We start from the raw sequence: 144179 nt of genomic DNA, 5'->3' as shown, positions 1-144179 counted from the left end.
TCAACATTCACTTCTTTCACAAAGGATTGTGGGGGCTCTATTTCTTTAACTGGTGGATATTCAACATTTACTTCTCTTGTAAAAGTCTGTGGTGGAGAAGGTGGAAGACTGTGATAATTTGAACGAAGTGGTGGAGATTGTGGTGACTCTTGTACATCAACAGGTACATATTCAACATTCTCTTCTTCCACAAAGGACTGTGGCGGAGGACTATAGTGGTTTGAATGGGGTGGTGGTCCATCAGGTACAGGTGGAGATAGTGGGGGCTCTATTACTTTAATAGGCACATATTCAACATCTACCTCTTTCAAGAAGGTTTGCGGTGGTGGAGGTAATGGTCCAGAAAATTTTGGTGAGGCTAGAAGCTGCTCTTTCACATCATCTGTTTCATGTTCATCTTCTTTTACATAGGTATGTAATTGAGTAGGTGGTCGCAACTGAGGTTCTGATAGAAGTGGAGGAGGATCTATCACATTAATTGCTCCTTTACTGTAGCCTTTATATATTGGAGGTGGAATAATAGTTTCTTCGCTAAGGCCATGAGGTACTGGGTTTGAAAAAGGATGTTCTTTTATATCAAAATCTATTTCTTGGCCATAACCGCGAGGTTCATTATTGACAGATTTTCCATTGGCATTTAGTGATGATTGTGGAGAATAAGTAGGATGAGAACCATGAGGTTCTGGTGATTGGAGAGGAACCTGAGGCTGTACTATATTAACTGGAACATATTCAATATCAGTTACTTTGTCATAGGTATTTGATGATGGAGGAAGAGAACTATCAGGTTTGGAAGGTGAAGGTTCATTGGGTTCTGTAATCTCAATTGGGACGTACTTAACATTTACTTTTTCTTCATGTATATGTTGTTGCTCTTGTTGTGGAAAAGAAAATTCGTGAGATTTTAGTTGAGGAGGAGGTGGACTATGAGCGTTTGATGGTGGAAGGGAAATATGAGGTTGCACAATATCAACTGGAATATATTCAACATCAGTTTCTCTTTCATAATTATCAGATAATGAAGGAGGACTGTAAGATTTTTGAGGTAAGATAGGATTGTTCGGTTTTGGAGCTGAAAGTGTATTTTTTTCTATAATTTCGATAGGAGCATACTCAAAATTTACTTTTTTTTCATAAGTTTGTGGTAGTGGAGAAAGAGACCCTTGATGCTCTAGTTGGAGGGAAGGAGTAAGACTGTGAGATTTTAGCGGCAGAAAAGAAGGGGGTGTTATTATATGAAAAGGAACAACGTCAATGCCAACTCCCTTTCCATTACCATGTGAAGGTGCAGAAGAGAATCCATGAGGTTTTAGTAAAGGAGGATGACCATGAGATTTTGGTGGTGGAAAAGAAGAAGGATTTATTATGTTATCAGGAACTAAATCAGTGTTAAGTTCTTTTCCATTGCCTTGTGGTGGTGCAGAAGGGAATCCGTGAGGCTTTATCACAGGAAGAGGAGGACCTTTCGGTCTTGATAGTGAAAGAGGACGAGAATCTACAATATCAAGTGGGATGTATTCAAAGTTAACTTCTTTTCCATTGTCTTGTGATGGTGTAGAAGGGAATCTGTGAGGCTTTGGTACAGAAAGAGGAGGACCTTTAGGTTTCGGTGGTGAAAGAGGAGGAGAATCTATAATATCAAGTGGGATGTATTCAAAGTTAACTCCCTTTCCATGGGCTTGTGGTGGTGCAGAAGGGAATCCATGAGGCTTTAGTACAGGAAGAGGAGGACCGGTGGTGAAAGAGGAGGAGAATCTATAATATCAAGTGGGATGTATTCAAATTTAACTCCCTTTCCATGGGCTTGTGGTGGTGCAGAAGGGAATCCATGAGGCTTTAGTACAGGAAGAGGAGGACCTTTAGGTTTCGGTGGTGAAAGAGGAGGAGAATCTATAATATCAAGTGGGATGTATTCAAATTTAACTCCCTTTCCATGGGCTTGTGGTGGTGCAGAAGGGAATCCATGAGGCTTTAGTACAGGAAGAGGAGGACCTTTAGGTCTTGCAGGTGAAAGAGGAGGAGAATCTATAATATCAAGTGGGATGTATTCAAAGTTAACTTCCTTTCCATTTCCTTGTGGTGGTGTAGAAGGGAATCTGTGAGGTTTTAGCACAGGAAAAGGCGGACCTTTAGGTTTTGGTAGCGAAAGAGGAGGAGAATCTATAATATCAAGTGGAATGTATTCAACTTTAATTCCCTTTCCATGGTCTTGTGGTGGTGTAGAAGGGAATCTGTGAGGCTTTAGTATAGGAAGAGGAGGACCTTTAGGTTTTGGTAGCGAAAGAGGAGGAGAATCTATAATATCAAGTTGGATGTCAAATTTAATTCCCTTTCCATGGTCTTGTGGTGGTGCAGAAGGGAATCCGTGAGGCTTTAGCACAGGAAGAGGAGGACCTTTAGGTCTTGATATTGAAAGAGGAGGAGAATCTACAATATCAAGCGGAATGTATTCAAAGTTAACTTCCTTTCCATTGCCTTGTGGTGGTGTAGAAGGGAATCTGTGAGGATTTAGTACAGGAAGAGGAGGACCTTTAGGTTTCGGTGGTGAGAGAGGAGGAGAATCTATAATATCAAGTGGAATGTATTCAAAGTTGACTTCCTTTCCATTGCCTGGTGGTGAAGCAGAAGGGAATCTATGAGGCCCTGGACGACCTTGGGATTTCAATGGTGGAATAGTAGGAGAATCTACAATATCAAGAGAGACGTATTCAATATTAACTCCCTTTCCATGGTCTTGTGGCATTAGAAAAGGAGGTCTATGAAGATTTATTGGAAGAGGAGAAGGACCATGAGGTTTTGACAGTAGAAGATGAGACGGATTTACTATGTTAACTGAAAGGCTCTCAGCATTTATTCCTTTACCATAAACATTTATAAATGGTGGCGAAGGTAGTCCATTAAGTTTTTCTGAATTCAGAGGACCATTGAATTTAGGTGTATTATGTGGTAAATGAATATTCGGTAAAAGTGCGAAACTTGGTGTTATATCAAGTGGCTGAAGCTTAATATTACCTCCTTTTCCTGGATCAGTAATCTTTAATGGTCCATAACCCTGTAATTTTGGCAACCTTTTTGGGCTATCCGTATAAAGTGGCGTTGGTTTGTGTGATTTGTAGGAAGACACAGTCACTGCAGGTGGATAATATTTAAAAATATCCTTCGACTTCTGATGGGGAGTATGTTTTGGAGGAATGTAGAATGAGTTATACCCATGCTTTCCCAATTCTCCATTCAAATTGAAGTTTCCTTTATGTTCATTACCATTATAGGTCTCTGCAGTTGAAATCGCAACTTCAGTATAGGGTGTCTGTTGTTGTATCACATTATGTAATTCATAACCTTTGTTCTGTTTGTCTTCTCCGTATTCACCGATAGTTGCATCAGACCCTCCAGAGCTCTCAAGTGTATTTCCATCTAAGTTAAACCCACCATTGGCCCCTCCTAAAATGCCTACTTGGTGATCAAGGAGACCTTCACGTAAAGGACCTTGTAGAATTCCATCTTCATGTCCAACATTGAACTTGAAATTTTTAGTTCTGTGGAAGTAAAACGGGTGTCCCGGAAGGATTGGAGTCCAACCCCCATACATAATTTGTACATCCTTCAGTTGCCTCTTTTCTCGAAGTTTAACGCCATCTGCCTTTCTCAACTGCTGTGACCAAATTGTCACAGCGACTAAGATGTACGTTGCTAACTGAAAAATTAAGAACAAAAATTTCAAACATTTTTGGATGCATTTAATTGGGTACGAATACAATAAAATAAGTATTACTTATTTACTAGAATACTGAAATACTTGAATTCTACTGAATGAGCCAATCAAATATCGTGACAGATAATGTGCTAAAATAATGCAGTAAAGAAGCAGGGACAACTCCACGAACGTTACGTTAATATCATTATCGTTACAAACATCTAAAACATTCCCCATCTACTTTTCCAGAAATTTCTCACGGCTCGTCGTAGAAAATTATAGAATTATAATACGTAGAGCAATGTTATTTCTACTTGCTATGCTGAGTGCGGATACGTACCATTAATTTAGTATTAGCATTTTACGAGGTATTATGTAGTTTGAATTATACTCTAGCTGTTTTGCAACATTTCTAACGTATTGTCATCTATCTTAAGCCTTTTAGTGACCCACTGGTTGATAAACACTGATCTGAAATACACTTCATTAATTGTTAAATTCGATTTGTAACTTTAAGAAATACAAACTGCTATTGGTAAAGAACTGAATAAAGTCAAAGTTTTAAGATTCAGCTTTTCGTATAAGAATTAACAAACGATGATTCTTGTAATGAAACGTACAATGGGTGTGATACTTTACAGTTAACTGCCTGGTCTACTGATTATTCTGGCGCGCTGCATTTCAGTGAAGTCTTTGTTCATACGAAACTTTAGTCCCTTATTATAGAGATCAACGCAAAGATATTCATGAAACCACATAATGGAGGCATTTAGTACAAGTGAACTGTGGATACAAAAATCTAAATTTTGAAACTTTTTCCGCAAATTCGCATCCTGAACTTTGGCGCCTTAGGTGCGTGATATATGAGACAGTCAAATCCCACTAAATGAGCGGAAAGAGTTGGCGATAGATGCTGTCAGAAAATAAATTAATGTGAAAATTCAAAACATATACAAGCAAACTAACAATAGAAAATGTCAGACATTAATTCTAGTCGAAAGTTAAAACAAGCAAGTAATTAAAAAGATAGACGCTGCATTATGTTTAGCTATTTTTATAGAGCGATAACGTTTAAATTTGTTATTTTAATATTTAAAATCATTTCTATAATAGACGCGTGAATTTCGTAAGCTTCAATAAAATAATATATATATTATTAATCCAACTATCTCACTTAATCCTCTGATTAAAGCGTATACAATTTGTTTCTGTCAAATCCTATATCACGTGCTTAACGAAAGTAAGTCCTCAATCTAATAATAATATTTGTTGACGTTTTCCAGTGTTGAACCATGATAAATACTTCGTCTCAAACACTAATCATGGTTGATATTTATTTCCGTGATGTCGTATATCACTGTCCCCCCCCAGTGGTTTAGCGGCAAGTTTTCGGACTTACAACGCCAAATTCCAGGATTCAGTTCTCCGCTGTGGAGAGAGTGCAGCTAACCGTTGTGTACCTATGCACTAAAAAAGAACTACATCCTACATCAAATGTTTAAATATAGCAAATACTTATTCCGTAACAATAAAACAGTAACAGTCCGATGAGGAAGTTAAGATATAAGATATAAAGATAGACAGATATATGTTGAAAGACAAATTGTGCTTAGTTCTAGAATATTTAACCATAGATAAAAATACGATATCTCTAGTTGCGGATTACAATATATTTCGATCTTGTCTTCATCACAAGTGCAAACTATAAGTAACATAATTTTCTAAAATAGATACATGAATATCCGATTTTACCACGAGCTGTGGCTATTCTACACCCAGAAGTGCATACGGTTGCATTGACTAACACCTCAAAATCTTAATTCGAAGACAGTCTGCTATTAATCATTAATCATGGCATGTCCCTTAAAAAACCATAAACTACAATATTTGTTTTGTTACAGATTTGGTAAATATATCTAAATTTAAGGAAAGTTGCAGTTTTAAAACGAATTAGCTGCCTAAAAGTAAATTGTTTGTTTTAAAATATAAATTAAAATTCAAACCTTTTCTAATGGTTGGTTGTTTTGAATTTCGCGCAAAACTACATCAGGGCTATCTGTGCTAGCCGTCCCTAATTTAGGAGTTTAAGACTAGAGAGAAGGCAGCTAGTAATCGCCACCCACAGCCAACTCTTGGGCTACTCTTTTTACCAACGAACAGTGGAATTGATCGTCACATTATAACCCCTCCACAGCTGAAAGGGCGAGCATGTTTGGTGCGATTGGGATTCGAACCTGTGACCCTAGGATTACGAGTCGAACCCCATAACCCACCTGGCCATGCTGAGCCAATTAATTTTGTGTTTCTTTCCTTTGAGTTGACCCTCACTGCGACAAAATAGGTCCAATTTGCCAGTTTAACTGTAAAACTTTTCCGGGAAAGAATACCTTAACCTCATTTTCGTCTGCTGAAGAGCAGCTGCATGTCTTAACCTCATTTTTATCTGCTGAAGCGCAATTACATGCCTTAACCTTGTTTTGTCTATTGAAGTGTACTCTTATGGAGCTTCAGCATATTCCCATGAAGCCTATTTAAATATTTACAACATCTAAAGATTTCTTGTTAAAGTAAATGTAATGTTGAACATTTCTATAATTAAACTATCTTGTTAAGGTAAATGTAATGTTAAATATTTCAACAGTTGAATAACATTATTAAAGTAAATGTAATGCTATATGTTTTCACAGTTAAACTATATTATTCAGGTAAAGATAATGTTAAATATTTCAAAAGTTAAATTACCTTGTAAAGTAAGTGTAATGCTAGCTGTTGCTGCAGTTAAACTATCGTGTTAACGTAAACGTAATGCTAGACATTTCTGCATAACTACCTTGTTAAAGTAAATGTAATGCTAAATATTTCAACAGTTCAATTACCTTGTTAAAGTAAGTGTAATGCTAGATGTTTTCACAGTTAAACTATATTATTCAGGAATGTAGGTATACTGGACGTTTATACAGATAAACTACCTTGTTAAGATAAATGTAATGCTAAATATTTCAACAGTTAAATTACCTTGTTAAGGTAAATATAATGCTAGATGTTTCTACAGTTAAACTTCCCTGTTAAGGTAAATGTGTAGTGTTACATTTTAAAATTTATTTTGGACAACTGTCCGATTTATTATATTACGTACGTTAGGTATTATGATTTCAAATAGTTGGAAATTTTAATTTCAGTGTGAATTCAGAAGTTAATTAAATGTTAATATGTATCACATTTATGATATTTGCCAACAAGATTGATACACACAATTTTATTTCTTCATACAAATATATTTTAATATAGAAAAAATAATAAAATTTATAATAACGGTTTTTACATATAATTATTTATATACGAAAGTTTTACAAATTTACAATTTATGCTGAGTCTTCTCTCTGGTCTAGAACTGAATATTTTATCGATTGTTTATGTCTACGACGAGCATATTAAGTCTGAGTTGATATTGTTACACCTCGCTTCAGCTATCGCTGTCTTTTCTTGACTAACTTCATACCCTTACAAGCCAAATTTTACAGAGGAAGGTTGATGTCTAATATCCGAATTTAACTCTTTGAAATTGAACGGCTCATATTGTTTGAAATCTATAAACATTCCTCGTCCAATCCTGTAGTTTTCCGATTAATATGCGTTAATTACAACTATAGATTCCGAGGCTTATAGCATACTGAGTATAGCTGAGAAGTAATAATAACCATTTCCCGCCACGTCAGTTTTTATATATCAGTCACGCGATATTCTCGAACGTTCAACAATGTTAGAAAACACGGTAGCGTTTTCGTAAAATAAATATTGTTGATTCTTACTATCAAGAATCTTCTACAAATTTAGAGAACGGGCAAAACTAGCGCAATATACATCTAACAATATATGCCACATGCATCAAACTGAAACATACGTAGTTATTAAAATAAACATATAACGGAAAATTCGTTACAAATGTAATGTTGAACATTTCTACAATTGAACTACCTTATTAAAGTAAATGTAATGCTAGATATTTCTACAGTTAAACTACCTTATTAAGGTAAAAGCAATGCTAGATGTTTCTGCAGTTAAATTACCTTGTTAAGCTAAATGCAATGTTTGATGATCCCAACGTCAAAACGCCTTCCTGATTTTAGTTTATATATATTAAGGTGAATTTGTATCAGAAATAAAAGATCAAACGTTACCTGTCTCATCTTCTGTTACAAATAAACTTCTTCCAACTAGTGATCTTTATAAGATCATACCTGTAGGAGAGCTCAGGCGACTGTAAGAATCACAACAAAATGCATACAACTATTCTATTACACGTTTGTTCCTCGGTCTACTGTGTTCAAATAACTAAATACGTGTCTTCTCTTTACATATATACCGGCACTCTCTTTCCTTGGGTCAAACCATGACGTCATTTTAAAAGCAACAAATCACAAGAAGGATTTTCTTAAACCTAAATCAAGGACACAAGAGTAAGTCAGTATTGCATCGGACGAACCTTTAAACCAAACCGCGGTATGCCGCAAACTGGGTCATGATCAAGGTGGATCAGTGCCGAAGGTGACAGCTTGAGAAAAAAAAACAACTCAGAAGCCTCCTGCACATAAAACCTACTATATTCCGTACATTTACTCTCTTGTATTTTATTAATTGATAAAGTAAAAGAGACCATTATTTAACCATTTCAGGGGCAAAAGTTGTTTTTCAAAAATACATTCATGCAAGTCGAGATTTACGCCAGTTTTACAAGCCAACTCACTAGGACTACGTACTCCATGTAACTGTCTGGGATAGCATTACGCGTATTTTCTCTCCAGAATTGCATTATACCATGCTTCTTTCCAAGATAGCATTACGCTCACCTGGTTAAATAATCCATTACATCAGTACCTTTTGTCCAGGATAGTATTACATGCAGCTGATTAGATAAACTATTAAAACCACTAGTTTATATCTGCAATAACACTATATCCTGTTAAATAAACTATTGAATCACTAGTTTCTGTCCCGGATGGCATTTCATCCACCTGCTAAATAAACTATTATGTCGCTAACATCTGTCAAGAAAATCACTATCCCCACTTGATCAAGTACATCAAAGGTCTAATCTGCATCCGATGTTCTAAGATATTCAGGATATATAACACGTGTGTCTCAGGGCAAGCTAAGGTCTTATAGAAATAAAGCATACAGGTGTTCGATTCCGAGGACAACACATAGATATAGTCCACTTGACAGTTTTACACTAAAAACATACACACACATATATTACTGACTTTTGAAGGGGAAACTGATTCTTGTTGAACGCTAAACTACCCATAGAGCTATCAGTGATGTGTTCATCTCGGAGTTCCAGTCCCGAAATTTAGCTGTATAAGCTCTAGCAGACAGTTGAACTACAGGGTGGTTGTACAATCCGAATAAAGTTGTAAATACATTTATATATTTATCAACTTTGTTTCAACATCCTAAGGCTTTTAAACGTGCGAATAATGTATAAACTTCGCCAAGATTAAATCATCGAAACATTTTAGTAGTGTTATTCATAAATAAAATTCGCCGGCAACAATTCCACTTTTTCCAGCAATCCAAACGATTTGTTTGTTTGTTTCTTTGTTTTTTGGAATTTCGCACAAAGCTACTCGAGGGCTATCTGTGCTAGCCGTCCCTAGTTTAGCAGTGTAAGACTAGAGGGAAGGCAGCTAGTCATCACCACCCACCGCCAACTTTTGGGCTACTCTTTTACCAACGAATAGTGGGATTGACCGTCACATTATAACGCCCCCACGGCTGAAAGGGCGAGCATGTTTGGTGAGAGCGAGATTCGAACCCGCGACCCTCGGATTAGGAGTCGAACGCCTTAACCCACCTGGCCATCACGGGCCCACGTTCAAGAAAATGGCGCTTAATTACAATTACTTTACATTTTACAAATTGTCTACATTTGTAATAAAAATACATTAAATACATCATAGTATTTCTGAATAAATAAATCTGACTTTCAAGTGTGATGTTAAGCTATGTCAGTCTTCTCGACAATGTAATGAGGACTAATGTTTAGAGTGAAACACTTGATAATTATTTGTAAAGACCCAACAAGAACTTTAAAATTACTTTCACCTGTTTATAAACAATGCGTTTAAACTAAAACATTTCAGTGTAATATATTTTCTATCAAACGTCATCCGCCATGTCTAAAAGCTATTGCTAATTTAGGGTAACAACTGGTAACTCCTTCAAAGAATTGTTTTGTGTTACTTTCTAGTGTATCTGTGATATCAATATTTTTCGTTAGTTCTCGTAACCTAAATATATTTGCGTTGCTCGAAAAAGACGGTCTATTTCTGTACTGCTGAGACGTTTGCTTCCACGGGCCGAATGGCATAACCCTCACGGAATGGAAGCAGTTTGGTGTTCCACTAATGATTCCACAAAACTCCCCAGTTGGGGGGCCAAACCCAGTCAAGGTCGTCAACCCTGTTCATTGAAACTCAAAGCAACTCTTGAATTGAGTTTGGTTGGCGCGTCGCAGAGTGTTTGGAAAAGAAAATCGCCTTAAAAATGAATGAATGTTTGAATAATGTAGAATTTAAAGTGTATGTTGATATATTAAAAGTATCAATATATTAAACATATAAATATATTAAACAGTTCACCTAATAAATTACAAGTGGTCAAACAGTTAGTGTTCTTGACTTTGGATTCGAATGTCTCTGATTCGCGTCTCAAACTCTGATACCAATAAAACAAAATAAATAACCATGTCATCCATAATTCTAACATCATAGTACCCATAAAACAAAATAATGCCCCATATCAACTGTAACTATAACGATATAGTACCAGTAAAACAGAAGAAATACCAATGTCAGCAATAACTCTAATATTATGATACCAGTAAAACCTAAGAGAGACCGATGTCACCCATAATTTTAACATTATGGAACAAGCAAAACAGAGACTTTATCCAAGTGAACCATATCTCTAGCATTATGATACCAGGAAGACAGAAGAAATACCCTTGTTAGCCGTAACACTAACATTATGATACCGTAAAAAAAAAAAAAAAAAAGGCCCACATCAGCCGTATCTCTACCAACAAAACAAAAGAAATCTTCATTTCAGCCTTAACTTTAAAATTATGCTACTGGCGAAACAGAAGAAATACGAAAAAGAAACAAAAGCGTTTTATATTAGACAACAAAATTTATGTATCACAAAGATCAAGATAAGAGTGGATTTCTTTTAGCTGCGGTATATAAACACATAAATTGGCTGTCAGTTGTTATTTTTCAAATACAAACTTTTAGTTTATAGCTCTATTTCTTGACCAATTTGAGATTTAAAACAGCCGAGACTCTTGAGGATTCCCCTTTGTTTATAATTCACATGGTAAATATATATCAAAAACGGCTCGTTTGGGTTGATAAAATTTTTTTACGTAGAGGAGTGAACAACGTTTCGACTTTCTTCGGTCATCGTCAGGTTCACTAATTTAGCAGTGTAAGACTAAAGGGAAGGCAGCTAGTCATCATCACCCACCGCCAACTCTTGGGCTACTTTTTTACCAACGAATATTGGGATTGACCGTCACAATATAACGTACCCACGCCTGAAAGGGCGAGCATGTTTGGCGCGACAGAGATGCGAACCCGCGACCCTCAGATTACGAGTCGCACGCCTTAACCCACCTGGCCATGCCGGGCCTTTAATGTTGGTTTAAATAAAATGGGAAAGCAACATTCCGGGTTTCGCACTATTAGTCAAATTTACGTTAGGAATGTCTGAATTGTTTGTTTCATAGCGTCACGCACAGCTACACCGAATTTATCTGCGTTTAACCGATCATAATTATTTTTGGCGGTGACGAAGCGCGAACCTTAGATTGATAATATAGCACAATAAGGACTAGGCCACGCTCGGCACGAATATTAGGATAATTACGAAACAACGTCAGACAAAATAACACAAAATAAAGCTTTTAAACATTATGTCATCTACCGGAATCTAAAGTTAATAATAACTGTTTTCAATGTTTTAGGTGTTAACAGAAGTTTGGAAAAACTGTTTTAGGTGTTAACAGAAGTTTCAGAAGGTCGAAAAACTGTCAACAAGTGGGTTTCTCGTCATCACTGATTGTAACAAATTGTGTAAAAATTAGAACCATTTCTATTTCTTTCTGAAATGTTCTCTTGATATTTGGTACAAAATTAAAAAAACAACAATAACTTATACTCAACAATAATGCTATGTTACTAGGAGTTTACCAAACTGAAGATAAAGTACACTAAACTCATCAGCCGTAGTCAGTCATAAGCGATCATCAGCGAGCATAACCAAGACAAAACCGGAAGTGTTTGATAACGCATGTGCATAATGACGATGTTTAAGCGGAAGCTTTCAAAAACACGTGCCTGTTATTATCAAGCCAGAAAAGTTGAGAAGTCGGGCCCGGCATGACCAAGCGCGTTAAGACGTTCGACTCGTAATCCGAGGGTCGTGGGTTCGAATCCCAGTCGCAACAAACAGCCGTGGGGGCGTCATAATGTGACGGTCAATCCCAGTATTCGTTGGTAAAAGAGTAGCCCAAGAGTTAGCGGTGGGTGGTGATGACTAGCTGCCTTCCCTCTGGTTTTACACTGCTAAATTAAGGACGCCTAGCGCAGATAGCCCTTGAGTAGCTTTGCGCGAAATTCAAAAAACAAAAAAACAAATAAACTTGAGAAGTCCAGCAATGGGTATTCATTCAAACACTCAAAATCAGACAAACACCAAAACAGCATTGTATACTTAAAACTAAGGAAATTATCCGATTCTACAATAGATTTTGAGGAGCAAACAGGACTCGTAATCAGTGCAATTCAAAAGTAGATTATATCAGGTCATCGTTTAAGCAATGTCCTATTTTAGGTTCAGAAAAATAGAACGGATTTCAAACGATTTTAATGTTACTTGATCACTAATTTATGTTCCATTATTATTAATTACTTCTTGCCAACAATTCACAAGCTTCTGAATGCCACTTCTATAAAATTCTTGGGATTTGGAGGAAAACAACTTAGAGAGGGTAGTTTTGACATCTTCATGTGTTCCAAGTTCTTTTCCATCAAGATAATACTGCAAACTTCGGAATAGATGATAATCAGATGGGGCAAAGTTTGGAGAATAAGAAGGATGTGGAAGTTTTTCCCAGTCTAGCTCTTCAATCTTTACAGATGTGATCCTTGCTGTATGGGGCCGTGCGTTATCATGGTATAACACAACACCTTTACGATTGATCAAAGCAGGTCTCTTTTCCTTCAGTGCAATATTCAAGCGCTCTAACTGTTGACAATAGAAGTCTGACGTAATCGTTAAATTGAGTGGCAACAACTAAAAGTGGATCACACCAACAATATCCCACCAAACACTTAACAAGACTCTCCTAGAGTGAAGGTCCATTTTGGGCTGTGATTTAGCCAGTTTTTATGCATTGTCTACGGCGATAAACATTTTTATAACATGTCCATTTTCATCTCCAGTCATTATCCTGTCCAAAAAGGTGAGTTACGTTCGCAAGAGTGTAGAGGAGTCCAAATGTCCACTCTTTCTCTAAGGTTGGCTTCTGTCAAATCACAGGGAACCCATTTTCCAAGTTTTGACACCTTTCCAAACTGTTGCAAATGACGGTGAACTGTTGAATGGGTTGAATCAAGCTTCTGTGCTAGTTCTTCAACTATTACAACACAATCTTCATCAAGTGTAGCTAGCAGCAAGTCATCATTAAACTCAACAGGACGACCTGAACGTGGCGAATCACTTAAGCTGTAATCACCTGATCTGAACTTCTGAAACCATCTTCGACACTTTCTTTCATTGAGAGACTCCACACCATAAACATCTTGAATGTTTTGTGCAGTTTCTGCTGCATTATTGCCTTTTAAACTCATAAAACATTATATGTCTAATGTGTTCCTCAGACACATCTATCTTTATAAGGGTTTATTTGATTAATGATCTGAAAAAGTGGAATTGAATTAGTTTTCTTTTATTTCTCTCAAAATTTTGTACACATCCTACTATATATTTTAGCCATTAAAGCCCTCTAGAAAGAGAGAAATAATGATGCACTTTCTGTGTTAAATTTCCCAACATTACTTATGGGATGACCTGATAGATAACCAGGAATTACAAAAAGTTATGTTACTGCACAGTTGTTAACTTATAAGTTGGAGTCACAATAATTACTGTCACTGAACAATATATAATTTATAACCAAAAGTGTGTTTGTGTTTGTCTATAGCAAAGCCACATTGGGCTATCTGCTGAGCCCACCAAGGGGAATCGAAAACCCCTGATTTTAACGTTGTATATCCGGAGACATACCGCTGTACTAGCGGGGGGCAACTAAAAGTTACAACAATTAGTGTTACTGACCAACAAGTAACTTATAACCAGGACCTACAACAATTAGTGTAGCTGAACAGAAAACAACTTATAACTAGAAGTTACAAAAATTAGTGTTACTGAAAAATAGATAATTTATAACCAGGAGTTACAACAATTAGTGCCATTCAACAATAGATTATCTATAACTAAAGTCACAACAATTAGTGTTTCTCAAAAATAGATTATCTATAACTACAGTAACAACAATTAGTGTTACTGAACAGTAAATAGCTTATAACTTGGAGTTGCAACAATTAGTGTTACTGAACAGTAAATAACTTATAAATAGGAGTTAGAACATTTAGTGTTACTGAACAGTAAATCGCTTATAGTTACAACAAATAGTGTTACTGAATAATAAGTAACTTATAACTAGAAGTTAGGACAATTAGTGTTACTCAACAGTAAATAACTTATAATGAAGAGTTATAACAATTAGTGTTACTAAACAGTAAGTAGCTTATAACTAGGAGTTACAAAAATTAGTGTAACTCAACAATAGATTTTCTATAACTAGAGTTACAACAAATACTGTTACTGAACAGTAAATTACTTATAACTAGGAGTTAGAACAATTAGTGATTTTTACTGAACAGTAAATAACTTATAACCAGGAATTACAACAATTAGTTTAACTGAACAGTAAATAACTTATAACCAGGAGTTCAGCAATTAGTGTTACTGAACAGCAAATAACTTATAACTAGGAGTTACAACAAATAGTGTTACTTAGCAGTAAATAACTTATAACTAGGAGTTGCAACAATTAGTGTTACTGAACAGTAAATAACTTATAAATAAGAGTTAGAACATTTAGTGTTACTGAACAGTAAATCGCTTATAGTTACAACAAATAGTGTTACTGAATAATAAGTAACTTATAACTAGAAGTTAGGACAATTAGTGTTACTCAACAGTAAATAACTTATAATGAAGAGTTATAACAATTAGTGTTACTAAACAGTAAGTAGCTTATAACTAGGAGTTACAAAAATTAGTGTAACTCAACAATAGATTTTCTATAACTAGAGTTACAACAAATACTGTTACTGAACAGTAAATTACTTATAACTAGGAGTTAGAACAATTAGTGATTTTTACTTAACAGTAAATAACTTATAACCAGGAGTTCAACAATTAGTGTTACTGAACAGCAAATAACTTATAACTAGGAGTTACAACAAATAGTGTTACTGAGCAGTAAATAACTTATAACTAGGAGTTAGAACAATTAGTGTTACTTAACAATTGATTGTCTATAACCAGGAATCACAATAATCAGTGATACTGAACAGTAGATTATCTATAACAGAAGTCATGACAACTTTGAACTGGTATAGTTAAACTAAAACCTATGAATTTCTTTGTAGCATTTGTGTTGGACGCACCTTTCCCCTAACAGCAATGCATAGATAAATTAAGGATAAACTTTATGTATTTCACAGTAAAATATATATGAGTGTGTGTAACGAGGTAATAAAGGCTGTTTTTGTCAATAGTAGGCTTAAAGGCATGTTTATCAGTAGTAGGCTTAAAGGCATGTTTATTTTGTCAATAGTAGGCTTAAAGGCATGTTTATTTTGTTAGTAGTAGGCTTAAAGGCATGTTTATCAGTAGTAGGCTTAAAGGCATGTTTATTTTGTCAGTAGTGGGATTAAAGGCATGTTTATTTTGTCAGTGGTAGGATTATAGGCATGTTTATTTTATTAGCAGAATAATTAAAAGCCTATTTCGTTTAAACACACGTTTGCTTCTCAGTAGTATGTATATGTACTCAGTAGTATATGCATACACCCCATCATAAACGATCTGTTTATTTGTTAAGTATTGTATGTATGCACTCCAACAAAATTAAAACATGTTTATTTTTTAGTGTATCAAAATGATTATTGTTAGATTAAACAACTGTTTCTTATATTTGTTGAATGTAAATAACGTAAATTCCTTCCTCAGTTATATATTTCTGTATTTAAGACCTGTTAATTTCTGAAAGTGCGTATCTACATATATATATATACACTACAGTATCAAAGGCCACTTATTTCTTAAATGTTATGCATTTACTCTAGGATTAAATACCTATACATGTTATGTTATTCAGGATCAGAGAACTATATTTTTGTGTAATATTATGTAAATATGCTACAGTATGAATAACCTGTTTGTTTCTCTTTCCTTTAGTATTAAGTATATAAACTGCAAGATTAGAATCTTATTTATTTCTGTATTTATATATACATGCTGTAGGAGTAAAGACTTGTTTATCTCTAATCCCGAAGTGCATACAGTTACTATCGAAGAAATAAACTAAATATATGTCTAATCCTGGAGTACGTACAGTTACTATCAAATAAATTAATTATGTACTCCAGGATCAGACATATATTTAGTTTATTTCTTCGATAGTAACCGTATGTACTCCAGGATTAGACATATGTTTAGTTTTTCAGTAGTATGTACTCCAGGATTAGACATATGTTTAGTTTATTTCTTCGATAGTAACCGTATGTACTCCAGGATTATACATATGTTTAGTTTATTTCTTCGATAGTAACCGTATGTACTCCAGGATTAGACATATGTTTAGTTTATTTCTTCGATAGTAACCGTATGTACTCCAGGATTAGACATATGTTTAGTTTTTCAGTAGTATGTACACATACATATGTTTAGTTTTTCAGTAGTATGTACACAGACATATGTTTAGTTTTTCAGTAGTATGTACACATACATATGTTTAGTTTTTCAGTAGTATGTACACAGACATATGTTTAGTTTTTCAGTAGTATGTACACAGACATATGTTTAGTTTTTCAGTAGTATGTACTCCAGGATTAGACATATGTTTAGTTTTTCAGTAGTATGTACATCAGGATTAGACATATGTTTAGTTTTTCAGTAGTATGTACACATATAGTGCTTCATTAAGTACCTGTTTATTTCCACACTATTTTGTATATTTTACAGAATTAATTTAGAATTTAGACTATTTCGCTCTTTAGTACTATGTAGGAGAGTCCCCCGATAGTACAGTGATATGTCTCCGGACTTACAACGCTAAAATCAGACGTTCGACTTCCCTCAGTGGGCTGAGCAGATAGCCCCATGTGGCTTTGCTTATTATAAGAAACACAAACATACAGTATGCACGAGTAAAGGCCTCTTTATTTCATCAGTCTCGTATATGTTTTCGAATATTAAATTCCTTTTCATTTCCTGGGTAGTATGGATATATAACTCCCAGATTAAAGACCTGTTTACTTTGTTCAGTAGTATGTATGATACACTCCACGTTTGAAGATGCATTTCTTTCTTCAACGTTATGTATACCAAGATTAGAGACATACACATTCTCTCTATAATACGTATATTGCACAGAATTCGATATTAGTACATTTCCCCAGTAAATATTAACACTAACAAAGATCAAAGTCTGTACATCTTTCACAGTACAGGGTGGCCCGTAAGTCCCTACTCATTCCTATGTTATTATGTTATATTCAATTATGCGTGTATTTTAAATTTGTTTCTTTTTTTTCAGTGTAATATGGCCAATGTAATCCCATAAACACTTGAAGAACATGGCGTCGCATAATATTATGCAGCGAGAATGAGGGACGGCACACAGATACACTGCATACATAAGATATAAGGATGGGTAGGGACTTACGGGCCACCCTGTACTATATATATACATATATATCATTGACTGTAATAGGCTTGTTCCCTTTGTCATTCTGTTAAGAGTATTTTCACACGTATTTCTTGGTAATGTTCAACAATATATATCGTCACTTAGCAATAAAACTACCATCTGAATGTTCTTAGGCCAACTATGGTGTTTACGTTAAATGTTCAATATCAATGTTAATTTATCAGAAAGGTTTCTCTTTATTTCTTTGATAACTTCGGTGATAAAGCAGAAAAATATTTAAATTCAGAAGTTTTATGGCATTGAGTTCAAGCCAAAATTAAAAATAAAATTTCCCAAGTAATATATCAACTAAGCCTTACCTTACTCTTATGTATTACGCCTATTATTACTCACATCATAGATTCAGTGTTTAAAATATTTTAAGTGGCCAATATATGTTGATTAACAAATATTCTGTTGGTACTGTAACACATATGTTACCTACTTGGTCTTAAAAAATAAAAAATTAAAATTTATTACTACTAATGTCTTTTATTTTGGGTGGAGCCCAAATAATTGAAAGATTGTGTCGGTGTTTAAAAAGTTTTAAGTGGTAAATAAACGTTAATTAATAAATATTATTTTAACGTACATAAATTTTCTACTCGGTCTTAAAACATTAAAAAGTAAATGTTTTTAATAGCAAATATATTTCATCTTTTGTACAGTCGAAAAAGTTCAAAATTTGTGACGAAACTTTTGCACTATCTTTTCTAATTCCTGCCCTAAAATACAGTGAAAACGCTCAAAAGTGTTATTTAAGTCTCGTTCATGCTTTTTCACTATAACATTTCATTTTTTTGCGTAATAGTTTACTCAAAATGTGGTGATTAAAAAATCACTTCTAGACTCATGAAATAAGTGAAGTGTGGGCACATTTTTGAGGCTCGGACAAATTCATTTTAGTTAAATTCTATAATATTCGTTAATCAGTCACTGTTTCTCATCACTTTTGATGCGTTTTTATACTAGCATATAAAGCAGGATTACAGACCATAGGCGCTACCAGGTGCAGGGATCTCTTGGTACTAATCGCAGCTGCATTTTAATTAGGCCCGGCATGGCCAGGTGGGTTAAGGCGTTTGACTCGTAATCCGAGGGTGGCAGGTTCGAATCCCCGTCGCACCAAACATGTTCGCCCTTTCAGTCGTGTGGACGTTATAATGTGACGATCAGTCCCTCTATTCCTTGGTAAAAGAGTAGCCCAAGAGTTGACGGTGGGTGGTGATGACTTGCTGCCTTTCCTCTGGTTATACACTGCTAAATTAAGGACGGCTAGCGCAGATAGCCCTCGAGTAACTTTGCGCGAATTTCAAAAAACAACAACAATCTTTTTTGTTATAACGACAAATCGAATATTTAGGGTTGCAAGAACATTAGAACGTGACGCTATAATTACTCAGTTCCTCTTTCGTTGGCGCAAATAGCCTAGATGCTTTGCGCCATTAAACACCAAACCAACCAACCAATCCTCATTCGTTTACTAATGTGTTCCATCAACCTTGCTAAGTTCCTTGTGCTAGACTGCTGTTCTCTTGTGGTTTACTTAGGCCTACATGAGTTGTTGATTTCAGATAAACCACCTCTTCCTCCCTGAAAAAACTGACAATGCCCATTAAGACTTGCCCATTTTGTATGTTAATCTGTGGATATAACAGCCAAATTTCTGTCTGTATATCACGATCTATTGCTCCTGAATGGTCAATCGTAGAAAGAAAATATTTATAAAAATGCTTCTATCCAAGAGTAAATTACAAGAATATTATTAACTCTTTTGTAATTCTTAAAATTTCACAGCGATATGAACATTGGTCCATTGTTTTTCTTATGTGCTGTATGGTAAATCTGAGAAGAAACACTTATTAAGAACAAAAATGTTTCTTTTCTAACGATATTTCACGAAGAAAGCGGAACTTTCTCTGTCAGGTGATTGAAATAAATATTTTGAAGATAGGAGCGTGAACTTAAAAATGAGTAAAGAGATTAGGTTTAGTTTGAATATCACACAAAGCTATCTTTGCTAACAGTCCCTAGTTTAGTAGTTAATCATCACCACCCCCCTGTCAACTCCAGGGCTACTTTTTACCAATGAGTAGTAAGATTGACCATCACATTATAAGGCTCCCATAGCTAAAAGGGTGAGCATGTTTATCGGAGAGGGTTTCGAACCCGCAAACGGCAGACTGCGAATTGAATACCCTAAACATCTGCTGCATAAAAGAGAAACGTTTTTGAGTACATATTTGTTGTTTGGTGGTGGTTTATATTTTAGGCCATGTTGGATTCTGCACAAGTATACTTTTATAATACAAAGCCAAATAAACTGATTTTAACTGAATTGAATATCTCCCATTTTACACTTTTTAAAGAATAAAAATTGGTAAAAAGCGCTCACTTTGGTAGAGATCTTTTCTTGCGCTCAGTAAAATGACAAGGAACGATGGCATTCAGTAGAAAAAAAATTCCCGTAGCTACTTAACAAACCCAAGCACTCTTTTGTGCTGGATGCAATCATCGCAACAAAACCAAAACATTTTGCCAGAAATACATAATATTTAGTCTCCTTTGTTTAAAATCAAACTGATTGTAATTTTGCACATTTAAATAACAAAATACAGTTGTAAACGGCTCAGGAAGTCATACTGTATATAAGGTAAGATCCAAGGCATTAGTTTGATTGCACATTTTTTAATTATTCATCACTATTTTTAGAAAATTTACTGTTTAATTGTTTCGTGATAATACGTTAACAAATCATGAATAACATATCTGTACGGTTTTCACAATTGTATGTGTAGAGCCCAAGGTTAGAGAACCGAATTTGTTAGTTATTTCAAAATAACATGAAGACAAACCAGAATTAAAAACCGATAAATATATATAGCAACATAAATATATAGCCCAGGATTTAAAACAAAAACGAACTTTTTCAAAATATTATATGTTTATAAACAAGGATTCAAGCCCCGTACTTTTTCACAAATGCGTATAAGTGAATATTGTGACTTCTGTGTTTCCACGGCAGCTTATATGTATATAAATCAGAATTCAACGCCTATTCATTTCCATAAAGGAAATACGTACATCAGTATATATGATGAGAACAAAACTAATTGGTAATATATTTAAATAAAACACAAGACAGGAACGACCGTTTAAGTTTTGTCAACCACATTTATAAACAGACCCACCATTGATAAAAGTTTTCGTATCTTAATATAGGCTAAGTACAAAACACAGTGAATTCACATTTTAGTGTTAAGTGATTACATCTGGAGAAAAGCAACGACCGACAAAAATAAATCTTCTTCGTTGTATATGAACGTTGTATAAGTAGCCGATAGGAATTCAAAAGTGGGCGTCTAACTGCAGGCAGCGGTTTGTGTTATAATTACGGCAAGTCAAACACCGGTCAGTAAACTAGGCCATGATTTCCCTCCTTAAGTGACTTACAGAACAAAATACAATATATCTACGGAATTTTTTGTTTCGATAGTTTCGTCTATTTTACTTTATATATATGCACATGCATCTGTGTATAACTTTGATTATTTTTTTTCTACTTTCAGTTCTTTCGAATCGTTATGGAACGAAGACAGTAGTCGTCCCCCCCCGGTGACTCAGTGGTAATCACGATGGATCATATGGATAATAAAGCTTAAGATCATGGTTCGATCCCAATAGTAACCACAACGCAAGTGGCCCATTGTGTAGCTTTCAACTTAACAGAAACCCAGAAAGCCCCCCTTTGGCTTGTAATTCTGAGGAAGAGAATTATGTATAATATAACCACATATCAGTACATTATAAAAACGTTATAATGTGAAATGGATACATAGAAAGACATTCGGCCGAATATTGGTGATTTTGATACCTTACAGGCAGGATACTTTGAGTTGGTGTGTTCTGTACAAGCCACGGTCAAATCCCACGACGGTAAGAAATGAGTGCTGTTAACTAGCTAACTTCCTTCTAGTCCATGTGTTTAAAGTTAGGGACAGCTACGTGCAGAAGCCTTAGAGAAAATTCATAGAGAAACGAGGCCTTCTACAAAATCATTCACACAGCTACACGCCGCTAGTTGAGTTTTAATAGAAAAGGGAGCACTTTAAACTTGAGTTCGTCTTTTTTAATAATTTATATTAACTTTCTATCAATACAATATTTTACAACAAAGAGTTGAAAATGGTTGTTTAGATAAATAAATAAAATTATAAAAAAGTTTCACTATGATTACAGTTTTGTTTTGTTTAACTAAAATAAAAATTATTTAAGCGAATAAAATGAATCCAAAGCACAAAAGTAAAAGTACCAGCTGGAACACGTGAAAACATTAGTTTTCTTTCTAGGGTTTCTAAACTGAATGGTTTGTTGTCTGGTTTTGTTGGTGAATGCACTTAAGTTGGTAGCTCCACCTTTGTTTCATGTTAATCCCTGGTTGAGATACAACAAAAGATTTACAAGTTTAGATAGAAAAACTCGCTATGTAACAATGATTCATCACGTCGTGTTACTTGTTTTCTGTAATTCTAACAACTAAAAATAAAGTTCATTCTTTCTGTTGCCACAGCTAGCGTTTATTTATTGTTTATTTCTTTTCGTAGCCAGACAACGAGTGACATCATCAGCTAAATCTTCATAAATAACATTTCGGATCAAAGTCGAGGAGTTCGCTCCGTACAGTACGGTGTAATAGTTGAAAGTTAACACTTTAAACAGCATATATTCTTCGACAATTTTTCTGAATTAATTTAGATATGATTGAGGTATGCAGTTGTTGGTTACACCAGATTAAGAAGCGATTTGAAAAATACTGTTTATATAAATCTTGTGGATTAAACGAAGTCTGCAAACAGATGATATAAACCGAAGCCAAACGTTTATGCTATCATGATGGCTTCTAAAGTATTTAAGTGAAAACAAAACAAAACAAGCGTTTTTTATAATAGTTATGTGACCCCACACGTCTGTGCATATATTACTCAGTAAAAACAGAAACTATAATGCTTATAAGTCGGTCTTTCTTTTTATGTGGTTTGTCTGATTGTTGTTCAGCGTAATGTTGCACAATGGGTTATCTGTACTGTAACCACGACTGGTATAGAAATTCGGTTTTTAATGTTATAAATCTTCAGATTTACCAGTGAGGTTTTTTTATTAAAAATTATTTCCATAAAAACAAAGACATTTATTTTTAAATTGTGAAAGTAGAATGTGTCTTTTTAAAGTTCCTGTTCTAATCTTCATTCTTAAAATCTCACCAGATATCTTATAAAACTAATGCATTTTTTTCTGTTGACTGTTATACCAATGAATGTTTCATTGTATCGAAAAGAAGAAAGTAGCCCACCTCTATTTTAGTTTTAGTTATACGGTACTAAAATACGAATTAGAATAAGTTCTTAAACAGTCTCTTTATTTCATAACTCTTAATAATACAAAATCAGTATCACATAATTTGTTATTTTTCATTTTGACCTTAATTCCACGAATGAAGGGTCGGGCAATTGTTATTGGCAGAAACAAATATAGTAAGATTGTGTTCGATAGCAGGGATTCAAACTCGTGACCCCTCAGACTGCGAGTCGAGAGCCTTAACCACCATGCCAGGTCCACCACACAAATTAATTTGTCAGTAGCTGTACCGAGGTTTTCTTCTATACATTTAAGGTTAGTATATCAAATACGGTCATTTTCAGAATCGGTTGGCCGATGACTTCGCGTTGAGGTTAAAGGCTTATAACGCTGAAGTTCCAAGTTCTATCCCTATGATTGATACTGTATAAATGGCCTATTGCACAACTTTGCTCTTAGCAACAAATAAACAAATCAAAATCGGTCCTTTAAAAGGCGTGTACTAAATATATTTCGTGATTGTCTGATTTCTTGACGTGTGTTTTTTTCTATAGGTATTTTTCTGAGTGTACTTATCTGTATTTTGGCAATTTAAACTTCTACACGCACGACCCAGTAGTAAACTCGCCTTCCGCGCAACCTCACGAATGACGCAATTTGAAGAAGCCAACAGGAGTTTAAGAATACTGTTGTAGTGAGTTGTTTTTTTTTGCTTTTTGCTAGACGTTTGGGTGGTTTTTGCCCAGACAGGGTTTTAACGTCACGTGATAAGCGCATTTCTTGATGACTGGTGCTTTCTTGAAAGTTTATAAACGGAAACAAATTTAGCGAATAAAACGCCAGGATAACTAAAGATAGTTGTCAATTAATTGGTATGTAGCATTTGAAACTGTTGTTTGATTAATGAATCAGCCAGTTAGTTAGATCAGTACTTTGAATTCTGACTTTGAGTTTTTGACAATGCAATAGACTACTAGACGTACAGTATCTACAAGAGAGTTAGCACGTTTGGATTGGTTTGTTTTGAATTTCGCGCAAAGCTACACGAGAACTATCTGCGCTAGCAGTCCCTAATTTAGCAGTGTAAGACTAGAGGGAAGGCAGCTAGTCATCACCATCCACCGCCAACTCTTAGGCTACTCTTTTACCAACGAATAGTTGGATTGACTGTCACATTATAACGCCCCCACAGCTCACAGGGCAAGCATGTTTGGTGTGACGGGGATTCGAACCCGCGACCCTCAGGTTACGAGTCAAGTGCCTTTATCCACCTGGCCATGCCAAGCCAATCTAGCAAGTAAATGACTATTTATTAGTGTTGGTGAAGTCAGCTTTATCATTCATTACATTCGTGACGCTTTTACAAGTCGGAGAAATAGAATTGTTTCGTTACCATTATGGGAAGTGTACTTTGTGGTCTAATTTAAGAAATTATCTAAGATAGCTCCCAAAACTTTGCCAAAGGAGAAACGTCTTTATGTAAAAAATAAACTAAAGACCCAGCTTGAAGGTGACGACGATAAGAGCTGAAAGATAAACTGACACAAAGGAAAGGCAACCACAAAGTAAGAAACGGAAAAATAACAGCTGATTAAGAAGAAAAGTCAGAAAATAAAAAAATAGATCTAGGAGAAAGAGATATAATGTTAATAGGAGTTTGGAAGAAGTTTAAAAAAAATTAAAAGGAGATCGAGAAAAAAAGAAGGAATTTAAGAAGTGCCATTCTAGATCAGATTGATACAATAAAAGTTATAAAATGTAAATACGAAGGTTTAAAAATTCTGTATGAGGTATATAGAATGATCACAGATGTTAAGTACATTATATTAATTAAAATGACTTTATGGCCTCACCACGTTGTTACAGCCCATGCTATCAAACCTTTATCCGACAACCATGTATTCCAAAATTGTTGTGCAGTATAACTTCCTTTGTAAAAGTCTTCGTTATAAAGATGTCACAGTCAAAGCGCGCATCTACACCTTATATGCTTTCCATAATCTGTGTGATGTATGAGGACGTTTCCGGAAATTCATATGTGCTGCATTTAGTGCCTTGAACAATATGGAATAGCATGAATACTCATCTCATTCTCCAGAATGCTTCAACAGATAGATATATTGTAGTAAAAACTTAAACACATGTTATTTGTGTTCTTGATTATTGTCATGATGTAAAATAGTATTTAGTTTAGACGTTATTAATTTATTTGTTTTGTGAGTGAATATTATATAAATATTTAGTTTTGTTCATAACAAAAGAATTAGAAGCAATTATTTTAAAGTAAACATTATGACAAGTTTAGTTACGTAAATCGGTAAGAGTCGTACATTGTGTTTGTAACTCAAGATTATGTCTGATGAAGCATAATATTCATTCTACCTAAAAATCCACTCCCATCGTCATTAAAATCCACTTATAATAAACAAATAGACTCCAGTCGTATGTCAAAACCCCCCTTCCACAAAATGTTTAAACTTTGATTATATATTACGGCTGGTATCGGTTACTAAAATAATTGTTCTTTGTATTGAGAACAAAGCTGCACAAGGGCAATTTATGTTCTACCCACCTCGGGTAACAAAACTCGGTTTTGTAACAATAGAGCACTTATGTCTCCAGGACACACAGCTGTGCCACTGGGGGGGGGGGGAGGCTAGTGAAGGAAAACTCGAACTGTATAAAATTTCAACTGAAGGCGCCAGGCGCCTCCTTACTGTTTATTCTTATTAATTACATAACATGGCCCTTATGGATAGTAATATAATACGACATTTTCTTTAGCATGTTTAAACAGAAAAATGATTAAGACGCTTAGATTAGTCGACTGATCGCCACCTCATGTTTGAATTGTATGAAATACACCATCTATTCCACAATTTGTTCAATGAATATTTTCATCATATATCTGTGTTTGAGTTCGTGAATGTATTAACCATCTTGTCTTTTTTGAAATTTACATTTATTATAAGCCAAGTATGTGTGAATTAAAACTTGATAGATGGAAGCAAGATCGAGTAAAATTATCATATTAATTCTAAGATAATTAAGAAAACATTGAGAAAGTTAAAGAACGGTAAGTCTCCTGGGCAAGATAAGATTTTCCTAAGGATTTTGATGGAGGTTGAGGGCTAAATAAGTAAACTAATAGCTACTTTTTTGTGTAAGTCCTTGAATAGTAGACAAATACCAGAAGATTGGAAGGTGGCTAATGATAAAACTGTCCCAGTAATTATAGACTCATTAATCTTACATCACCTGTGGGGAAAGATTTGAAAAGCCTGATAAGACATCATTTGCAAAATCATTTAGCATTGTTTAGAATTTTATTAGGTTGGCAGGATCGTTTCACTAAAAGAATCCTCGCCTTTCAAATCTTTTGAAATTCTTTGCAAATGTTACTTATTATGTAGATGAGGAAAAGAGTATAGATTTGGTGTTTCTGTATTTTCAGAAAGTATCTGACAAGTTGCCACACTAAAGACTTGAAAAATTCTCCATGTAGCTGTGGAAGATAAGTTAGTAAATTGGATATAAGAGTGGTTCGATGTAAAGAGAGTTGTTACACTTGGAGTTCAGTTAAACTGGAATAATGTCATAAGTGGAGCACCTCAGGGCTCAGTCTGACATAGATGAAAGAATGGTCAATAAATTGCTTAACTTTTCTGATGATGTCAAAGTATTGGGCTTTGCTGGTTGTGAAGAAGATGCTGCTACTTTACGTAAGGACTTAAATCATTCAATGAGTTGATCAAATACATGGCAGATGCGTTTAATTATAATAAATGCAAGATAATACATGAGGGTTACCATAATTTGGATGATAATAACCTTAACAGTGTTATGAAGGAAAGTGATCTCAGTGTAATGATTGGATGGCTGGAGAGACTGATCAACTGTTGCTAGTGGTAGAGGAAATAGGATTTCAGGATGTATCTACAGAAATATTGATTATAAGTAAGTCTAAGTAGGTAATAATTTCATTGCATTGATCACTGGTTAGGCCACATTTCGAGTATTGTGTTCAGTCTTGTTCTCCTTACTTTAGGAAATATCTCGAATTGCTGGAAAGGGTTCAGAGAAGGGCTACTAGAATAATATCTAAGAGGGAAAGGTTGTCATAAGAGGAGAGGTTAAGACCCATGAAATTATTTTTCTTTAAGAAAGAAAAAAGAAGAGTTAGAAGTGATTTGATTGAGGTGTTAAAGAGATTGATCGTGTTGATACGTCATATTGTTTTATACTTAATGGTAAGATTGGTAAGACTAGGGTACACGAATATAAATATAGGCAAGGTAGAAGTCATCTTCAGATGAGACAATGTTATTTTTCTAACAGGGTGGTTGGCATTTGGAACGCGTTGCCTCGGATGCTGTGGAAGTAGTTTAAGAGAAAGCTTGACAACTATATGAATGATAAAAGCTGGCTGTTTGTTTTTCTAATCATTTTAGTTTCGTTTCGAGGATGAAACAGCCTAGATGGACCAGTATGTCTCTTGTTTTCCCTAAACGTTATGTTATGTTAGCGCGCCGATCTGCGTATCAGAAGGCCTAAAATAGGCCGTGACACGCTGCTTACCACGCTTTGGGCTTTTATTAGTAGGAATGCTATTCGTTAAGAGCAGCCGTGTATTTACGAGCGGTGCTGTTGCTTTAATCATTAGTTCTTAATTAGGGTTGGCTACGTCTGAACTCTAGGGGACTTTGACGTGGCTGTTAATCCATGTCTTGAATTAATTCCTTCTGAAGAAACAAATAATTATTTTAAAATATCAAAACATACAAATAGTCATAAAAAAACCATTTAAAACATGGTCCTACAGTTCTTGTATGAAGATGTCTTAACTAAACTGAATTCAGAATTGCTTAAAAACTTTAATAGTCACAATCATCATTAATAATATAGCAAAAAAAAACACTCTCAAATGGAATATCGCAATATCATTTTTAAAACGTGTAATAACTTCCAATATACTTGATGTAATAGATATCGAATTAAACAGATCATTATATCTATAAACAGGTCACTTGAGAATCAACACTATAAAATCTTGGCTATTTATGCTTTAGTCAGATAGACATACCTTCTTCAGGGATGAACATGATATCTTTACTTCTCAATATGCAAGAATAGAACTTAAACAAAATTTGGTAAAATGGGTAAGTGGCTAAATCTCTATCTTTCTCAACAACAGAAGTGTCGCTAGGTGTTTAACAGATTTGGGGTTCGATTCGTCGCTACATGTTTAAAATATTTGGGACTCGAGGCGACAATAGGTGCTAGATTCTTAAAAGATTCGGGATTTGAGCCATCCCTAGTTGTTTAAAAGATCCAGGACTCATGTCGTCACTCGGTGCTTAAAAGATTCGGGACTCGAGCCATCCCTGGTTGTTTAAAAGATCCAGGTCTCAAGTCGTTACTGGGTGCTTAAAAGATTTGGGACTCGAGCCGTCACTGGGTGTTGAAAAGATTTGAGGCCTAGGGTTCGTTTCAGTACGTCTATCATGTTTTTCTACTCTGATTTTTCAAGACACTAACTGGCGATTTGGGGCACTATTAAATAAAATACGGGGAATGGACCCTATGTATCGGTGTCTAGCGACGTCTCCGCGTGCTTAATAAACCCAAATGTCTATACTTAAGCACTCCAGTTCCTATTGATAATATAATTCGTGGACATTCGTGAAGTTGTCTAAAATGTTACGAAAATCCAGATAACCAAAACTGCAATGTAACATGAAAGTGAATATCCTGAAATTATATTAGATGAAACCAGTTCATTGGAAGTGACATGGAAAAAAACGAAACAAAATAAAATAGTGCACAACACTGAAAATATGTAAATTGGTTTATTAAGCAATATGTGATTTGGCATTAACTAATGGGCTACCTATATAAGGTAATGTTCTTACCTCATTCTTACAAAATATGGCGAAAATCTTCAGTAGTAGAATGTACATATATCTATAAGAATATAGATATTCTAGAAGTTCAAGCCATGAACTTCAGTCTTATCAAAAGAAAGCCACAAATGTACCACTGAGCCACCAAAGAGTATCAAAACCCGATTTATAGCGGTGTAAGTTCACAGAGAGGTTACTGTGCTACTGGGGTGGGGTGCTAATGTTATAATTCGATATTATTTCAAAATTCGTTTTTTATTTGAAATTGGTCATTATCTTTCAAGAAAAGTGAAAACAGACAATTACAAACTACCTTTTTAAAAAAATTTAGATAAATAACTATCGAATAACTGACATTCTCAATTTCTTATCGCGGATATATAATCGTTTATTAAGAAGATTTCAAAAGTAATGAAGCACATGGTGATTGGCTGTCGAAACTGTAGCTAGCCTATTGGAAGGACATGTAGCTTACATATTTATTTATATATAAACAAATGTTTATATTTGTTTACCAATAAGTTCATGACTTTGTCTCTCTATATTCACGAACGGCAATACTTTACATGTAGAATATTAAAAATGTTGGATTCTGTAGAAATAGGATACACTGAGTGATGTTATATTTTATGTTAAGAATTAAGTTTTTCTCATAAGTTTTTGTATTGTCAACATGCATTGCCCCACAAAAAAGTGGCCTAATGATACTGTTAATGAAAAACTGCACATATGTTCAACGTGCCCAAAAACATTTAATGAAAAGAATTTAAATTGGAAAAAATTTACTTTTAAATCTTTTCTATAATTATGGTTCACTTTTTTACCTATTGTGTAAAATGTCTGAACATATTTATCTTTAGTAATGACGCTAAGATTATTGCGTTAAAAAGTAATTTCTATGCAGTATTATTTATAATATTTGTTTATAAATTTATATATTATGTTTTATTGTATTTTATAATAATTATACAATTTATATAATATTTATTTATATATATATTAAAGAATTTGTTTGTTTGTTTTTGAATTTCGCACAAAGCTACTCGAGGGCTATCTGTGCTAGCCGTCCCTAATTTAGCAGTGTAAGAGTAGAGGGAAGGCAGCTAGTCATCACCACCCACCGCCAACTCTTGGGCTACTCTTTTACCAACGAATAGTGGGATTGACCGTCACATTATAACGCCCCACAGCTGGGAGGGTGAGCATGTTTGGCGCGACTCGGGCGCGAACCCGCGACCCTCAGATTACGAAGCGCACGCCTTAACGCGCTAGGCCATGCCAGGCCATATTAAAGAAAGTGTGCCTTAAACACCGAATATTTTCGATAGCAAATAATTTTAACAAAACCAACGAATTTTGTTTTTTCATTTTCGCTGCTGACAACTGTCAAAATACATAGCGCGTAGGTGATATTTAAGTCCACGTAGCAGGTAAAATCTGACACTATATCAAAGTGGGATAAAGGGTGGCCTTGATGTGAAACCGGATGAGTGCTCGGTCAGGGTTTACGAAGTATTGCTCCATACCTTCGGGCGATCAGACCCAATCATAGCTGTGTCTAAAGATCTCCAAGTAACACGGTTAATCAACTTTACCCTACAAAATATGACAAACAAAAAAGTTCTCCTTGTGTTCAAGACCTTTTGTGATAAGCTGCAAAACAGGGAGTGTCCTCTTTTCATCTGGTTTACGCTAAGCAATCAACGTTAGACATCGTTCCAAATTCCGGCCTGGAAACCCGGATCCTTGGTTGTTCGACGAGACTCGTTCGTAGTGCATCATGGCGGTAATGCTCAAGCAGTTTCTTCGAACAACCAACCCTTCAGGGCAAAAAGATCGGTGACCTAGCTATCAATTTGACGTTAGACATCTTCCGATGAAAATGTAAACCACCATAGTTAAGATTAGTTACAAGGTCGAAAGATAAGAACCCTATATCAGCTGACAGAAACAATATAGCTTCGTAAATAATACTTTAGTGACAGCAGACTACACGTTTATGAAATGATATAGACGATTATTCTTGCTTATAGTTTAGTAAATTTTGGTTTGTTTGTTTTTGCTGTGTTTGTACGACGACGAAACTGAAATATTAAAATAAATCTTAACAAAATTTTCCTTTTTTAAGAATACAAGTTAAAAAAACTAGAGCCAAAGATAAAATGTCAAATACTTAATACACAGATATAGAAATTTGGTATCGATGAAAGCAGCTTAAGTTAGGCGTGGATCTAGGAGAGGGGGAAGGAGTGAGTCCAGGCTCACCTTTCTAAACTTATTGAGAAATTAATAAACAAAAAGAATCTGTTACACTACCACGCTCCATCAAATAGGGACGTTAGATCTCAGTAGACATTATTAGGCTCTCTTTATATATACACCATTTATTACAATGTATTTTCCAAAATGACGAAGGATAGTTCTACTTGTCATGATCCATTATTGTTAGGCCTCACTGTATGGCGAATATAGTGTGTTTAAAATACAAATATTATACATTTTTCTAGTTCATTTAACTCCCTGAAGGGCTAAATAAAGAATAGTGTTAGAAATATTAAACATAATAATAATAATGTCATGCGAAAAAGACGTTCACGCTATACCAACTAAAGTTGTAAGAAATTACACGTAAATAGTGTTCCGACTAGTGTTGTGCTTCTTGTGTGTTCAGCTGGCTTTATGATAATCTGGAAATGTGGTAACGCATGTGACGAACATAGTGTTGTTGGAATACTATTATTGTACACCCTTCTATTAGGCCCGGCATGGCCAGATGGATAAGGCACTCGACTCATAATCCGAGGGTTACAGGTTCGAGTCCCTGCCACACTAAACATGCTAACCCTCTTCAGCCGTGGAGACGTTATAATTGTGACAGTCAATCGCACTATTCTTTCACTAAAGAATAGCCCAAGAATAGCTTCCACTGCAAAATTAGGGACGGCTACCTTCGTGTAGCTTTGCGCGAAATTCAAAACAAAACAAACCCTTCTCGTTACTAAAAATTCCTAAGGATTTGAACAAATAAAAGAATATTAAAAAATATAATAACCTGCTAATAATGTATTACGACCAGAATGATTACAATTATGCTTCTCCAGTTTTGAAAAGGTGTTCACACCTTAACAATTATATCCCATCGTTTTTATTTGTAAAACACGGTGTATAAAAAATTCACAGGACGTGGAAATGTGTTGAAAGAATTAGAACACATGTCTATAATGTGGTTTTGGTTGCTTTATCTATTAATTACTCGAAAAATGTATTTTAAAGACGTTTCGACCTTTCTAGGTCATCTTCAGGTTAACGAAGAGAGTTTGCAACTGACCATTGCCAGGCATATGTCTGACGGATGAGAGTGTAAACGGGTACGGGAATGTAGGGGGCGTTGCTGTTAGATGTAAGGTTATTAATTAGTATAGATATAAATGTGTTCCTTTATATTGTTTTAATATTTGTTTTAGTTGTTGTATAAATAGGACTTCTTTGCAACAATCAGTTGCAAACTCTTTGTTAACCTGAAGATGACCTAAAGAAGGTCGAAACGTTGTTCTATACTTTATTTTAATTAAAGTTTTAATACCCACACCAGCCGTCGTAAGAATACATTTTTACTTCAGGTGGGTTTCTCGTCACCACGAATTACCGTAAAAGTTTTATTCTGGCTTTCTTAAGTCTATAAAACTTAAATTTACAGCAATCCGGTTTCAGTCTCAGCCAATAAATGATTATTTGTGGACAACAGTGGACAATCGTGGCCAGCAATACGTTGTCATATTACATTTTAGCGACTTGACTTTTTCTATACATTCTAATAGTGTGTCTAGACTTCAGACTTTTCAACAAAGTTATAATTTTAGGGCACTTGTAGTTATTTATATCACATACTTGTTATCAAACTGATTTTTCATGGTCTAGAAGCTGGAATTATCGTGCAAAGAATGTTCTCCGCACTGATGATTTCTAAAGTATGATTATCTAAATAATTAACGACTTTTTTTTTAAAACAGGCATCCTGCTTACAAAAGTCAAAATGTGAATTTGGACATTAAATTAATATGTTGTTTTTTCTAAATATGATTATAAATAATTATAGCTATCTAAGTTAAATTTTAAAATTGAAATGTTTGTTTTCAACTGCTTATTTTTATATTGTCATAACGTGCGCTATAGTTCATTGTTGTTGTTTTGAATTAAGCACAAAGCTACTCAATGGGCTATCTGTGCTCTGCCCACCACGGGTATCGAAACCCGGTTTTAGCATTGAAGTGCGCAGACGTATCGCTGAGCCACTAGGGGACGCTATAGTTGAACGGATTTTTTTATTATTATTTGTTCTGTTTTGAATTTCGCGCAAAGCTACACGAGGGTTATCTGCATTAGCCGTCCCTAATTTAGCAGTGTAAGACTAGAGAGGAGGAGGCTAGTCATCACCACCCACCGCCAACTCTTGGGCGACTCTTTTACCAATGAATAATGGAATTGACCGTCACAGTATAGCGCCGCCACGGCTGAAAGGGCGGGTATATTTGGTGTGACGGGGATTTGAACCCGCGACCTATGGATTACTAGTCGAATGCCTTAACAACCTGGCCATGCTGGGCCTGAATTATTTGGTAAAAATAAGGCAAGTCCAGTTCATGTAACAATAACAAATTAGTTAATTTTTTCAATAATATTCACTACAGGGTGCTTTTTCTTGTGCAGTTTTGTAGGCCTAAATCCAACAATAACTCCATATCTAAATGTAGACCTAACCTGAAATACAGTGTTTCAATATAAACTTTGAAACGCACACCTAACTTAACTATCTGCACTCTGTTCACCTTGGTGAATCGAATCCTAAGTTTTGATGTTATAAGTCCGTAAAAATTAGCACAAACCCACAAGAACGATATTGCTTATCTGCATTCTGTTCACCATGGAGAATCGAATCCCCAGTTTTGACGTTATAAGTCCGTAAACTTAATACTAACCTGGTGGAAGGATATTGATTGAAAGTTGACATTTTAAGTTTTCCTGAGTTTCTTACCATGAACTTTTTGAAAATAAGGCCATGAGTATGTCTTAATTGGTTAACTAGCTGCACAAGTAATAAATACATTAATACTTAATCGATAGCATGCGTCTCATAAATACAATTTGTTTACTTTGCGTTCCTTCAGTAAAAATAAACATATAGTTTATTTAAAATATTGTATTTTGCTTGGTGCACATATTAAACACCCTACAGTTAATTGATTTTCACAGACTGAACGGCATTTTCAAATTCAGTTCAAGAAGTGCTTTAGAAAGAGGTCGATGCAACCCCCGCATGGATAAATGTAAGCAAAAAACTACTACAAACAATACAAAATGCATTACTCACAACAGCTTATAAAGTGCCTAGAACAACATCTTCCGAATTTATGCATAAATACGCACACATAGAAACAATAGCAGATAGACCCCTATATAGTACAATAAGCTATGTTGACAAAAATTGAAGAAAAAATGAACTAGTGAGCGAACTTGGCACGTACTTTATGAGCACCATAGCACCTTTCCCCAGTGAAAATATACTTTCTAAATAAATAAAATAAAAAATGCTAATAAATAAAATAAAGTAAAAAATAATAACAATAAATAAAATAAAATAATAATAATAATAATAATAAATAAATTAATTAAAAATAATTAATAAATAAAAAATAAAAAAATAATAATAAATAAATAATAATAATAAATAAATAAATAAAATAAATAATAATAATAAATAAATAAAATAAATAATAATAATAAATAAATAAAAATAATAATAAATAAAATAAATAATAATAATAAATAAAATAAGAAAAATAATAATAAATAAATAAAATAAATAATAATAATAAATAACATAAGAAATAATAATAATAAATAAATAAAATAAAAAATAAAAGATCACCTGTTAACTAGACTCCACATTAGTTTAGAGATTAATTGCTAAACATTGAAAGGTTTTTCATGTAAACGTATTATAGTTAATACCTAACAGATGAGAGTGCAAATAATCTACGAAACTATAAGAGAAATGTTTTATTTGTACCAAGTGTATGTGTAGATTGTGCATGGACATTGCCCTGAAAGGGGCCTGAGTAAGTGCGGGTTACTCTGGCCCTCGTGTACCATATATAAATACACTTGAAAGTTGTAAAACCAAAATTTCAAGGAAGGAGGAAGTGGTTAACGAAACCTGACCCTCCTGAGCAGATAAACATCAATATCCAAATACCCATACAGAGAGAGAGAGAGAGGTCTGAAATATACCTGACCCTGAAATATACAAAGCTTTCAACGTCTTAAAATCCCAGTGTCAAAGCATTAAACTCTATGCTGAATGTATTATTTATAGTAAAACATCAAATTCAACTCACATGATCGAACTATGTGCATAGGAATCACAGGACATCCAAAGTATAACATCTTTAATAGTACCGGAGATTTTAGGTGGATAAAGCAAAAATACCCCCCGCGGTTGTAACCCAGTGTTACAACTGTCAAAGATAGGAACACGTTACTGCAATGTATAAATTTCTCCACGGCAACTACCATAATTCATAATGGCCAAAAACAACACAATAACACACTGTGTTGTAACTGCCAACAGCAATATACAGATAATTATAAAGGATATCTAAATAAGAACATCCAAACTATAATATGCAATATACACAATAAGTAAAAGCAAACTGAAACAAACACACGCAAGCCGAAAATAAATGCTAATAGAAAAATACTATTACTACCTATCCGAAGTTCCGAAATTCGAAAAGCTCCAAAAACCGAAGTTTTTGAGAGTCAGTATAACAACTGACCAACTCCACACCCACTTGACCCACGTCACTAAGGTGTGACGCTGATATTTTTTCTTTCTTTTTATTTTGTGACTTTGGGTTTAATTTCACTGTGAAAATGTCAAAAAAAGCTGCAGAGATCCCTATAGGTAACATCTGACGTTATCAATAACGCAGAAAGTGGAGTTACTGCAGAAGATTGATCGTGGTGTGTCTGTGCGGCGTCTTACTGAAGAATACAGTGTCGGACCTACCACTGTATATGATTATGGGGTGCTGCCCTGAACCCTACTGAGGCGTTACATTTGTTCTAAAATCCGAAAAATTCCAAATTCCGAAAGACAACTGGCCCCAAGGGTTTCGGAAAAGGGATTGTGGACCAGTACTAGTAACAGACTATATACCTGTACAGGCTACAACATACTCGTACACTCATGTAGATGCAGCACAACCACACTTACTAAACGAAGAAACACGACAAAACAAATATAGAAACAAACTAACAGTTCAAATGTACAACAACTTAAAATTGAAGTCACAGAAAGTCAACAAACAAACATACTTGAAACCGAAAAAAGTTGTGTCTTTGAAACAATAAAAATGATATCCCTGGATTTAATACAATATTACAGAAACCCCTAAAACAATATATATCGTTTCACACTTTTAACATAAAGAGCTAAATAACACTTTAATACCTGTTATTTCACACATTATATCCACATTCATACCCCCAAATACCACACAATCAATTAAAGAAACGTCTAAAACTAAGTAAAAACTAAAAGTTACCCCATTTCAGAGCTTCACCTAGACCGACCAAAGGATAACATTCCGTAAAGAAAGGATAAATAGAACATAAAATAATAAAAAAAAAGGCTTACAAGCTTACAGTCTAGTAGAGAAGAAGTGATGAAACATGCACCTGACCCTTCCAGGTCTATAAAGACCCAAAACCTAATGAAGAAATGACCTGTAAGCTTGGGAGGAAAAGGTGGAATGTCACACTTGACCCTCCCGGATCCCGATAAACACGAAAAGCTCTAAGCATAATTCATTTTACACAAAGACCAAACCAATTGTCTCTTCTTTTCCAGATCATTCCTTTTTACCTATTTCGCGATTTGTTTAATTCGTTTTACAAAAGGCTCTCTCATTTTCTGTCTTTCGCCCTTTCTTTTATTGTGGTTTTACTTTTCGTAATTTGACCAAAATAATTTCCCTAAACACCGAAATAGCATTTCATTTCGATTCATGATAACACTGGCATGCTAAAAATCAGGAACTTATCATTTCGTCAGTGAATGAATGAATCCTGAGATTGAACGTGCAGTATATATAAATATACGTAATACCCTGAAACATAACTTGTTTACACCTCTCTTCCTGTTACCGTTGCAACACAAATCGGGTTCCTACTCACTAGAAATCTAAGCACGTTTAATATATTGTCAGAAATTCCGCCCTACATCTTTGCTTATCGAGGGCAGTTGAATAAAAACATGTGATTATGGTAATGGAATTGGGCCAGCCACTTTAACAGCTCGTTTAACTTTTAAAAGGCTGATTCACATAAAATGATAAAAGCCTCGGGTCAGCTGACGCGTTGTTGCATTAACACCACAATCAGAAAGTTGAAATACGTTTTACGTGAGAATTATAACTAAAGTTACATTTTTATGGGTTCCTTATCTACGACTCTATTTAATTGGTGGGATTTTAGAAACAAGTTGTACTTAATAAGTTTCCTTAAATAATTCGTGGATGCCTTAAAATTGTAAACCTTTTTTTCAATATTATTTGAAGTTCGTTTATGGTATTTAGAGCAACTTATAAATACTAATCGTGAGAAGAATCGCATCCTATCGACTGCTAATCTTAAATTCAGATTCATGTTTAAGTACTGATAAATTTGTACCAGCAGATAAAAATTTAATGCATATACTATATATGCGTATCTTGTTGTATTGGATATATCTCCTGCGGTTTTATTTTTTCTCGTTTTCGTTCTCTCTTTTTCTTATAGCAAAGCCACAACGGGCTATCTGCTGAGCCCACCGAAGGAAATCGAACCCCTGATTTTAGCGTTGTAAATCTGTAGACTTTCCGCTGTACTAGCGGGGGGCTCTCGTTTTCTACAATACTTTTTTGTCTTCAGCATTGGGCGTCTTGTTTAGGTTTATAAAGATTAAAGTTCTTTTTCTAGGTGGTTCTATACCAATAATCTGTTATGTAACGTCAACAAAACAAAAACATTCGAGGCTATCTCAAATTTTACTTTTTTTTTTTACTTGTAAAGAGGCCTGGCATGGCCTGGTGGGTTAAGGCGTTCGACTCGTAATCCGAAGGTCGCGGGTTCGAATCCCCGTCGCACCAAACATGCTCGCACTTTCAGCCGTGGAGGCGTTATAATGTTACGATCAATCCCACTCTTCGTTGGTAAAAGAGTAGCCCAAATGGGTGGGTGGTGATGACTAGTTGCCTTCCCTCTAGTCTTACACTGAAAAATTAGGGGCGGCTAGCGCAGATAGTTCTCTTGTAGCTTTGCACGAAATTCAAAACAAACTAAATACTTAGTGATTTCAGAAACGATTGCTCTCCATTCTAATTGCGCAGATAGTTCTCTTGTAGCTTTGCACGAAATTCAAAACAAACTAAATACTTAGTGATTTCAGAAACGATTTCTCTCCATTCTAATTGCCTCCCAGTGGCTCAGTGGTATGTCTGCGGACTTACAACGCTAAAATCCGGGTTTCGATACCCATGGTGGGCAGAACACAGATAGCCCATTGTGTAGCATTGTGCTTAATTCAAAACAACAACAACATTCTGATTAAAAATTAGTGGAAAAGCCCGTCACAAATGATGGGACCAAACAATACTTGTAAAGGTATTAAAAAGAGCATTATCTTTATAGTATTCATGAAAGTGCGCATGTCCTACCAAAATGGGCCATGCTACTTCGCCTTTACTCCTCTCTCTTATCCTTGTAATATCTTCTAATTTCACCGACAAAACATTTTCTTATTCTCCTTAGGGCCCGGCATGGCCAAGCGTGTTAATGCATGAGACTCGTAATCTGAGGGTCGCGAGTTCGCATCCCCGTCGCGCCAAACATGCTCGCCCTTTCAGCCGTGGGGGCGTTATAATGTTACGGTCAATCCCACTATTCGTTGGTAAAAGAGTAGCCCAAGAGTTGTCGATGGGTGGTCATGACCAGCTGCCTTCCCTCTAGTCTTACACTACTAAATTAGGGACGGCTAGCACAGATAGCCCTCGAGTAGCTTTGCACGAAATTCAAAAAACAAACAAACAATTCTCCTCTTTCTTGTCCTCATCCCCATTTGAGGGCAATTCGTTGGATACATCCACAAGCCCACCGATTCTGAGCTCTTGGTAGTGCCTCCTTGGTAGTGTAACGCCTCGGACATTTTACTCTTTTACGTCTGCAAGTCGGTTCGATTTCATTTCCATCTTTAGGAAAACAAACACTCAGGGATTCTTCGCTCGCTGTCTCGACAGTTTCTCACAGGTTTCACAAGAAGTTCACAATGACAGTTGTTCCACAGATAAGGTACTACAAAAATACTATGGCCGTTGTCTAAATTAAAGTAAAATTAGCATCCAACTCTACTGACATAAACCAAACATAACTTCTTTGGATTTTATTCAGTTATAGATCAGTGTACACCTATGCATTCCACACAAAATAATACATTTGTCTGTACATTTTTAGAAAAAAAAAACACCTAAATGCCAGATATTTTTCCTACAAAGTGCTTTAGTCTATGACGACAAGAAACCGACTTGAAGTAAAGATTTATTCTAAAGACAGCTGGTATTTGTTTTAAAACTTTAATTAAAATAAAGAGCAAAACAACGTTCCGACCTTCTTAGGTCATCTTCAGGTTAACAAACATAGTTTGCAACTGAGCACGTCTTAAAGACGAGAATATAAACGGGTATGAGAATGTAGGAGGCGTTGCAGTTAGATGTTAGGTTAGTAATTAGTATAGGTATAAAGATGTTCCTTTACATTGGTTTAATTTTGGTTTTAGTTGTTGTATAACTAGGGCTTCTTTTATTTTGCGTTTCTTTGTATTTGTTTCCCTATTTAGAATGTCGGTGTTTTCTATGGTTATGTTGTGCTTATTTGAGTTGCAGTGCTCAAAAATGTGTGAAAATGTTTATTTGTGTCCTTTGAATCTGGTTTCCATTTTTCTGCTTGTTTCTCCGATATAGAAGTTGTGGCAGTTGTTGCATTGTATTTTATAAATAATGTTGGTGTTGTGTTTGTCAGTGTAGTTTTTATATAGTTTGTTTGTTTTGGAATTTCGCACAAAGCTACTCGAGGGCTATCTGTGCTAGTCGTCCCTAATTTAGCAGCGTAAGACTAGAGGGAAGGCAGCTAGTCATCACCACCCACCGCCAACTCTTGGGCTACTCTTTTACCAATGAATAGTGGGATTGACCGTCACATTATAACGCCCCCACGTCTGAAAGGGCGAACATGTTTCGTGCGACAAGGATTCGAACCCACGACCTTCAAATTAAGAGTCGAGTGCATTAACCACCTGACGATGCCGGATCTTGAAGAAATGTACTACGAATACACTAAAAATAGTTTTTAGTTTTGTCCTGAAATTCCACAACTGAAGTTCAATAGTACTGTTTATCGTGCTAGTTTTGATATCAAATCCCTATACACCAATATACCACTGTAATAGACTATCCAAATTCGTTTTAATTTGATTTAGAACAATAATTTCAATGAAGTTAACATTCCAAAAAAAGTTTTGTTTTCATTTGATCAAATCTGCTGTTAAGAAGGTTCATTTCATCTTGAACTAGAATCTCTATGTAATATCTAACAGATATGATGGCTTACATGGAGAATGATTAAAAATTAAATAAGCATTGTGTAAAAGTGACTTTCTAAGTTATTTTATTAATATAATATTTCGTCCATTTTAAGTCTCATGAAACAGGTAAATTAGTAAGCAAAATTACACATGAACGTTTTTTGCGCGTTTAGAACCTCTTATCCCAATCGTTATCGTGAATAATGTAATGAGTGATACAAATGTATTTAGTTGTGGAGCACTGCTCTAAAATAGGCAACAATCGTAACAGTAATTAACACTTGATATTAAAGTTATTAAACATTTGGTATTTTGATAAATACAGAAGATAAATCGATTGCTTTAATATAATTAAGAGTATTATTTAGAAAAACAATTAAAGGAATCCTTCAGACTTAGAATAATACTTTATAAAACTAAATGTTTAATTTTAAAATCATCTTTTTATACCTTTGGTAAGTGGTATCCATGCAGTACTAAGTAATCTTTGGTCGCGATCCACTGTCTAGTGCTTGTATGGAAATTGCTTCTTTGGTGGTTTCTTTTCCAGTTTTGTTTTTTCTTCTTTATTATAATTGCATTTGTCAGGTCTATTACGTGGTCGTTTTCCCGAGCATGAAAAGTTACGGCTGATGTGTTTATAGCAAAGATATTAATATCTCTTTTGTGTTATTTGAACCTTACTTATTAACAGGCGTTGTGTTTCCACGATGTATTGTTTATTACACTCGCACGTGGCTCGGCATGGCCAGGTTGTTAAAGCACTCGACTGGTAATATGAGGTTTGAGGGTTCGAATCCCCGTCGCACGAAACACACTCACCCTTTCAGCCGTGAGGGCATTATAAAGTAACGCTCAATCCCACTATTCGTTGTTGAAAGAGTAGCCCAAGAGTTGGTGGTGGGTGGTGATGACTAGTTGCCTTCCCTCTAGTCTTAAACTGCTAAATTAGGGACGGCTAGCGCAGATAACCCTCGTGTGGCTTTGCGCGAATTTCAAAAACAAACAAACAATACACTCACACCTAGTGCTGAAAACCACGTTATTTGAAAGAGGACTGGAAAGCAGGAATTTTACCTTCGTAAGATTGTCACATTGTGTAGGAGGACTTACTAAAGCTACGGTGATGTTAAGTTTACTTGGTATCACACGTACGTTTGCTGCTAAGCCTGCTACGTATGGAAGAAATGCCTTTTTCTTTTACTTGTGATTCATTAGTAGTTTAAACAGATGAACCGAACATACGTTAAATTGTTTCCCTTGAATAAATGTTGTTCCTGAAAATCTTACCAAGGTATCCGAATTCTTCAACTACGTAAAACGAGGAGCATATACAGGGTGGCCCGTAAGTCCCTACCCATCCGTATGTTATTATGTTATATTCAATTACGCATGAATTATAAAGTTGTTTCTTTTTTTCAGAGAAATATGGCCAATGTAAGCCCATTTACACTTGACGAGCGTATTGTGCATAATATTATGCAGCGAGAACGAGAGACAGCACACAGATACGCTGGATACATAAGATATATGGATGGGTAGAGACTTACAGGCCACCCTGTACTTGTAACTCTAGATGTAAGTGTTGTAACAATTCCAGTTTTAACAGCTATTGTATGGCATAAGTAAAAAATTATATATTTGTTTGGGCCTTTTTCCCGATAAAGAGTAGTGGTCAATTTCTTGTCGTAACCTTACGAACCCAAACATCGAGGAATGGAAGAATGCTATCGACTTCAAGTTCTATGGAAATTTATATGATGTCAAATGGGCTATTGAGGTGGGCAAGAAAGGGATTAAGCTCTTCTTCTCCATGGATCCATAAAATAAACATAATGTCAACATATCCTTTTCGAAGTTGGTGTAGATATTGTATTATAAGGATGTATTCAAAATGCTGCCTGAACAATTCTACTACTATTGGATATTACTGGTCAAAAACGTGGTTAACGAATTATCGCGAGTTTCTAGTTTACTTAGTTGAAGCTTTTCTTGGACGTTTTAGTACGCTAGAGATCAATATGGCCGTTTTTGTAGATTGGCGATTCTATCTAAATACAATAGATTGCATGTATACTTTAGATTTATGTATCTTGGGCAAACCACAAGACTGGGAAGACTGAATGGTGTACAGATAATTTTTTGAATAATTTCTTGTTTATTTCATTTGTATTTACCATATTCCAAAATTCTTTAATTAATCGTTTTTCAAAACGCTGGATTCGATTCGAAGATGGTCTTTGGTAAATTGCGCTCTTTAACAGTTTTGTTGTTGTTCCTAATCACGTCGGTTTAAACGAACTGTGGTATTTCTCTCATTGGTGGTCAATACAACAGTGACTCCTACACATTAGACATCACAACCGCTAATTAAATGTGCTTTCAAGTTTGGGAAGACGTAAAATCATTTATCGTAAAACCTCAAAGTAACCTAACTGCAGAAGAACACCAAACAATCAATAATTTAATTCTGTGTTTTAGTCCTAGTGTATTTAAGCAGAATTTAGTCCAAATACTTTTCATCGTGCTTATGAAAATCTAGTAAGTTTAAATAAATAATTTTTAAACAAAGAACTTTCCTGCAAAAATGATTTTCCAATTAGTTTATTGATAGACTAATTCGATCTTATCTAGATACATAAAATGTAGCTACATCTTGTGTTTGTGATATACCTAAAACTGTTTTGGTTATTAGTTTACCCTATATGAGGAATTGTTTTTTTTTTTTATTATTAGACGTTAACTGAAAAATGTCTTCCACAAAGAATGTTGCAGGCAGATATAGCTGAGGTGCATTTTCAAACCTAATTGTCTTCAGAGTCTTTTGGTGTTGTTTTTTTTTCATCTGAAGACCAAATTTTATCTTCACAATCTTTCTTTGTTATTTATAAACCTACTTATCTCTGCTGTCAGTATGGTTAAAGTGGTTCCATTAAAATGAAGTTAATAACACACAGACTCTGAAACCCCAGAAGGGAGCAGTACAAGCCATATACCCTCAGAAAGCCTCGACCTGAAAGACGGATATGGAGAGATTCGAACATAAGTCAGGAGATAAGTCCAGAATATAACATATCCGAATAGCAAATTCCCAAAAAGATAAAAATTTCTGGGCAGGTCCCCCAAAATGACACGTGACCAAGAGGCATCTTCAGGAAAGAAGGCTGTCCAAATCAAACTAAAAGGTAACTAAATATCTTGTATGATCAATCAGCGTTCTGGATTGTGGAATGATTGTTGTTGTTTTTTAATCTCGCACAAAGCTACACGAGGGCTATCTGCGCTAGCCGTCCCCAATTTAGCAGTGCAAGACTAGAGGGAAAGCAACTAGTTATCTCCACCAACCGCCAGCTCTTGAACTACTGTTTTATCAATGAATAGTGGGATCGACCGCACATTACAATGCCCCCACAGCTGAAAGGGGAGCCATGTTTAGTGCGACGGGAATTCGAACCCGTGACCCTCAGATTACAAGTCGACCGCCTTAACCACCTGGCCACGCCGGGCCACTTGTGGAATGAAAGTGATCATTTGTCAAAAGGCTACAGCCGTCACTTCATGGGTCGAGAATCATGGCGTCGATCAGTTAAAATGTGGTAGAGAATTCCGCTGCCACAGTAAGAGCAGTCAGACTTGACCACCCACAACTGCAAAACTCCCGAAACTGAAATGGATAAAATAAATGGCAACTTTCCAAGAAACAGAACGAAAACGTAAAATAAACTAACAGAGAAAATCATGAAAGTAAAAACACGTGGATAGTTTAATTAGAAGGCGAGCGAAAATCGTGTCTAACCAGTAAACTACCAAGAGAGAAAGACTGACATGTGCATGATTATAGAGGGAGCTAGTTACAACAGTAGTAGTGTCGCAGGCCTACTAGTGGAAGATTGTTGCATGTTAGTATGCAGTAGTAACTGGGAGTAACAGGGCTTGTAATAAGCGAAGATATGTGTCGATAGAGGGCAGCGTAAGTCAAGAAAGCTTTTTCTAGGGGAGACAAGATTTATTTGAAGTTTAGTGAATTATGATGAAACTAAAGTATAATCTTTCTGGTTTTGGTTTTTTGGGGACATATGTGTTTTTTTTCTTACGATTCGACACACATTCAATAAATATTTTATCAGATATCTGTATTATGAAAACCAAATGTAAAGAAAGAAGAAATTTCCAACAAAAACAAATCATTTCTGTTTTTACTGGACTTTATTTTATTTTCATCGTATAAATATTGCTAACTGTTCAGGTTGGCAAGTTCCAGTCTTTAGACGTAACCCTAACTTTGCTAATTGATAGAATAAAGGTAGACAGATATAGGCTAAAGAATTCGTTAAGCTATTTAAAGCCAATTCTAATTTGCTTTAAAACGCTGTAAATCAACGAACTGGGAGCCAAGGTTCGAAAACGTCCTTGTATTTCTTAGGTTCTGAAAAAGAAACAAGACCTAATGACTTTTGACTCAAAATTAATTTTAGTAACATAATTCCACAATTTTACAATATAATAAAACAATATTAATACTATCCTATCTTCCAGGGTGATTTACATTAAAATAAAACCCTCTCACAAGAAAAAAAAAAAAAGACTTTTTTCGAATCTGAATTTCAAGTCGTCTTAGTTAAAAGCAGCTTTATAAAACTTTAATAATAATAATATAAAATCAAAATTACTTTACGTTAAAAATAAATGCAAGGTAATTCTGTTGACTCAGTAAGAACAGTATAACATATTTTAACTATTAGTATCTTTAAAAGAAACAGCTTGATATCTTGTACTATAAAAAAAAAAAGATTTATTAACATAGTTAACATTTAATGAGGAACATCCTTTCTTTCGAGATGAATGTTTGATATTACAATGTACTTATTACAAATACTAAATTTTAAACCATGTGTTAAAAATTCCTTACATGATCCAAAGCATACCAAGAAAAATATTACACTAGCAGGTTTATCCAACAAAATAATTATGACCTAACTGTTCCCTTAAACTGTTAAATTAAGTCCTTTTCTGACCTATACCAAAATCTTATTGTTCTATGTTTTAAATGCATAAAAATCTAAATACACAACTTATCAGTATTTTGAATGGTTATATAGTTTGTCTTGTACAGAAATTAACTGACATTGTTTAATTTCAAAATTCAGTTTAACATTTATACCATCACATGTTGACCTATAGGAGAGAAACTTTAAAATAAAAAAAATACTTAAATGTTTACAATTATCTGAGAAATAAAAATGTAGTTCATATTTCAAAGATTTTAAATGTACTATTTTTACATTTTTCCTTTTTTTTTGCAAAAATTATCATATCAAACCATTTGTAATAAGTCTGGTTAATATTTCAGTATTTTAAGGACTCAGTTGTACAGCTATGAATGGGTTCAGCAATTATCAAAATGAATACAAAAATTTTTGTAATCATGTGTTGAAGATTTTAAAGCTCAATAGAATTTAATTAAAAACACACTAGCATTATTATTTCTAACTCAGACAAAGGAATGAGTGTTGCACTTTGAGATAAAGTTATTTACATGCATTATCATTGCACCAAATGTGGGGAAATTGCAAGTTTTTAATAAATATTAAAAGAAAATATTCTTAGTGAAAAACAGTATTTTAATATTAAAGCATTAGGATGTCACTTAGATATAATTTATGGTTTACCAAACATTTCATAAAGAAGAATGTCTCATATGATCAATACTATTACACACTGGAACTATAATCATGTTTTGGCTGGTTGTCTATAGTTGATGTTCTGAAGACTTACCACAACTCAATATCCACCAAACAACAGTTGATTGATGAAAATCAACAGTTGAAGTTTGACTAATATATTTTGGACCATTAAAATCACTACACACAAATACATCTTGAGAAAAGACAATAATCAGGTGCTGAATTGGTTTATAATAACCCCAAAGGAAGTGTTCAGCTCAAAATGTATATTATTGAAACTAAGAATTTTGTCAGCCAACTTTTCATGTTTTCATGAAACAAACATGGAAGTTTGTCTGAAGCAGTTGAAACCTCTTTACCACCTGGGTTGTTGACAATACCTTCCTCTTCGTTAAGAACTCTGATCAAGCTACCCACTTTCTTAAATACCTACACACTAGATAAAGTTTACTGTGGAACATAAACATTTTTAAATACTCTAATTATTAGAAATGGAGAATTTTAACATGAAATTTTAACATACAAAATCATTCATAAGTTTATAGTTTATTTCCGAGAGCTTTATTTCATAGGTTTTTAATTAAAACATGAATTGAAGGTGGCTTTAAAACATTTTACATGTGCTGCCATCTATACATAACACTTGCATTTGGAATGATAAGTCTCAAAGCTCCCACCCATCTTCGAATTGACTGATTCTAATGCACTTAAACATTTTACATGTAAAATGTTATGTATAAAAAATTAATCAACATTAAAAGACTTTTATGCAAAAATAAGTTTATGTTTTATGATGAACAGAATGCTTCATACTTATTTAAATAAGCACAGTTTTCATATAATAAATCCTACACTAGCATGTTAAAATATCCTTTAGTCACAAGTTTGCCTCTTAGGAGTAAATATTTGTTAATTAATAAGAATCAGTTGAAAACAGGTTCTCTGAAGAGTATACCCTCCAAGAGAATTAAGGTGTTTGTGTTTAAACCTAAACATCACCCACTTTATTTAAATTCAAGACCCAGGTAACAGCTATCATTAGTAGCTCAAATTTACTTGTCCTTGCTATCCAAGGCTCTATTGGTTCTACAAAAAATATTAACACAAATGAAAGAATACATCAACTTCAAATCACTTGCTAAGTCAAATATATTAGAACATGCCCTAAGAGATCACAATATCTTGTTCACTCTAAGTTATTCAAGATCCTTGCAAAGGCCAGTCTGTGGCTTTGCTACAAGAAAACACAAAAACATTGGGCTGTCTGCCAAGCTCATCTGCATTGTAAATCCATAGACTGACCATTGTACTGGCAAAAGCCAGTCATGAACAGACCTTTCATACAACTATTTTAATTTGCAAACTGAGACCTGAAATAAATGTGGTTAGTTCTGTCCACACATTAAAATGCATTATTCAGAAGTCTAAATTTCCTGTTATATTCTCATCTGATGATGGACTTAGTTTATTATAAAAGTTCATGACCAAGGGAGATAGATTTCCATTATATGAAAGTGGGTTTATAGTACTTTTTTTAAGTGATGTTTTTGGTGTATTTTATACTTTGTAGTAATTTTGGTTTTGGAGTATATGTAATGTCAAAATTATAAACACTGGTTTGTGTTTCATAAGTTAATTATTATTCATTTTCCTATTAATAATTTAAAAGGGCAGGAGTTTCAACTGACAGATTTTCCTCACTTAGCTCCAATACTACGAGGGTGATAGTTTATCAAGCATGCAACGGTCTAGAGATTTTCCATAAATAAATCTATTGCAGAGGTCATTAAATACAAGTACAGTAAATCTGGAAGAACTCTTCAAAAATGCACATAAAATACATTTAAAATCACCAAAAGATAAACTACACCTATTGTTCTTGAACTAATGTAAAATTAAAAAGTAATTCCTAGTTTCCTTAAAGTTTCACTACTCGAGCCAATATCGTAAAATGCACATTGAGTTATGTAATTTTGAAATTAAAAAGTAATTGGTAAAATCACTTAAGACAAATTACCCAAGTATTAGGTACTGGAAATAATGTGGGGTAATTAATGCATTTAAAACAGTTCAATGATATATGAAACTATGATTTTGGTACAACATAAAGATAAGCAGTTGGTTAAGCTAAATAGTTTGAGGCAACAGTTAAGAAAGTTTGTTTTTTAAAGAAAAAAAGCTTGATTGTGTAATATTTCATTTTTCTACACGTTTTGAATGATGTAGAAAAGGTTTTGGCTCATGGATTAAAACTATGCATTCTTAAAAACTTTAGCTTTGAAGATTATTTTAGTCTTTTACAAGTAGGAGAATAAATAATAATACCCCACAATGATATACAAATATCTTAAACATTGCAGTAAAATGAACCAATACAAAGACCCCAGTAGTGAAGAGCATGAAACATCTCTTTTAAGAGACACTGTTGATTGTAGTCGTACGTAATCTTTAACAATACTTAAAGAATGTTGTACATATTACAGTATCATCAATAAAAAGGAGACATTTTTGTAACTGACATCATAACATGCTACTCTAAAATTGTGTATGAAGAAGTGATTAACCTTTCAGAAACATGTATAAGCTAATGCATTCACAAAAACTTAGCACACCACACAAGTCCAAAACTACACAATTTAAAATATCTCCATTTTTAGTGAGTTTTGATTAGTAGTGGACAATCAGAGTAAATATATTACCATTACATACTGAATGTCATAATTCACTATACTGAAAACTTATTTCCAATATTTATAGTGCACAGTGCTGCCCTCTGTACATAAAACATACATTTGAATGATAAGTCTGGAAGCTCCCACCCATCTTGGAACTGACTAATTCTAATGCACTTTGCATGTAATTCATCATTCAACAATCCTCCACCAATAAAAATTCTTCACCCCCATGACAAGCAACTCCCTCTATTTGATTCAACCAAATTTATCTTGAATTTTAGCAGAAAATAAAAAAATGGTGGTAATTGCAAGAAGAGGAAAGTACAGGGTGGCCTGTAAGTCCCTATCCATCCATATATCTCATGTATGGAGTGTATCTGTGTGCTGTCCCTCATTCTCGCTGCATAATACAAGGTCTGTTCAAAAAATACGCGAACTGACGTCATAAAACAAAATGTACTTTATTTAGAAGTTACAGGTCTGGGACCCCTTCAAAGTACTCTCCTCCCCAATGCACACACTTATCCCAACGGTGTTTCCACTTGTTGAAACAGTCCTGGTACGCTTCTTTTGTAATGTCCTCCAGCTCCTTCGTCGCATTTGCCTTAATCTCGGGAATCGTCTCAAATCTTCTTCCTTTCAAGGGTCTTTTGAGTTTGGGGAACAAGAAAAATCGCAAGGAGCAAGGTCAAGAGTAGGGGTGGGAAGAACAGTGATCGAGTGTTTGGCCAAAACCTCACGAGTTCTGAGGGCTGAATTTCGCAGCAACGCGGTGCATCTTCAATTTTTCGGTCAAAATCTCGTAACAAGATCCAACTGATATCCCACACTCTTCAGCAAGCTCCCTGACAGTCAGACGTCAATTTGCCCGCACCAGAGTGTTGATTTTGTCGACGTGTGGATTGTCAGTTGACTTGGAAGGACGTCCATGACGCTCATCATCTTCAATGGACTGTCGACAATACTTAAAACGTTCATGCCACTTGAAACATGCTGTACGCTTCATAGCAACATCACCGTAAGCAGTGTTAAGCATAGCAAAAAGTTTCAGTCCGAATTTTCCAAGTTTAACACAAAATTTCACAGCAAGTCGTTGCTCCTTCAGGTCATTCATTCTGAAATCCGACAAACGAAAAAATTGCACTTCACTTAAAACCGCGTAGCTAATACACAAATGAAGATATCTGCAATCGGGAAATGGCGTAATCACCTGATTTGTGCGAACCTAGCGACACCAAGCGGATTCCCCTGGAACCAACTGGAGCCGTGCAATTCAAACAGTCCGCGTTTTTTTTTTGTTTTGTTTTTTAACAGCCCTCGTATTATGCAACATACTTGTCACAAAATGTTCTTCAGGTGTAAATGGGCTTACATCGGCCATATTTCTCTGAAAAAGAAAATTTATAATGCATGCGTAATTGAATATAACATAATAACATTTGGATGGATAGGGACTTACGGGCTACCCTGTACTTTGGAAATATATTTTCAATATAGAAAAATTAACTTCTGATATATTCTCTTCTCATGTAACTTGCTAGAAACTTGCATTGAAAAGGTGGAGGTACCAGTGTAAGGGGAAATAAGCAGCATCCACCAAAAAAATCTGAAGAACAACCTCAAAGAGAAGATCCTCATATGAAATCACACCACTTCTGTATCAGATAAATTCTTCATTCATTAAGGAAAGATGTCATACAGTGGGGGGTGAAAAGACAGAAGAACACATCCAAATGGGAGAGAACCATGGCAAGAATGGGATATGAACCATACGATATGTAACTCAATCCTAGATAACATAAAAGTAAGATGAAAAGGATGTGACATCCATGACAGACTATGAGGTTAATGCATTGCAAATCCATGCCACTGGGAACCAACATCCACATGGGAATAGAACAAGGATCATACTAAAAGTAACGAACTACAATATAACACCCAGCAACCAGATGTGACATCCATGTGAGGGTAGGAGAGAATCATATCAAAGGAAAGTTGCCTACAAAGCAAAACCCAAACTGCTGGGAAGCAGCATCACTGTGAGAGTAAAAAGAGGATCCTACCAGCACCAAATAAATTGCAATCCAAAACCCAACCACATGTGGGGGTACAAAAGAGAATCCATGATGAAAAGAAACCCACATGAAATTACAATATATTCATAAGACAAATTGTATGGGTAGTAAAACTTAAGTACAGAACAATATTTCAACCTTCTTCGGTCATCTTTGGGATAACAAAGGTTAACCTGAAAATGACCTAAGAAGGTCAAAATGTTGCTTTGTACTTTAAATCTTAATACCCATACAAGTTGTCTTATGAATATACAGAAAAGAGAAACATCCCATCTTTACCTCAAGTTTGTGAGGCAAGCAGATATCTTGTACACCCTGACCCATGAAGAGACATGGTAAAATTGAGAGACTGGTTGATAAGAGAACCAGACATCTAGCATTGAAAAGATGATAGTTTACATTACAAACTATCTCACCCAAATTCAAAGTGAAAAGAACTTTTCCAAGGGCAGTAATATCCTCAGAATAATAAGAACATTAAGGGACAGTGGAAGGAGAACCTTAGTAATCATCATGATAACATGGATGGAGTAACAAAAGGATAAGTGAATACAGGAATAAAGACATGTATAATACAGGTGCAAGAACTTCTGCTAATAACACCAGCTCTAAATGCAAAATCCAGCTACTGGGAACTGACATATAGGGAAAAATGAGGGATCCCAACTAAAGGGGTGAACTGCAATTTTGATGGCTCACTCCATTGTTACATAGAAGAGGATATTTTATCTATGCCAGCAGAACAATGGTTGTATAAAGTTTTTGTGTTTGGAAAGGGGGGGGGGATGGTAAGAACTCTCAAACTTCATGATAAGAAAAGGGGGAGAAGAACCATGTTGGACAATATGGAAAAATGAAAATCTCAACCAATACAATGTTTGACCATAAAACCCCATTTTGAAAAGCAGACCATACTGATTTATCCAATATATGACAATGATGGGCAGTTACCCACTTCTGCTTTATCCATGTAGTTCAAGGGTGAGCATGGTCTGGGAAGTAAACTAATGAAGTAAACATGTCATGAGATACATCCCATATGAGCAGTGTAGATCCTTCTGCCACGTAAATCATAATATACAAGTTGGCATAGTCTTACAGTGCAGATTTGACTAGGTAAAATACACCTTGACTGGCACCACTGACCACAGAGCAGGATCGAGAAAGAAAAAGAGGAGCATACCCTTAAGAATAAAATATATACTAAAATGTAACTTACCAAATCACAATCTCACAAAAGAGTGAAGAATGACAAGAGGTGGATGATGGTATCCCAACACTGAAGAATCAGTTACCCAAAGCAAAAGATGGAAGACAAACATGAGATACAGCCCCACTTTAACAGGTGAAATATCTTCAATAGACAAACAGGTAGGCATTGAAGAAAATGGAAGGTGCATAATTGGAGTGAAAATACCAGAAAGTAATGACAGAAAGAAGGAGACAAGGAATATACAGCTAATTGAATCACAATCCAAATCCACTTAGGTAAGACAAAGAAATAGAGTAAGGGAAGGAAACCATGAAAAATGGATTCAACAAAAGGAAACCATAAAAATGATGAAGCACCCCACAACATGTACTGGAAAAGAAAGTTCATTTGGATTCCACCAAGAATAAATGTGAAAAATAGAATGAAACAAAAAAACATACATAAATAAATACACACACACCACTAAAATATAGATTAGTGAAATCAATGCAGAAGAAAAAGAAATCAAGCTGAAACAGCCAAGAACACCAAAGCAGTGCCCCCCAGAAAACATCAATCAGAAATATGTGAACACGAGCAACATGGATGAGCAGAACTACCAAAAATTAGGGGATTGAGAGGTTACTCCTATGGCAAAGGGATGCAGGGACTGTAAAAATCAATCAGTAATGATGCCAAAGCATATGGAAGACAACCCTCCAGGAAATCCACTGTTTGCCATAAAAAGAACAAGTTTCCTTACCAGCCACAATGTCAAAAAGTTTAAATGAAATAGAACCAGTCAAATCAAGACAAGAGAAAGAGAGTGAACTAAGACATCTGTGGACTGGTGAAAGTGACTGGGTGCAAAGGTAATAAGACCTATCATTTAGAGACCATTGTCCTGAAGCCTTCTACTGATCAAACCACACCCTCAACCTTTGGAGATGAGAATCAGAGAAAAGAAGCAATCCAGAAGAGGAGGAGGAAGTGATAAACCTAATGTCATGGGGTTATGTTGAACTATAAATGCACACAGGCAAAGAGGAAAAGATAAAAATTAAGAAAATCAAAAGTAAAGTAAAGGCATGGATAACAGAAAACTTCTTTAAATGCATTTGAAGAAGAGAATGGATGGTCCAGGTGGAGGATATGTTGAAAAAAAATAGTATCATGAGTATTAGCAGTCATGCAGAAACAGGCTACCAAAATGTGATCAAAGACTACATGTGTAACTGGGAAAATCCAAGAAGTGACTGAGGAGAAACATACCAATCCATAATCTCAATCAGCAATCACAGAAGACAAAGAAAACCCACAGGTAAGACAGGTAAAGGATGGAGAGGTGCCAAACGTGTAAAACATCTCGAAACGAAACCAAAAAACAATTTTAAAAAATTGAATATAGCATCACAGATACTCCACGCAATGCTAGTTGTACAGGAATAGCCCAAAGAAACAGACCAGGGAAGAAAAAGAATATACTGTCAGTCCCTATTAGCAGTGGATAGTAAAAAAGCAGCAATGTCCCACCCTAGAATCTCTCAACAGCAAAAGAGGCCAGATAAGAAGTGAAAGAAATGAAGATGGCAAGCACCCCAATATTGAGGGAAGGAGGAAGAGATATCCCAAAAACACTAAATATAACCAGAACACCAAAAAAGGTAGTGGAAAGTAAACATTTCCTGTGGGAGAGTCAACAGGGTAAAAGTAAAATTAAAAATTAGGTAAGAAATAAAATGAATAGTTAACAGAAATGCAAATGACATACAAAAGAAAATCTACCTGATGGTAAGCTAAGGCAAAAACAATTAAAACCTATATAGGAAGAGTGGTGCAAGTACCCACTCAGATTTCAGGAAGACAAAAAGATCATCATGAAAGACTGTCATAAGTTACACAAAGAAGTCTTTAGAAAATTGAGATAGGCCTAGCAGATTATGCAGTAGAGGCCTGGAAGGTAATTCTGGAGAAGGTGGAGGAAAAGCGACAGAATCTAGATCATCTGAAAATAAATTCAGCCATTACAAGAGAGCAAGTGACACTGGAAGCAGGAACAATAGACCCCAGCCACCAAAAGCCTCACAAACAAAATTAAAATGGTAAGTATCAATATTGGTAAACCTTGACTCATCAGTACACAATGGGAAAAAGTGAAGGAACCCTTTGGTCCAAATGCCTTCAATTAATGGTCAAGTACTGATGCTGTAATACCATGGTATGTAGTGGTATTTCATATTATGACAAAACCTACATGGTGTTTATTGAAAATTAGCTACACCATATCCTTTCAGATAATCTCTTAATGTTTTGTTCATTGGGTTCCATTCATGATGGTACTTTTTTCTTCTTTTTAGGAAGATGGAGTAATGTTTTATGCTACTGGAACACTTTTTAAAGAAGATATAACAAGATATCCAGCTTCTTCCCTGGACTTCACAGAAACCTGATATAAATCCTAAACAAGGTTTCTAACATCTTTCCTGATATTCACAAAGCTACAATATAAAACACTAATGCTTGGATGACAACAGGCCTCATACATTTTGCCTGGACTTCTCAGTAGTGGTTGTTCTAAGATATTTGGATTAGGTCAATAAAACCCAGGAAAGAAACTAGACATGTTGTCTAAGATTTATATCAGGTCTCTGTGAATCCCAGAGAAGAAGCTAATGAATATCTTTAGGAACATCTCAATAAGAAACTGGCCAACCCATCCTCATCAACTTACACATAGAACCTAAACAAAACTGATACAGAACCTCATTGATTCATACCTAGAGTTCAGGTTGTGGCAGATACAACACGCTGGAATAGCTTTGATCACATTATTTTGGCAGAGACCTGTACCACATTTACCAAAGAGTTGCTTTCCATACCTTCATAGACCTTATTCCTCATTCTTGAAACAGATACTACAGACTACTGACACATGAAAACATACCTCTGGTGACACTTATGGCTAGAATTCCACAATGAAAAGGTATGATAGCTGGTATGGTATTATCCATACAAACATTGTGTGCATATATTACAAGCATACCAAAATAAAATTGGTAACCAAGTGGAGGGAACCAAACTACATCAAAAACAGGTATGCTCTTCACTCTGAACTTCAGTTTCTGTATCACACATGGAACTGTACAAGTGATCACCACTATAGGGTAGCTCCATCCAGGTAGCCAAGATTACACTACTTGGTGTTAAAATTTAGGGGTCCTGGTCTCTATATCTCACATTGGTGGGTAATGCAATTGCATCACATGCACATTACATATGCATAGACACACACACACACACACACACACACACACACACACACAATTGATTGAATCTCAACCAGTAGTCATTAGAATGATATGTTCCAAGCCACTAAAATCACAGGGAGAAAGTAAGCAACACTGAAGCAGACAAACCTCCTCCTCCACCTGAAATCCTAAAGACAACACCTCAGGCTTAAAATGACAGGATTGTGTATGTTGCAGTAAAACAAAGGAACAGAACTCATCCAGTCTGAAATTATAAAAACATTCAATCTCACTCCCCAGCTGAGTGGGCAAGAAGCATTTCACTTGTCCCTAGAATTATAGGGAGGGTGTAGAACTGTGCTCAACCAAGGAATCTGGAACACACCACACTCTGCATTTAGAATTATAAGGAGAAGGTAGACACCTTCAATGAACAATGTAGTGAACTGACATCAGTCAAAAAAAAAACAATGGCTATGCCCACCTCAGCCAGATAGCAGAGCATCAAATCTCAACTGATATTACAAGTAGACTTCCCCACAGGCTGGTACAGCTCTTACTGACATTTAGGAAAAAAAAAAGAGACACCTAGGAACTCGCATAGGAGGGCCTCCAATTTTGCTCTCTTTTCAGAGAATGGAAAAATTCACTCTAATAGTCTGGAGGAAGAACCTTTGTCCACCATCCCAGTGACTAGAAACAAGGCAGGGTAGAATTTTGGGTGGGGTGAGAGAATCAACAGGGATGGACAGGATTCCCCTTCAGCTTTACTTATGATAGTCCATGAATGGAAGGTGTTGCATAGTGTGGTAATAACTCTAGGTGAGCTCCTAGATGGTCTTATGGAACACCTAATATATATACAAAGTCTATTGTAACTGGTAGTAATTATAGTAAAATGGTGATTGCTGTTGTAGAATTGGTTTGATAAAAGCACACTTGTCTGGGCAACACTCACTCATCACAGAGTAGGATCCTAGGAAAATAAAAAAACTCAGAATTGCAGGAGGTGACCCTTGTGCACCACAAATGATAAGAGTGATGGGACTCCATCGCTAAAGCAAACTGCAGATAGAAGCCAATTATGACCAAGCTGGACATCTACAATCCCACTTTAAAAAAAAAAAAAAATCAACATAGATTGAGGAATGAGTACACTGTGAACCTTGGAGAACATAGGTGACATAAACAAGGAAGACTGATGACTGGGCACCCATATCCTCTATAGACCCAACAACTGACAGAAATAAAAATTCTGAAAACTAGACCAAACCAAACTCAGATAACCCTAAAATTATGTTCCAAATCCCAATGATCAATGGGAAATGGAATCCTAGAGGTTAGGTGGGTAAGTAGTGAAGTTGTGAACTGAATAACCAATTGTCACCCAAGACCCAGCAGAGATCCTAGACCGACAGTAAAGATTATTACACATCCAGAAATTCTTGGAACAAAACCCCTCCATCCTCTGAAAGTATCCAATAACCATACACACTGCTAGTGACTTCACTTAGCAGTGTAAACCTAAGGTACAGACAAAATTCATTCTAAGTACGAGAGTACTGAGAAGCTGATATCAGAAGTTGGTACTGATGAATGGGGTGGAACTATGACCCCTGTAGGCCCTAATGAAATTCGAGACTCCAACAACTTGGAGGAATGTAAAAATGCAGGCTAACAAGGGATCAAGCACATTACAAATGAAACAGGATATTCTGAGTCTTTTAATAAAGTGGAATGAATTTGAGTTGTAAGTACATAGACCTTGTCCTATCATGGGATATAAACGTATATAGGTGAACTACAGACTTCACCTTATAACTATGAAATGTAAAGGACAAATGCACTATTTTAATGCCTGAAAAATTCCTCTATTTGGTAGTAACAGGCTAAAACGTGAAGATCTGATGTGTCACGTAAGGCCTAACCATCCCTTCACATAACTAAGAAATAAGCCTTCCAGTATGAAAAACAAAAATAACTACTAGACCTTCCAGCTATCCATTAAGTTACAGGCTCAAAAGCAACTGGGGAAAAGCCCAAAACATCACACACCATGGGTCATACAAAGGCTGTATTGATCATCATTGATTGGAACAGCATTTTTGAGGTAAGGCAAGTTTTGTTAAAGCAAAGCAGCTTTGGGCCATCTGCCATGTCCACCCAAGGAAATCAAACCAAGGACCCCCATGCTGAGAGTCTGCAAAAACTTACCAATGTTTCACAAGGGAGCTGAAAATTCACCAGCCTAAAGAAGGCACAGGAAAACATGAATCTAAAGACTATCCAAAAATCAAGGATCATCCTTAATTGCAGTTTGGAGCCCCCGAAAGGGCTACCACAGATTCAAATACATCTCCCTATCATTACAAATAAAATCACTGACAGTTAACCAAGAGATATGCCCCTTCCCCTGATTGTTGTGTGATGCTAGATATCAAAGATGGAAGAGAAGAGCCCTAAATCACCTCCATATCAGAAAGAATAATCCAGAAATCCATACCATAACTGGCTTGTTGCAAAGGAAAAACACATTTTAATTATTATTATCACAAAAATAAACTAGATAATACAATATCTGAACAATTGTAATACTATGAAACCAATTAATGATGCTTTGTTGAGAAAATTTGATAAAAAGGTATCCAATAATCATAGACACTGCTATTGATTTAACTAAGCATTGGAAACCTTGGATATAGACAATCCATTCTGAGTAATAATGTTCTAAGGAGCTAATGTTAGGGGATTAGTATGGATGATTAGGAATAGAACTATGATATTTTGTAGAAGGTGATGAAATTCTCAACTCCAATAACAACAACCAGGAGAAACATGAGGCACTTATATACAATACTAGAATATAGGGCACACTGATGTATGTAGAGAGTATCACGAGACAAATAGTGTCTAGAGCAACTGAATAAAAAAAAATCAAACTAATGCTTTTATGGACAAAGAAGAATCACTGGCACTTATTTTTGTAGTTTTAATGGATATTGGAAAAGCTGCATTTTAATAGGAGTAACATTGTAACAATCATGTACTAGCTTTATCAGTTTTAGACATTCCCCATTTAAGTCCAATTCAATTAGCGAATGAATGCTGAACCTCACACAATGAACAGAACGACATACGATTGGAAAAATGTGATCTTGGTCAATTTACAAATGATTATTACCTACAATGTACCAACACGAATTAAGTGGTCCAAACTTAATGGATTTTCAATGAGTGCAAGAATCAGTAATCACCATTATTTCTCACCTACTGAACTAAAGATCATCAGTTGTCAGCAAATGTTCTGGCATCATAACATGCACAAGTCTACAACCTTAAGATCAGTTATAAACACTGATGCAGAAAGTAACACCTTTTCAATGATATTTCAAACCATGTTTACGCTTCATTAAACCATATTCTTTCTTCTTTTACAATGATTGGAAGGAATCCTGTGACATTTCAAACACGTGCAAGGTCAGGATATAGGAAAATCATGATGATGTGCAACTTTGCAATGTGGCTTCATGTTCACAGATGATCTGGTTACAGAAAACACACGTCATTATGGGAAAAAATGTGTACACACTGCCATGTTCAGAAATAAACTCATTAGAGAAATAATATACCTATGTAAAGCAAAGCTACATGTGCCTCATTGCATTTGAATAAAGGATAAAATAAGGAAATATTAGCAAGTTTCTCACATTACCTAGTTCTGGGAAGTCTTCAGGATGAAGTTGAATGTAATGTCTGATGATAGCATCTCTCTCTGCATTAATACGTTTCTGGTAGTGATAAAACATCTCCCCAAGTACACCACCAACTCCCAAGCTAATAATATGCTTTTGTATGCCTATATATATAAAGAAAAAAAACATCAAGTAGTTCAAAAACAAGAGATAACAGCAATCATAACCATACCAAAAGCAAAACTAAAGCCATCCAATAAAACTTAGAAAGATGTTAAACTAAGAGTATACATACAGATACACCATCTTATTTCTCATTTCTAAATTTAAATAAATAATATTGTTGATGAAAAATAATCTTGTCTTTCTTAGATTACACCTTTTTTTACTCATATTTAAGTCTTGTATTTCTAACCTATACACTCCACAACTGAAACTAAAAAAAAAAAAACCATAGTAACTGTCCAAACCCCTAAATCCACACACCTGTATCAAGTTAGCTGTAATTCTTAACTTCAGAGAAACCAGAAAGGGGATCTTGTAATACACAAAATTGCATTAGCTTTCTTTCTCTTAATTAGAAATCTCATTAAAAAAGGCAGAACTCAATCTGCCTTTTGCAGCTAAACAATCAGCTTAGAACTTCAATCTTTCAGTAGGAATTAAACTTTAGATCTTTCATGTCAAACCTCAAATCTTGGCTTTTCAAATAGGAAAAAATGTGTGTATCCAAGAAAATCATCTTTACAAATTTTAGCACTAGGGTTGTAACAGGTAAGATATGCAGTCTATTCAACCATTTTTGTTAGATAATAGTACCAGCTCAAGAGCTGCATATCTTAATCATTTGTATGCAAGATAATTATAACCTAAAACACAACTAGGATACAACTATGATAACCAACAGTGTAATAAAACATGTATAAATGTTTAACTTGTTTTAAAATAATATATTAAAACAAGTGGAATGTGCATGTTTTACTTTTGAAATTTATTGCCAACCAACAAGTCACAGGCACCTACTGTAAAGAATATAATCCATACAATAAAAAACCTGACACTAGCAAACTAACCAGAAGCTACAATGGCAAACAGCAGAAGTAGATGTAAACAACAAGCAAACAGGCCTATATTTGGTGGGAAAAAATACTGCAGTAATCACAACCACACTATATAAACATGTTAACTGACTCTAATAAGCAGATAAAAGGTTTTAGTGCACCTGGTCTCTTTGTTACAAAATTGTGCATGTCTTTGAACAATAGTACTATTGATAAACATTTTCTTCCATCTTGTACAAATATAACAATAATGAATGGCTGCTCCAACAAGCACCAAGAAATGTCTGAATTCATTACAAAAAGATTTTTAGTGGAATATTTATAGTATACAGGCATCTTAGTGATATTATCCCCTAATCTAGATACAAAATAGTGAATGTCTCTGAAAAGTATGATTAACAAACTATTTCCTTTGATGGTATAATGTAAACAGAATAAAAGTATTTCACCTTTTCAGAAGTATTTAAGTTTTAATCAGTTAATCACCAACTAACTGGAAAAATTATTAAAAGTCAGACATTTATTGTTAGGAATTTTACCCTATTTAAAAAAAAAAAACACACACAAAGGATCAGTAACAATATTGACTCAATGCAGAAGCCAGAAACAATGCAGGTATTGGCCATTTAACAGGAGTAACTAAGGAATCTGTTTTTGATTGCTACAGGAATATTCTTTATTGTTGTTGTTTCTGCTCATATTATAGTATTAAACTGAAAAAATAACTGCACTCCTATGAATCAAATATGAAGCTATATTTGGTATTGAGTCCTCCTACCTTGACCCACAAGAAGAAAATGGGAGGAAAAGAATTTACACAATGAAGGACATCAGTGAAGTGCATGGACCAAACAAGTGTAAAACCTGCAGAAGGCCTGTATTAAGAAACTGTGCAATAGGTTACCATGAATAGGGACAGTTTTGTTGTTTATTTTAACTCAAAGTAAAAATATAACTTAGATGATAAAATACATAAGCTGCTACAGTAGTCTTGTAGAGAAACAAGTCTCAACTGTGGTCATTAAGCAAGAAATGGAAGGTAACCCTGATAATGTGATGGATTTCATCAACCCTTAAATCAAAAGACTGAAGTAAGTAACTGAATAACATCGAAACCTTGTTGCAAAAAAAAAAACTGCAATGGGATGCAAGTAATGTGACACAAACTTGTCAGAGGTTATCCACATCCCTGCCTGCAATATCTTATCCAGAGAACACCAACAGCCAAAAAGAAGTGAATTCATAAGATGATGCAATTTAAGGAAGGTGATGTAAAAAAAGACAAACAAATTCATTTCTCGTAAAGGAATAAATAAGAAAGATGAGCTGTTTAATCCAACCAGACAGGTGGGTCATAAATCATGAAAGAAAAAGAAAACTTTATTAACTCAAAGAAGCAGTATGATCAAGATAACAGAACAAATGAAGCAGAGTTTGAAATTGCCTTATCAAGCAGCCCAAATTAAGGGGAAGGAGAGAGCAGTCTCAGAATAAAAATCAACCTGTCCCTGTGGTAAAGGAGTACAGAAAGCAGCCATGGCAAACATATCAGTGATATCTCCCACAAAGAACAATAAAATACATTTTAAAAGAAAAATTGAAAGAAGAATAATTGTTCAAATGGAAGTTAAAATTCCAGGAACTAAAGCAAAATATGAGGACAGTTTAGCCAAGGAAAATACAAGAGGTTGTTAAAAAATGCCATTCTGTAACCAGTAAAGAGAAACAGTCTACCCTAAAATGAGAGAGAGAGAAGAGAGAGAGAGAAATAAGGAACTGTTGAACATCTTAGAGGAAGAGAGTGGCAAATAGACCAGAAACAATAAATCATCCACTGGTAGTGATAAACTGTAAGAGTGGATAACAGACAAGAGCAAATAAATTTAAAATAATAATAATAATAATGGATAGTTTAAGAAAAATAACTTGTCTGGCAAGGAAGCAGTCAAGAGAATCACGTTAAGATGAAGATATAGAGCAACGTGGTGAAAGATAAGATGTCCGAGACTCTCAGCTTTGCCAAGAGGTGAAGAAACTGAAATCCCAACCAAATTAGCCAAAGATAGCAGTGAGAATAATCTCAAAATAGATGTTAGAATAAAGACATTGACCTTAGAAGTTGAAAATGAAGATAAACATACAGAAAGACCATGGACTACTCCATACAGGAGACTGGAATTGGAGAGCAAGAAATGTGGAAATTTAGTACAGAAGAAAGTAGTCACAAATACATTAGGAGATCCCACAGCATAAAAAAAAAAAATTGTAGAAACACTGGGAGATATAAGGACTACTCTCTCAAATATATTTTGTTTGGATAACAACAACTGATCTACCACTAAATTCAAAGATCCCCCAACATAGAAAGCCAACAACCAAATGTTGCTGGCATAAGCCCAGAAAAGAGAGATCAAGAACTGGAAAGCAGAGATATCATAAGCAAGTATTTCCTTGTCAGTAGGATCCAAGGGCTTTTTGCAATGCAAGTCCACAGAGGTACAATGCACAAGAGGCCAAGCTATCACAGAAACAATGCTAATGAATTGTTCCAGATACAACTGACCACCAAGCCCCACAATAACTGACCTCTTCGGTACCAAATGAAGATCACCAATATTAATCTGTGAGAAACTAAATAGCAAAAATTAAATAAGGAAGTCTGATAAAGCAAATACCACAAATAAAAACAAATAAATTGAGAAACGTACGAGAAAGAAAACACAGCAGAATGAAAAACATTAGTGCAATCTTCCCCAATAAAGCTGTTTGGATAACAAAGAAGAGCCTCGGAAGATGAGGTTAAAAGAATAGCAAAAGAAAAAGGTGAGAAATCATAGTATGAAGAGTAAAATATTAACAGTAAATGAGAGCCAAAGAAGAAGAAACGTTTCTGAGCCGAAAGAAGATATTCAAAGGATAGAAGCACTTACAAATATGAAAATCTCCAGCCACAGGCCATAGAAAAGTGCTTAAAATTGCAATAACTCAACATTCTGGCAAGAAACAAAAATCTTATGAGTGTGAAACGCATACAAGAAACTCAGCTGAGATTCAGCAGGAACTACTGAAGTAAAGAAACAAGTGTCCCTGACACAAGTGTTTTGCTTACCCATGTCAGGGATAGAAGAACCAGAACTGAAAGGCAGGTTGTGAAAAGAGTTAATCAAAGTTGGTCAAAGACTAGGCAGGCTCATCAGAAGTTCTCGGCCCAAGATGAAGAATGTGGAATAAAACAAACAAGATGTAAAATGTTGGTAATGATGCTGACTGTAAGAGTATCTCTTGTCACCAGTTAAAGAAAATAAGAGAAATGTATGAAACTCTAAAGGTTTCAGAAATATGGAAATGAGAAGTAATAAGATCTGCAAAACTACATGCATGGAAAATGTTAACAATTTTTACTTTACATATTTCTTTTCAGTAGCAGTAGGTCTGGTAAGTCATTTTCCTATATACAAAATTTAAATGAACTGTCGAACCCTGAACACGTGTTGATGATGATGATGGGGAATACTTCTAATCAAAGAAATTGCATCAAAGCTCTGGAACATATCCCAATGCTTCATAAACTAATTAAGAAAAGACATTATAGTAAAAAAAGAATTATACTCAGAATCTCCAATTGAAATCAATTTTAAAATCTGGAAAGAAAGAACATGGTGGTAGGAAATACATCTTGAAAGTTAATTAAAAGTTAAAATAATATGCACAAATCCTTCTTAATAATGAAAAAAAAAAAGGAATAAAACTAAGTATTTGAGTGCAAAGAAAATTAAGCAGATTTTGATATAACAAAATCGACTGGAGTACTGCTTGTGAATAACATGTCCCTTTTTTATTGGTGAAAGAGTATGGTCTAATGGTGTTTGCATCATAGACTGGCACTGCACATGCTATTACATGCAGGGAGTGGAAATTTCATTCAAAAATTTATCTCATATGAACAATGAATAGTGAAGTATATAAATATCACAAATGTTCAGGCTTCTTAAAAATCTTCACCATACCTGTTGTGTATAAAATATCGGACTGTGTTAATTTGTTAGCCAGTTCAGTGAAACAATGAAAATTAGATTGTACATCTCTAATTCATTAGCTTACATTTGCTTCAGAACTTCTATTCAAACACTAGTTGTGAAATTAGGCTTACCAGTGAACACAGTCTGTACAGTAACCAAGGAAATATGTCAGTTCAATATTGTTGCATTATATTTACCAAACAATGAAAGAATGCATTACAAAAATTGCATCAGATTATATGTCATCAAGGTTACTAAATATTTCATTAAACTAAATAATTACCATTTCATTAGTGAGAAAAATTTTACACATGTTGTCATTAATTAGTAGTGGAGTCCAAACTGGGTTTTTGTTACTAATGGAGTGCCTCAGGATAAGTGCTTGGGTTTGATTTTTTCTTGGTTAAATTTTACAAAGTTAATTGATATTTTTATGAAAAATATAAGGTGGGCTAAATTTTACTTTCAGTTGGGTACTGCCCAAGGCCCCAATTGACCCTTAATCTATCCCAGACTATATACAAAATCCTGAACTTCAGTATCCAATAAGTAAATTCTTAGCTTTATTTTTCTAAGCACTCTCCCCCAAATTATATACTTTTAACACTTATCCAATTAAAAGCATGAAACCCTTAAGTCAGTAAACTGGTCAAAGTACTTTGACTCAACTGATATAAAACTGCTTTAATATTTTGAAGACGAGGTATCAATTGCAAAAAAAAAAAAATTGTAATGTACCATCCTTATTACGTTGTCAGAATAGAAAACACTTCATGCAGTAACACTTATGGTAATGCTCTTGAATCCAAGATAACAGAAAGAGATACATTCACAAACATTACTTAATCTGTGTTAGTATAATGAACTTAAAAAGGTAAAACAATAATGTGCAGCTGTTTTTCATTTTCAAATAGTATCACATTTTTTTTAAAGCATGTTTTTGAAGAGTTTGGATTTTGACTTCGAATTCAACTATGTTACACCTAAATATACAAGTATTTCAAACTACTGTTGCAGTATAAGACCTATCTGTCCTTATATTACCCACATGACAGAGAACGTCCTAATGAAGTCATACTGTAGGTAACAATGACAATAAATGAATTCCAATTTAACTTCAAATGTGACTTTTAATAAAATTAGGGTCATTCAGCATGACTAGCAGTTATAATGCAAGCTTTGCATAAAATTCATGCCCAGTATTTCTTACACCAACACTGATTGTCCACAACAACCTGAGAACAAAAAAATGTTACATGTCTGTTTTAACATGGCAAGAAAAATCAATTTCCTTTATCACAATGCAACATAATGCACTTCATCTTATTAAGCATTTTCATTAATATTACTTGTAAAAATAATTTATTATAAAAGGTGCACATGACAGGCTTTCCTCGTTGAAACAGTGATCAATACGCCATGGCCTCTTTTTGCGACTGTGGACAAGTAACCTTCCCCACTACATTTAAAACAAAGTAAGGAACTTATGTAGTGCCCATCTCCCCAAAAACACATCTGTTAGTTCCTATAACACATTCAAAATGCAACAAGGAAACAAATATCTTTAAAAATACATTTCTTTCAGTATTAACAAAAACTCACACAAGAGCTGTTGCACGCTTCTAACTTTATTTAAAGCTCTCTATAACAAAAGTCAGTAAAAGGGAATCCACACGTTCAGAAACCACAATTCGACAACAAACGAGTGGGAAAAGTATAAATATCTGTTGAATGGCAGAGAACAAACGTACGACTTATAATTCCAACCTGTGTTTTTAAATATGGTAATTATAGATAAATTAAAAATTAGTTTCTTAAGATGTTTACAAACATGATTTGGGTCAAGTTGCATAAGGAAAAAATGAAGTGATAAATTTTCTTTCCTGAAGTAGATGGAACATTGGTTTGAAATAATCCCACAGTTTTCTTGCTTCGGTCATCATACTCTTATCACTAAACCAATAACATTGTCCATAACCGAGCGAGACACTAAGTATGATTTTTTATGCTAAGTGTAGACTATACACGACCGTTTCGTTTGAACTATTAATTATTGCATTAAACGTATCAACACTCGTTATTGCATTAACAGTTAAACAACTCTGTCAATATAACAAGTTAAATTTCATACCACTTATAGCTGGACGACGTGTAACAGCATTTGCTACTACAACAGTAGTCACCCCAATACCAGCAAAAGCAACTGGATAAAAGTACCTTGCAAATACACTTTCATATCCAGACATTCTATCTTATTAGAGTAACCTAACCCTAACCCGAGAACGAACACGATCGCCCCTCTTAAAAATACTTGTATATACTGTGTGCAATTACATTACATTTGGTACGTCCAGGATGCACGTACCTCCCTAAATGTACATTTAATATATAAAAATATTATAACTTTAATAACGCATTGTCTTGTTCAATAAGTTATGTTATTTCACTCTCTAATATATCTTAATAAGTTATTTTATGCTAAATACTTTGATTGTTTAGTTACATGAAAGAAAAAATATTTGTTTTATACTTATAGAGTATGCTACCCTCCTCCATTTTACAGTATGCTCTATTACATGCATGAATATTAGGAAAATTATTCTCAAGATGAGCAGGAGAACGTATAAATTTAATCAAAATCCAAGAGCTTTCAAATCTCTAAGGCAAGCCCTGGATCTCAACACTAATAGGTGCTACTGCGATGCACATTCCTTTACCTTGCTTCGCTTTTTCAGGTAAACCATGCTGCCCACTTTAAACTGGCCTCCCACATCTCTATAGGACACATTTCTACTTCCATATATTCATAAAGAATTATCTAGAATTTAATTCTTATTCTGCATACTGTAGCTTTCGCATAACATGCGGTCAACAGTCTATATGTTGACCTGGTTCTTGTTCCTCATCAATCTACTAAGATTATACATATTCTGTCCATGGACAAGGAGTGGTTGTAATGCTGGACTTTGTGTCGATCAACAGTTAATTTATTTTAGTGATAGTTCATGTGGTATCTCAAGGCTGCAACCTCCACTATTCTCGAACGAGAATGGCCAGTTGTGTCTATAACACTATTTCCTCCTGTTTTTCAAACTTTACCTACAAAGTAAGAAATGTTTAATTACTTTCGACCCAGAGAGGTATTGCAATCGGATCTGTTTATATGTGTCTCGAAAACTAGTAGGCCGATGTACATAAAAAATGTTAAAGAAAATGGAAAGTCATTATTGGATAGTCCAGATTCTGGATCACTTTTAAGCAAGTGGGGTATTTTTGCGGGTTGGGATTAATAAATCTGTAAAGAGTGGTTGAATTTGTATCACACTGTATGGATACATTGAGGTTGAGACTCCTCATCAAACTTCAAATAATGATCCGAATCATTGATTATTCTGAATCTGAGAAGGATTTCCCGAACTTTCGAACTTGACAATGTCCAATATAAATGCATGCAATTTCGAAAAGGAGCAGAAAACAATCTCATAGATGATTTCAGTATGTCGCTTGAAAATATAACGTCAAGTAACGACTCCGAACATCCAGTAGAAATAATGGTCTCACTTTTAATAACAGTGTGATACACAAGATATATATGTATTTTAACTACTTTTAGTTTTGCAGGAATTTTATATCTTTTCTCATTTGTTTAGTTTGTATACAGTTTCAGAACATGCATATGCATAATCAAGAAAGTTATTGAGGTTATCTTGTTTAATTTTGCTTTGTTTCTTTGTTTTCTATAGTTTATATGTTCTGCCCAAAAAATATTGCAGTAACACATAAAACTCTCAGAGTACCAAGATCCATCAACTTAACATTTTTACATTAGTTATGTAAACATATTTCCACTAAATGACAGACTTATACATGGTAGCCCGTAAGTCCCTACCCATCCATATATCTTATGTATCCAGTGTATGTCCCTCATTCTCGCTGCATAATATTATGCACAAAACGCTCTTCAAGTGTAAATGGGCTTACATCGGCCATATTTCTCTGAAAAAAAAGAAACAACTTCATAATACATGGGTAATTGAATATAGCACAATAACATATGGATGGGTAGGGGCTTACGGGCCACCCTGTAGATTGCTTGTTGCGCTATTTAAATAAAAATTTTGCAAATTATAAATGAACCAAAATAGATTTGTTACGTCATACGTGATGTTCGTAGAGCTAAGTGCGCCTCTCCATGAAATATACACGTTAAAAATAAGGACATCTGCATTAAACATTTAATTTATTTTAGCACGAAGATGTAGAAACTATCGTTGTAGTTTTTTTTAAAAAAAGGTGTTTACATATAAATACAGAAGGTTTGTTTGTTTGTTTTAGAATTTCGCACAAAGCTACTCGAGGGCTATCTGTACTAGCCGTCCCTAATTTAGCAGTGTAGGACCAGAGGGAAGGCAGCTAGTCATGATCACCCACCGTCAACTCTTGGGCTACCCTTTTACCAACGAATAGTGGGATTGACCGTCACATTATAACGCCCCCACGGCTGAGAGAGCGAGCATGTTTGGTGCGACGGGGATGCGAACCCGTGACCCTCGGATTCCGAGTCGTACGCTTTAACCCACCTAGCCATGCCGGGCCCCGACGAAGATATCTGATGTCCTCATAGAAATACCAACATCCGAAGTTAATTCTCTAAAGCTAAATGGTTTATAATATTCGAAACTTATAAACGTTTCTGGTTAAATATTTGTAGTTTCCCAGTTAATAAGCGTTAATCACAGTTATAGCTTCCAATGATTATGGTACACATAATAACGTTCGCACGGCTGAAAGGGCGAGCCTGTTTGGCACGACTGGGATGCGAACCCGCGACCCTCAGATTACAAGTCGCACGCTTGGCCATGCCGGGCCAAATACAGAAGGATAAATACATCTTGTCAACAAATTATATAATTTCGAACTTGTTTGTGATGATACACGACCAAATGAAGAATGGCCCGAATTGTTTACAAGAGAAGAATATAAGATTATACTAATTGCTGTTAGTCGCCAACACCATCGGTAACATTTGCCATTTTGAAATTTATAGTTCAGAAGAGTTGAAAATGTATCTGACCCTCCCGAGTCCTCAACGAACTGAAAACCTGGTGCCGAAACATACGAGAAGAGTATCTAAAAAACAAAGATACAGTATAAATATAACAAGAAATCAGTAGTTGATTAAGTCATTCAAATTCGGAAAAGTTAAAGTGCTAGTAGTTAAAGCTATTACATCTATTCTGCTATTTATTTATTCAGCTAGTTACACATTGAACTACCAACGCTAATTAAGTTACGGATACAATTTATTAGTCATGGAATTTGTTGAAAAGTTGCATATGAATTTAGGTCTAAAATTGGTGTCAATGTGAACACAGCCTATAACAACTGTGATTTGCCATTATTTTTACAAAATAATCCATTAGACGTTCCAAACGATGTTACATGTTGCAACAACATGCATTTGTTATGATACCATTTCTTTATATAATTGAATATCTAATAACGTATGCTCAGCCAGTGCAAAACCTCTTGCAAAGTGTACGAGTACCTGGATAACTGTAACAACTCTTGCCCCATTTTTTATTGGTGAACGAATGAAATAAATTTCCAAAAGTGGTAGACACAATAACATGAAATTTATGAATACGGCTCGTGATCATCATTGGATATTACACCATAAGCAAGTTGAGGATCAAGAAACAGAGGATATAAAGGTCAAGGTGAACTTTGCTTATTATCAGACCAATATTTTGGGCTCTTTTATTGTTTTTTCCCACAAAGAAGCAAAGACTTTGTATATAGACAACAGGATATGAATTCATCAAGATAAAACATCTAATCATATCTTCCCTTCAAGCATTGTATACCACAATCATCTTGACATACTGCTCAAATCACTGGAAACAGTGCCTACGGATTTCTGTGAAACTGTACTGTAGAAATAGATATTGGGAAACTACTGTCCTTATATACTAGATGTATTATGAAAAATGTGCAGGGAGGAATGTTTGTTTTAGACATATGAGGCTTAAGATGTAGTATTTTGTAATGGAAAATACACTGGGGCCTCAAGATGCACAGTTATCAGACAGAGAACGAGCTGACGTGGTGAGTAATAACAAAGTGGTGAGGCTCCAAAATAATTTTAATATAACATACTCAAATTTAGTGTTGATAAAGTTCACAGCTTTCTTTATTTGGAAACATACTACTATTAATTTTGTTATTGATGCTAGCAACTAGTGTTTTTTGTGGAGAGTCTTATAATAATGTTATATCTATATTAAAAACAAATTTGTTGAGTGTGTATGTGTGTGTGTTTTATAGCAAAGCCACATCTGACTATCTGCTGAGTGCACAGAGGGGAATCAAACTGCTGATTTTAATGTTGTAAATTCATAGACTTACAGCTGTTCCAGCGGCAGACAACTTGGCGAGTCAAGAATAACTAAAGTTTACAATTTTCTAAAATGGATGTAACAATTCCTTCATAAAGCTTTTGAGTCATAAAAATTTGTAAAATATTCTAAGAGAAATAGTTATTCAATTGAAACATAAAACTACTTCCAGTTCTTTTTTTAAAAAATCATTATACTAGGAGATTATGATCAGGATATCTAGTTTTCCATAAATTGTAAAGTCAGTAATGAACAGTTTCACAATTATCTGAAGAATCATCCTTAAGTGGTTGTTACTGGATTAAATTGATAGGAAATGGATAGAAAACAATATACAGTAATATCTGAACAATCTAAATTTAAATATGCTTTCTACTAAAGACTAACAAAAGTCAAAAATAAAATATATTTCAAATGATTAATTTCATTTAGATGTATAATACAAGAACTTAAATACATAACTATTTTCTAAGTTTTAAACACCTTCCAAAATAAAAGAGAATACAGTAATATCTAGGAAGTTGTACTAAAATGATTATAATCATGAATGTTCACAAAATCCCCTTGAAGGAAGAATAAGGTATCCGAATAGTAGGTTTGTTTTTTAATTTCATGCAAAGCTACACGAGGGCTATCTGCACTAGCTGTCCCTAATTTAGCAGTGCAAGACAAGAAAGAAGGCAGTGAGTCACCACCACCCACTGCCAACTCTTGGGGTTATTATTTTACCAATGAACAGTGGGACTGAAAAGACAAGCATGCGTGACAGGGATTTGAACTCTCGACCCTCTGCACTAGTCATCTCTTAATTTTAAATGGTAGACTAGAGGGAAAGGGATTATTCAATGCCACCCACTGGAATTTCTTGTCAGACCAAACAGTGGTATTTGATCATCAATCTTATAATGCTCCTACAGCTCAAATGTATGTAAAGTTTGTTATTTTTTTTGGCAACAACAAGATATGAACCATGGGGCTGCAGCTCTAGAATCTGGAAAACTAATCTGAGGGTCCAAGCTCAGCCCTGCCAAAATAACTAGTTACATCTTTAAATATTCATCAGTGTCTTGAAAACAAATCTCTTAAATGCAAGTTTTTTACAGAAATCATTAACACACTTCCTTTAATTTAGTTAAACAGAGATGAAATCACAGATATGCAAATAGTAAAAAATTGCAAACATTCCCTCCATTTCACATCTTAAAGAGTGGCTTGTAAGTAACTTTTGTCAAAATGTGTCAAATAAATGTTACAAAATTCTCAGGATAAAATGAAAATTTATTTGTATAGGTTCATTACAGTTTCAAGACAGTTTGAATAATACTTTATTATCTTAACTAACAATCAAAAAAATTCTTTGAATCTAATATGGATTTTCAAAAGATTTAATGACTGTTTATAAAATAACATTGCAATGGCATGCTGTGTATAAGAATAGTAAGGGATAACGTCAGAGGTTGACTTTTAATTCCTGCAGTGAATAAATCTAAATCTGAAAGAAGCCCTGTCTGGTGCCAGTGACATCTGACAAATGAAACTGAACCAAACAACATCTGATAAAAACATGTATCTTTGAAAATGACATTATATTAAAGCAAAATAAAAAATATTTTAAATTTTACTTATCACTAAATTTAAGATTCTGATTCATCAATGGTTATTGTTCTTTTTAAGTACTTAAAAACATTAGATTAATATGCACAATACAGTTGAGTGTTGTACATGAATTCTTTTCCTTGCAGAATACAAGTAAAATCCAGTTATATGGAAATGCATATCAGAGAAAAATGTTTGTATTCAAGAAATTTCTGCAAAGGTTTTCACAAGACTTTTTTAACAACCTTATTTAATCCACATTAAATGTCATGGTACATGAGAGAGAACAAAAGCTACCATCTACACTAATCATTCTCAAACTGGGACCCACAGATCTACAGGTTCAGTAAGCTTCAACAATTTAGAAATAATCTCTTCTTCATTATTTTATTAAATCACTGAGGACCAAGGTGTCTAAGGTCTTGGTTGATCTCAAGCTTAAAAGTTTGGAAACCTCTGAACTAGACATACAAGGTGATAGTAGAGATAACGTGGCTGGGCATACTGAGATGTAAAGGTATGGGATTGCAGTCTATCTGTGTTGGGCATTTAACACAGACTACCTAAATGACCATGTAGTATACACAGCACATTAACTAGCAGATTATTCATCTGATATCAAATAATATTTAGAAATCACTATTATTCACAATTTGCACTTGATGAAATATAAGAACTATTTGATTATTAGACACATTACAAAAGTTCACAATCTTGGTTGGTTGAAACATAAGTATTATTTGATTAGACAGGTTACTAGTATACAAAATACTGGTTGGTTGAAACATAAGTACTATTTGATTAGACAGGTTACTAGTATACAAAATACTGGTTGGTTGAAACATAAGTACTATTTGATTAGACAGGTTACTAGTATACAAAATACTGGTTGGTTGAAACATAAGTATTATTTGATTAGACAGGTTACTAGTATACAAAATACTGGTTGGTTGAAACATAAGTACTATTTGATTGGACAGGTTACTAGTATACAAAATACTGGTTGGTTGAAACATAAGTACTATTTGATTAGACAGGTTACTAGTATACAAAATACTGGTTGGTTGAAACAAATAGTATTTGATTAGACAAGTTACTAGTATACAAAATACTAGTTGGTTGAAACATAAGTACTATTTGATTAGACAGGTTACTAGTATACAAAATACTGGTTGGTTGAAACAAATAGTATTTGATTAGACAAGTTACCAGTATACAAAATACTAGTTGGTTGAAACATAAGTACTATTTGATTAGACAGGTTATTAATATACAAAATACTGGTTGGTTGAAACATAAGTACTATTTGATTAGACAGGTTACCAGTATACACAGTATTGGTAGGTTGAAACATAAGTACTATTTGATTAGACAGGTTACCAGTATACACAGTATTGGTAGGTTGAAACAAATAGTATTTGATTAGACAAGTTACTAGTATACAAAACCTTGGTTGGTTGAAACATAAGAACTATTTGATTAGACAGGTTACCAGTATACACAGTATTGGTTGGTTGAAACATAAATACTATTTGATTAGGCAGGTTATTAATATACAAAATATTGGTTGGTTGAAACATAAGAACGATTTGATGAGACAGATTATTAGTATACAAAACCATGATTGAAACATAAGCACTACTTGATTAGACAGGTTACTAGTATACACAGTTTTTAATTTGTTGAAATACAAGATCTGTTTCATAAAATTAAATATATATATTATAATAATAAAATCTTCAAGCAATAAACCAAAACATATTAACATGAAATTTTTAAATTATGCTGCACATTTTTAAAAAAGGATCCTAGGGTACAAGCTATAATGTGGGATTATTAAATGTATCCAAGGATTTGGAGGTGGCTGTGGTAGTAGGACCCACATTGTGGTGGGGATACACCATCTATCAGTCTTAACCTCCAATTCACTGGTCTCACGTAACAAAATTAGAAATTAGTAGAGCAAAATGTGGGTGCGTAATCCTACAATGTCCCACATCTATATCACCCTTCACTGCCTGCAGACAGTTGTGGGAAGGTGACTGCTCTCCCAAGTTAGAATAAGAAAAAGATAAACATAAAAAGATGAAAAATAATAAATAAATAAACAGAAAAAGAAAATAAGATACTACCATTTGGAGGTAAGTAAAATAAAACTTGCCTCTTGAAGTTAGTATTCCCACCCCCAATATGGTAGAGGCACTAATTAACACGACCTCAGCAAAGTGATAGTTTACTGTGACTGTCGTGATTTTATACACAGCTAAAGGTGTACATCCACATGAAGTAGTGCCAAGTTCTTAGATGACTTTATTTTTAACTAAAAATTTTAGTAATTTTTAATAAAATTTTGCTGATTTTACTTTCTTTGTATTTATTTAATACATATTTGTATTTATTACAGAATAATTTATCTGAAATGTCTTTATTAAATCCATTAAGTATTTCTTTTCAATTTCACACAAAGTTACTCAAAGGCTATCTGTGCTAGCTGTCCCTAATATAGCAGTGCGAGACTAGAGGGAAGGCAGCTATTCATCACCACCCACCACCAACTTTTGGGCTACTCGTTTACCAACGAATAGTGGGATTGATCATCACATTATAACGCCTCCACGGCTGAATGGGCAAACATGTTTGCTGCTACAGTGGTTCAAACCCGTGACCCTCAGATTACAAATTGAACACCTTAACCCACCTGGCCATGTTGGGCTCCATTAAGTATTAATTTTCATATCAGTGTAAAAACATTTTGAATAAAATATTGTAATTTATTACAAATTTTATAATATCGAATAAATGCGAAGTTATAATGTTTATAATACATGGGTATGACATTTACATATATTTTGGGTTTGGTAAAGAAATTCCCAAACAGATGACCAACCTTTGTTTTTCTTTTCATGTATCACTCTTGAACTATAATTTTAATTTTCCCCACTAAATCTTATGTTAAATCTTCACCCTTTTATGGATCCCACTGAATAATGTGAGTTTTGTTAAAAATATAAAAATACACCAGCAAAATCAAAAAGGGCATCTCGATTTATTTTGTTTTCAACAAACAAATATATACAAGCTTGGTCCACAGCCTCTGAAGAGTACAGACATTTTAGTAAATAGATAGTTTTATATAATTGAAAACCCCATTTTAAAAATTGTTCTGAACAGAACAAAAGTTTACGAATTATTTATTCAGTGGTTCACTTTTAATCTGCCAGATTCCTATTTGGTATTTAAACCATATGAGAAACAAGTCCTGTCCCATCTGCAACCAGCTCCAGAATGGTACAATCTTGGACCCTAAAAATAAAATACCTTCAGTCAAACACACAGAATACTGGTATTTCTTACAAAAAACATTATAAGAAAATAACTCTAACAAGCTTCCATTTTATTGCATATATAAACTGAAAGACTGAGACTGATTCTAATGTAATCCATTGGTATAAAGAAAAGTAAGTTCACAGTTAAGCTAGTTTAATTAAGCCTCATCTTAACCAGAGGACTAATTGTCTGTTATATGCAAACTGTGTTCATCATTGGTCATACACAAGGTTTTGAAATAACACAAATGGATCAATACAGATCACACTCAGCTAAGGGATGTTCCAGAATACTTAAATTTATTCCAGCTTTCTCATACAAGTTTGAAACCATCTGGTGATTCAACAAATAGCCTAGTGAGCTATTTGTGGTATAAAATGACAAACAACCATTGGTATTTTCAATGGTAAATTTCTGTTTTTGAATATGTATACATTAACCTTACTTAGACATACAGAAACATTGTACAGAAGATTACACAACTGAACATTTTTAGCATCTCAGTGAAGTTTATGATCAGGCTAATGGAGTGGTTGGCTAATCTATTTTCAATTTTACATAAATGACAATGGTTATAAAATTGTTATTGTTTTTAAAACTATATATATAAATTTGTTTATTATAATTTTATCATCTTTAGAGAACCTGAACAATTGTCTATTTTTTGTTAATCATCTTAACAGTAAGTATAAACTGTACTGTAGAACAGCAAGAAGGCCAACTTTTATTTTACATGCATTATCATTAAGAAGTTTTGTAAAAAAGACAGTTTTAGGTCTTTTTTTTTTATTACAAAATTGTAATATACTCGTTGCCAAGTGACACATCAGTTTCACTACAAACTTTGATATACTCATTACTAAGTAGCACACCAACCTCGGTACAAAACTGCGATATAAACATTTTGAGCACATGCTTATAATAAGTTTTCGTCACCCAGTCAAGCCACCTCAACACTTTTATTTTTTTTAAAAATGAGTTCCTTGTTATTAAGTTTTAAAACTGTGATATACTCAGCATCATGTGGCACATCAACCACAGTACAAAACTATGGTAAGATAAACATTGTTAAAAACCTTTAATAATACCAATAAGTATACTGCAGATCATCCAGTTTAACCACTTCATTTTAGTTATGCTAAACGTGCTTAAGGTCAGCTCTGTGGTTAGTGAACTCACCTTCTATTTCTGTCCACTTCACAGCCACTTCACTGATAGGAATTTGAAAGTACTGAGCTAGATACAGAAGTTCTACATCAAAGGCCCTGTTCATAAAACAGTATGAGAAACAAAAACTAAAACATAAATTTTATTACACGATATTTTAATAAGCACAATTTAACTCAATACACTAAGTGCACCTATACGTATTAATTTCTATAGCATTAATAGTAAACATTTAAAAGGTATAGGTGCAATGATGGTGACCAATCTGTTGGATTTACTATTATGTATTTATTTCAATATCACTGTTTCAGTTAAATATATATTTAGAAATGCGTATTAAATCTCAAGTATAAGAATCAACAATATATGTTTTTACAGAAGCACTACTGCACCATCAGTATTGTTGCCTAAGCCAAAATTTCTAGAAATTCTCCTAAAAAGGTAACCAATGCAACAAAGAGACAGTATATATATTGTTGGTTTGCTGCAGTTGGTATACCATACACCTCAGAAGCTATAACTGTGATTAAAGCTTATTACTCAGGAAACTACAGATATTTGACCTAGAAATTTATATATTTTGAACATAATAAATCATTTAACTTCAGTGGATTACCACTGAATGTTAGTATTTCTATGAGGACATTAGATAACTACAGCAGTAAAACAACTTGTGTGATTAGTGAAGAGCTTGTTAGCTACCTGTTAAGTGAACTGTACTGATATACACTTGAAATTAATTCACTCATCATGAACCGTCAATAAAATATTCAATTCCAGAGCATATAGAAAACTCAGTACTGTTTGCAAGTTTGTAAAACTTTTGTATATAAATCAGTATTTGTGACAGCCATTATTATAAATTGTACTGTGGTTTGTATATTAAAATATATTTGTATTATGAAAAAAAAGTGTGTATCAATCTTGTTGGCAAACATCATAAATTTCATACAACTCTATATTTAATTAACTTCTAAACTTAAATTATGATTCAACTCAGTTTTAGGTTATTTGAAATCATAATGCATTACATAATAAATTGGAGACTCATTCGAAATAAATTCTAATTTTAATGTATGACCTTAATATCTACGAACCAAACACCTAAAGATATCTATTGATATTTTTAGTGCTACACAACAACTAATCAATGAATTGCATTCAGTTATAAATGAATTTGTAAAATGTGAAAAGTCTGATAATTTTAATTTTGTTGCTCCATTTTTATTTCTAATATGTAAATTTAAATACAACAACTAGTCAAAACAATGGAACTGTAATACAACTAAAAACATTTATGAGGTATATCATGTCAAATAAAACAATATGGCAGATTTAAAGACAATGGTGTAATAATAAACCCTCTTCTGTTAGGAGAGATGCCCATAAAACAAGTTTTTGCTTTACAAAATAAACAAGCTCATAATGTAGAAAATCTATCAAATAAGGCATAGAGGTTGTTTATAAGGTTACATACTGTAGTCATACAGTAACTGACAGAAATCTGTACTAATTAGGCTGGGAAATAACGTGTTGACTGAACTTTCACCAATATTATTACAAAAGTCAGAACATCAAACAATAATGAAAAACGACAATATCCGATTTACAATGTAATTTAACATTTAGTCAACCCAATAAGATTCTTTATGGATGTAGTTTGTTCAATCTAAGAAAATGAAGATTGTCATACAGTATTCCAAGTAGACTGGAAAATTAAATCCACTTACCAACGTTTCACATGTAGATTAGGAAACAAGAGCCTAGCTGCTTCACGAGTGAAAAGTTTAAAACCACACTGAGTGTCTCGAACACCTCTAACAGCAAAGAACCACACCATACAGTGGAATCCAAACATCAAGAAGGTCCGAAATACTGATCTCTGTATAACACAGTGAACAGCTCACTTAAAAAATATTACATTATATCTATAAAATGTGTATATATGTTTCATTGTAAATATACACAAATATTATAATGATTACCAAAAAAAACAGTCACAAGAACAAATGGATAAGTATATTACATTATATCTACAGAGATGCCAACTATTTCAAATGACTGAGCATAATGATTGTAGACAGAGCCCTTTATCAGTTGCGGCTACTAGGCCTGACCAATGTCTCTAAGCTCTTTATTACAGTGGAGCGCCATTAAGCTGCGGACCAGTAAACAGCGAAATCGCTTAAGCTGTAGCAAGTCTTGTGAGCGAGGATTATCGCGGCTCACCGCTAATTTAAGAACGTGTAAAAATGCAGCTTACGAATTTAATCCTGGCTTTATAACCTCAAGGGAATATTTAAAAAGGATTTGCTTTAATTTGGGAAATAAATAAAATATATTACAATAGAAATCGACCGTTAATCTACCTTATCCGCTCTCTATGTCAGCTTTATGGAGGCCGCCATTGTTACCGAATCACACCTCTCCATACATTAAAGTTAATCCGCGGTAAATCCATGAAAAAAGGGATCAGTAATTAAAGTATTATTTTTAATTCGATAATCCAATATAATGATCACGCAATGGCCCGGGTGAGGCTCCTCGGCGGAGCTGTTGGCGACTTCGGCTTTTCAGTCACAAATGTTTAAGTTGCGGTTAAGCAGGTTGACCCCCCAAATACCTCGGCTTAACAGCACTCCACTGTATTATGTTATTATTATAACTATTATTATTTATTACTGCTATAGATTGTTCATTTATCACTGTGTTTTGTGTATTTAATAAATAAATTTAAATTTTTTTGAAATTGTCTTATTTAGTTCAGAGTAACAAACATACTGGTAAAACAACACTGAACATGCACAAACAGTAAGCAGAAAAAGCCTTTGTGCAAGGACTAGTTTATATCATGTTTATGACACTTATTGTAATAGTTTTGCAGCTGTTGCAGCCTTTGCTTTCATGAGAATGTCTCTGGATGGTTGAGAGTTATAACAACATTATCCATTTGACTGCATACACATCTTGTGTGTTATACCTCTCAAAACTGAGGTGCTCAAGTTTGGTCTGAACTTGCTTTTGTTTTTAGTCACCAAACTAAATATCCTTTCACTGTCAGCATTAGAATGGAAGATCGTAAGAATTCCAAGCATAACCCAAAGAGAAATCTTTGATGACTTTCAGTTTTGGATCAGCAACCTCTGTGTGAATCAGAAGTTCATCATTTAGAGGGAAATGTTTCATCATGTAATTTGTAACTCCAATATATTATTTCTTGACACTGGGGTAGAAGCTGATCAGGTCCAGGTCCTTTTCATATTTAACAATGTATTCCTTGGCAGCATTTCCAATAGAAACTACCTCATCAGATTTGTGTAAGGATTCATTGTTGTAGTTAAGTTCAGTGATGTTGCCTTCAAGATATTCTGGCTTGATGTATCTGACAAGTATATTTTTAACTTGTGTAATCAGAGTTCTATGCATAATGTGTATGCAAGGTTCTTCTCTTTGCAATATCAAATTGGCTTGCTCAAATAGAGGAATTGCAGACTGAAGAAAAAGACAAAATAACAAGTTCATTTTGTTGTCTGAGAAAACTGTTAACTTATATAACTTGCTCTGCACATAACTTTTCTTGGTTATTTCCTTGCTAGCTTTCGTTTTCTTCTCTTTTTTCATTGATTGTCTCTTCTTTAGTTCAAAGTCAAACTGCCTAAACATATATTGAGTTATATCAAATGTTTCTTTGTCTGCTTTTGAAGACTGTTGTCTTGTGTCCCTGTGTGGCTGAGAGGATATCCTGACTGTTAAATCCTTCTTGTGAACAATCACATTGGTGTTTCTATGCTGCTTAGAAAACAAGAAATACCCATCTATGCAAGCTCTGATTGGCTGACAAGCACTGATGACGTAACTATGGATTCCCCCAAGTATCCAGTATGGAGAAGCACCGCACTCAAACTATTGGTAGATGTCAGAGATACAAATATTTTTTATTATTTCAAGTACAAACATGATTATTGCAAGTAGCCATTTGGACTATGTCTTTTATTTATTATCAAAATTTATTTGTATCTCACTAGAAATTTTCTTTTCACCCCTTTCAAGACCTGGAGAAACAATTTATCACTATTGTATAGGCCTATATAATATATAATAATTTGGGAGTTGCAACAAGTCGTAATATTTGTCTGTATGAGCGTATAGTCATAATGTATACACCTAAATCGTAATGATTATGCTCAAATCGTAATGGTTGGCATCTCTGTATCTATTAAATGTGTATATATCTTTCATTGCAAATACACACAAGTATTATAATGATTACTTAAAAAAAACAGCTGCAATAACAACCTACCTATATGGATAAGTATATTTTGAAAATACAGTGAATCAAAAATATTATATCATTTGTACACATCACCTCTTATGAATTTTTTTTTTTATATTAGCCCTATAGATGGATGTTTTAGGAATTAACAGACAAGTTGCAGAAATACAACTGTTGTATAGTTACAAACCTGTGCAATAGACTCCTTTTCCAAATGTGCTCTTGATCCCACAACCACCACCATACTTGCCTGAAGAAAAAAGTGAAGGTAAATTTATTTGTACTTACTTTATTATCAGTAAATAATATTACAAGTTGAGAGTAATCTCATCAAAACTAAAGAACGAATATAATTTGGAAAATTTCCACAGCAAACTAATGTTCTGTGTAACAAAACCATTTCAGTCCAAAGGACTAAAACTGTACAGTAACTCAGTTGTGCGTAAGCTTGTCTCAATGTGACAGGTAGTTAAGGTCCTTTTTGTATATTAATTCTATGGTCTTTAGTAATGTAACTACACTTGTCATGATCGCAAGTGCTTATTACATATATAAGGGTAAATATTCTTCCCAATAACTTTACAAAACGTATAGAAATAATTTTGAAATTTTGAGCATTTGTGAGAAATTTTGGATTATGAAAAGATAAAAAGGACAAAAATAGAGAGAAAAAGAAAATCTAGAAATAAAAAGATTAGGAAAAAAAAACTATACATTGACTACTGGCTTTTGTCATAAATGTGGTACTATTATAATTGTCCTTTCAACTGGTCAAACATGGTGAAAAATTCAGGAAAAATAAATACTTTGTTCTGTACATAAACATGTAAAAATGTAATTCAATTTTAAACCTTAGCATGAGTTAAGTCAAACTGTACTGTTGTCATGCATAAATTTACTGCAATATCTGCACAAAATGGAGTGCCTTGAGGTTCTAGTTGTATAAGAAATGACCATGTTTCATATTTAAAACAAAATTTCCCACTAACTACCTTTGGTGATATTTATCTCATGACACTCTCCACCTATGTTAGTACAATCTTTATCCTTGTTCTGTATGTAAACACATCATTCAGATAATGTTATCACTTTTCTTTAAGACTGACTCAATTCCAGTCTCTAACACCAGCTCCGATGTGGAGAAAGAGTTGGAGAGTGTGACAGGAGGCAAGTATAATTAAAAATATATATTTTCATTGGTCCTTCTACCTTATCAATGTGGGCGTTATCCACAAAGAAAGTATCTGCATAGATCATGGGTGTGTCAACAGAAGGTTAACACCTTCAGAGAGGAAACCACATTACATCCAGGACTTCATTCATTTACTGTGCATAGAAGTTTACATGATCTGTCATAATTATATATATTGGCAAGGTTCCAACCAGATAACCAAGGTTCTACTACTTAAGGGTAGAATTATGGGGCAATAGTCCCTATATCCCATGTTAGTGGCAAGGGCAATTGGATTACAATCTGTGTGTGTTTGTGTGTATGAACACACACTTATGAGTGGATCCAAACCTGTAGCCATAGAGTGGTGTGTTCCAAGCCACCAGAATCATGACAAGAAGATAAGCAAACCTGGAGTGGACAAATCTTATATTCATCTTGAAGAAGTCTGAAAGGGAACACCCCAGATTCGGAATGATGTAATCATGTATGTCTTACACAACTTTACAAAACCAGAACTCATCTGATTTGCAATTATGAACACTTATCCTCACTTGCTCCCAAAATCATGAGGAGAATGTGGAACAAATTTCACTCAATGAAGGACTCATGATAGGACAACTCTGCAAGTGGAATTATGAGAAGACAATTGAATCTTTTCCATGATCAATGAATTGAACCAATACTGATCAAGAAGAAGAGCAAAGCTCAACCAAACTAGAGAGCTGAGCATTAAACCTGAACTAGTATTATGAGTATGCTCCCAAGTATACTGGTATCTCTCCTACTGACAGCAATGTCTGTAGGTCAGTAGCAATGAATGCAAACTTTCTTTAAAGGTGATACATGGCATATGATAATCAGGTCAGATGTAATACCAATGAGAAAACTGGAATGGTCATGTGGGACCAAGGACTCAAAACAACTTGTATGTTTGCATGCTTATAAGATGTAAATCACTCAGGAAATGTGCAGATCACATTATGCTATCAAATTACATTACTCACGAGCTACAACAACTTGTACAAGCAGATCGTGTGTGTCTTGTAAAACTTTTTTCATTATTATTATTTATTTATTTTATTTAATCTAATCTTAACTAACCTAAATATATCCTTATTTATACATTTTAGTTGTTTTTATAATTATACTTAAAGAAGAAACATGAAAAACAAGAAATAAAATACTTATCAAATCTTATTTTTTCTTGTTCTTGGTTGTCGAAAAGAGTTAACCCTAATTCATTTATACTACTCATATTATTGCAATTAATTATTGATAATTAAATAATGCTCCAAACAATACATACTGAAACATACAAAAAGTAGATATATTATCTAACCTCTCAAAATTCTTCTAGCATTCTATCTCTGAGACAACAGTCGTTACAAATTAATCAAAGCTAGTCATTAACTTTCTCATGAGAACAATGTTCACACTCTGAGTAAAACTGACATTTAATGGTTCAGAACATAATGTTATACAACACATTATTTTGGAGATAAAAAAAACTTGAGTTTCTATTAGTTATAGGTAATATATAATTAAACGTAAGAGTGAACGATTAACAAAATACGAAAGAGAGGATGTAACAGGTAAGCGTGGCAGGAAGGGTCTTGTTTCCTATTCAGTATCTCTGTAACCAAACATAGTTTAAGACTATAATAAATGTGGTTTATCTGAGCAATGATGATTTTATAGAGAGTAATTTATGTTTAATTCCATACTTTTTCGAGGGGTGGTAGATAAAATACAGATGATGGCATGCTAAGAAAAAATGTATCATGTGTGCCTCACTATGATAAATTCGGGACTTTTTAAAATATTGCCTTGTAGAAGTAAGAACTTAAAACTTCTATACTATTAACATATGGATTATTAACTGATATTTTATGCTATTCTAATTGTTATAACATAAACAAAAAGTAGTCTAATAAAATATTGAATACAGGACACTAAAACTTTGTGTTGCATGCAGTAAACAAAATACCTGTGTGAATATGGTTAATCAAAGTATTTGTGAAGAGATAACACTCTGGAAGAGATGGCAGTAAAGGAACCAATATCTTAACAACCCTTCAAGATTGAAGAATGATACTAAGAAAACTGGGGAATCTTACTGCATCAATATTTATGATCCCTTGTCATATAAAAGACCAGAAAAAAGATCTCTTGTACTCTCATTTTAAAAGGTATGTACAGAGGATTTGAGTGATGCCTGCATTCCCAGAGAAAAACAACTATCCATGCAGTCAGAAAAATGAAATTAAAAATACTTAAACTGTTGGCATATTGAATTGGACCAAGAATACACATCCCAGCCCTGAGAATGAAGCTTGCCTTGGTTGTTTCTGAAATTAGAACCAAGATGTGATGTTCTGACAATTGGCAAGGTGGTGCCAGCAGTATCAAGGTGATGAGAAAAAAAACAAACTTGTACAATATAGCAGAACCCATGTGAAGCAGATGCTTGTTCAAAGAGGAAAAAACCTGGAGCTGCAACACTTGACCCTTGCACACAAAAAAATACCAGAAGTGATGGGTTTCCATAATCATGGCAACGTGCAGCCAGATACAACAAACTCGGACATCCACAATTTCAAAAATAATGTCAACTCAAATTGAGGAATGAGTAACTTGTGAGCCTTGGAGAATCTAGGCATTAATATCAACAAAAATGGTCAATGGCTGGACACCAATCTCCTGTCTTCTTATCTTAGGTCAAACAACCAATGGGAATAAAATCTTGGAATAATTTGCATGACTCTTACCATTCCTTGACCAACTAAACTCTAATACCGATAGAACTAAGTTCCCAATCCTAAGGATCTGCAGGAGATGGAAATTCTTTGGGTTGGATGGATAAAAGTGGTAAAAATGTAAAATAAATTACTAATCCTGACTCAAGGATCTTTAGTGTTCCTGAATCCATGGGTGAAGTTGCCACACAACCAGACATTCTCATAGCTGAGCCTCCCCCAGACCTTGACGGCAAACAATAATCACTGACACTGCTGGCAGCAATCCAAAGCAGCAGAACCCTTAAGTTTCAACAGAATGTATCTTGGATTGCAATGTACTGAGAAGCCAATGTCAGGGTTCAGAACACATGAAGATGGGTGTAACTATGATCCCCTATGGGAGCTGATAAAATTCAAGAAACCAACAACAACAGGAATAAATGTAGAAGCCAAAAGCTGAACCAATGTGCATGCTAAGAATGGTTTCAGCTTGTCATCACTGAAAATGATGATCTGGCTAGTTTTCCAACAAAGTGAAATAAATGGAAATCAAATGTTGGATTGTAGAGTTGTTTGTCTATAGACTTATCCTGTCCCATTAGGGAACACTAATCTATTCAGCTTAATTATAGAAACTCTGCTTTTGACCCAGAAATTCAAGGAGCAGGTATAATATTTGAGAATCTAAAAATTCTTCCACCTGACAGTGGTAGGCTAAATCACAAAGTTCCGTCAACCATGCTTGATAAGACATAACTATCCCTTCACGTAACTGAGAACTAAGCATCACAGGAGGAACCACAATGTCTGTGAATGAATAGAAAACTATAAATTTGTACCTGGGTCTCTTAGCCATTATATTAGGTGCAGCTTGAAAAGCAATCAAGGAAGGACCCAAAACATCACTCTTAATGAAACAAAAGAAGAAAACAAATCAAAGACAGTTTATCTCAAAGTGGCCTCCTTTTTGTTTTATATGTCATTTAAAGACTGTGTTGATTACCATCGATTGGAATAGTATTTGGTGAAATATGTTTGTTTTCTTGGAGCAATGCAACAATGGGCCATCTGTTGTGTCCACTATATGGAATAAAATCCCAGATTCCAGCACTGCAAGTGTGAAAACCCACCACTGTTCCACAGGGTGAATGAAAAGCCAACAGACTAAAAAGAAAGGCAGGAAAAGATTTCCTCTAAAATGTCAAGGATTTTTTTATAAAAATCAACTAGATAACACAGAGATTGTTCAAAGTATTTCCAAACGATCATTGTACTGGGAAATTTAGTAGTGATGCTTTGTTGAGAAAACATCATAAAATTATCTGAATGAAATGCTTATATACAGTACCAGGATAGAGGGTGCACTGATGTAGGTGGAGAGTGTCATGAGACAAACATTGCCAAGGGCCATCAAGTGAAGTATAAAAGACTGGAGCAAGTGATAAAGATCAGATCAATGATTAGATAGGCAAATGAAGAAACCCTGGCAGTTGAGTAATAGCTGTATGTGTGAATGAAGTAGGTTTTGGAATTTGTCCCACTTCTGGAGAAATGTATGTGGATGTTCATGATAGTGCCTAATAGAACTTAGGAAAGTCCACAAACATGGACAAAAATATTAACCTCTTTATACCTATCAAACAATTTTTTGTACTTTATAAACACTTGTATCTATACCTTATCTGCAAAATCTTTCATACTCTCTTCAAGTTTCTCAATGTCTGAAAACTTTGTGGCTCCATCAGCATCAGCAAAAAGCAAATACTTTCCACGAGAGCACATCATTCCCTGAAAGAGAAATAGAATTTGTAAAGCAAGTTCATCTGACTAAAATTTTTCTACAGTTATAAACAAACTAGTTTCCATGTATGGTAACAAAACTGTTGTTTTCTTTTGCAATAGCTCAGCAATAAAATTCCTAATTTCTAAAAAATCATTTCAAGAGAAAGAGGAATAATATAAAAACCATTTTCCATGAAGTTTGAAATTTAAAGCTTGTACTTTAATTTCTTTGTTTGAAATGACTGTTTTTATTAAACCATGATTTAAGGAAAAACAGAAACTTTTGTGTGTTTGTTACATTATATAAACACCCCTGAACACAAGTACAAAATTCATCTATAGATATTGCAAATGGTTAGATTAATCACACAAAGTTAATTGTTTTCAGGCAGTGACTAAAGGAAAAATAGTAAAGGCTTTGTTTTTGGAAGCAGATACATTTCTATAAATACTTCATTAGAACCTGTATTGCATATCAGTCAGTATCTGTTTTTTATAGGTCAAGGAGGTACGTGTAATGGATTCACCATAATATATTTACTTGAATACTTATGCTTGTTTCAGTACAGTTTTCTTTTTTTGCATGTGATGTACACTGTTGGCTATATGTTGCACAAGTCCCATCTGTTCTCTAAAGTTGTACAAAAATCTTGAGAGCAAAAATCAACAATATTTGTTTTACAACAATATTAGTGCTTTTAAACATTGTTCAAACTTGTGTTTTTCATATAAAGCAGCTAGACAAGAGACAGTAATAGAAGAATATTATTAGTCAGTGTTACAGGCCTCAGAATCTATAACTGTGATTAATGCCTATTAATCAGAAAACTACAAAACTGAACCAGAAAAGTTTGTAGATTTTGAACATTGTGAACTGTTTAACTTCAGACGTTAGCATTTCTACGAGGACATTAGATATTGTCATCAGCAAAAGCTTATAGATGCTCCAAGCTACCTAACTATCAAAAGAAGTGCACAGGTGTATTAATTAAGAAATAATTTGCTCACTGTGAACATCAATAAAAGATTCATTTCTCGACCGGATAGAAGACTCAGTATAGTTTGTAAGTTACAAAACAGTTGTAAATAAATCATTATTTGTAATAACCATTATTATAAATTGTATTGTTGTTTGTGTGTTACAAATATTTGTGTTAAAAAAAACGTTTGTATCAATCTTATTGGCAAGTATTACAAATTTGATACATATTAACAATAAACTTCTAAATTCAAATTTCGATTTATTTGAAATAATAATACATAACAATATAAATTGGAGACTTGTCCAAAATAAATTACAATACGTAACAAATAGAATACAATGAAGAAAATATTTTCTGTGCATACATCTTGTTACAGAAAAACTTGGGATTCTGTGACACTGGTTTTTTTCAAAACACCTATACATAAAAGTGATTTGAGCTCTGCTTACAGTTCATTATAGGAAGAATTAGTAATTAACTTACAGTAGTCAACTAGCCTAGCACGTTAGGTAACAGACCTAATTTTAAAATGGTTTCTTTCATTAACTAGGCTAGTATGTTTGTTCTCCTGACCTCTAAAGGGCTTGTTCCACCAACTAGATTAGCATGTTATATATTTTGTATATCCAAAGGACTTAGTCCACCAACTAGGCTAGCATATAATATATTCTTGGTCTTGAAAGGGCTTATACCACCAACTAGACTAGCATCTTATGTATTCCTGGTCTCCAAAGGACTTGTTCAACTAACAACACTAGCATATTCTGCATTCCTTCTCTTGAAATAAATTATTATGTCAACTGGACTAGCATATTTTATATACTGGTCGACACAGGGCTTATTCCACCAACTAGACTAAGCATATTACGTATTCATTATCTTATTTTGTGATTCCTCATAAACAGAGGAATATATATATAAAATAAAGAAGATAATAATAAAAAGCAGCAAGAAATAATAAGAATACATCAATGGGGGAGACAAAAAACTGTCCTTAAAGTTAGTATTCCAGCTACCAGTGTGATGTCTGGACATAAATACCAAGATGTTAAGGTACTACTACACTAAACCCAACTAATATTATTAATACAGCTTCCAACCTCCACCCTTTATTAGGTGTACTTTGTTTGACAATATTCAATGGCTACAATCCTCAATCTCAGAAACTGAAAAGACAGATCACGAGACCAGTCTAGTCACTAGGCATCCAGGGAGAATCAAACAGATAGATGTAATCAACAACCCAAAGGTAATACAACAGATATACAGTAAGATAGTAAGAAAAGGTGAAATATGAAAATGTACAATGTACTAAATCCAACTTTATTTATTATACATCAACTGGAAAACAGTCTATACATCTCTCAAACTTTTACAATGATCAGTAGAATGTTCTCCAATGAGTAATACAATTTGGATGTGAAATGAAATCAAAATGACATTCTTAAGGTGATTGAGAAAACATGGAAAAGATCTGTGAACAATGTGTACAAAAGAGGCAGAAGGCTCCATCAGTACTGAAAGGTGGCAGATATATTGCTTTTTGACTTCCTATAAGGGAAGCTAATATCTCACAATCATGAAATAAATACCTGTAATGAAAAAAATAAATATGTTGAGGAAACTGAGATATAGAATGTCAAATGCATCAATTCAAGAAGAAATTAAAGACAGCAAGGGACAAATGTCAGCACGAATTGGCTAACAATCAAGCCACCAAGATCATCTTTGATAAAACAACAAACAATTGCCAGCCGTGAAGCCATAGTTGTTTAGTTATAATATGAAAAATGGACATACAAGGCTGACGTAAAAGATGTTCTCATACAAGTAATGGGGTAATTTATCTCTGAAAAAGTTGATGTGACAGCAGAAACTATGGTTGGAATAATCAAATTGGAACAATGAGGAGAGCTTGATATCTTGGCTATATCAGTGAAAGAAGGCAGAATGGAGGGTAAGCATAATGGAATAGATTATCTCAATTATGACTTAAAGTATTCCCTTTCGTGATAATAGATCTAGAATTGGAGACCATTAGAATTGAAGAATGGTTGTCCATCATTGTGAAGCCATAAATCAATGGATAACCCAACCATTTATATAAAACCATTGAAAGAACAAAGGTTGGGTTATCCACTTTGTGTGGAAAACCCAATGATCTTGGGACTAGGACAATCACAGGGGTAAAAGATTGAAATGAAGTAGAAAAAGGATACTATTCATAATATCTCATTTAAAGGAAGTATGTGCGAGAACAAGCCACGAGAGACCTTCGTGAAGTGAACCATCATCCTTAAAGTAGAAAGGATATCTCTGGTGCTAAGTGTGAAAAGACAGCAGTTTGCTGAAGAATCCCTCTATTGTGTTGATCTAAAATCAGTTGGTAAAAACTTATATTGGGTGTTGTGAATGATAAACCCAAGAGACATAAATTAAATTCGTCCTGTAGACAGAGCAAGAAGAAACCAGTTGTCCATATAAAAGTGGAAGTTAATGTTGAATAATTGGAGATGATTGATAAAGCCTTAACTACATGACACAAAACGTATTATGCAAAAGCCAGGACAAACAGAAGGAAGTAAACTGATAAACTTCCTGTGCATCAAAAAAATGTAGAAAAGGGCAAGATGAAGGATGAATCAAGGTACCTAAGCATCTTCAGCATCCACCATTATCATCCAATGTGCTCATCAAAGAAACTTTTGTAACATTCTCATATTTTTCATTTTGAAATGAAGAGCAATTTCTCTGAGATTAGATGGATCTATCATAACTTCAACCTCCCAGTTTCTTTGAAATTACAAAAAAAAACATGAATACAAATGGTGAATCATTTCTTCAGTTACTTTTCTTTTTCTTTTTTTTGTAAGAGATCTGAAATTTCCTGATTCAAAATTTGTAAATAAACTAGATTAGAAGGAGATAATGAAAGTAATGAGAAAGACCAGACTGTAGAATCCACTAAACTCAATGATCCACAAGCCAAGGGTATTACATATAATAAATTAACCTAGATAACTGCCCTAAAATGACACAAATCATAGCATGCAAATAAAAACAATGATGAAAAGGCAAGGAAGAAGATTCTCTCACCTAAAACGAGTTAGGGGTCTAGTACTTCTGAAGAAAGACATGTAGAAGATGACCCTATTAAAAGGCTACAATTGTCAACAATAAATACCTGGCTTATAGCAGAAAAGCTGAACTTATGTGGTTCCTCCCTTACTGCTTGTTCAATAACCCACTTTGAAGGTGGGAGATTGAAAACTTTTTGCAACATGATACATGTAATGCATTGTAAAACTCAGATGCTGTTGACAGGTCAACTGGTTGGTTCTTGGGGTTTATTGACACAAAGCAATATGGCTATCTGTGCCAAGCAAATGGTATGAAAACTAAAACAAAAAATAAAACTTTATACAGAGTAAAAATAAATTAAGTTAAAAGTGAAAACAATGTCTAAAAATTAGGTAAAAACCTCAAATAAAAGTAAAAAAGGTAAAAACACAACCAATCTGGACAGTGTCTCCATCGCTAAGATGTCAAACATCAGGTGTAAACCCTTAAAGAAGACATGACTAAAATGGTGCTGATGCTCACATTCATAACAACATCACAAAAGTAAAACATGGGCAGTTGTGATTTGAGTGTCACTAGAGTCACACATTGACAGATCAGTCCCACATAAAAAAAAAGTAAAAACATTGTGACCAGTGTGTAGCCTTAGCTGAGGCAACTTTTTCCTGTCAATCCTTATGGAAACAAAATGGACCAACAACAGCTGTAGAATGATCTAAAAAAACTTGTTAGGAATTTGATCACCCCAAATCAAATGTCAACTGATGCAAAGCTAGGTCCTAACCATAGGACCATAGTTTACATACAGGACAGGAACAGTGTCAGTGTAAAGAGACAGTTAATGTTCTGCTTAGCTTCCGCATGACCTAAGGCAAGAGAAATGGCTACAACTCAGCAGTGAACACAGAAATTGTAGAGGATAATATCCTGTGAGCAATCACCGAGTCACAAAAACCATGCTGGAGCCCACAAAATCATCTGATAACAAATCATCCATAAAAATGAAAACAGAAGAAATGTTTGAAAAATATTTGGCAAAGAGAAAATGGTACTATCAGTTTGAAGTAAGCATTTTCCTCAAATGACTCAAAGAAAGGTCACAAGTAGGATGGTAATTAGCCTTGGCAGGATGGGCTGATCATCAGACCCAGCAACATCATCCAATGACAAACCCACTTTAGCTAGTTATGGGTGGATACAAAGACCAAAGGGAAGAATGGCAGATCATGTATTCTAAAAGAGTACAGCCCATCAAGGGTGGAAGACACAACCCTATGTGGGATGCTGTTGTAATGATTGAAGACTGGTAGCATACTGAAAAGAAAGTTGTAGATGGAGGTGAAGAGAAGGTTCATTGGACTTTAGACTGGCAAAGTGCAGAGCCAAAGCACCAAATTGTGTACAGATTCCAACATTTTCAAGGCAGAGAGCTTTAGTAGAACCATAGACCAGAAACCCATAGTTCAACTTGGAACATATGAAGGTATGGTAAATTTTAAACACAGATCATCAAACAGGATGTTCAGGGTCCTTGTACAATTGATACAAAACTGCTTAATGTGAGAAATGAATTTAAGCTATAGCCCAAGATAAGCCCTAAGAACTTTGCCTCAGAAACCATAGGAAGAACAACAAAACTGAGATGGAGCTCAGGATCAGTGTGTAAACCCCACTGGTGGCAAAAATTAATACAAATATTTTTAGAGGAAGGAAATGCAAATGCATTTGCTGTGATCCACTTCATCAAGCAATGACTGATAAGAAATATAGAAGTCATCAACATAGAGACTGTTTGCAACAGTAGGAGGAAGTTGTTGAGTGATAGCATTAATCTTAATACCGAAAAGTGTGAAACTTAAAAAACAGCCCCTGAGAAAAGACTGGAAAAGGAGTTGAACTCATATGGACTTGGAATTGCCTGTCAAGAAGAAATTATGAATAAAAATGGGTAAACAAACATGCAACCCACATGAAGGGAAGTTCTTCAAAAATCCAAACTACTGTGTAGCATCATTATCCTTTTAAAGATGAAAGAAGACAAAAACAAAACAAGATGCTCTCTCTTGAGGAAGGCTTCCCTGACTGAGGTTTCAAAACAAATAATGTAGTCCACGGTAAAGCCCTGTCAACAAAAACCACATTGGGTGGGTGAGAAAAAGAACCAAAGAAGATGTACATTAACCATCCTCTCCAAGATGTTACAAAGACAGCTAATCATAGCAATTGGATGATAATTAGAAGGAATCTTGTGATCCTTTCAAAGCTATGAAAAAGGGAGAACAACAGCCTTGTGCCAAGCTTCATAAAACACATTCTCCTATCAAATTCAGTTAAAAACAACCACAAGAAGAGCAAGGAAAGCAAGAGAAAGATGGTGCAGCATCTCATCAAAATATCAAGTTCAGCTGATGTGCTGCAAGACCAGTAAAGAGCAATCTTAAATTTCACAAGTGTAAACTGGTGATTAAAATTGTAGAGAAGATAAGTCTGAAAGGAAAACAGCAATCTGTCATCCAAAGACTTGATGGCCAAGAAGACAGGAAAAGAGACAGAAGTACTGGAAAGGTGGAAAAATTTTCCCCAAAAGCAATGCTATATACATCAACATCATCTTGGCCATTGAAAAGCAAGATGGAAAAAGGATGGAAATAATACTTTCCACTGACCTTCAGAATCTTGTCCCAGATAACTTTGGAAATCTTGGAAGAAGAAATACTGTCTCTGATGACTGACCATGGACTCACTGGAAAACAACATGGTTAGAAAGAGTGGGATACCTGCAAAAATAAAGATCCTTCCCTGTGAGGTCACCTAACCATGTACAGAAATCCATCTCAAGGGGTTTGTTGACAAAAGGCACATAACTACAAAAAAGTCTACAGTACTTTGAAGCCAAGTCTACACAATATGAAATATGAACCACACAAAGAAAAACTAATCATTCAAAGCACAATTAAACCCAGAGACTCTGCAAATAATTTTCATAATCTGTTTATCACACCTCTTTACTAGGATTGTACCCTAATTTATGGATTTAAAAAACAAAATATATTAAACATATTAACTGTAACAGCTACTATAAATTGGTTTATAAATGAATTGTTTAAAATACATTTACTTTGAAAATAAATAGCCAAACAGATTTTTCTTATATTGAAAACAATACAAAGCAAAAAACAGAATTGGATCACTTGTTTTAAAGAACAGGGAACATAAATACTACATATTACTGCTGAAGCTACATGAATTCTCAATATATATTAAACCACAGTTGAGAACCAAATTCCAAATAACATAAAAAAATCTTACATCTTTCACAACAGCTCCTTTTCCACGATTCTCCTTACACAGTAAGAGCCGAACTTTATTTATTCCAAACTTACGACTGTACTGCAGAGCAACCTCTGCTGTATCATCAGTGCTTCCATCACTCACAATCAGTACTTCATAACTAAACTCCTCAACCTTGCTCTGAAAAGAAATCATCGAGCTGATAAAATTAATACAATAAAACATGTTGCATATTAATATCTTTCATACATATTGATAAGTATCTACAATATTTGAAGAAAACAAAAAAATAGTTTTCTTTTAACAACAACAAGAACAGTTCTACATTAGGTTTATTGTAGTTTTAACAAATAAACACATTTTGCTTATACAGTAAAATGATTATGGCAAGAAATATCAAACATTCGGTATAATGGCCATGAGTCCTGACAACCTCAAAGACAATTTAACTTCTGTAACAAGTTTTTATACTTGTCAATTTAATGACTGCCACATAACATATTCTAAAAACTAGTTGCAGTAACATTCAGTGAACCACTTATTTTTTACCCCCCTAAATCCCTAAATACTTGGTGTGTATTATAGCAATCATGCCTTATAAAAAACATGGAGACAAATAAAACTTACAGTTCCAAGTTAACAAACTGAATCAGCAACAGGTTATTTAATAGATAAAGTCCTAGAACAAAAACACAGCACACAATCATAAGATTGAAATCTATAATGCATTCTACATACAAAGATCTCTAATGTTTATCAAATTTATTAAAATTTTAGTAAAATGGGTGTAACTAAATTGTTCGCATACACAAGTAAAGCTACTGACTGTAACTACAATTATTCTAAGGGTTTGGTCGATTATATTTATAACTAAGAGCTCCACATTTAAATTATAACAAGTTAATTATATTTTTAGTGTACAATGTAAAGCTCATTAAAGCTACAATAATGCTTAAAATAAACTCAAGTTAGACAACCAGTATACTACTACTTTTTGTTAAGTTACATTTAACTCTAGGAAAATGATTAATTGTTTTTGAAAACATGAGTTTTTTAAAACTGAAGTATTCCACGTAGGTTCATCTAATTGCTTGAGTCAAAGTTTCTATAAATCTTGTAACCTTATGCATCACAAATAAAAATGATACAAGCTATTGAAACATTGCATTCCCTTACTTTCATAAAACATTTTCAAAGTTAACAGTGACTGTACATAAAAAAACAACCATAATTAGTTAATGGTTTAACTAATAAGTAATTTATAAAAACAAAATCTATGAATACTTCAACTGCCTCATTTGAAGATTAAACTTTCAGAAATTATACATCCAAAGCAAGCACATGCTTAACACTCAAAGTGTGATACAGTATCTGCTAGGTAGCCCACATGGCCACTTAAAAATCAAAAGTGCCACTAAAAGTTTGACTACACAAAAATTGATCTAAGTGGTTCTCAACCAGGAAGAACTTGTGACAAACCATGAATGGACCATAAAAGCACTCATCAGTTATGTAGAATTCACAAACATCATTTCTGCAAATACCTGCGCAATGAAAGTTTAGCTAAGGTATCCCCACTTCATTGTGCTATCCATGTTAGTGAGCAGTGAAGCTGAGAACAAAGTTGCTTTGTTTTTTTGCTGTGAATCCCCAGATTAAGATATCCTGATGGATTTGAAAGTTTTTAAACTAAAATACCTACCAAGAATGGACCTGAAAAAATAACCAAGGACAGTCAAAAAATGTAATTTTTCTTTGCCTCACTCACAAAATCTTCAACTAAACAACTACCAATGAGGCAAAATAATTAAATTTGAAGATTGTTTTTGTGTTTTGATGAAATAATTTGAAAATTACTGTTGTTAAAGCATGAGAGATTTATTCAAGGTAAACAAGGATATCTAACACTTCATAATAAAAATTAGAGAAAAACCAAGACAGCAAGTTTCAAGGATGTTAATATCCCCCTTCGATTATGGGAAATTTTTATAAAGCCAGCATTAAAATTATGCAAAATAGAACAATATGTACACATGCATATGTATCTGATTTACAGGTTTAACACTTAAAATAAATAACAGAGGACCATTAAAATCAGTGTAGAAGTTATGTTGAATTTTATTTATTGATGTACTTTGACTTGTTATTCATGATAGATTTAAATTTTCACTAGAATTAGAGAGGGTCAGGTTTGGATTTATCTACTGATAGGGAAGAGTTTTCCCAGTTATCATGTTGTTGTTATTGTAATATAAATTTCTTAATATGAATTTATTCTTGACATTAATTAGTAATTTAAGTATAATGCCACATGTTCATATGATTTCATGTTTGGATTGCTTGCGAGTAATTTTTAATACATGAATTTTAGGAATAAGTTTTCAGGATGTGTTATTTTGCAAAGGACTGTTTCCCTGATGACTTGTGTTATGACATTGATGACATCAGAGGAATAATTATCACTTTTGGTTTGATTGTTCACAGCTGTAATATGTCTAGATGGTTCAAGGCTCACTAGATTGTGAAATTAACATATAAAAATGTTAGCATGTCTTGCACTAATCACCTGGGAAACATTCTAAAATAGTAATCATGAACAAAAGAGGAAACATACCTATGGAAAAATGTTAATGCCCTATAGATGTGCTAGAATGTGTTGGAAGTGCTTTATGCAGAATAGGAGTTCCATGCATAAAATTTAGAGTCTAGTCTTACCTGGTCATGATGTTGTGATAACTGGGTTAGTATGTTTGCTAGTTACTTCACTTAAAACTTTAACATTTACATTACATAAGTTATTACTAAAATCATAAACTGCACAATTGAAAAAAAATGGCTTTAGAACCCAATGATTAGATCTCTCATTTCCAGTAATAGTACTGGTCTTTCGATGACAAAAAAATTCTGTAGCTTTGCAGGCACTTTTAGCTTCTTCTGATACAAAATATATTGTTTTGGTTTGTGTTTTAAAATGGCATGTTCTCAATATAAAAACCATAACTTCCAAAATAATGGAATTTCCATACATTTTTGGCTATGGCCTGATTCTAGTTATGTTAAATGTTCAACTGACAAATAAGGCAAGATACACTTCTACAACATGCCAATCATGAGGCTGTATTCTCAAAACTATTAGTGCTCTATTAGCAAAAAAAGTGTATTAACTGCTATGGCAACAAATTTTCAATTTGGCACAATATACATGTGCATGCAACAGTTACAGACTGTTCATGCTAACAGACCACTATAAACTTTCAGATCCACATTCTCTTCTCAACATACCTTACAGAATATTAGGTCACAATCTTCATCATAGCGTAACTAGTTATTATCACTCACCCCTGTATCAACTTTTGTTCTCTTTTCTTTTCATACTCAAGGTCCCATTGCCTTATTTTGTGTTATATTCTTTCTTGAATCATCAATAATTCGTTCTCTTGATTTAAGACAATTTTTAACTTTGAATTATTTTTTGTTTGAATTGGACAACTGTTAAACTCTGAGACTTTCAATATCTTGCAGCAACTCAATAATTCAGTGATTTTTCTGATACCCATCACTATTCATTTTACAAAGAATTATACGACTGGCCCATAAAAATGCATTTTTGGGGCCAAAATGGCTCTATAAAAAAATAAGCATGAGCCCTGATTAACTTTCTGTTAAACATAAATTTATGAAAGTTTTACTCATGTACCACTTGACTGCATGTTTTATGGTTATGAACTTCTAAAAAATAAAATAAGCAGTTGAAATACAAAATGCATCAGCTAAAAGAGCCCTGATTCTACTAGAACACTTTAATAACATGATCACAATTATAAAGTGAAATTAACTAGAATGCACTTTAATATCATCACCTGGAGAAATGAATAGGCATTAAATCACATGTTTATGTTCAATCACAGCAATACCAATGAGCATCTTAACTGATGTGCAGTAATTGCTAAAACAACACATGCAGGTTTTATAAGTGGAACTATAAAAAAAAGTAATTTTCAAAGAAGGCCCTTTAAATCTAATTGAAGGTGTACCATTAAAGCTACACTTGTTAATAAACAAGTTTTTTGGCATGAATATTTTAACAATTACCATATTGTATAGCATCAATATTATTTTATTAGTTCGTTACTTCTTCAACAATTAATTTACTTGACTCGCATAAATAGTTGAGCATTATATGAATTTCATTACAAAAACCATAAAACATAAACTCACACATCTGTTTTCCAAATACTGAAGACATTCATCAAGCATAGGAGATACTATAAATGGAAAAAAATATGAACAATTAATGCTGAATACTCTTACCTCAATAATTAATATACAAGTTGTATTCATTCACTTAAAAAAACTTATCTTTGTAAGTTTAAATAATAAAAATAACAGTTTTGATGGCCTGGCATGGCCTAGCGCGTAAGGCGTGCGACTCGTAATCCGAGGGTCGCGGGTTCGCGCCCCCGTCGCGCTAAACATGCTCTCCCTCCCAGCCGTGGGGGTGTATAATGTGACGGTCAATCCCACTATTCGTTGGTAAAAGAGTAGCCCAAGAGTTGGCGGTGGGTGGTGATGACTAGCTGCCTTCCCTCTAGTCTTACACTGCTAAATTAGGGACGGCTAGCACAGATAGCCCTCGGGTAGCTTTGTGCGAAATTCCAAAACAAACAAACAAACAAATCCAAAACAAACAGTTTTGATTAGCATAAAGTAAAATGTATACTGGCACAATCACAACTTATTTGTAGTGTTTTTTTTCCTGCAGTCTACTAAAATGTTTTCTTTTATAAGCATCATACAACTTCTGTATAACCTAAGATTCAATCCAATCATATAACTGTGCTTTAGAGTTACAACTAAGACCAGATATGCTTTAGAGACTGAAAGGCTTAACTGTGTGAAAATTTTGCTATTTCTTTTGGTTATGCTAATTAGGCTATGTTTTGCCCTTCAATTTCCTCCCCCATTTCACTGTCTGATATTTTTATTTAATCTCAAATCTTTTCCATGAGATACCTTGATATAAACTTTATTGTATGTAATGCTTTTTTGTTGATAGAATCATGAAATAAATCATGATTTACACAAACAGAGCTGGATGATTAACTCAATTACCTATGAATATTGAACACATTAATTAGTGTCACAAAATAAGCAGTTAATCATAATCACAATTAAATTAATATCAAAATTAGTGTTTCTAATTAACTCCACTTTCTAAATAATTAAAACACTACCTTTATGATTTTTCATTATTATTTCACACAAATTCAATTTTTCTCTCTTAATCAATTAGTATCATGACTTAAGACTAATAAACTAATCAGAAATATAGTTACCAATTATTACTATTATAGATCAGGAGTCTCAAAACTTTTTTGGACAAGGGCCAGGAGGTAGGTCTTTTTAGGCTTAATGGGCTGGAGAGGCCATAGTAAAATTAAGCAAGAATGCATACATGATCAGGATATATTAGTAATGTATTTCTCATGAGAGCACATACTGAAAATATTTAAGATGTATAATTGTCTTTTATTAAATTAGTGAGAAGCATGAAACTGGTACTTTTCTGACAAAATTACACTAAACTGAGGTTCAAAGTTAGTGCTCCATATCATCAAAAGTGATTGTAAATGCTTATCAGATAAGGCTGATCTGTAACTAGATTTCATGTACTTCACCTTTGTAAATGTCTTCACAGAAATAGATAATACCAAAAACTGAAATGAATCCACAGAAATGTTTTAATGAACATATTGGCCACTTGAGAAGGCATTTAAAGAATGCTATCAGTTTCCCTTCTTTGTATTTGTCCTTCAACATGTCATTAGGTTGCAGATCAATCACTTCCATTTGAACACTATAAAATGGGTTTTGGAAGATCCTTATTTCTATTGAACTCACATCAAGATCAGAAAAACACTCCTTGAACCATAGTTTCAGGTCAGAAAAGATATCTTTTGCAAACCTGCATGAGAATAGGGAATGCATTTGTTGCTTGAACTTTTCACAATATGAAAAGTGTGTGAAGCAACTCCTCATCAATTGAGACTCAAAAAGAATTAGTTTTTACTGAAATGCCTTCACCTCGGTGTACATATCACAGATAAATGTGGTTTCACCTTGTAATCTAAGAATGAACTCATTCAAGTACATGATCAAGTCTAAAAAAAAAGTTAATTTCCAAAGCCATTCACTGTTTGTGAGTAACAGTAGAGGGCAGTTCTTTCCATTTAAAAAAAATTCAATCTCAGTTCTAAGCTCATAAAACTGCAACATAACATTCCCACTGCTAAGCCCTCAAACTGAAGTGTAGTAGGACAAGTTGGGATATGTTGCTTCTATTTCCATCAAACATTCACAGAATGATGATGATTGAGTCCATGAGAATGAACAAAATTCACTGTTGAAACTACAGGTTCCATGACACATGACAGATCCAGGTATTTTCCACACAGTGCCTGCTGATGAATAATAAGGTGAAGAACCATTAGAACAAACCACACTTTGAACAGCTTTGTAAGTTTGCTCAATTAAACTTTTTCCTGCACTGCATGTATTGTTACCACCATCTTTTGTAACGCACTTCAGTTGTTTCCATTCCAGGTTGTACTGAGTTAGTGATTTTTTTACCTCTTTGAAAATATTCTCACCTGTGGTTGTTCCATGAATACTGTGCATAGAAGCTAATTATTCATTCACTTTAAAATTAATAATGACTCTGCAAATGAACACAGCAACTGTGAAGTCTCGGATACATCTGTTGACTCGTCAAGTGTGATGGAAAAGCACTCAAACTCTTTTACCTTGTATTTCAGCTGAGACACAATATTACTTCCAACATTCTTGACTCTATAAGCAATTGCATTCACCAAAAGGCTAATAGCCTTAGATAAGTCTACTTTTCCTGGGCACATTTCTTCGGCTGCTTCAATCATACATAATCTAATTAGCTCACCATCAGTAAATGGTTTTTCTCATTTGGCTAACAGGTGCGTCACTCAGAAACTTGCTCTTATTGCAGCTTCACTCTCAGCTTTCTTCCTCTTAAATACAAACTGTTGTGATAATAAGTTACATTTCAAGGTTTTGAATTTGTATGAACATAGCTATCCCATAAACTAAGAATAGTTTGATGAGTGCTTGGTTTTGTAATGTCTACAAATATTGTATTCTTTTAGCACTATGATGTCTCGTTGCATATTAAGTGCAATGCTTTGTTATGTGATTCAATAATGTAGTCCACACTCTGCTGTTCTTTAAAAACTCGACATTCAGAGTTATCTTTTTCTTCTTCTATTTTCCTGACATAATAACTAGGAACAGCTATGAACTCAAGTATAAAGTAAACAGCAATATTCACTGACATGCACTGAGGTACAAGGGGCAAGCAATGAGAAGAAGCACACTGATTCAGAGCACCGGGATCGATAAGTGAGACGACGCAATGCTAAATAATACGACATTTTCTAGCAAATAGAAAAGTGTTTCTCACCTAAATTGGCTTTTGCTCAATTACATTTTATTTTTTATTTTTATATGAATAAAAATGAAAATAATAATGATATCATTATTCATTACTTTAAAGAACTGTTGGTGAACCATATCACAGCTGATTGGCTTTTGCTCAATTGTTTTATTTTCTGTTTTTATAATATTAAAAAAAATTATTACTTTAATAAGCTGTTGGTGGACTGGATGTGGCCTGCGAGCAGTAGTTTGGAGATCCCTGTTATAAATTATTCCAACTATTCAAGTAATTGAAATATTGTTATTGTGATTCAACATTATTATTAATTCCATTTTAATTCAAGTCTGTTGTGCTTTGGGCTAACATGGCCCAGTGACTGTACTGTTATTATCAATTCCATTTTAATTCAAGTCTGTTGTGCTTTGGGCTAACATGGCCCAGTGACTGTACTGTTATTATCAATTCCATTTTAATTCAAGTCTGTTGTGCTTTGGGCTAACATGGCCCAGTGACTGTACTGTTATTATCAATTCCATTTTAATTCAAGTCTGTTGTGCTTTGGGCTAACATGGCCCAGTGGCTGTACTGTTATTATTAATTCCATTTTAATTCAAGTCTGTTGTGCTTTGGGCTAACATGGCCCAGTGACTGTACTGTTTCGTGAAACAAGGGTCTCCAGCTTGATTTCTGTTCCTGCCAAATGATTTCATCTTATTCAGTCATGGAAGCATTATATACATTATAAATTACAAAACTGGATGTTGAAATGTATTACCTAGTATGAAGACTATTTCTATCCCATTGGCAAAGGAATGGACAACATCTGAATACAGAGATAGAAAAATGTCATGAAATAAAGACATCAGTAGTTTTCACAGGAAGAAACATAAAAATGCACACAAAGAATGTGAAAACAAAGGCCAAACTTAAAAAAATAAAGCTAATCAACATTTAGCATGGAACATTCCAAACTAAGAAAACTAGACGAAAAAAAAAAAAAAACAGGTGTAGAAGATGCACTCCATTTTAATTAAAGTCCAAAATGCATGATCAATGCAATAGAAGCTTGATATATTGTGATTTAGCCTTACAACAAATGAGTTTATCACATGGCACACTTATAAATTCATAATGCAATTAAAATGTTGCTGAAAGTATAGAGCATTCCAAAGAAAGAACTTTGTCCAATGAGAACAGATAATTTGGAATCACAGTCATCAGATCTATAATACAGAGAGCATAAAAATAATGAAGTAGTACAAGGCCTAGAAAGGAATAGTCTGAATACAGAAAACCTGAAAGCCTCCCACCAGACTGTTTAATCTTGTTTGCTGAAGAAATAATGAAAAATGAGGTTTAGTGGCGAAATGTTTAAACTTTAGCTGCCTGTTGATCCAGACATCCAGGAATGTATTTGACTACATCTTTGACTGTATGAACATCTTAAAAAAATAAAGACGTTAACAATAACATTACAGAACTTTCAATTTTCAAGTGAAAAAGATGCCAACAAAATTTTTAACCGATCAATATTATTAGTTTCAAATTAATGCATGTTGTTTTGTTTCCCTCGTAAAACCAAAGATTGTAAACTTTCTTCTTCAGGACTTACATCTCTGAGCTTCATTGAAGGCAGGAACAATGACAGATAACTTCAATGTTGCTTCATCACTGATTGATGGAGCCTTTACATTTTCTTCTTTTGATTCTGGATGAATAAAATAGTGGGCTTCATGTTTTTCTGTTTCGTTTTCTAAACCAGAAGACCCAAAGAGACTCCGTAGCTGCATATGAAGAAAAAAAAAACTTACTAAAATAAAGATTACACAGAAATTTCACAATAATAGATAAACATTATAAAAATAAATAATAAACTTGCCAGGTGTTTCAGTAAGCCAGCCTGATGAGCCATGATCCTGAACAAAATATTTCACGAGCTCTGAATATTACAGAAACAGAATGATTGACATATTATACATTGCTGCAATGTATTTTATTATCTGGTAAGATCTTTAGATTATATTGTAAAAGTAATATCAAGTAACGTTAAATAATTTATTTCTTTAAAAGAAACATCCACTAATTTTATAAATAAATTTGCCAACATAAACTCTGGCACTAAATGTAGGCCTAACTTCAAACATAACCTTTCCACATAAGCTTCAAGATGTACATCTAATATGCTTGCAAACTTTCTTATATTAATACCCCACTAATTGAGAAGCTGAGCACGTGTAATAGCTCTCACTACTGACACTTAACTGAATCATTCATTAATATCTATATTATACCCTTGCTTCCATACACTTGATGAAACTCCTTGATTAATACATCATAGATGAATCTTACTGATATTACCTCATGGTAGTCATGGATTAGCAACTTGCTCAAGCAAATATCCAGATTAAAATATAAAAAATATAGCTTGCAACAATAAAATTCATCTTTGCTTTTACTTCTTAGTTCTTAATTCACTAAATGAAAGACTTTTTAACCATGAAATTTAGCCAAAGAATACTGATATACAATACAAAAATGTCTTAATGGTTCCCCCACTGTATTTAGAATTATTTTTAAACTTTTGTTTGAGGTTACATTTTTCAATAAGCAGGACCACCAAAAACAAGAATGTGTTGCAAGTAGAAATTCTACTCTTGTGTGAAAAGAAGTTGTACCATATTTTTTTCAACAGAAAGCATTTAACAATCTTCAAATATCTAAACTACATAAACTTGTTATACAAATTAAACCTTACCATCAACAGCAGTGTGAAAAAATAACTAGCCATGTAACAAGTAGCTAGCTGTGAGCATGTAAGAAAAGTCCAATGCCTTGCACAAACCTAAGACAACTCTAACAAAACAAAGGTACTGTAAATGTAAAAAATTGATATCTTGACTTGCACTATTTATTCCTGCAGCTACTCTGTATCATAAAGGTTGTTGCTTACACTTCATTAAATTATTTAACAAATATTTAGATTATAACACTATATAAAAATCAAACACAGTATACACTCATAAAACAATTTATTTTTAACTTCTCAACTGCAAATGAGTGTTTCTTACCAACAACTTTTTTTGCATAATCCTACCTATTAAACAATTCAGATTTATCAGGTTATTTCAGAGTATGACTTGCTGAAACCCAAAGCACAACAAACAACTTTTAAGACTCCTGTCGTTCATTACCAAAGATGTCAATTGATAGGATTTGTATGGACAGCTACCATTATAACAAAAAGCAAAATCAAAACAGTGAAAAAACGAAAAAGTTAACATTTCCTCATCTGAAAACATATTTCAAATAGATAACTTTCAATGAAACAGTTATTATGTCACACCACTGTCAACATTGTGCACACAACAAGCTTTAATACAACTCCTACCCTTGCATATTTTAAGATGAGCTGTGCAAACCTAGATGAGCAACACATCCTCCAATCACAGTCAATTCTAGGCAGCATTAGCATTTGAACAATAACTGAAGAATTGGCTGTGTCAGTTATATAGACATAGTGCTGAAACATTCTTACAGAACACTCCAGCTCAAAGGTGGACACTGAACAGAGGCAGAAAAGTTTAATATTTCTGTTCTTCCTTCCATAGAGAGGATTTTTGGTAAGACAAATTGTGAGACAATTCTATACATGGCCCCAATAACAGCAAACATAAGGTGCAGTTCTTTGTGTCACATTTTATCAGGTGAATTTTGTCACCTCCTGAACACTTTGCTGTATTTGTTTTAATGGAAGAGTTTGTTAATTTGTTGGAATGTGTACAAAAATCCTTAGATGTGACATGAAATGATTGAAAAACACAACAAAGCTCACCACATTGGAGCCTCTGGATAGATTAAAAATAATCACTAGAGGTAGACAAGAAACAGAAGCACATGAAAACATGAAATGTGAGGGAAATTTGTTGTGTACTCCAGAATTCAGCCTGTAAGATCTCTTTCAGAGGCTAATACTGAAAAAAGACCGAAATATGCTGCATCTAGTAAAAGGAAAACAAAAGAGTACAGTTAGACTCACCTAAGGAAGAACATGCAAGACAGGTGAGTTAAAAAAGCAGTTTCCACAAAAAAAGACAAAATCTGAGCAAGATAGCAACTGACAGCCTGCATTGTACAATTAGACTCGGAACAATTTTATAATGAAAAGATAAAGGGGATCAGGCAGTCCAGATCTACAGAAGAAAGTGGAAATTTACAAACTACAACAACCAACCACTGTGATGAAGAGTATAGGAAAAACATAAATATATGAAAGGAGAAGCAGACAATGTTTTGAGGAAGAAATGATGCAAGAAGCTAGAACTCAAAGGCCCATACAAAGATTCTAACCAGAAAGAGGGGCCAGAGGAGGGAAGGAGATGCAGTGATTGCCAGAATGTTAATATGCAGAGAACACTCCTTTGTATACTATTCTAGATATTGGTGGCAGTGAAAAGTTCTGCAATCAGAAAGAGAATCATTGGTGTAAAGATGCAAGTTGATCTGAGGGAAAGGGGGATGTACCTCTGGTTTTGCTAGAATGATCAGGTCATCACAACAGAGTGGGTGTAGAGAAGGTAAAAACACAAATGAATGTATAGATCACAGGACAGATTCCAGTGATCCCTTAGAATCCACTGAAGAAGATATATTTGTGCATAACCAAAAAGAATCAGGGCTCCTAGGAAAACAAGAGGTGTGGAATACGACAGATCCAAACAAGCAGGTGCCAGAAAAAAAAAAGGCCAAATGTCTTCTCATAAATTGTAGTCTTCAACAATAACATTACCACATTAAAAAGAAGACATCAACAACAAAACATATGGATGGGTTGTCATATGAAAAAATTAAGATCTTAAAATTGTTTTCTATTGATAAAAGAAGAGTTAGAGGAGATCTGACTGAAGTGTTTATGATTGTAAAAGAAATTGATAATGTTGTTGCATCAACATTTTTCATATTTTGAACAGTGAGAATTATAGAACTAGGAGACATAAATACAGATTTAGGCAAAGTGAAAGCTGTCTTCAGCTAAGGTTATTTTATTTTTCAAATAGAGTGATTGAAATGGGTTGCCTTCAGATGTTGTGGAGGCAGTAAATTTGATTGAGTTTAAAAGAGATACATATGAATAAGAGCTTGCTTTAAATTTTTAAAATGGTGGTTTAAGCTAAGAGGATGGTACATCCAAGATGGGCCAACAGGTCCCTTGTTATACCTAAACATTATGTTATATGAGTTAAGCTTCCTGCAAATTAAATATTATATTTCCTATGCAGATAAAGTTAGGCCCCAATTCCTGGGAAGTCTTACCAGTAGCTTTATCAACTGTAATGGGAATTGGAAGGCAAATTATAACAGATACGTACACTTCTCATTACAGGACCAAGACAAATTACCTCATGTTATCACTAAAAATCTTTTATATATGTGCAAATCCATAAAACTCCCACCTCTTTTCACACATTAACATACACTGTATTAATCTATGGAGTAGTTGGCATTACACTGTGGTCCTTCACCAATAGGATTGCAACACAATCTCCATGTGCAACATCACCTTCAACACATTTTTATATTATCAAAAGCTCAATCTTTACCAAGAAAAAGAAACAGACAAAAGTTGGAAGGAAGAGGAGTTCTATGAAGAGGTTATTATATTTTCAGGTAAGGGAAATGTTAACTTCAGAAATGATGCTTCAGGTAAGGGAAATGTTAACTTCAGAAATGATGCTTCTCCAAAGAACTGAGAACTAGAATCCCAAATTGATAATGTGTTGGAAGGACTTCTGTAGATAGATAAAGAGATAAACAGTGGTAGAGCAAAATTTATTCTGAAAAGAATTTCCTGCATGATGCTAAAATGTTGCATAGTTGGACAAAATGTAAAAATTGCACAACCAAACTGCATATATCAGAGAATCAGCAGAATATGTGTTTGTGCAGTGTGGGTAGGCCAATAAGTCAAGCTGTACAGCTCATGAGAAATACTTATATGTCAGATGTAAAAGAGCATCATCCCAGAAGAAATTGAAACTCAATGAACTGGCACAAAGCAACTGGGCTATCTGCCCCAAACATCTGGTAAAAAGTAAAACAAAACAAATTTTAATTTTTAAATTAAAAAAAATCATTATATCCAATTTTTAAACCTTGTCTACAGTGGTAAGAGAAAAACTACAGTAATGCAAGTTGTAAATGACTTTCTGTAGCATAACTGTAATTATCATAACTCGCCAGGAAGACTAACATGTAAGTTCAAAAAAACCGTTAGTCACCTGAAATTGGCCTTTTCAGTTCTGTTTTCGAGTTATTTGACATTATGGCCATTGTCAGAAAGTAAAGCAATAAAAGTTATAAAAGACTAACAGCAGTGTTAGTCACCTGAAGTTGGCCTTTACAGTCCTGGTTTCATGTTATTTGATGTTACAGCCATTTTCTAATTTCAAATCAAACAAGATGTGCTTTCATTCTTAAAAGAGAAACACATTAAAAAGGTATAATGTATAAATTAAAAAACTTAAATGGCATTAAAAATATTAATGGCCTTTAAAAAACTAAACTCATTTCCAAGGTGGACAATATCACCATCACCAATAACACTGTCTAACATCACTGTCAAACATTGGGACAGAACATGTTTAAAATGGTGCTGTCATTGAGAGTCATAACAATGGAAAGAAAGTAAAATGTGGCTTATTGTGACCTGAATGTTACACAGACTACACATTGGTGCATCAGTCACAGATAAAAGAAAACAATGAGTAAAAAAACTCTGACCAATGCATAGTCCAGTTAAAACAACTTCCTCTTTCTGATCCTTATGGAAGCAAAACGGCCAAAGTCCAATATAGGGTTTTATTTGGAAAAGCTTGTTTTCATGTTGCTCACTCCAAGTCAACTGCCTGCTAGAACAGAGCTGAGCCTTAAATAGAAGGTCATAGCTCATGTATGGAACAGGCACAGCAGTGATAGTGCCAGAGGAGATAGATTTAGCTGCAGTATCAGCAAGCTAATTCCCACAAATACCAACGTGTCCCAGTATCCAGAAAAACTGGATAGAAGTAAATGTTAAAGAGAAATGGGCCAGTCAGTTTTGAATTTCTGTAAGAACAGGGTGTGAACTAATGTGAAGCAATTCCAGGGCGAGAAGAGAACAAAGCGAGTCGGTACAAATAGCGAAGTTTGAGTACTGCTTAGCTTCTATGTGATCCAGGGCAAGTTCAGCAGTGAACACAGAAGCTGTAGAGGGGATTCTGTGCAGAACCACCAAACCATGGCAGAGCCCACACAGTCACCTGATTTGAACCACCTGTATAAATAGGAATGGAAAGATGGTTCGAAAGATGTTCAGCAAATAGCAGACAGTATTTCCAATCAGGAGTGTCTACTTTTCTCACATGACTTAAAGATAGGTCACATTTGGGGACAGGTAAAAAGCTATGGTGGGATGGGCAGACCAGTAGATACAGCAATATTATCCAAGGACAGACCCAATTCATCCAACTGCATCTAGATTTGAAGGCCAAAAGGAGCAATGGCAGACTGTCTGTTCTGAAAATGTATAGTGCACCAAAAAAGGAAAACACAACCCCAGGTGGGATGCTTTGGTAAGGAATGAAGTTTCAAAGCATATAGTAAAGACAGTTGCAAACAGCAGAAGTGCAAAGAAAGTTCACTAGACTCTATGTATAAGTTCTGAACTGGAGAAGTGTGGAAAGCCCCAGTGCAGAGCCATAGACCAGTCATACATAGTTGAGTTTTGATCGAATAAGAGCACGATATATCTTTAGCATAAAACATCGATCCTCTCCCCAAGTGGTGGAAGAGAGGAAACGGAGGATGTTCAGTGCTCTTGTACATTTGATCTGTAGCTGCTTGATGTGTGATATAAAGGTCAGCTCACAGTCAAAAATAAATCCCAAGGACTTTGTCTCAGGGACCACAGGCAACACAACTTCACTGATACAGAGTTCAAAATCAGGGTAAATACCCAGTTGATGGCAAAAGTGCATTCAAAGAGTTTTAGAGAGAGAGAAGTTAAAACCGTTTGCGGTGTTTCACTTCAGTAAACAATTGAGGGCAGTTTCTAGCTGCCTCTCAATATACCTCATGTTCTATGACTGACATGAGATGTGAAAGTCGTCAACATAGAGCCTGTTTGCAACAGTAAGAGGGAGTTGTTCAGTGATGGCATTACACTTTATACTAAAAAGTGTGACACTCAAAACACAGCCTTGAGGGACTCCAAGTTCCTGTAGAAAAGAACAGGAAATTGTCAAACCCACACGAATTTGGAATCTCCTGTCCATTAAAAATCAAATAAAAATGGGCAAATGGCCACATAACCCTTATATATGAAGGTCTTGCAAAATGCCATACCTCCATGTTGTATCATAAGCCTTCTCAATGTCAAAGAATATTGATACAAGATGTTATCATTCTCGTTTGAGAAAGGCTTCTCTGACTGACCTTTCCAGTCCAATCAGGTGGTCCAGGGAGGATCACTGTCATCAGACCCATACTGGGTGGGCAAAAGAAGGTTGTTTGATTGATTGATTGATTGATTGATTGATTTAGTGTTTTATGGCACAAAGCAGCGAGGCTATCTGCGCCAGACATTCGGTAAAAATGTAAAATAAAAAATAAAAATATAAAAAATAAATAAATGTAGTAATAGACATAAATGGAAATGAAGGTAAAACAAAAAAGTATAAAACCAATGTTGACACCTAGTCTACAATGTTAAGATAGAAGGCAGAGTATAAGAAGTTGTAAGGTATTTATTCTAGCAAAAAGGTAATGATCATAACCCGCCAGGAAGACTAACAGGTAAGTTCAAGAACCACCGTCAGTCACCTGAAGTTGGTCTTTCCAGTCCTGGTTCCGGGTTATGTGTCATAGCAACCAGTATCAAAATGTAAAATAATAGAAGTTTTAAAAGAGACATAACAAAATTGTAACAATGAGTAGCCAAATGTCCAGTAAAAAGATAAAAGTCAAGTAAATGTAGTAAAATTTGTAAAAGTAATTGAAGATAAAAGCAAAACGGCAATTAAAACAGAAAATGGCGTAAAAACCAATGTTGACATCCAGTCAACAAAGTTGTAAAGGACTACCTGTAGCAGAATGGTAATGATCATAACCCGCCAGGAAGACTAACAGGTAAGTATAAAAACCACCGTCAGTCACCTGAAGTTGATCTTTCCAGTCCTGGTTCTGGGTTATGTGTCATTATGGCCAGTACTAAAAGGTAAAGTAATAAAAGTGTTAAATGGCATGCAGCAAAAGTGTAATAACAACTAGCCAGGACGACTAACGGGTAGTTCAAACAGCAGCGTTAGTCACCTGAAGTTGGCCTTTCCAGCCCTGGTATCGAGTTATTTAATGTTCTGGCCATTTTACAATATCAAATTCAACAAGAGAGATTGAGACTGAAAAGGGAACCACTATTAAAAAGGTGTAATGAATAAATATCAAACACTTAAATGAGATTAAAAAGATTAATGGCCATTAAAAAACTAAAAACGTTATCAAGGTGGATAGTGTCACCATCACCAATAACACTGTCCAATGTTACAGACAAACCCTGGGACAGAACATGTTTAAAATAGTGCCGTCGTTGAAAGTTGTAACGATGGCAGGAAAGTAAAATGTGGCTTACAGTGATTTGAGTGTTACACAAACTACACATTGGTGCATCAGTTCCAGATAAAAGAAAAAGATGAGTTAAAAAGCCATAACAAATGTGTAGTCTAGTTAGAACAACTTCCTCCTTCCGAACCTTACGGAAGCTAGACGGCCAAAGCCCAATATAGGGTTTTATTTGAAAAAGCTTGTTGTCATGTTGCTCACTCCAAGTTGACTGCCAGCTGGCACGGAGCTGAGCCTTGAATACAGGACCATAATCCATGTACGGAATACGCACAGTGGTGATAGTGCCAGAGCAGATAGATTTAGCTGCCATGTCTGCAAGCGCATTCCCACAAATACCAACATGGCCTGGTATCCAGAAAAACTACTAGAAGTAGATGTTAATGAGAAATGGGCCAGTCAGTTTTGAATATCAACGAGAACAGGGTGTGAGCCAACGTGTAGCGATTCCAAGGCCAGCAGAGAACTAAGGGAGTCATGATAAATAGTGCAGTCAGAATACTGCTCAGCTTCAATATGATCCAGGGCAAGAGATATGGCATACAGTTCAGCAGTGAACACAGAAGCTGTTGAGGGGATTCTGCGCACAACCACCGAACAGCAACAAACCATGGCAGAGCCCACAGAGTCACCTAATTTTGAAACATCTGTATAAATGGGAATAGAAAGGTTGTTCGAAAGGTGTTCAGTAAATAAAAGATGGTACTTCCAATCGAAAGATCTGCCTTTTACAAATGACTTAAAGAAAGGTCACATTTTGGGGCTGTAATAAGCCATGGGGGATGGGCTGACCAGTGGATTCTGCAATGTTTTCCAAGAACAGACCCAATTCATCCAATTGAGCCTGGATGCAAAGGCCAAAAGGAGAAATGGCAGATCGTCTGTTTTGAAAAAGTAAGGCATACTGAGGAAGGAAAACACATCCCCAAGTGGAATGCTTTGGTAAGGAGCAGAGTTTCAAAGAATACAGTAAAGAAAGTTGCAAACAGCGAAGGTGCAGAGAAGGTTTGTGAGATTCCACATATAAGCTCTGAACTGGGGAGGTGCGGAAAGCCCCAGTGCAGAGTCGAAGTCCTTGGTGATGAATGGGGTCCAGCATCTTTAAGGCCGAGGGTCTGGCAGAGCCATAGAACATTGATCCATAGTCGAGTTTTGAACGAATAAGAGCACGATATATCTTTAACATAGAACATCGATCCACTCCCCAACTGAAAGTAGAGAGGACACGGAAGATGTTCAGTGGTCTTGTGCATTTGACCCGTAGCTGCTTTGAGTGTGGTATAAAGGTCAGCTTACGGTCAAAGATAAGCCCCAAGAACTTGGTCTCAGGGACCATTGGCAGTGAAACTTCACCGATACGGAGTTCAGGATCAAGGTGGATACCCCGTTGGCGGCAAAACATGCAATTGGTTTTAGAGAGAGAAAAATTAAAGCCGTTCGTCGTAGTCCACTTCAGTACACGATTGAGGACAGTTTGTAGTTGCCACTCAATATATCTCATGTTCGACGACTGACACGAGATGTGAAAGTAGTCAACATAGAGCCCGTTTGCAACAGTGAGAGGGAGTTGTTCAGTGATGGCATTTATCTTTATACTGAAAAGTGTTACACTCAAAACACAGCCCTGAGGGACCCCAAGTTCCTATACAAAAGAACGGGATAGTGTCGAACCCACACGAACTTGGAATCTCCTGTCCATTAAAAAATTTTTAATAAACATGGGTAAATGGCCGCGTAACCCATATATCTGGTGGTCTCGAAAATCGCCGTACCTCCATGTTGTGTCATAAGCGTTCTCAATGTCAAAGAATATTGAAACCAGATTTTGGCATTTGAGAAAGGTTTCTCTGATTGACGTTTCAAGTCGATTCCACCACAGACGAGGATATCTTGGAAAACGTGTCGAGGTTTTAGGAATACACTGAGCAGCTACATGTATAATACAGTCAGTTACCACTGCCACACAGTCTTCTATTGATGGCTGATTCACGATGGCAGGATCAAGTTCTGCAAGAGCAGTGAAAGTGAACCAGTCTGCCTGATCCAGCTTCCACTGGAGCACTCAGGTAGGGTGGCATTGACCACAGCCAGTCTCTCTCAAAAGTATAGGAAAATGATCACTGCCTAGTGGATTAGTGTCAACCCTCCATGAAAAATGGGAAAATAATGAAGAGGAGCAAACCGAGAGATCCATAGCAGTAAAAGACTGACTAGGTGCGTGAAAATAAGTGGAAGAACCAGTATTGAAAAGAGAAAGATTGTCATGAGAGAGCATACGCTCTACAGAACGACCCCTCCTATCAATAACAGCACATCCCCAGAGGGGATGATGTCCATTAACGTCCCCCAGGATTAGAAATGGAGACAGCAACTGTTCAACGAGAGCATCAAGATCTGATTGATCATATGTCTCTCCAGGGAGAGAGAACAAACAGTGATGATATGACCCAAGGAAACACAGATGGCTATGGCCTTCAAGGGTGTGTTGAGTGACAAAGACAGGGTGGGCACATGCTGAACAACCAATAGTGCCACTCCTCCAAGTACTCATCCATCACACAGCCTGTCATTTCTGTACAGAGAAATCTGCCGAATGGTGACTGTATCAGCAGGTTTTAGAAATGTTTATTGCAAGGAAAGACATACAGGATGGTAGGAAGCAATCAGTGTTTTGATATCATCCATATTAGAACGGTAACCTCGACAGTTCCATTGTATCAAGGTGGCCATTTTTAATGACGGGTAGATGAAGTGGCTGGAGAACCCTTCTGTTTATGACCACGTCTTTTTTCCTTACTGTCCTTATTCAGAGGAGGTCTATCGACCTCCATGGATCCTGCCCTGGGTCAATTGGGCCGGTCTTTGTTGTTGGAAGGGGATTCCAGTGACTGAGGATGCAAACGAATGATTGTTTTGCATCGTGAAGTTGGAGAAAAAGATGTATCAGAAGAAATGCCTGTATTTGAAAACGAAGGATGTGAATCTTGAGATTTGTTGGACTGTATGGGAGGAACAGAGATGGGTGTAGAAGTCGATTCATCAACCTTTTTAACAATGGATGTCAAAAGGCTTTTCATCTGAAAATGATTTTGAAAATGATTCTCTTGGAGGTACAGAGAGATCTTTCTGCACTCCCACTGTAGTTGTGGAACGAAGTGCAGCAGCATATGTCCGAGATGGAGTGCCGGACAGCAATTTCCGAGCCTCCGGATAACTTATGTTATGGGTCATTTTCAAATGCTGCACCGCTTTTTCCTCCAACCATTTTGGGCAAGAACGAAAGTAGGAAGGGTGGGAACCATTGCAGTTGACACAATGTGGGTCTGTGTGACACTCATAGGCATCATGGTCCTTGCCACCACAACGAGCACATCAGGAAACCACGACAGGATGTCTTTGAGTGGCCAAACCTCTAGCATTGGAAACATCGAAGAGGGTTTGGAATGCACGGCCGAACCCTGAAAATTAGATAACCTGTCTTGATAGTGGCAGGTGCACGTGGTGAAGTAAATGTCAAAATGAGGATATTTGTCGGCAGTGTAACTCCGTCTTTGCTAGTGAAGATGTGCCTCACTGCAGAAACTCCTTGAGTGGAGAGATCAGCAAGAATCTCTGACTCGGGGATGTTCTTCAAATCCCTCTCAACAATAACTCCTCGTGATGAATTCAAAGTAGCATGAGGGGTAACCTCAATAGGTACATCCCCAATTGCCTTTGAGTTCAAGAGGAGTTCACTGTGTTGGGATGTGGATGTTTCAACCAATATGTCTCCAGATCGAATCTTCTTTACTGACTTTGGAGAGCCAGCAAGTCCCTCTAGTCCCTTCTGAATAAAAAATGGGGGTCATTTGCCCTAAAGGTTTTTCTGAAAGAGAATGTAATATAAGAAAATGGGGTACAGGTGTTACAGATGTTGAAGATTGCTGCTCAGAGTCTTCAAGACGTGGTTGTTTACCTACTGACTGTGTTTTTACTATTTTATATTAATTTTTTGTTGGAGGATCCATAGGAAAAAAGGAAAATTTCGATACCCACTAACTCCACCCACCATGGAGCCCTACGCGGGGATGCACTACAATGTCATACAAGGACAACGCAGCAACGCCAGGGTTTCGTGAGCACTATACCCAAACACCAGCATCAGGCACAATGTCCACAACACCCGTTGAGAACTTCCAACACTGGTACTTGGTTGACTCTAGCCCAAGTGGACTAGCCGATTGACCCAAAGGCTGCCCATCTACAGGAATTCAAGGCCAAAGTGGTGTGTTAGGGTTGGACCCCTCAAGCACCAGGATCCTCTCATCCCCTTCACGAGTCGCCACGCACAGCAAACACATTGGTGGATGTTTAGATCCCAGAGGAGGTAAACTGAAAGAACAGAACCTCTCTGGGAGGTCTCCTCACCATGTACAGGAATTCACACCGAGGAAGGGGGAAGTTAGAGCCACTCCAACACCTGAGTATGACATATGTGATATCTTAGATCTTAATATCTGGGGACTTGACATCCCACATGTCTACATAACAAAAATCAATTCCTACAACAGCAAAACTGACCAGCATCATAGAAAAAACAATAACATCCTCAGCATAACATACAACAAGAGATAGCAAAAAGAACAAAACTGGAACAATCCTCCTTCACCCCACTGTGACCCACAACACAGAGTTTGGCAGAACATCACCACCTGAGACAGTGTACTAGGTGACCATAAAACCCTATATTGAAAAACAGACCATAATGATTTTTTTTCAATACATGGCAGGCATGGACAGCCATCTCCTGCTATATCTATGCAGTCCATGGGTAATATGATTTAGAACAGGCAAATTTATGAAGCAAGTACATCATGAAATTATTCCTTTATGAAGCAAATACATCATGAGATTATCCTCCAAGTAATCTTGTGGAATACCTTATCTCAATGGTGAGGATTGTGAAACCATGGAAGATAAAGTGCAAGTCAACATGATTGTACAGTGCAGATTTGTAACTGAAGAATACTTGGTCAGGCACAACTCACCACAGAGTAGGATCCACATAAATAAGAAATGAAGCCAGGGTCCCTGAAAGAAGCAAAGAAGAGCAGAATCTCCTTTGTGTTCCAATAGAACATGTAGCCCAGTGTCAAAAGAGAAGAGTGGAGAAGGAGCCATATCCACTCTAGATTCCATGGGATATGGAATACCTGCAAAAATTGATTATTGGAGAAAGAAAACTACTCTGAGATTTCTAAGAACCAATGAAGAAAGTTGAACACCCCCATTCAAAGCACCTCTTATCCAAAAGATCCCAGCAACAAACCAATCAAGTGTCAACAGAGAGAGAAGAAACTCATAACCTAACCACAGTAATAATAAAAAAATGACCAAGATTCTCTGAAAATTGAGCAAGATAAGTGTGAAAAGCCTCAGGCAACAGTTTCAAAGAATGTAAAAATGCAAACTGTTGTAAGGAGCAATTGAATCAAGGAAAACTGGGTTAGGTAGAGAAGAACAGAGGCATCAGACCCAGAACCCTAAATAGGAAGAAGATAATCTAATTTTTACGAATCTAAATATGAATCCTTCAAGTAATGGAAAGCTAAAGCATGCAGTTCCAATAAATGGGAAAGATGGCAGTACCCTCTTTCAATTGCTTTGAAAATTTCAGAGCATGCACAGCAATGTCTGGCAAAGGTGGAAAGACTAGGTTATCAGCCTAATGACTTTCCCATAACAAAGAAGGAGAAATGCTCAATATATTACAAACTTAATGTACTAGTTGTAAAAACAGTGCAAGAGGTGGGATGTCCATCCAAGACTAATAATTACCTGTCTCAGCATAGGTATGAGCCAGAAAAAGAGAGTCCTAATTCTTATCAGTCAACCCTGATCTCATGCAAGCTCCACCCTTGAACTTACAGAAAAAACTTCAAACCTCATCTAACACTCAACCTCTCTGCATTATGAGGGATTAAAAATCCTCCAAGGAAAATGGGCCTTCTCCCAGTGCCCAGAAAACACTAGACCTCAGAATTCACAGATTAGGAGCACTAGGAGCTCCATGTCAGAGATGCGAGAATTTATACCCAAAACATCTGACGTTTTTTGTAGTGGGAAATTAAGGGGAAAAAACAATAAACTTGAAAACCAATAAGTCGGATAAAAAAATCAATCATCCAAAGCATCTATTCTGCATCAAGTTATTCTGCAAGTTACATGATTGTTTTTTGAACATAGATAAGTCAGTTAGATGTAGGTAACATTAGCAAGGAATTTATACTTGTGAATTTAGGCCTACAAGCTGTGTCAAAGTGAACACTGACTATAGCAACATTATAGAAGTATGTCATTGTTATTTAGACTTTACATTTCCACCAAATAATTCAATAGTTCATCCAGAAACAGAAATCTTTGGCTAAAATTTCAACATAACAACCCTATCATAAAGCAAGATCAAAGCTTTACTAGAAATGCTAATGATACAGTTAAGAGAAGACTAATATAAAAGGTAAGACAGTAAATTAATAGATCAAAAAGAGACCAAAAAGTAAAACAAGTCAGAAAACCGAACAAAATATTGAAGAAATAAAACAAGAAAGTTACGGACATTACAACATAATAAAGAAGCATACAACTGAAATTTAACAAGATTAAAAGAAACACATAATACAGAAGAATTAAGGATAAAATTGAATCTGGTTGAAGACTGATGAAGCTATTAGAAATGTAGAGAAGGATTACAATAACAAAACTGAAGTACAGAAAAGCTGTGATGACAAAAACTGAAGAAGTAAAATACAAAAAAAAAAGATCGTTGAGGTAGAAAAGTGCATCAATGAAATAATAAAATATCTAGAAAACAAACTGGTAAATGCAAAGAAAAGTCTGCCACACCTCTTTCTACATCTGTTCAAAAATTTCTTCCTGAAATACCAGCTGTTATAGAATATGTAATATGCAAGCTTAATTGTTTTGCACTTGTAGCCACAACTACTGAGCCATCTGTCAATATAAGACCTTCTTGGACTACCACGGTCATGTCACTACCAAAACCACTTCCAGGATTTAGCATGTCAGTTCAACAACTCCTCTAGATATTATGACGTGCAAGTAACTGACATAAAGGGATAATGTGTATTTGGAACTGAATTAACATGGAGACATAGATGTAAGGTTAGCCTAGTTTCAAAATAGCATCACACACACACAGTGAACAGGAAACAAATTTCTGTGGACTAAATAATCATGACTATGCTAGGGTTAAACTTCCAGTGACAACAAGAAAGGCAGTCACTATATCACAGAGAAGTGAAATACTCATACCAGGACTTGTAGTGTCTAGGACTAACTATTTATTCTAAAAGTATTGAAAAGTCACTGTTGTGATAGCATTTGTTCTGGTGTATTTTGATTATTAAAATGATAAACATCTTCTCTTTGATGTTTATCTTCATTATCAGTTTGTTTCTGAAGCAAGTTTCTATTTTTTACACTATTAGGAATTGATAGAAACCACATACTTTGAACACTTTCAGAACATCAAGAATCTTCACCCAAATTTAAACAGTAATATAGTGGATTCAGAATTTATCAAAGAATGTAAAAGTATTAACTTACACTCTAACTTCCTACAGCTAAATGTCTCCAACAATAGGTTAAGACATAGCACACAGTATCATGCTCCTCAGTTTATATTTCTCAAAACTGAAATTAATAATAAAAACCAATTGAAAACCAGATTACAACATGACATTGAAGTCTCTATGAGTAAACTTAAAACTGAAGTTACATTTGTTGATTTTATCTGTCTAATAGAGTACATTAAAAGCCAAAATAACAAATATCACTTTGTAAAGAGAATTGATTAACCTAAGAAATCAAAAAGTTAAAAGACCAAATGAACTCGGAGATAGTTCTGTTCAAGATCCCTTTAATATTATACACTCAAAACAACTAATGAAATGTTTTTTTCAGTTAGTAGATAGAAATTAACCTTTGTTCATTTCTTCTCTCTTTTTGACACATTTTCTGAGAACAACTTGAGAAAGAAAACATCTATGGAAACATAGCCACTGAAATTCCAGGTTTGGCATTGAATTTTTACTCATTATATCTTTAAGCATTTTGTTTTGCTCATTTTATTTACATAAACACCTCACTCATTCAATTTGACTGATATTACAAAAAACATTAACTATTTTTAAATTTAATCTTAACATTTGTTAATTATTTCACCTAGAACAGGAAGTATCATTGATACAACTATTGTTGAAGTTTAATAATAAAATTTAATAATAATACAAAGAAAAAGAATTGGACATACAGGATGTTACACATACTTATGTTTAAGTTTAAATAAAACATGTAACAGGGAATACAGGAGCTTCATAAAAGTTTTTTTGTTTTCAACTACAACATTAATCCCAACTTGTCTGAGTTTGGCCATTATTTTTGTACGCCAAGAGTTTTCACACCAAAATGGCTGATGCAATCAGCAAATGCAGAGGACAAGCATCTCAGTGATAAGAATTCAAACACACCATATTCAGATTGCAAACCATACACACTATTCACCAGGCCCCATAAAACAATAGTGGACCATAAATACTGTAAGGCCCATGCAAGCATTGGTATCTACTCACATAGACCACCTCCTGGAAATTTTTTCCATCTCTACTTTAAACTGTCTCATCCAACAAACTGTAAACAATATATATATACAAAACTAGTCCTTATCAGACAAGTATTTATCAGGCTATTCCTTAAACTCCATTAAATTTATTGTTTCTACTGCCTTTGTAAGCACCCCATTTCATATGTCTACTACCCTGTTTCAGCTGAAGATAACTCATGCTGCCAAAAATTTATATATGCAAACTAGTCATACATTTTCATTATTAAGTTAGAAAAAAACATGATTCAATGACATTATCAATTCTCTTAATAATATTGTACATCTTAATCAGATTCCTTTTCAATCCTCTTTTCTCAAGAGAAACTAATTTCAGAGATCTTAACTTTTGTAAAATGACAACCTTTCCATCCCAAGTATCATACTAGTACTCTCTTCCCAATAATTCAATATCTTTCCTAAGGTGGGGAGCTCAAGACTGTGCTCGCAAATGAGTAACGTTAATTACCACAAGGACACCTATAGTGAAATACCCCATCTTGACAATGGAAACTGGTATAGTCAGGACAGATGAAATGAATGCTTTCCATTACCCATGACCCGATGTAGATTTTAGAAAATAAGCACTCTCTTGGAGACAAACTTAGCAGAAATTTGGTGTTGAAAAGAATGATCAGGGCATTAAAAATGGCATGCCTAACTGAGAACATACCCAACAAAACATCTGAGAGTGCAGAGACCAAACAATGTATATTATCTAGTTAAACCAGTTCAGAGGCCCCAGCACATAATACAATACAAGACATACTTAATGGGAATAAACCCAAAATAGCAGGTCCAATGTGCAGAAGCAAAAAGTATTGATAGTTGATATAAGAAATAACTGTGTAACATTAGAGTGAATTATGACCAATCAATCCATGACAAGGAGGAAGAAATGGAAACATACCTGGCAAAATATGAAAAGTCCATGTATGTTGATGTGTAGTAAACAATTATCCACAAACCACAAGCTCAATATTAAGTTGTTTTTCAGAAATACACCTCTAGCCTAACATGGAAATATCTATGCCCTCTATGTTATTGAAATGACTGAGCCACTAAAGCAAGTCCTTGATAAAAAAAAAACTCACAAAAGAATACAATTGATCCTGGAAGTTTCCAATCATTCCATAAAGTCCATTTGAAGAGGCACATGTGTGCACAGCCAAAAGAAGCCAGGATCCCCTAAAGCAAAAGAACCTCACATGCAGACTGTAAATGAGAAAAAAACAAATAAATTTGGTGATTAAAACATCCCATTGCTCTTATGCAAAGTAGTGAAGGCTAAGTCTGATAAAAAGATGAAGAACACACACAGTTGTACCAAGTATTGAGTATTTATGAGAAAAGACAATGACTGTAACTGTCTGTTTAATTGTATATGGCAAGAATTTTACTGTAAGAAGAGAATACTTATATCCACCACACAGTTTACAGGTAAAATGTGTATTATCTTGAGAACTGTACCAAGAACTGTCATAAAATCAACATTGTAGAGTGAAATGAATAATTGTTAACTCTGATATCAAATTATCTTTTTATCTTGATAAAATTATTGATTATCTTTTTAAATAGAACATGGTAAAATATCATGGCATGAACACTTTCACCCTTACCATCTGCAAATGGTTAAAACTATGCCAAGTGTCTGGAAAGTGTATTGTAAAATTACACATACTCAAAATTTTGAATGAAGTTATGTGTTTGTGTCTGTTTTCAATAAATATTACCTTATACTGAGCATAAATTAATATTATAAACGCCAGTTCAGAAACAAAAATGTTATTTTCCATGCCTTCTGTAAATTAACCTTTATTTTCCAGAGACACAACTGCAATATATTACTATAGCATCTTCTTAACAAGGAATGTCCTCATTTCCAATGTAAATAAATGAAATACACAGAAACAATCAAGTTTAAATACTTGCTAGTAATAGTCTGAACAGATATAGTTTGTTGTAATAACTGCTGTATATTTGATATTTTAAATATGAAAGAACTGTATTGGTGGTTTCCTGAATTTGCCTGAACTCATGGACCCACGGCCACAAATAACAAATAAAATATCCCAAAAAGAGATAATTTAGCCCAATAGTTGGACTAAGTATTAAAAAGTAATCCTACTATTAATACGACTCATAGACATACCGAATAATAGTCATATACTGATGATATTGTAATATTCTGTCATTTTCTGTTAGTGTTGCTCTACAAATTACAATACAAACGGACTGTATTTCAGTGCGGCAGGCATGGGTATTAACCTTAAAATGACTTAATAAGGTCTAAATATTGTTCTCTGCTTTATTAGTAAGTGTTAATACCCCTACCAGTCGTCCCGGGATACATTTTTACTTCAAGTGGGTTTCTCGTCATCGCGAATACAGATGGACTTCTACGCCCAAGTTAGTTTTTTAAAGTTTACACGAATACAGTCTCCCTAACACTCTAAGAAACTACCTATTGTTATTTTTTTAAGCCAAGGGAAACATATACTCACGACAATAGCAATTACAGAGAACACGCCAATTATAAGAATACTCCATAAACAGTATGAACACAATATCCACACGGAAAGCGCCATTATAATATTTGGTACTCATACGCCATCTATAAACAAATTTTATGTTATAAATAATTAGATATTAAAGTTAACATCTGAAGAAAACAGGCAAATTTTTCAACTGGTTCTGTAAAATTACTTATATGACACCAAATATTTTACAAGTTTCAGTGTCATTCAATTAAAGTAATTTATTATAAAAAAAGGAAAGCCTCAACATATCATTAACTTCAAATCCTTGATAAATCAAGCCAAGTGAGAGTTAGAACGATTTTTTTTGTATTCTGAAAACGGCTGGAGTGGGTATAAGCACTTTAATTAAAATAAACTACAGAACAACGTTGCGATCCTCTTTGGTCATCTTCAGGTTAGTCGTCTTGAGAATGCGTTTTTACTTCAAGTGGGTTCTCGTCATCACGGATTAAAATTTTTAATATTACTCCTAAATGAAAATTCTTAAGTGGCGGTCCGGCATAGCCAAGAGTGTTAAGGCGTGTGACTCATACTCTGAAGGGCGCGGGTTCGCATCCCCGTCGCGCCAAACGTGCTCGCCCTTTCAGCGGTAGGGGCGTTATAATGTACGGTCAATTTGTTGGTAAAAGAGTAGCCCAAGAGTTGGCGGTGAGTAGTGATGACTAGCGGACTTCCCTCTAGTGCTATATTGCTAAATGAGGGACGACTAGCATAGATAGCCCTCGAGTAGCTTTGCGCGAAATTCAAAACAAACCAAACCATTAAGCGAGAAATGGATGGAGTTTCAAGTTCGGCTTCTATTTATATAAGGCTATCAGCAGAAATTTCAAACTGCATATTATCTTAAACTTCTCATGATCAATATCCTGAAGCTTAAGCAAGAGCAACTCGAATAACTTTGTGCTAATTCAGAATTAGCGCCTAATAACAAACACGTTTAAAATGTTGCGATTGAAAAAACAAAAACTATTAATTTGTACGTATTCTCCACCCAAGTAATTGTATTAAAATGTATTAATAATAAACATGTGGGTGTTTTCCTTACAGCTGAGCCTACCGAGGGGGAAGCAAACCCCTGATTTTAGCGTTGTAAATATGTAGACATACCGCTGTACTAGCGGCAGGCTTAATCATAAATAAATAAACTTAGTATTCTGAAAATTGTTTAATCTTGAAATCCAAGTTTAAGGGAGGTTTGATTTAACGTACACTTTGATCAACGTTTGTTATTAGGTTATGCTAGTTTCATCATCAGTAACACTGAAGACAAATTAACTAAAGAGAGATACGCTGGACCTATCTCATAGTGAAAAGTATCAAACACTTGTCGTCACTAGGAGATAAAACTATACACTAACTTCTCACTATCATATAGGTCTGGCTTATTTCTCCTTTAGTCAACTTGTGTTTGTGGTTAGTGATGAGGAATGGAACTCTCTAAAAATATTATAATCTGATAACACACTTTGATCAAAGCATAAACTGAACTGAGTCTACTTGAACTTAGACTTCGAAATTTTCTGTATACTAATTTTATTTATTATAACTGTTATTGTGCGGCAATATAATGTGAAGAACTGAATAGTGGCCAATTCCATTTTTTCTTCACTTTACCTATCCAGTGTATAGGTTTTTCTCATAGTATCTATAAAGCACATTCACACCAACAATAATATTTGTTAAAATATATTGTTTGTTTGTTTTAGAGTTAAGCACAAAGTTACACAATGGGCTATCTGTGGTCTGCCCACCACGTGTATCGAAATCCGGTTTTTAGTGTGTAAGTCCGCAGATATACAACTGTGCCACTGGGGGGCTAAAATATATTAAACCTGAATAACAATAACAAAAACATATCTTAATAAACTATGCAAAATAAAACGAGAATTGTAACATTTTTAGATAATTAAGTAACATTCATATAAGTTCTATCAGCAAAGATATTTGTTTAAGTACAGATTTTATTTCACTAACGTCATATCTAGAAAATAAATTAGCGTATCTGAACCAAGAGCTACTGAACCAACTTAATAATATTTAAAACACCCGACTTCCTTTATTTAAAGTGAAGCACAAATCTGCACCATGGGTTATCTGCGCTCTGCTCACCACGGTTATCGAAACCTAACGTTTTAAGTCCGCTAACATATCACTGTGTTACTGGAGGAGACTACGTTTAGACTACTAGTGCTAGGAATTCAGAAAGACTTTTTTCCCACAATCTCTCGGGGAGCTATAGAGGAGGGGTAGGACAGATATTTGTTTTAAATTGAACCTTTATTTTCCTCTGAGTACATATATATATATATACACACCTTTTATTAAAAATCGAATATTGTTGTGGGGCCTTTAACCAACTAAATTAAAATTTGCTACGCAGTATATATATGTATTTTCATCACCTTCAAGTGGGCGTATAGGTAAAGTACTTCCTCGTCCTTGAAAAGAAAGGTTTGTCATTCCGTCCTATATATCCTATACATATATATATATATCCTCGCCAATAATGCGCAATATCTACATACAACGCTCGTATGTCATGATTTTGCAACGTATGAACTATATAACAAATATATCTAAGGTTAGTTTGATTGTATTAACGTGCTAATTCACAAAATGATCAAGCTTTAAATTTTTATTTTATGTTAAGAACCAGCATAACCACAAGAGCATTTAGGTTCAGAGATTACGGTGTATTGTGTCGTAACGTCAAGTAACAGTTTCGTTGTTGATTGCAAGTGCACTGGTGGAGAAAAAAACCGTTAGTCTGCCTCGATTGGACACACGGAATTATTTATGACCAATAGAATGGGAGCCTGGTAAAACTACACCATCCATGTTAAATTAAAAAATAAATAAAAGCCACTAATTTAATACTCGGTAGCCATTTGTTGATAATCAGGTTTATTATTATTATTTATATAAAAACTAAAACTATTAGGTTGAGGAATAATTCGTGAGCGTTTTTAAATAATTTCATTCAAGCATTACATGCAAGACTATACAATACTTCAATGCATGAACACATTACACCCAAAACATTTATTATGATACTTTATTTTATTTAATACCTAGGTATATAGTATGCATTGTTTTAAACGAAATTGCAAGAAATTAAATGCGAGAAGCAGATGGTGTCGAAAATGCTCAATTTTGTCCACTTGACATTCCATTTAATGAGCTGAAAATTAAAGCAAAAATTAAAGACATATGAAAATCAAACGCACCATCTATTAGAGCAAAAAATTATCTACCAAATGACATGAAATATTTTGCGAGAGCGTTTCATTTATGAATATATATTTTTAACTTGAGAAAACGCTCACGAATTATTCCTCAACCCAATATATTACGGGACAGTGACAGCTTTGGATTAGTTTAACAAAATGAAATTCGGTAACTAAAACATGTGGTTATTAACGAACTGATAATCATGTTGCAGGTTTTCCCACTTTATTTTCTACTCAAGCTTGTGGAAGGCTGAGAAATGGCGCCTGTAATTATAATTGTGCGAAAATAAAACTAACAGTTAACAAATGCGTTCCATGCGATGACCAAGAAAGATATGTTTCATTGTCATGCACTTCCTTCGGGGGTTTGTTTTGGTAACTTCTCAAAACAAAATAAGAATGGAGGTTAAGTACAGAACACTTTCACTGTAAGGCTATTTTGTATCGATCAATTTTGCAGTGTTAATAATTTATTTAAGTCCTTCCTCGTAATTGATCAAAGTATGTGAATTATTAATAATTAGCAAATTAATAATCATAATAACGGCCTCTGGCTTAAGCACAAAAAATATATTATTTTTAAAACCATGTAAAACTCATTTAGTAGTGTAGAAAGTATTAAATTCGTCCAACACTAAAATTAAGGGTTTGATTCCCCCTCGGTGAACTAGAGGGACTAGAGGGAAGGCAGCTTGTCATCACCACCCACCGCCAACTCTTGGGCTACTCTTTTAGAAACGAATAGTGGGATTGATCATCACATTATGACGCCCCCACGGCGGATTACGAGTCGAACGCCTTAACACACTTGGCCATGCCAGGCCTGCTCTAATAAAACACACACACACTAAATTTGTTAAGTATCACGTGCGCTTCATCATAATATCAGAGTCATCTCACCACGAACTTTAATCTCGTGAATTATTTTCTAAAAGACGCAATGCGTGAGTGTAAACTGAAACATATCAACCCTCACTCAGTAACAAAACGTATACCATGATCAGCTAAAATACCGCAGGTTCGAGGAACACGAGTTCTTTACGTGGTCTGTAATAAAAAATACCTCGCTATAAGACATCACGTGACTCTAACTGGGGAATTCTGTCGAGTGAAACTCATTTGTGCACCATGTTAGTGTTGCTTCATAATTTGAGACTCTTTACACTTAGGAATACTAATTGTGCTCGTTGTTTTTGTTTTTCATTCTGTTTACTTTAAAGTGAGATATATAAAGGTTACACTAAAAGCGATGTTTAGTAGAGACAAGAAGTTCAGTGTTGTGCATTAACACCAAAATTAAAAAAACTAATGATACACATCAGAGCCTCAAGCAACAGATGTATGAAAATTTGTGATGAAATATTGTTGTGTTTTTCGCAAATGTATAGTTTTAATGAACTGTTAGTTAGTTGTGTTACCCATTAAGTATATATATTTAATACGCATTTGTTTAAACAACACGCTCGCTACGAAAGAGATTGTAACGTACATGACGAGTTATTTAAATACACGGAAGTAGTAAAATGTTAACACATTTCCTTAATTTGATACAAAATAAACACGTGATCTTTTGGTAACTCCTTATATATACGTCAGATGTGTTGGGTAGTTAAAGTCTCCTGTATTATATATAGGATGAAAAACATCCATCCTTAAGTAAAGCATTGAAAAATGAAGGAGCCGGTGATTTTAACTAAAACATGATGGGGGTAAAGTTTGTTTTTTGAATTTCGCGCAAAGCTACACGAGGGCTATCTGCGCTAGCTGTCCCTAATTTAGCAGTGTAAGACTATAGGGAAGGCCGCTAGTCATCACCACCCACTGCCAACTCTTGGGCTACTCTTTTTACCAACGAACAGTGGGATTGACTGTAACATTATAACGCCCCTACGGCTTAAAGAGTGACCCTCGGATTACGAGTCAAGCGCCTTAACTCACCTGGCCATGCCGGGCCCCGATGGGAGTATAAAAAGTGAATCATAGACGGCACCACGTGATAATCACCATGACGTTCTCACTGGTTGCACCAAATTGAGCAACTATAAACTGCTGAAAAGATAAAGCAAATATATATGGGTTTAGCTCACTCTGTGACGAAAATTGAGCTGATAAATAAATAATTTCGTTGTTAATAAACCTTAATTATAATGTGTTGCTGATCTCTTGTGATCGTTTTATTACTGAAAAATCAATATTTTGCAAATAAAAAGTACTGTATAACTTATCAGTCAGGATATTACCAATAATGGATATTTAACACAATTAAACGTATTATCCCGGACACGAATTTCAGTAAACAAACTATTCATTGCTTTTCATGGCCAGGTGGATTAAGGCGTGCGACTCGTAATCTGAGGGTCGCGGGTTCGCATCCCCGTTGCACCAAACATGCTCGCTTTTTCAGCCGTGGGGGCGTAATAATGTTGCGGTCAATCCCACTATTCGTTGGGAAAAGAGTAGCCCAAGAGTTAGCGGTGGGTGGTAATGACTAGCTGCCTTCCTTCTAGTCTTACATTGCTAAATTAGGGACGGCTAGCGTAGATAGCCCTCGAGTAGCTTTGCGTGAAATTATATAAAAAATTCATTGCTTTTGTTTGAAAACTAAGGAGAAATTGGGTGAAGTTAGAATTATAAGTAATGTTGTGATAGTTTATAATTTTGGACGTTTTATCATTATTACTATTCCATAAAGGCCCAGCATGGCCTTGGTGTTAGGACGCTCGACTCGCAATCTGAAGGTTGCGGGTTCGAATTCCCGTCCCACCAAACGTGCTCGTCCTTCCAGTCGTGACGTTCAGTCCCACTATTCGTTGTTAAAAGAGGAGCCAAAGAGTTGGCGGTGGGTGATGATGACTAGCTGCCTTCTCACTTGTCTGACAGTGCTAATGCAGATAGCCCTCACGTAGCTTTGCGCGAAATTCAAACTAAACTATTCCGTAAAAAAGAATAACAGAAAGTCCAGTTCACGTAACTCACACAAAATTCTTATTTCTTCAACTTCAAATTCCGCGGTCAACCAACCAACGTTCCCTGAAAGAAACACTTTATAAAAGAAATGAACTTTCGTTTAGTTGCTGCATTTTTTATATTTATTTATTCATCAAACATAGACTCAATATTTACAACATTAAACTAATCAATTGACTAATCGGCTAACAACAGCAAATAAATTGACTACTAATTACTAAAAACTAAATTGCTAACTGAAAATCGCTCAAGATTAACTGGCTTTTTGTAAATGGTTCAAATTATTTCTGTAACTACAGAGGTCGCTTCAGACATTAAAGCCACTCCCATTACATTACGATTTATTTACAGCTATGCAACAATAAATACGTCTAGGGAAGAAACGTCTTGATAAAAAGGCACAGGCTACAATAGTAGTTTCTAATCTTTACTTTTTCGTCCTGACCAATTCCTTTTCAGTTTCAACGTTAAAAACCAGGCCACCTTAGCTTATCTCGCGATTAGATTGGCAATGTTTGGTGAATTAAAGAAGAGAAGATTGAACCACCCCTGGAATCGCCTACTATAGTGTTCACGGTATACTCTCCAATTTCCATCTCCCTCATACCTCATTTGTAAAAAAAAAAGCTTATCAAGATGAAGCTTTAGAATTATCCACCTCACCCCACCACCCCCGAGTCTCAGGTTTTTACAGCTGCGCAGTCACTATTCTTGATACTAATACTTTTCTTTGTCAAAAAATGCGATCACATTATCTTTGTTCCTTACATCCTGATACATTGTTGCTTACTTGCGATATTCAGGGGCACCACCTTCCGTTTTATCGAAATATTAAAATATATTTAAAACATTTAACTGCTTTTTTTATCTTTTCTTAAAACGACTTTAAGGGTGTGAAGACACTCGGTAGTGTGTTGTGCAACCAAAACAGCTTGTAGAACACATTGTGCGTTATTAACAGAAGTGATAGTTTAGTAGTTTTACACTTTCTGTTGATTAAACAGTGCTAGCCTTGCATAGCTAGGTGGTTAAGGCACTCGACTCGTAATCTGAGGGTCGCGGGTTCGAGTCCCCCATCACACCAAACATACTCGTCCTCTCAACCGTGGGGACGTTATAATGTGATGGTCAATTCTATTATTGGCTGGTAAAAGAGTAGTCCAAGAGTTTGCGGTGGGTGGTGATGACTATCTGTCTTCCCTCTAGTCTTACACTGCTAAATTAGGGACGGCTAGCACAGATAGCCCTCGTGTAGCTTTGCACAAAATTCAAATAAACTGTGGTAATACAAAGTCTCACATACTTTTTGTTAAGTGCCTCACTGAAACGTCATGCCCTCCGCTAGTACAGCGGTATGTCTCCGGATTTACAACGCTAAAATCAGGGGTTCGATTCCCCTCGGTGGGCTGAGCAGATAGCCCTTTGTGGCTTTGCTATACGACAAACACGCACGAACCGTCATTTCATATACCGAATTTCAAAGCAATCTATTAAGAAATATAAGATTTCCAATTTTGATTGAAATTCTTTTTTCAATTCGCATAAAAAATACTGAAACTTTATTTGATAAAAAATATGCTAATCTTTCATGAATTGCTTCTCAACTTTAATACACTGATATATCTTTAAAGCTTACAATTACATATCTGATTTGGCCTAGATGTCAGTCATAATTACAAAGTTATTCAACACAAACAGTGCAGTTTTGACCAAATGTTTTACACAAAACGTCACGTGAGCTATCGATCTAACAGTTTTACTACAGCTTTATGTAAGAATGAAGGTGGACAATTCGCAGTTTCTTACCATCAGGAATAAAGATGGCTCATTTAAAGCAGTAAAACTATAGGATGAAAATACATAGAGCCAAACTAGCTTAGTAGTTTCTTGCTCAAGATTTCAAAAGATTCATGTGGATGGGCGATTGTTATTCATTATCAACTTTTAAGCTTAAATTTGCTAAATTTTATGAAATTCCCCTAATCAAAGAGCGTTTATCCTCATGTAATATTAGCTTAAGCGATTAGCGCAAATAATGATGGTCAGTGTCACTGCACTGAGTACATACGGGTGTTGACAAGAAACTGTTAATCTAGTTTCTATGTGTGTTACTACTGTAAGGGAAGTTATTAACGCTGTTTTCGAGAGAGGTAAAACCATCACCACATATTTTAAAGAATCTGGTTCAATCATTGGTTAGCTATGCCACGTAATTTGTTCTAACCACAATCATGTTCTCAGCTGGACAAAAAATATGGCCTGACAAACTAACTAATAAATGAACGTTTGTTGTAAAGTAGTGCAACAAGTGTAGTTACCAGCTTTGATTTTATTCCTGTAAGTTGTATGGTCAGTCCTGTCTTAACCACACTTTTTCTCACACCTAAAGTGTTCTTATTGGTCATTAATAATAATTACTGAAACACCAGTATTCGTTTTTGTCTGTTTGCTTGTTTGTTTGTTTTTTAAGTTCGTGCAAAGCTACATCAGGGCTATCTGCGCTAGCCGTCCGTAATTTAGCTATGTAGCACTAAAAGGAAAACAGCGTCATCACCACCCACTGACCACTCTTGAGCTACTCTTTTACCAACGCAGAGTGGGATTGACCGTTGAATTATAACACCCCATGGCTGAAAGGGCGAGCATGTTTGGTGCGACGGGGATTCGAACCTGCGACCCTCAGATTGCGAATCGAATGCCTTAACCCACCTGGCTATGCCGGGCACCATCCAACCGGTAGTCATCCTACAGCTAAATGAATAACTTCCTGATTACAAATGTTTAAAATAACACATTTTACATACATATATTAACACCTTTATATCGGAATATGGTTAAACATGGGTTTTCTACATCAGATAACATTTGTTAGAAACTAATACTCATGGTGTGTAACTTAACCGTGAAATACTAAACTTCATATTTATCTATAAACTAAGAAATTTTCGTAAATGCTATAACAGTGTAGTATTTTGATGTTTGGTTGAGAAATACTTCAAATATGTGTGCACGAGATTTTACTTATATTTACTAAAGATATTATATTAGTCTATGATGAGAAGTGAGTTTTATATAAGAAAATCACAGAACTCTGGTTATTTAATAGAATGTAAATGACATATGATTCATGTAGATATGTTGGAGGTACCTGTTTTGGATGTGTATTGTGAAGTGGACTTTGTCAACTTAGAAGTGACCTCTGTTATGCGTGCCAACACAGCGTCTATGTATCGTTATATGTTAATATACATACATTCACTGTTTCAAAAATATTATATTTGCTATGATGGATACCTAGGAATATAACAGTGTCAATTTTCGGTTGAAATGTTACCGAACTCAAAACAGAGCTTTGAATTTTATGCCTATTAAGTAACTTTCAATGACTTAGAATTATGGTTGAAAAGTTTTACGTTTTATTTTTATGGCACAATTTAAGGTGAATAATCTAAAGAAAATAGTAAGTTTTGCTATTTTTAGCAGTAGTAAACTAATTGTTTCAAAAATAATATGTGATGATCCCCTAAAATAATGACAGTTTCTTCTTTCTAACCATTGATGACGTTATTACGACAATGATGTAATCACGGTTGGCTCGTTCCATAAGTGACCACGTGATCATCTTTGACACGAGTACAAGATCATATGAATCTACGCATCAGTTTCAATGTTTCGTGAACGCTTAAAATAAAGAGTAAGTCATTTTTTTTTCTTTGTTGTAGCAATAATAAATTAACATACCAATGACATAAAGGTGAAAGAGATGTTTTTTTGTTTCTGTATAATTAATATGGTGATTGGTGTTCTCAAGATATTTTAGACAATTTGTGTGTTCTGCGTGTAACTATAATAAATGTTCATGGAAATGCTCATGCAAACAAAACCTTTGTCCTGTCTTTAATTTAGAAAGTATCGTAAAATAAACTTATCGCTGCTCTTAAATTGATCAAAACTGACCATTGTCAGTGATTTGATATCTTTATATAATATATAGTAATAATGTTTTTAAACATGAGGTAATTAAAATAATAACGAAATCTCACGTATTTAAGTAGAATCGATCTTTCATTTTAATTCTAAGTCGACTGGTACAGTGACCATTGTCAGGTGCAGTATGCTATAATTGTACGCTAACTATTCGTCGAATATTAAGGATACCGAGTGTTTTGACTGTGTGATAAATCTCCATAGGTAGTGACAGTATTTCATCATTGATAATTACATTTTAGAAATATACAGTTTAATATAAATACAAAAACTGTATTTCACTGATGTGTTTCGCAACATATTTACAGTTTTGTAGTGTTTATCATTTATTTTAAATATATTGTAAATACATAAATAGCAACAGCGTATTATCAGTGACTTTTATTTTAATAAAAGTTTTCCCGTAACCATTAAATATATTGTAAATACGTAGATAACGACAATGTATTGTAATTAACTTTTATTCTAATAGCGATTTCCTGTAATTATATATGTCGCACGTTTAAGTAGAACTTTTATTTTGCGCTAAATGGACTGAAACACTTTGATTAGTTCCCCGCTGGTACAGCGGTAAGTCTACGGATTTATAACACTAAAATCTGGGGGTTCGTTTCCCTTCGGTGGACTCAGAAGATAGCACAATGTAGCTTTGCTATAAGAAAAACACATACACATAAACACAAACACTATGATTAATCATTTAGACATGCAAAGAAACGTCTGTAATTAAATATAATATACATATATGAAGAGTTCATTATTAAATATATTGCAAATTATAAATAAAGCCTAATTGATTATGTTTAGCAATTTGGAAAGATGAATATTAGTGTTATAAAAGTAATACGGTAACAGAAGTACGTATAATTCATGTTATCAAAAACTTTAATTACTTGGTTCTTGGACTAATTAGCCAGTTATACAGAAATAGACGTGATATTCCTAATCATATCTGTGTGGGTTTTTTTTTTTAATTTAGTGTATGTGTTGGTGGCAGATTTCGTCCGCGAATCTAACTGTACTTTACCAGGGTTATTTAGCCTGTAACTTTCTAAGAACTAGTTTCTCTGTTCTTACTAGGTCGGCCCTTATTACCGAAATACTTAAAGTATTTAGCTATCCTCTATTTAAAATAAAATCATCCAGCTGCTTCAAAACAGTGACAAGAATTACCTGTAAAAATATCTTTGTCATCGAAACATAACATTTTCAGTTCAAGGTTAAATAATAATGCTTAAATTTTAAAGATAACGAGTAATCGGTAACGTAAGCTTATTGCATCTTTATAGCCCTGCCCAAGTTTAACACTCAAGATTCAATGTGTAATTTACGCTGCAGGTACAGAACAGATAATCCATTGTGCAGGGTTGCAACAAAACGAACATTAACCTGCCATATAAGTGATGCACCCTTAGTTTTCAAAGAAACTATACTACATGTCAGAACATAATTACTCCAACGTAATTATTAATCAGTATAATGTTTAATGCCTTGAGTAACAACAGGCCGTTAAAACTGTGGTCGCTTAAGTGGTTTTCCAACAACCCCCTGTTTGCTCTTTTGAGATTTGGCCAAAGGCTGTTTCGGTGGGAAGACATGTCATAACGGATATAGGTATCTATTTCCGTGACAAAAATTTATTGATTTGTAACCTTGAAAATGCTGTTTCTTTTCTATGAGATCACACTGAAGGTTTTTTTGTTTGCATGCGCTCACATCGAGGTCATTCGATTTTAGCGTAATTGTCATCGGAAATTACCACTCCACGGCTCACGTGTCTATTGAATGTGCATGTTACACTTCTCTGAAAGAGGACCTGCAGCCAGCGTGCTTACTTACTTCAGTGAAAGTTATACTTCCCAAATGAATTAATATGAGTTGTGGGATTGGTTAGTTTGGACAGTGACGTTTCCACAGACTATTTACGTAGCTTAATTTATTCCTCTTGGCTATTGTATGAAGCGGTATGACATTACGTACAAAAGCAAATATCAAAAATCTGATTAACGAAAAAGTTCCTGTTCTCGTAAAGTCTCACTCGCCTACGATATTTCTAGTTTTTGCCAATATTATTTTCATGTATAGGAAACATTTATTTGTTTTAGACTTTCGTTCAAAGCTATCTGGGCATAGACGTTCTTAATTTTGACCTGATAGCCTACATGTAAGATAGATAGTCAACTCTTAGGATATTCTGTCTGGGTGAACAGCAATGATTTTGTAACCCTCCCATATCCCGAAAGCACAGATATTCAGAGTCTGTGCCCTAACTATTAGGTCACGTACAACATGTATAACATGAATTAATCATAAATCTCTTTAGTATGGAAAGATTTGATTCATGTATTATATCTAGAGCGCCACGTCGAACGTGATGACCACCTAACATTTTGGAGTCATTAGTGTATTTAGCACAATAATTTTATCTAGAATCACTCAGTCGGAAGCCACAGACCTTGTAAAAGTGATTCCAGCTCTCTCGTCACAGTTATAGAACAGGGGAAGGCAACTCCATGGTCACTGGCCACATGTGGCCATTGGATAGCACAACTGTGGTCAGCTCGAGTTTAAGAATCAACTTTTTCCGTCATTTATTTTTTTTATCGCAAATTTGGTAATCAGCAACTGCACTGTCTCACGTCATCGCTAATGTCGCGCGCTTCATCACTGCCACAGACTCCGCCCATTTTGTAACGTCAGTCTGTTTTAGATGTTTATCAAATGTGCGTTGTTTTTCATGCGCTTGCAAACATAGTTTTGTTGTGCAACTTTCAAGTGTTTAAATATATTTTGTTTCTAATCCCATAAAGTGTATAATTCGAAAACAAAAGAATCCAGATGATGACAATTTAATTGATTCTCGCATTACTGCCGAAAAGAAAATGGCGCGTGAGTGGAAAAACGTAAAACGAGAATATAATGAAAGTTAGGAGTTAAAATGTGCAGTGATTGAAGCAAATAATAATCCAGTGTGACTATTGTGTTACAAAGTTTTAAAGAATAATAAAGTATACAACTTTAAGCAACACTTTAACAATTTTCACAACGAATTTGATGTAAAATTTCTAGTTGATAGCAAAAATCGTATGAATGAAATTAACCGTCTGAAAGCAGAACTTCGTGAACAAAAGGGAGGCCTAAAAAGATTTTTATCATCGATATAACTGGTTACATTAGCTAGCTATAAACTAGCTTGGATTATAGCTAAAAAAATTATTTTGTGATGCTGAACTAGTAAAAGAAATATGGATTGTTGTCATTGAAACTCTGTTGGAGAATTATGATTCAAAATTAAAAGATATTTTTCAAAAGGTAAATAATTTTCAATTAAGTCGAAGAACAATTGTCCACAGAATGATAGAGTTAGCAAAAGACATAGAAAATCAGTTGTTTGAACAACTAAAAGCCGTTTGTATTTTTCTTTAGCACTAGATGAGTCAACAGATGTTAGTGACACTGCACAGTTGATATTTTGGGTTCAATGTGTAACTTCAGATTTTCAAGTGAGGAAAGAAATGTTTGGCCTTTGTCGATTACGAGATCAAACGTGTGGAATAAATATCTTTGAAAAATTTCTTGAAATGTCAAAAATTTCATTCTAGATTTTAAAAAACTGGTTTTTGTCACAACAGACGGTGTTCCCGCCATGACTGGGGCGAAATTAGGATTTCTTTCTCTTTTGAAGCAGCATTTAATTGTAAATAATATGAAGTCCACACTGACACCTTTCCATTGTATTTTGCATCAGGAAAATTTATGTGCTCAGATGTCTGAAAGTGATGAATTGAAAAATGTTATGGACATTGTTGTAAAAATTGTGAGTTACATCAGAAGTGAAAGCTTCTCATCCATCGACAGTTTGTTGAGTCTTTGAAGAAACGCAGTAACTGTACTTTTAATGATCTCACTGATTTTGCAAGTGTAAGATGGTTAAATAGAGTAAAAGTCTTGGAACGATTTACTTTCTTATTTCCTCAAATAAAACAGTATCTTGTTGAAAAAGATAAGATTGAAAATTTCCCTGAAATTGAAACTTTGTCATGTGATTTGCACTTACTGTACAACGTGATGGTTAACTTGAATAACTTCAATACGAATCTTTAGGAAAGAGGTAAAATAATAAATGACCAATCACAGTCTATTCATGAATTTTAATTGAAGCTAATTGCGGAACAATTACAAAATAATGCTCTGACACATTTTGCAAAGTTGAATAGTTTCCTAGAAAATAATAAGAACTATGATTTCTCTGATGCTAAGGATGATCTCTATGTAAACTGGATCAACATCTATCTCAAAAATTTAAATCACGTTTCTCCGAATTTAAAAATTTGAAACTGATATTTGAATTTTTGCATGATCCATTTCAATTTGACTAAGGAAATTTCAGTAAGGAAATTACATCTTTTTTGTCTTTGGATAAGTGTGGATTTGTAAATTAGATGCTTACCCTGCAAAGTGTAGAACACACAATTGATAAACAAAAATGTTCTATCAGAGAGATGGGGCTAACTATTCTGATAAATGAGAGTCTTCCAAATTTAAAGATTGCAATCTCGAAATTATTTTCCATGTTTGGATTCACATGGGTGTGTGAGTCAACATTTTATACGTTATATTTTCTCAAGTGTAGATACAAATCTCGGCTTGCTAACATAAATGTAGAGGCAGAGCTAAGACGCTCATTGAGCATAGATATTAAGCCAAACTTCATGAAACTTGTTAATGAAAACCCCCTTCAATTTTTATATTAAAGGTGAGTTGAAATGCAATTATTTTTATTAAACTATCATCTTTCAATTTTGTTTTTTTTTTAATAGTGTGGCCAACATTGTTTTCATTAGCTACAGTTGTGGTCACTATGAAAAATAAGTTCCTCACCCCTGTTATAGAATCACTCAATCAGGAGCCACAGATCTTGTAAAACTGATCACATCTCTGTCGTCACATTGTTATAGAATCACACAATCAGGAGCCACAGATCTTGTAAAACTGATCACATCTCTGTCGTCACATTGTTATAGAATCACACAATCAGGAGCCACAGATCTTGTAAAACTGATCAAATCTCTGTCGTCACATTGTTATAGAATCACACAATCAGGAGCCACAGATCTTGTAAAACTGATCAAATCTCTGTCGTCACATTGTTATAGAATCACTCAGTCAGTAGCCACAGACCTTGTAAAAGTGATCCCACCTATGTCGTCACATTGTTATAGAATCACACAATCAGGAGCCACAGATCTTGTAAAACTGATCACATCTCTGTCGTCACATTGTTATAGAATCACACAATCAGGAGCCACAGATCTTGTAAAACTGATCACATCTCTGTCGTCACATTGTTATAGAATCACACAATCAGGAGCCACAGATCTTGTAAAACTGATCACATCTCTGTCGTCACATTGTTATAGAATCACACAATCAGGAGCCACAGATCTTGTAAAACTGATCACATCTCTGTCGTCACATTGTTATAGAATCACACAATCAGGAGCCACAGATCTTGTAAAACTGATCACATCTCTGTCGTCACATTGTTATAGAATCACACAATCAGTAGCCACAGATCTTGTAAAACTGATCACATCTCTGTCGTCACATTGTTATAGAATCACACAATCAGGAGCCACAGATCTTGTAAAACTGATCACATCTCTGTCGTCACATTGTTATAGAATCACTCAGTCAGTAGCCACAGACCTTGTAAAAGTGATCCCACCTATGTCGTCACATTGTTATAGAATCACTCAATCAGGAGCCACAGACCTTGTAAAAGTGATCACATCTCTGTCGTCACATTGTTATAAAATCACACAATCAGGAGCCACAGACCTTGTAAAAGTGATCACATCTCTGTCGTCACATTGTTATAGAATCACTCAATCAGGAGCCACAGATCTTGTAAAAGTGATCACATCTCTGTCGTCACATTGTTATAGAATCACTCAATCAGGAGCCACAGATCTTGTAAAAGTGATCACATCTCTGTCGTCACATTGTTATAGAATCACTTACTCAAGAGCCACAGACTTTGTAAAAGTGATCACATCTTTGTCGTCACATTGTTATTACTCACATTCACTACTTATTTCTTCTCTTTTTTTATGTGTATATTGTATTTAAACATGAATTTTGTCACTTGTTGCAGGGCACTCACATATAAAGGTTTAAAAACACGAACAACCTGTACTGGTGGGCAGCTATTAAGCTTGAAAATTTTTAATCGCAAAGTAACACTTTTTCTGGCCTGAGTAACCATTAATATTTCAATCGTAGGTGTTTAAATTTCAGCACAAGCAATAGCTCGCTCTGTTTAATAAACGTGGCACATTGTACCATATCAAGAAAACTATGTTCTTGACAGAAAGATATGATACTTTGATTCGTTGCTGTAGTATCGAATAAGCTAATGATAAAGCACAGTATCATTGAAAAACAGAGATAAAAAATAAACCAGTAGCTTCTGAATCACTTATAATGTGACGGTCAATCCAACTATTCGTTGGTAAAAGAGTGGCCCAAGAATTGGTGGTAGGTGATGATGACCTTCCCTCTAGTCTTACACAGCTAAATTAGGGACGGCTAGCGCAGATAGCCCTCGAGTAACTTTGCGCGAAATTCAAAACAAAACAAACAAACAAACTAACTAACAATCTGATACATCACGTTTAACTGTAAAACTCTACATCTGACATTTGACTGTAAATTTAGTTATCAAATAAGTCTGTCTTAAAAACTAACTTTTGGACGTATTTTCTTTTTTACTCAGAGTTTAGTTGTGAACGTGCTAAAAAAAGCGGAAGAACCTATACATTGACATATCGAATTAAAACATTGACACATGGAATTACGCCAACAAAGAAACAAACTTTGGCTACGAAAGAGTGGCAATATTCCTGGCTTCAGTCCAAAATCTCTGGTAAGTTGGTAAACAACGTATTTCCTTAAAAAGTATAACATCACATACTCGCAGATTTATTTAGTGGCGGATTTAAAGTTTTGTGGGTCTTACATCCCACGTACTTTTACATAGAATAAAATTATCAATGGGCCCTGGGGCTGAGTCCCCTCTATCCCCTACCTAAATACGCCACTGGTTTTATTTGTACCGCAAAAAACATTTTATATTGAATTATTAAATGCGTATCCAGATTATTGTTTTTGAATTTCGCACAAAGCTACTCGAGGGCTATCTGCGCTAGCCGTCCCTAATTTAACAGGGTAAGACTAGAGGGACGGTAGCCAGTCATCACCACCACCACCAACTCGGGCTACTCTTTTGACCGTCAAATTGTAACGCCCCACGGCTGAAAGGGCGAGTATGTTTGGTGTGACGGGGATTCGAACTCGCGATTCTCGGATTACGAGTCGAGCGACGTAACCACCTGGCCATGCCAAGCCATGCGTATCCAGATGAAGTAATGACCCGAGCTAATTACGAATGATTGTATAAAACTTATTAATACGTGATAGCATGATCAAATGGGAAGTCCTATTTGAGCTGTATCCAATGTAAGGATCGAACCAGAAATTTAATGTTATAATCCCTCAATATTATCACTGACAAAACAAGAGGCAGTAAAAAAATGCATTACGTTGGAAATACAAAATCATGAAACTGTTTGTCGTACCAATGAATAATAATATATTTATGCTATTTACTAAATATAACGAAAACTTACATTACTCCAAGAACAGTAAAATTACTTGTATTGTTTTAAGGAACATCCATAAAGTAATATTCGCCCAAAACATGTTCAAACAATGACATCAGAGTTAGCATTCATAAAGCAATGTGTGAAACATATGATAGTCTTGATTTGAAAATGAACAACCATTACTAGTTCTCGGTAATAAAAATGTAGCAAAACTGATGTAATAGTTTTTTCTACTTCTATATTACGAACTTGTATAATTATAAAGAATAGATATCTACGATTAACCTAAATCAGAGAATGAATTCAGATAAAACTTGGAATGTTATATTCCCTGCATATCTCTAGAATGCAGGTATTAAACAAACAACACAGTGATTGTATTGAAAATCTTGCGACCTGGTGATTATACTGCATATTTTTCAGAATAAAAAGCATATTATATAATTAGTTTTTAAATCATGCGTTACGTAACAAATAGAATTACCTTGTTCCTTTATGTAATGTTTGGGTAACGAAGTGCCAAATTAACCCCACCTCGAGTGAACGTTAGATAATTTATGGATGATCCCTTATGAACAATGATTAAAAACGTTTGTAACTAACCATAAATGGCTTATGTTCTTTGTCGCTCAACAAAGAGCACTTGCACACTCATTTTGTTTGGTAGTGCTGAATAATATATAACGTCGCTCAGCAAAAAAACTATTACCTGATTGTTCTCCAGCTAACTGTGGTGTTCACGTTGAATGCACAATATTAATGTTGATTTGTTGGAAATATTTGTTTTTATTCTTTTTTTTTTCTCTCTATAACAGCAAAATAGTTGTTTTGTTTTGATATTTCGCGCAAAGCAACTCGAGGGCTATCTGTGCTAGCCGTCCCTAATTTAGCAGTGTAAGACGAGAGGGAAGGCAGCTAGTCATCACCACCCACCGCCAACTCTTGGGCTACTCTTTTACCAACGCATAGTGGGATTGACCGTCACATTATAACGCCCCCACGGCTGGGAGAGCGAGCATATTTGGCGCGACTCGGGCGCGAACCTCAGATTACGAAGCACACGCCTTAACGCGCTAGGCCATGCCAGGCCCAGCAAAATAGTTAAATTCAGAAGTTTTATGATACTGAGTTGTAGTCAAAAGCAAAATAAAATTTAAGTAGTGTTTAAGGTAAGCCTTACTTTATGTTTACGTTTCGGACCTAATGCTTAAATTAGACTACCCATAGGCCTACTATTACCAACGTTATAGAACCAGTGTTTAAAAACACTTATGTGGTGAATAAATGTTAATTATTATTTTTGTATTCTAACACATATATTATTTATTTGGTCTTAAAATACAAAGCTGAATAAAATTTTATTACTACCAAACATCTTTTGTTCCTTGTACAGTCGAAAGAGTAGAATATTTATGTGAGAATATCTGCACTATGTTTTCTAGTTATTGACCTTCGGCCTGGCACGGGCAGGTGGGTTAAGGCGTGCGGCTTGTAATCTGATGGTCGCGTCCCAGTCGCACCAAACATGCTCACCTTTTCAGCCTTGGGGGCGTTATAATTAACAGTCAATCCAACTATTCGTTGGTAAAAGAGTAGCCCAAAAGATGGCGGTGAATGGTGATGACTCGTTGTCTTCCCTCTAGTCTTACACTAGAAATTTGCGCGAAATTCAAACCATACCAAAACTCCAATGTTTAGCGTAAAAAGTCCTTATCCTCAATACTGACATTAAATCAATAGAAAACATTGAAGAACCCATGTACATTGCTGATGAATAATAACAAAAACGTCTTCGTTACTTCTAAATATTAACGAACAATATCGATTAATATGAATTTTTGTGTTGTTGATATAAAATAAGGACAAATTATTAACTCATATTCGTGTAGATATTGAGCCACAAACAACAGAGTACAGAGGGTTGAGTATGTTATATTAAAACGATTTTGATTATGCAAGGCAGTAAGTTACATGACAATAACAACATATATGAAGTCGTGGTGGAACGGCATATATAAGAAATTATTTGACGTTACGTAGATAGTATGATATCACTGAAAATTTATCGCTTTTGGAAAAGGTATATAGCAATTCTTTACGATGCAAAATAGTCGTATATTCAAACCATAAACACGTATTTAGATTGATAAGTTACAAAAGATATATATCCATTGTATTTAAAATTGTAGATGTACAACCATTATAATTCCCCCGTCTCTCCGGTATAGGATTGGACATTTTCCTTTATGAAGTATTATTTTTCAAGACTATCTTTTATGTATTTCAAATTGCTGGACAAAATGACCCCGTCGTGGTCATAGTGGTGGAACTACGAATATGATTTATAATTCGCAACCATTTGTCATATACATACGTTCTGTACTCTGGAGGTATAGGTTCTTTATAACAGATACGTCAAAAAAGTAGCCAAAGAATGTTAAATTGTTGTCTTCCATCAAGTCTATAAGTTCAAAATTAGGAACGAATATGTGTAAATAGCCCCTTGTGTAGCTCTGAGCGAAATTTTGAAACATTCATTCGTTTGTTGTTAAGCTCAAAATTACACAATGAGTTATCTGCGCTGTGCCTATCACAGGTGTCGAAACCAAGTTTTTACCGTTATAAGCCTTTAGACTTAACGCTGAACTACTGGGGATAGCAATTCAGAGACAAAATATTTTCTTCTTCTGTTATGAATCACCGCATGAAAGTATTTCAACTTAATTATAAAGAAAAAAAACCTCTAAATTTCGTTGGCGTCATTGGACTACATGTTGTATGTGTTGATAAACGATAACACTTCCGGAACTTTATTTTATTTTTTATGCATGGCACTTATATCGCGAGTCAATAACACTCACCGCCAACTGTTGTGTTACTCTAATCGAATAATGGGATTTGATTATTACTTTTTTAGCGGTCCATAACTCTAAACTAAAGTATGGACCATGTTTTTCGACAACGCGAATCGTGAATCCTCTGGTGAATAGTTTTGGCACGCTAACTAATACACCAGCACTACATTACCAGTTCTCTATACAATTTAACCTCTGATGAGGTTAAAAATACATCTTTAACACACACACACACTATGATTAAATAATTTGTCCGCTGTGCTATATCGAATATTGAATTCGACAAAAATGTCATAATATCATTAACATACTTAAAATTAATTTAGGTTACTATATTATTAAGTAAAATGGACCTAAAATCCTTTATAAATTATATACACTTCACCACTATAAGGAGCCTAATGGTATATGTTTATTAGTTTGCTGACCGAAGTAGTTGTCATGAGCCTTGTATAAGTTTGTTTCGTTTTTTATTTCGCGCAAAGTTACACGATAGCTATTTTCGCTAGCTGTCCCTAAGTTAGCAATGTAAGACAAGAGAGAAGGCAGCTAGTCATCACCACCTACCGCTAACTATGATGGGGATTCAAACCCGCGACTCTCAAATTACGAGTCGAGAGCCTTAACCATCTGGCCACGCCAGACCCTCTTGTATAGGCGAAACTGAAATCCTCAGCTGAGGATACAGTCAATGAAACAATGCATTAGGCCTCTACGTCACAGATTCTGTTTTCAGTTTTACCTGTGGCAAAAAACAAAGTAAGTGTTTAACATATATGTATAATACAATGGATATTTTACTGTGTATGTAACAAAGAGTTGAGAACTGTTTAAGTTGAAATGTCTATAATTACAAGTTTGGCATTTTTTCGTACCAATGTACAAATACAATCCTTATTCAATACTCTAGAGACGCGGTCTTCCGACTGTAACATTTTCCCTTTCACTGATCGCATAAATATT

The 144179-nt window shown here is 34.7% G+C and overlaps 4 protein-coding genes across 7 annotated transcripts in view; all 4 read right to left on the bottom strand.

Annotated features, from left to right (window-relative positions):
- Positions 1-9022, bottom strand: part of LOC143245914 (uncharacterized) — a 12069-nt gene extending 3047 nt beyond the window's left edge. The window contains exons 1-4 of the mRNA XM_076492168.1: positions 8996-9022; positions 8178-8246; positions 1836-3694; positions 1-1755 (exon numbers count right to left, since the gene is read on the bottom strand). The exon at positions 1-1755 is cut by the window's left edge and continues 8 nt beyond it. Coding sequence (XP_076348283.1) covers positions 1-1755; positions 1836-3694; positions 8178-8246; positions 8996-9022 — 3710 coding nt within the window. The remainder of the gene's footprint in view (positions 1756-1835; positions 3695-8177; positions 8247-8995) is intronic.
- Positions 9023-44923: 35901 nt separating this feature from the next.
- Positions 44924-66755, bottom strand: ND-B14.5B (NADH dehydrogenase (ubiquinone) B14.5 B subunit). The gene is made up of 3 exons (XM_076495734.1): positions 66514-66755; positions 59323-59466; positions 44924-45162 (listed from the first exon to the last, which is right to left on the bottom strand). Exons 1-3 carry the CDS (start codon positions 66626-66628, stop codon positions 45113-45115), a joined length of 309 nt encoding a protein of 102 aa, XP_076351849.1. The 5' UTR covers positions 66629-66755; the 3' UTR covers positions 44924-45112.
- Positions 66756-75403: 8648 nt separating this feature from the next.
- Positions 75404-122606, bottom strand: LOC143247496 (dolichyl-phosphate beta-glucosyltransferase-like). 3 transcript variants are annotated; one of them, XM_076495732.1, is made up of 10 exons: positions 122475-122568; positions 121065-121185; positions 103273-103444; positions 98411-98457; positions 94211-94372; positions 86733-86843; positions 81334-81393; positions 78601-78752; positions 76883-76968; positions 75404-75679 (listed from the first exon to the last, which is right to left on the bottom strand). In XM_076495732.1, exons 2-10 carry the CDS (start codon positions 121098-121100, stop codon positions 75564-75566), a joined length of 942 nt encoding a protein of 313 aa, XP_076351847.1. In that variant the 5' UTR covers positions 121101-121185; positions 122475-122568; the 3' UTR covers positions 75404-75563. The 3 variants fall into 3 exon arrangements, with proteins under 3 accessions (XP_076351847.1, XP_076351846.1, XP_076351848.1); XM_076495731.1 differs by lacking the exon at positions 121065-121185 and having other exon boundaries at positions 122475-122606; XM_076495733.1 differs by lacking the exons at positions 121065-121185; positions 122475-122568 and adding an exon at positions 103540-103599.
- Positions 122607-142273: 19667 nt separating this feature from the next.
- ovo (transcriptional regulator ovo) overlaps positions 142274-144179 on the bottom strand; it is a 12393-nt gene continuing 10487 nt past the window's right edge. For both annotated transcript variants that reach the window (XM_076495729.1, XM_076495730.1), the window contains exon 5: positions 142274-144179. This exon is cut by the window's right edge and continues 2048 nt beyond it. The gene's annotated coding sequence lies outside the window, so the exon portion shown is untranslated.

The sequence above is a fragment of the Tachypleus tridentatus genome, chromosome 3, assembly GCF_004210375.1.
Source record: "Tachypleus tridentatus isolate NWPU-2018 chromosome 3, ASM421037v1, whole genome shotgun sequence".
NCBI lineage: Eukaryota > Metazoa > Arthropoda > Merostomata > Xiphosura > Limulidae > Tachypleus > Tachypleus tridentatus.
Note: the sequence above shows the minus strand (reverse complement) of the source record. Positions and strands in the feature narration are given on the sequence as shown.

Excerpts from the sequence above, each read along its gene's own strand:
- ND-B14.5B (XM_076495734.1), bottom strand. The coding sequence starts at position 66,628 with ATGTCTGGATATGAAAGTGTATTTGCAAGGTACTTTTATCCAGTTGCT. Across the intron at positions 59,467-66,513 it reads ACGTCGTCCAGCTATAAGTG|GCATACAAAAGCATATTATT; the intron begins GTATGAAATTTA and ends TTATATATATAG. Across the intron at positions 45,163-59,322 it reads TGAAGACTTCCCAGAACTAG|AACCTAAGAAATACAAGGAC; the intron begins GTAATGTGAGAA and ends TTTCTTTTTCAG.
- LOC143247496 (XM_076495731.1), bottom strand. The coding sequence starts at position 122,558 with ATGGCGCTTTCCGTGTGGATATTGTGTTCATACTGTTTATGGAGTATT. Across the intron at positions 94,373-98,410 it reads AGTATTTGGAAAACAGATGT|AGCAAGGTTGAGGAGTTTAG; the intron begins GTGAGTTTATGT and ends ATTTCTTTTCAG. Across the intron at positions 81,394-86,732 it reads TGAAAGATTTTGCAGATAAG|GCAAGTATGGTGGTGGTTGT; the intron begins GTATAGATACAA and ends TTTTTTCTTCAG.